Source organism: Thermobia domestica, chromosome 10, assembly GCF_964235325.1.
Source record: "Thermobia domestica chromosome 10, izTheDome1.hap1.1, whole genome shotgun sequence".
Classification (NCBI taxonomy): domain Eukaryota; kingdom Metazoa; phylum Arthropoda; class Insecta; order Zygentoma; family Lepismatidae; genus Thermobia; species Thermobia domestica.
Window position 1 is genome coordinate 7195201 of NC_137463.1, and position 144179 is coordinate 7339379.

A 144179-nucleotide genomic window follows, 5' to 3' on the forward strand; every position below is an offset into this window, starting at 1 on the left:
TGTCAGACTTCCTGCAGCAGCATGATGTAACATCTAAGGGAGAAAGGGGCAGTACGTATGTAACATATGGATAACGTATGCTCCGTACAGATTTCCGTAGTGAAGATATGGAATCCATTTGTTTGTACAATATACCACTGTTCGCATAACGTGTTTTTCGCAGTGTGATAGTCTTACAAAATATGGATTACCATATTGAAACCAGAGGTTGCACTTTTACCATTTTTGATTTCAATAAAGGAATGAAGGAGAGTAAGAGTTTATTCTTAGAACATTGAATACATATTAAAACAAAAAAACATTTCATGCTTTTTCCTTCCTTTTATTCTTTTATGTGGATCTAATATTGAGAGTGGTTTTAATAGAAAGATACCTGCACATATATAACATACCGTACTCTTCTGACTCTAAATCCATATCAAGAAAACATTTCTTACTGTATATCATTGCATTTGCCTTAATGTTTGTTAACAGAAACACGAATAGACTGATTTTGTAATGTTTCCCAGGTGCATCTAGTCTTTCCTGCAGCAGTCGCGAGTCTAGAAGGTAAAAATTGGGGTGGACGGGGAGCTAGAATCACACTATGATAAATATATCATGAATTTATGATAAAGTTCCAAAAATATATAAATAATAGTATAAATTATTTTTGTGTTCTTAAAACTGGGAATCTAGATCCCCGGGCTCCGGACTACATCCACCACTGTCCCCTACACCCTGTATGAAGGGATGAACAGTAAAATTAACACCCTTATACAAAATCTATTAAGCACTTTCTTTTGGAAGAGTGATGCGATTTAGAATTTCCAACTATTGTCAAACAGAACAGTCGTTTAACTTTCTGAATTTTATGGTGATAATAATGTTAAAATTTTGGTTTAAGAAATGAAATGAAATGAAATCTTTGAATTTATCATCTCACGATTATGACCGTTGGGTTAAGGTAGACGATAATTAAAGCAAGTGGATGATGATGGAAGAATTGGTGGAATGAAAAGTGGGAGGAAACAGGAGTATTCCGATAAAACCCACCGACTTGATGTTGTACACATCAAACTTACTTAGACAGAAAACGAACCAGCGACCCCACGTGAGCCCCCAGCACTCTATTACTACGCCACCGTGCCTTCTTGATTTAAGAAAGAATTTGAATTCATACAGCCATTTTTGAACGGTTTTCCCCAGCAGAATAGTTAACTGTCAGCAGGCCGGTAGCCAGCCCAAAAGTGTAGGGTGGCCGGTAGAAGTTACGGGGGGCCGATGCAACCATATTATAGTACAGCACCATATTATAGTTCATTTGCAAGGCTGCCTTTAAAATTTTAGGAGGTCCAGCCAAAATTTAGGATGGACTGCCCCCCTAGACCCCCGTGGATAGGGCCTGACTCTCAGAATTAACGGTCCAGTGGGAGATCATGTGGTTCGGATACCACATTAAGCTGTACGTTAACGTCTCACATACCCTGGCTGCTGAAAGGGACATTATACTGAAAAACAAATCAAATCAAACTACATTAGCAGAGAGACCCGGAACGTTAATGTACGGTGATGGAACCACTGGAGGGATGTGTCAACGCCAACTTTAACTTCTTAGTCGCACAAAAGGAGAAGCAAAGCAATTTTTAGGGAGCAGCTATTTTTGTTTTTGATGTAATGAAAAAGTATACTTTTATACAATACAATATACACTGAGAAAAGAAAACTTATGTGGCGTACGTAAAAGCGTAGGTTACATGTGTAAATCCTGTTGTTTTTGGACTTATCATACAGTAAACGTATAATTGAAAAGTATATTTTATACGTACTTCCTGTATAAGTGTTCCAAATAAATGTATTTTCCGTACAGACAAAAGAGAACTGTATATAGGCGATCAGGATCTCATATACAGATACACGTATGTAACATATAACTGAATATGTCCGTATATGTATGTAAATACGTATACATATGTAATATACGGAAGTAACGGAATGATGTAACATCTAAGCGGGAAAAATGGTAGTACATATGTAGCATATGGATAACGTATACACCGTACCGATTTCAGTAGCAAACATAAGGATTACGTATGTTTGTACAATATACCGCTGTCCGGACAACAGATTTTTCTCGTTGTATCGGGAGAGCAAGCCTAGCGACATCTTTAGGACATCTGAAAAAACACTGGTTTTTCAGGAAATGGACAAAATAATTTCAGCAGCAGTATTTCTTCCAGACATGTTTTTTTTGGGGGGGGGGAGCTGCCGACCTGGAGCTCTGATAGTACCACCGGAGGACACTATAATAATAATATTACTCCGAATACTAAGTGTACCTCTCGAAGCATTTTTTTAATGAAAAACAGAAAAAACTGTACATCTTTCCAGAGAGTCATTTAAACCACTTTTGTCGAACTTTCTTATTTTAAAAAGTTAAAATAATAATAATAATAATAATAATAATAATAATAATAATAATTATTATTATTATTATTATTATTATTATTATTATTATTATTATTATTATTATTATTATTATTATTATCGCTCAAGGTTGCTAGTTGCATGGAGAAAATAACCGAATCATCACAGTTATTTTGTTTTCTATATTTTTTACTAATTGAAAATTCCTACATAACCTGACATTAACTATTTTCATTGTAGTATTTTTCGAGACTCTTCCTCTATTAGGTGGGTCCTCTATTGTTATAAAAGAAAAGTATTACAGTTACTGAAATAATCATACTTGATTTAAGTAATTCTTCAAAATCAAAGTTTATTATGAAATTAGAGGATAAGAAATCATAACAGAATAAACAGTATATGCAAAAGTTTGTTAACACAATTGTTTAACAATCTTACTACAGATAGTACAAATGATTCTCTGGTAAACATAGCAACCAGTACAAAAATAATATTTGCATAACTTTCATTTTCAGTAGCTGAAATTATTTCAAACTAAAAGATATTCAGTACAACCTGAACAATTTCTTTTAGTAAGTAAAAAATAAACGAGATTGTAACAAAATCAACATTATTATTTGCACAAATCAATATATATAAGGAAAATTACCAGAAATTGCATGTATAGATAGATATGCTTTGCACTTTCGCAATTATCATTTTATTAAACAAATAATGATCTAGTAGTAAATCGAATTAAATAACTACCTAATTCTTACGGTGTATATTCAATATTTACTTTACGTATTCATCACATCAGATATTTCATTTAGACCAATAGTTGTGGGTAAATAAAGATTTTATAGCGATTTTAAAGTTTCGGTACTAAGTTCACGCAAAACCGAAAATCTTAAAATGTGTATATTTTTTTAGAGTTCTGAGTAGCACTCGAAGAGTTCTAAAGTTGCTCATGAAAATTTAGAAGAGTTCTCGCAAAATAAGGGAGTAAACGGGAAATAAATGTTTCCTCATAATCTACTGACCACATAGGCAATCGGTGCAAATCATTAACAAATATATAACACTTGTCTAATAAAAATCAACCAATGTTACACAAAACATTATAGAAATCGACAAGTGCTACTCTAAACTCTCATCAGAACTATATTTCATAACGAAATAAAAGAGTTCTATCACCTTGTTCACAGACGGTTCGCGAATAGCCCATAAATTGTTGATTAAAATTGTTATAAATAAATATTTAACCATTCTACGACCAGAACTTGAAAGAACTTGACGAGTATTATTAAGAATTCTGACCAAAACTCTATTTCATTACGAAATAAAAGAGTTCTATCACCTTCTTCACAGTCGGTTTGCGAGCGGCCCATAAATAGTTGATTTAAATTGTTATAAATAAAAATATAACCTTTTTACGAACAGAACGTTAGAGAACTTGACGAGTGTTAGTTACAACTCTCATCAGAACTCTATTTCATTACGAAATAAAAGAGTTCTATCACATTGTTCACAGACGGTTCGCAAATAACCCATGCTTTTCAGAACTCTTACCAGAACGCAATTTTATTACAAAATAAAAGAATTCTATCACATGCCTTACAATCGGTTCGCGAGTGGCACATAAATTATTAATTTAAATTGTTATAAACAATGATTTTACCATTCTACGAACCGAACTTAATAGAACTTCACGAATGCTACTAAGAACTTTATCAGAACTCTATTTCATTGCGAAATAAAAGATTTCTATCAACTTGTTCACAGTCGGTTCGCTAATGGTCCGTAAATTGTTAATTTAAATTGTTATAGTTAAAGATTTAACCATTCTACGATCAGAATTTTATAGAACTTGACGAGTGCTACTCAGAACTCTTATAAGAACTCTATTTCATTGCGCAATAAAAGAGTTATTTCACCTTATTAAGAGCCGGATTGCAAATGGTCGATAAATTGATAATTTAAATTGTTATAAATAAAGATTTAACCATTCTACGAACAGAACAATATAGAACATGACGCGTGCTACTCAGAACTCTATTTCGTTGCGAAATAAAAGAGTTCTGTCCCCTTGTTCACAGTCGGCTTGCAATTGGCCCATAATTTGTTAATTTAAATTGTTATAAATAAAGATTTAATCATTTACGAACAGAGCGTAATAGATCTTGAAGAATGCTACTCATAAGTCTCATCAGAACTCTATTTCATTGCGAAATAAAACAGTTCTAAAGGCACTCGTCAAGGTCTATAAAGTTCTGTTCGTAGATTATTAGCGAACCGACTGTGAACAAAATGATAGAACTCTTTTTTTTTTTTTTTTTTGTAATGAAATATAGTTCTGATGAGAGTTTAGAGTAGCACTTGTCGATTTCTATAATGTTTTGTGTAACATTGGTTGATTTTTATTAGGCAAGTGTTATATATTTGTTAATGATTTGCATCGATTGCCTGTGTGGTCAGTAGATTATGAGGAAACATTTATTTCCCGTTTACTCCCTTATTTTGCGAGAACTCTTCTGAATTTTCATGAGGAACTTTAGAACTCTTCGAGTGCTACTCAGAACTCTAAAAAGTATAGACATTTTTAGATTTTTGTTTTTGCGTGAACTTAGTACCGAAACTTTAAAGTCGCTATAAAATCTTTATTTACCCACAAATATTGGTCTACCTAGCAGGAACTTTGGAACTCTTTGAGTGCTACTCAGAACTCTAAAAATATATCCATATTTTAAACTTTTGGTCGCTAACTACACGGGGGTAAGTTCTTACATTGTCAGTAATTTGCGCCTATTTACCATTCTAAGAACGTTCCCGGTTCATCTTAAATTCGGGTTACACCTGTTCCGAATAGTCGGGATATCCCGAATTTTATTAAAATTTTCAGAGTCCCGAATTATACTTAAGGTGGGTGCATTATATGAAGGGACAACAAATTATCAAGAAAATGTACAAAATTTATGACAGAAATTACCAGTGACATTTGTAAATCTTGATCCACGATATGTAGAAAATACATATGACCAGGGCCGTTCGGAGGGGTGGGTTCTGGGTATCCAGAACCCCGAAATCTGTGGAATTAGACTAATTTTAGGGATGGTTCGACATATTTTAATATAATTTATTCTCATATTGAATTTAGACTCCCCTAAGAATGTTTCGGACCCCTTCTAAAATAAATTTATTCTATCTATGTATGTGCCTACCTATATCTGTCGAGACATCTATTAGTTCTCTTGTTAATATTCTTCGTGTTGGCACGAGTGTAATCACCGCCAATGGTGTAATTCTTTAACTAGTTCAATGAATCAAATCGCCAATAATATCATTCTTTAACTAGTTCAATGAATAAAACCGCCAATAATATCATTCTTTAACTAGTTCACTGAATCAAATCGCCAATAATGTCATTCTTTAACTAGTTCAATTAATGAAACCGCCAATGGTGTTATTCTTTAAATAGTTCAATGAATCAAACCGCCAATGGTGTAATTCTTTAACTGGTTCACTGAATCAAATCGCCAATAATGTCATTCTTTAACTAGTTTACTGAATCAAATCGCCAATAATGTCATTCTTTAACTAGTTTACTGAATCAAATCGCCAATAATGTCATTCTTTAACTAGTTCAATTAATGAAACCGCCAATGGTGTTATTCTTTAACTAGTTCAGTGAATCAAAACTTCTGTTCAAGTAACCGCCAAACGCACTGACGCTCTGATTCGTGTGTTTTTGGTTTAAATATTCATTGCAATAGTTATTTCCTTCCGTTATTCTTAATAAATTGCTCCATGTACAAATTTGGGAAGAGAAACCAATGATCCGTAAATGTTCGATAAGCATGTCTCGCTTCAGGCTTATCGAAAAAAGGTGGTAACCCTATCTCAAAACGTGTCAATATAATGATCTATGCTATATTCAGTAATAAGTCAATATTGAGACGTTTGTGTACAATATTCCTCCCTGCTTCTAGAAAAATTGACACAAAAACATTTTAAGAATTTCATATTCTTATGATTCCTCTATTGTGGAGTTCTGCATTGCATAACATTATGTATTCACCAGTTAGTTAGTCCTTTTGTGTTCCATCATTTTCTCAAGAAAGAAGAGAACAGAGGACAAAAAAACTTTCATTGTCATATAAATTGGATATCTCTCGCAGGTTCTTTTCCACGGAGCTCTCATGTAGCCTATCTCTGGCTATATTAAAACCCTAGAGGCTAAGAAACCATCTTTTCTTTATTAATAAGTCCTGCTGCTAAATCCCGAGACGTCTGTTGGCTCAAGCGCAAGTTTTCAGTTGTTTTTGAAAATATTGTAATCCGCCAGAATGGTTTCAGATAAAAGCAAATTCCATTTTGCACAGGTCTATTCCAAGCACATGCTTGTTTTCCCCTTGGCCACTTTAGAAAAAAAAAATGATGCAGCTTCTAAGAGTTTATAAATAGATACGGTTGACGGCAAAACCACGAATGAGACGTGACAAAAAACGTTCTTCATTTCCCCAAGAATAGCTTCCGCTATGCTTAACCTCCAATTCTAATATTGTTGCGTAACACATTGCGAGTCGCATCTATATATTGTACAAAGGCTGTGGAACTGTGTTTTCTATTACTGTATATCGACAATCGTTATTATTATTATTATTATTATTATTATTATTATTACTATTATTATTATTATTATTATTATTATTACTATTATTACAAGCTTATATTAATTCGGTTTCTCAATGGTCCATTTTGAATGCACTACCTTTGAACATGAGTAAAACTAAAGTTATATCGTTTTCTAGGGAAACGAATGTGTCTTTTTTCATGTTTAATCAATCATCATACAATACAAGCTGTTTTTACTAATAAAAATTCAAGAGTTATGATAGATAATACGTTATTATTTAATCAACATATTTCTACTATGGTATCTAAAGCCAGAAGAAATCTTGAGCTTATTAAATGAGTTGCTAAAGACTTTAAAGATATTGTAATCTGTAAAATTTTATACTGTGCATATGTTCGATCTCATCCGGAATATGCAACTTTAATATGGAACCAAAATCTTGCTAGTTCTTAAGACAATTCAAATTTCTTTCTTGGCCTGGCTTATATTTAAATTTAAACTGAACGAGATGACTATTGGGGAGATTCTCGCTAGGCTTGATTTGCTCTCTCTTGATGTTAGGAAAAACTTGAGGCAAATCAGGTATATTCATGATGCAATATATGTCAGGGTTGACCTAATTGAACATCTGTATATTAGAGTTCCTTTTCACGATCATACGGTCTATCGATCTATCTTATGTAATCACAAATTAATTGGTACTCCACTATTTAATAGTGTAGAGCAGTGGTTCTCAAGCTTTTCGATAACGCAGACCCCCTGTTCAGTCGCAAAGTGATCTGCGGACCCCCGTGCAACGCTATCTGAAATTTCACATGGTCTTAATAATACTAAGTAGAGTTACCACTGACAAGAAAAACATCAAGAAAGTAATTAATTCTAAAGATACATGATTGTTTCCTAGTGAACGAAATTCTAATTACAGTAACTTTCAATACAGATTTTTTCCCCTAAAGAAAGTCAACTTGATAAACAATACTCTCAAATGTGGGGTCACTAATGTGAGGAATGCAATTTTTGGTGTTTTTCCATAATTATATTGAAATCTGGAATAAGTTTTGTCACCATCAATCTTAGGTTCAATTCCACATTAAGGTGATTTTGCTTTCGGGTTTTAATACTGCAAAGAGCAGAAAAAGATCTGCTCACATAAGTAAGTGGTAGAGAAAGGCATCAAATGTGGCAATACCATTTTAGATAACTTTTCATACTCACAACGCACACGCAACCCAAACTACTATCGCAGAGTAGTTCCAATAACTGATCTTGTTTTGTGTTAGAGAGATTCATACCTTGTACGTCATAGATTTCTACATTATTGAGAGGGTTGTCAATCCAACCATTACCAGGTTGTGGAACAGGGAAATATTCTCGAAAACTTGCTGCTAATGCTCTCAAGTGACCTACGAGTGTTTTGTGTATTTCAGGAGATAGCTTTTCATCTGAAGAATCAATTAATTCCTTGAGCACTGGAAATGATGAATAGTTATTGTTTTGTACTCGTACTGCCCACAGCTACAGTTTCTTAATCTTAAAAATGCACCTTCCATAAGAGCTGTCAATTCCATTTTATTACAACACTTTCCAATTTTTAGGTGTCGCGGACCCCACCTTGAGAACCATCGGTGTAGAGAATATATACAAAAATCTGTAAAAAAATTGATCTATTTAATGAAATTTTTGCTTTACTTAAAAAGGCAATATTTAGAATGTTTTACTTAAAAAGGAAATATTATCAAGTAAATACGTAATTTCACGTTGTCTTGTCTAATATATCGTCTATGAAATTCTAATTGTCCCTTGTTTTATGTATGTTTATTTTTATCTAATCGTGTACTTTTGTTATATAATTTATACCTTTGTCTAATTTTATTAGAGTCTATTATATTTTATTCTTTATATATATTACATTAGAGTTTTCACTTAATGTAATAGATATGTCAAGGCAGGCCTGTAGTCAGCCCAAAAATGTAGGGGGTGCCCTGCTGAAGTTAGGGGGCCCGATTCAACCATATTATAGTTCATCACCTTATTATAGTACATTTGCCAGTCTACCGTGAAAATTTTAGGGGGGCAGCCAAAATTTAGGGGGGGGGCGGCCCCTAGCCCCCCCTGGACACGGACCTGTGTCAAGGTAATCTTGAAATTTTACTTTGAAAATATAACTTTTATTATTTATACGTAAAGTTATTGTATGATATATGATATTGAATCTATTGAATTATTTTGATGTACTATTTTTTTAATTTGCTTATTTTGTTTCATTTTGTATTAACCATGATGTAATCTTTCATTGTACGTTGTATATTCGTGACCAATTATGGTTGAGGTTATGGTTACTGCTATCAATAAATTATTATTATTATTATTATTATTATTATTATTATTATTATTATTATTAAAGGATAAGAAACCTTACAATTTAATTATAGATGTCTATCAAAGTTACCATGTTTCTAATGTAAAAGAAGATAAAAACGTTTAGCATCTATCTAGATTTCTAGATTTGCGGAAATGAAACTATATTTGTTTCTTTGGATGGAATTTTTCCACGTGTACTCCTTGCAATTTTGAGTGGTATAAAAGATCCAATATTATTAAAATATGTATTTGCAATTCTATAATAGGTTAATATATTCCAAGCTAAAAAATCTGCGTATTATTTAAATATCGTTCGATACGGTTTAATTGGGTATAGTGTGTTCCAGATTCAACGGACTGAAAAAAAGGCGTTTCTGAATTCTCTGTGTCTGTCTGTTGTTTGCGATTTTTTTTAAAATTTTGAGCTGTCCATTCGGTAGAGCACCAAAAACTATCTGAGCGAGTGATCGAATTTTTCGAGTTACTCTTACCGTTCCCGAGATATTGGCCGAAAAGTGTCCAATTTCCAGAGATTTAAGGTGTCATATCTCGGGAACCATACCTTATAAAGAGATGATATTGATGTTGATCAATATCTAAGAGGATGCTGAATATTTTGGTACCAAACAGTAACCGGTGGCCACTGGTTTGGCCAGTGGCCACCAATCAATATCGGTACCAAAATGTATACCATTCTTTTAGCTACTGATTAACACCACCGTTCCCGTGATATTGGCCATAAAATAGTTCCGATTTCGGGAGATTTAAGGAGCCATATCTCGGGAAATGTAAGTCATAGAGAGATGATATTTTGCGAATTTTTGCGACAAAAGAAGGTGCGGATAAAACAATTTACTTTTACATATAGGAACAATCACAGTTATCCTTCCCGCTCCGTCTCTTCATTCTTTTCAAGTTCGGGGTCGCGGTGGATCAGTTGTAGAACGTTCACCTCTGGTGTTTGGGGTCCCGGGTTTGATCCCAGCCCCCGCCAAGTGAACTTTGTGGTGGACAAACATAATGTGCGTGAGTTTCCTCGTAGTTCTCCCGTTTCCTTCCACTTTCTTCATTCCACCACTTCATTTATTACTCATTATCACCGTCTCCTTTAGCCTAACATAATCGTGGGACGTAAAACTCAAAGATTTCATTTGTTTCTTTTCAAGTTTGTTCTGGCAATGTCCTTGGAGCATTCTCGATTGCATTTTTAATTACTTTTCTCTTTTTGTTTGTAATTGTATTGAACTTCTGAGGTGCTTCTGTAGTTTTGGCGTACCACATGTTGGGAGATTTACAGGTAAAATTACAATACTTTGCATGAAAAGACATATTTATGAGGAACAAATTTCTGCAGGCGACAGAATTAAATACAAAGTAATACAGCTGTATTTTCGGTTTACAAGTGTACTAGTGTAAAATCATTAGAAGCACTTTATGACGGATAAAATAAATGAGTGCATACGAAAGATGACTGTATTACATACTATTTTCCGCCGATGGTGTATTTCTGCACAGTGTACAGAAGTTGTATTTTTTGTTTACAAGTGGAGCGTTACTAGTATGAAACGTGACAAGTGCTATTGAAAAATGTTCCATTGCCAAAACCAACACTTCTTTTCGCTATCCTCACTTTTGTGTATACTCAGCATCATAGACGCGTGCTCTTTTCGGACGCACCCCCACCTTGCCTCGGGGGACCACCAGCTTCATCCTGCCCTGAATCGGTTAGATACAATTCATGCTTGTTAGTGGCAACCTAGCATAGGTTGATTTGTGTGTTTTACACAGTATTTTTTATGCCTTACATGCAGACGCCGTATTGATACGCAAATCGTAAAAGGATTGTAAATTTTCAACAATTTCTTTTGGTGGCCCCCTTGAATTTTATCTATGCCATGTGGGATATTTTCATGTTGCCCACCGCAAATCTTCTAGGGAACAATAAGAAGAAAATTAGTTAAAGAATTTTATTGCTTCAATAATTATTGCCGTTGTTGCACCAAAAGTAAACCTGAACGAATTTTGGTTATGCTACCTATAACATTACTCTTTGCTAGCAACGCCTACAGGATTTTTCTAACGGAGAAGAGGTAGTAAAGATACACAAGCAAAGACGAAGTCGCGAATGCACAGACCTCGATTCACTTATTATTTTTTGTAAAACAATTATTATTAACGCACACTGCGTAACTTTATTAACTACAGTAAATACTATATTAAGTACTGTAATGTGTGATTAGGAAAATCTATGTTTTGACATGTATTTCGAAGAACGCAATCCCTTTCGAAACTTAATGTGACAATTGGACCCCTCGCATGTTGCGGACGGCCATGTTTTTCACTACCATTTGTTTAGTGGTCACTACCTAATGCAATTCTGTAACATAAGGGCGTTAGTTTTTCTTAGTTTCCTGACAAAATTGAAAAATGGAGTTAGCAGGTTTTGCTTCTATACCTCTGAATTATCATGTCAAGGGAGAAGTATGATTAAGGCAAGTGAATGATGATAAAAGAAGTAGTGGGATATGAATGTGGGAGGAAATGACAGTATCTAAGAGAAAAACTACGGACAAGATGTCTACCACGAACCTACTCGGTTGGGGATCTAACCAGGGACCATACACACCAAAGGTAAGCGATATACTAATGAGCCACCATGCCCTTTTGTTTGGAGTCTTTGGTGCAGGAAGTCCTGGGTTCAATTCATGGTGAGACAGCATTGAAATTTGAACACGTTTCAAATCTTCTGATTCCACATTAAATTGTAGATCCAATTATAGATTCCATCTAACTTCGATATTGAAAAAAGAACTTAAATCCAATCCAAGTAACCGAAACCTTTTCTTCTAGAATCACCCTATTGGTCTCTTATAGGGTTGTAATGTTGGTAAGCCTGTCCATCCGTTACTCCACACGATAAATGTTGAAAATACAGCGAGTTTTTGAACTCTGTTTTCTTTCGTGATAGACAGCTAGAGCGATTGTCCTGGCTGAGGTTATTACCGAAATAGACCCGTTATAAGGCGATTATCCTACCTGAGTTGATTGACGGAGTAAATCCGTTATAGGGTGATTAACCTGGCACAGTAGATGAAGGTCAATCCGTTGTAGGGTGGTTATTATGGCTGAGTTGATTAACGGATTCAAAATGTTATAGGCTGAGTTGATTAACGAAGTCAATTCTTTCTAGACCAAGTATTCGGGCGGAACTGATTAAAGAAGTCAATTTGTTAACGTCCCTGGTAGTGGTGATTTTAACGGTGGTCATAACTCATATTCCATAATTGGAAATATGATCTGAATTTAGATTTTTTTAGGTTAAAAGGTAAAACTTTATGAGTTTAAACGTCTTTTCAGATTGCAAGTGTTGTTGTGGTTAACATGCTTATTTCTTGGTTAAATCACAAAGATATTGGTGAGGGTATAATCTTACATACTTGGAGTATGAGAGGGGATATAGTACTGACTACCAGCATACATTCGCAAGTATAAGTTTCCCTTGGTCCTTTTTACTGTATCTAATAGAGTTTATTCAGAATAATTAGTACGAGAATGATTCAGAAAGTACAGCCGATGGAGTACCGCCACACGTTCTCTCCTCCGCCAAAAAAAAAAAATCAAAGTTGTTCCCTCTGCTAGCAAAATGTTGTTGACATCCTGCCTCATCCTCCCTATAGCCCAGATCTTGTGTTGTGCAACTGCTTGCTCTTCCCCAAACTTAAAGATCATCTTAAGAGCCAACGCTACAGTTGGGACGCGGAGGTGGAAGCTACAGCGCTTCAATGGTGTCGCCAGCAGTCATCAAAATTCTTCGCCGACGGCATGGAAAACCTTGTTTCGCGTTGGCGCAAACTCGTTGCTTGTAATAAGGACTATGTTGAAAAATGATGCCACCATTTGTATCACCGTGGACTCATTACTTTCTGAAGCATCCTCGTACATATACTAAAATTGTCACTTATATTTGGAGCATAACTGTAAATTTACCTTTCTATTCACAGCATGCTTATCAAATTACTGTCAATCTTTTGTTTAAACATTTAAAGGATATGAACTGGAAAACGGTAGCAGATTGAAAGACAAACAGATATAAAGAAAGAAATAGCAAAATTTAGTTTTCTTCATTTGTGTCTCTCTAATGTGCAACAAACCTTAGCTCTTACTTTCACTTAAAATTCTCCTCTCTTCGTTTTTTGCCTTTTGTTTCCATTTACGCTTCCGTTCTTCTTAGCCCTTTCTACATCGCAGCCCAGGGGCGGGGGCCCTTAGAGAAATCTCCTTTAGTAAGAATGAGAACAGGGTATTTTACGAGCCAGCAGAAATTGTTAGATCAATGTTCCACACCGCCTGGTGGGATATATTTTACAACGCTTCAAATATGGAAGAAGAAGAGCTCTTGTGGAGCTCGAATCTCTTTACCATCTCTCTCTACTCCCTTTTCCTCCCCCCTTCCCCTCAGTAACTCTCCCGTGTACGGTTACTTATTCCTTTAAACTAGCAGTTCGTTTAATGCAAGGATTCAGTGTAACATGGTGAAAGAGTTGCCATATTGTGCTTAGAAGGGGTTTTGATGGAAAATATATGTTATTTTCGAAAGCCTTCGGTGTACCTGCGTTGAAACTAGCTGAGGGAAAAAAGCAGGAAAATATACATATGTGATGTTAGCGGTAGTGTTAAAAAAATAGACCACAAGAGGGTAGGATATAAATGTTGAACGTAATGTATATAAAACAAATTTTCCCATGTCTGCTGCTAAAATGGATCGTTTAATGTCAACGTTGTAGCATAGGAAAAGTTGTTACGACATTTACGATATATTACGATGTATACTACAAAAGACAAAAAGAATAAATCGACTGTTGGTATAAAAGTATAGAATATATAAAATATATATAATTCGCAAGTTTAATAACTCCCATCTATAATTGTTAATCTTAACTCTAATATACAGTTTAGTCATAGACCCTTCAAACCGACAATACATGCAATTTAATGATTTTATATCACATGTAGTGGCGTATTTAGGATTTTGTTTCGGGAGGCTATGCACAACACGTGAATATGCATTTATATTTTTCCTTTTCACCCTTTAAGACCCAAACACACAAGGGGCGTCATTGGGGAAGCAATAGGGGCAATTGCCAACCTGAGTTTGAGAATTAAATATATTTTAATCGATTTTCTACTAATATAGTGCTAATAGAAAAAAACGTGAAACTCGTATGTTGGTGGAGGATCTTACCTCCTTCCAGGGCAAATTTGAAATGGCGTTCCTGCAAACACATACTGAATATTTGTAATCTCATTTCAACTTAACTGATTTCATTTTGAAAAAAAAAAATAAAATAAAATATTCAGTTTTATCCATGTACCTTTCTACCTGAAAGAAAATGTTGAGACAAGTTGAAGCTGAAATATACTGATATATATCATCCACACAAAAATTTAGCAGTGAATGTAACCTTTATTCTATTCATAGAAGAAAAAGGAAGTATCCTCTTGGACTACCTAATTTCCTGTCTACTTATTCCCCCCCCTCTTGATTTTCTTTAATTCAAACATTTACCTTTGTTTATAACTAAACGATGTAAATATTCTTTTGCTATAATAACTAAAAGTCCGTTGTGTTGATATCCGTGCAAGTTGGTGTGGAAGACCAGTTTCGCTTATTAGCTCTTCTTAGTTTTGATGTTACTGACGACGGCCAACTTGAATCACAACTAACAACGGTCGAAAGTACGATAGGAGAAACGAAAGAAAGTAACAACTAAGAAAAAGAAACAGAAGAGTAGAATGGACGAAAGAAAGAAAAAGAAGAACGCAGTACTTACATGGAATGAAATTTGACAAATACAGTATTATATCTGAACAAAGAGCATAAGAAAATGGAAAGTCAATGAAATTCTTAGAAATGGTAAAAAGGATTATTGTTGTACGTGGACTATGAAAAAATAATAAATTTATTTTGGGGCGAGGCTTGAGCCCGATAGCCCTCTACATACGCCACTGATCATATTTATATTCATATCGGAAATCGATTTAAGACAATTTACACCACTCTGTAGTATAAATCGACGATTTGAAATTTTAAACAACAGATAGCGAGAAGCTTTGTTTTTCAATGAATTCAACGTCAGAAGAACAGGTTATGCTGTAGCGGCGTCCTTTGTGTCTTTAAGGAAGCACCTGACCTTTCTCTGAGCTCGAAATATTTATACATTTTCATCAGTAATATATAGATATACTAATGAAAAACATGGAAACCTACTTACGTCGGTGATTTTTTTTCTCGCCCCTGAATAAAACCTGAATTGACGTTACTGTTCTTTTCTTTCCTTACACATTAAGAAATCTGCAGTACCTTTCGCACAATCTAAAGCATGTGCTGGTTTACTGTGTATTTCTGCTGTGTATTTCTGCATAGTGTAGAGAAGTTGTATTTTACTTTTACAAGTGGAGCGCCACTAGTATGTGATCATAAGTGCCATTGAAACTCGTATCATTCCAGAAACATACTTGCTTTCACTACTTTCCCTTCCCTTAACACTATATCCACCGTCGCTGATCCCTGCTCCCTTCAGACGCACCCGGCCCACCAGCTTTGCCCTGCCCTGACTCGGTTAGATGGCATTCGTGTTTTTCAGTGGCGACCCTGCACAAATTAATTTGTGTTTTTTTGCACTATAGTTTTTATGCATTTCATCCGGGCGCCGTGTTTACCTTGTATACAGAAATCGTAAAAGAATTTTATTTTTCTGATGGCTCCTTTAAATTTTATCTATGCCACGTGAGATATTTTCTTTCCTCCCAGCCCAATTCATTTACAAGGAAATTTAGTGGAATGATTGTGATTCTTGAATAATTGTTGCGAGTAGTGTGTGCCAAAAGTAAATCCGCACGTTGAAGCATAACTCAATTGTTCATATTCATATAATTTGAGCATTGGGAGATGAGAATGAAAATTCTGTATATCATATATTACATAATCTAGAGATTACACGCATACAAAAGGTTACAAAAAAAATCAGGGATAATTTTGGAACTGGGGGCCAAAATCAGGTAAAATCACCATGTTTACAGGAGAGATGAGTTGATGTTACGCATGTGTAATTACTAAGTACTAACATAACCTAATCTAAATTAAACTAAACTAACTAACCGAACCTAGCCTAAACCATCAAAACAGAGAAAATATAGGAAGAAAGTTATAGGAAGAAAGTTCGAATTTTAAGCAAAGAATTCTAGCCTCCCAAATCCAAATATCCTAATCTAACCTAAACGAAACTAACCCAAACTAACCTAAACTAACCTAATCTACCTAAACCAACAACAAATACAGAAAATATAGCGAGAAAACACGAAATTTAAAAAACAATATTCTGGTCCTTCAGTTGCAAAAATATGCCAAAAATCAAATAAAAAATAGTGGACGTTTTATAGGATCGAGAGCCGCATCTTTCATGTATATTAGCGGTCACTTTATTGTTCTTCTTGATGTTCAACTGGAAAGTTCTGTCATTAAAATTATGGGATGGAACTTTTGTGAATAAATTCTCAAATGCCTTTTATTTTACTTTGGAACTTTGTGTGTTTTTTAAGAAGCAAACAAAACGATTAAGTGGCATTAACTAGATGGAAGTAATACTTTAAATATAACTTCAACTCAAAAACTAAACAAATCTCTCCAATTAATATTTTCTAGAGTCAAAAGAATGAAACTTTTGAAAGAAATTAATGAGCTAAATCTACAATTAAGAGAGAAAGCTCCTCTCTAGAAAGTTCCAGCGGAATCAGACTAGCTTTTACATGAAACTGCGTTGGTTTTGTTAATAATAATATGAAAAAATAATTTTGAATGGAATAATATGATTTCATATTGTTTCCGTTAGGCTGTATTTGGCAAAATTAATTGTTAAACTTATTCAGTGATACAAATCCATGGGAAAATCCCGAAAGAGAGTAAGGAAAGTTTCATCGAACTTGAGGGCAAAATGGGATTGTGTACGAGGCATATCCGGTAAGTAATTTTCCCAAAGGCCTTGAGCAGAAACAAAACACAATTGAATGGAAACAATTATTGTACCGAGATTTAGGATATCTTCAGATATTTTTCAGCATATTCACCACCGGAATTCAACCATATTCACCACCGAATACCGTGGGACCAACATGTCTACACCTGTCATTGAATTCGGCCGCCACAGGTTGGAACCAGTGTTTGACGAGCTCTTCCGACCCTCCGTCATTCTGAAAATACTGATGCTGACCTGCCAGGAACCACTTGAGGTGTAAGAACATATCATAATCGCTCGGATCGAGGTTCGGGCTACACTGTGGAGGCTCCAAAATGTTCCATCCGAACTGTTTCAGAAGATCTGTTGTCTGGCGAGCTGTGTGGGGCAGACATTACCGTACAGTAGGACAACAACAGCATTAAGCATCCCACGCCGTTTGTTCTGAATGGTCTGTCTCAATTTCCGCAGGATTTCAAAAACTTGATCACTTTTCTAGCACTTTACAAGCTGCGGTAGCCGGAATAGGAACGTCCATTCTCAACCACTGTTACGATGCTACTGAGAGCACTAGGAAAGTTCCACTGGGCAGTGTTGCCAGACCAGTCAGTTGGAAAAGCAGGAGATTCGAAGATAAAAAAACAGGAGAAAGCAGTAGACACATACAGTGGTGGCGTTTGAATGTAAATCGGGGGGGGGGGGGAGCAATAAAATTTGCCATTGTTAAGAGAGCAGTAGTCAAAACAAGCAATCCAGACTTCATTTTCGATGAACTACGTTGAGCAAATGAAAGTGAAAAGTCCCGATTTAGATTAATATTATTTGATACAAACATGTGTGAAGTAAAACGTAGTGAAAGAGCAAAGTGGAGTGGGAAAATGTCTTTTTATGCACGTCGCGATAACAATGTGACCGTGGCGTAAGACGATTTCTTGCTGACGATCGTGGAGAAATGATCTAAGCCTCTCTTCCAGCCCAAGTCCCAATTTAAACAACACTTACTTGTAAATCTTACAGAAAGTCATAAAAACGCTAACCATAATGCATATAGAGAATGACGTACAGTTGTATTCTTTGGATTCATATTATATACAGTAAAGCTCTATAACTATATGCTCTACAGAGCTTTGTGTATTATGACAGAGAAATTTCGTCTTTTTATGTGAGGAAACATTGAAAATTCAATATTAATAATAATAATATTTCTTCAACTTCTCGAAGTAAGGAAAAAGCAGGAGATTGTTCACTTTTCATTTTCTTTCGCAATAGATCAGTAAAACGTAGAAAAAGCAGGAGATCTCCTGCAAAATCAGTAGATCTGGCAACACTGCCACTGGGGCATGTGCCATGATAGGACCTTGCTTTCGCACGTGCACACAGACGCTTCGCGCAACATACGGTTTCCTAGCTATGGAACGCGCGGGAAAGTTACTTTCTAGATGCGCCTCGTATATAAAACTCAAGCCAACAAAACCCTCTAGAGGAGAAAAATAGATATAATGAGTGATGAAAGAGTGTGAGATTAGTGTTGGCTCTCAAATTTTAATCAGAATATTTTTATTTCGAAAGTTCATGCTACTGGAGTGAAGCGAGTGAAAGTCAAAACTCAAATGCAAAAAGTGGAAATTGTGCTTTGATAAAATAAAATAATAAACAAACGAAAAAATGAAATAAAGGAACAAGAAATATGAAACGAGAAACAAATGAAAGAAAGAAAGTAAAATATCAAAACGAGGAACACTAAACGTCCAGAATTTTCCACACAAAAGTGTAGAAAGCGAAGTTTTCCTAGTATCATCAGGCTCAGCATAACCTGATGACACAAAGGCGTGATGGACGCACTTCATTTCTGACCATAAATAATACTTGTTTACTTTCAGGGAATACTTATACACATGCTATTTTATATTGGTGGGAGATCGAATCGTTAAATTTTACATATAATAATAATAATTATAAGTTTCATTCTATTAAGATATTAATAATATAGGTATGAAGAGAAAATATTGTGCAATGTTCGGAAATACAGCCATTTTGCGCTGTGGAAGGAGGAACTAGAACAGAAGAAGCCATAAATCATGTTCATTGCCTTTTCCGCCCTCTAAAAATTAAACTTTTTATTAGTAAAAGTTATTCGAACTGCAATAACAAAACCTCCGAAATGATATGCACACTTACACATAAATTTCGAAGAATCTTTCAATGAAAATAAGGATTCAGCTTATGGTAGTGCTCAAGATTTACTAATCAGCAAGCAGATAAACAAACTATGTCATTGACAAAAAAATAGCCTACTTGTTCACAAGAACTTTACAGATACTTTGGCACTAAAATATTTCCCCAATTCCTTTTTTTTAGTGAATTTTCTTGTACAATTTCAATTCAATACTTGATTTTGACTTTCCTAAATAAAATTCAGGTGTCTAAGGTGCATTACTCCTGTTAAAATCAGTAAAATCGCAAAATATCTATGAGATCACAAAGTCCGTATGACTGTTTTTCATTTTAAAACACCATCAAGTAAATAGTCTCAAACCCAGACGTTCAGCAAAATCAGGGATTCACACACTTGTTTTCATGACAACGTTACATTAAAACATATGAGAATGTAAATATTTACAAGCCTATGAATACAATCCATATATTTTTAACAATTATCGAAATTAGTGAGTTAATCTTGGAAATATTTATCTTAATTAACGAACACGAATATTTAGAACATTTCAATAATAAAATAATATAAATTCACAGAATTTTGCAAAATTATCCTAAATATATGCATTTCGGCGGGTAATAAACTTGATCATTAGTATCACTACACCCAACCATAAACTAGCTATCCAACGACATGAGTCGCTAATTGACGTAAACAAAAACTTCGAAAGATTGAATAAATATTATTAGTATATGAAATTTACAACAAAATATGATAGTATTAGAAGGTGTGATCAAAAAATACGGTGAAAGATTTTTTAAGCAGCAACTGCTGAAGCTACAAACATTTGATGTAATTCGTCCAATAACCGCATCCTTTGAAACAGGCAACGTCAAGTTGGAACACGTTCTGAGTTATCAGTCAGCATCCACAGCAACTAGAGTGAGGTTGTCTTCACGGTGCCTGTCGCGCATCAATAATGCGTCAACACTAAGCTCTGTTGCAAGTTGACAAAAAGTGCCAAAGAAATGCTGAAATTGGTGTAAGGTGATAATGCTATAACTTTGAAGAATGTTTACAAGTGGTATGTACGATTTATAAACGAAAAGGTGTCGGTAAAAGACGAGCAGCGTGTCCATTAATCTCAAAAGCGTGCAAACAAACTTCAAAAACAGAAGAAAACATGCAAAAAGTAAAAAAAAAAGTTCTTTCAAACAGGTGAATAATTATTCGAGAGGTTACCGAAGAACTTAGCATCTCGTAAGGGTGCGTAGAAAGCGTTTTAACCGATACTTTGCAAATGAGAAGAATAAGTGCAAAATCTGTTCCCCGACTTTTGACTGGTAAACAAGAGATTTTGGCCGAAAAACATAGGATATTCCTGTCTGTCCACATCCACCATACTCTCCAGATATAGCATGACGCGACTTTTGGTTCTTCCCAAAAATTAAAACCGTGCTTAAAGTAAAAAAAAAAAAAATACCATTCCTGACCTTGGAGGGGCCAGGACAGAGGAACTGAAGGCTTTTCCAAAAGAAGCCTTCCAGAAATGCTTCCAGTCACAGATGGAACGTTGGGATCAGTGTTTCTTCCAGACATGATTTTGCGGGGGGCACTGCCCCCCGGAGCTCTGAGAATCCTCTCCGGAGGAGACCAAAATAATAATTCTATACTATAATAATAAATAGAATAGTACCAGCAGTGCCCCCCCCCGGAATACTAAGTGTGTCCCCCCGGAACATTTCTTCTGAAAGAACGACTGGTTGGGATAATTGTATTGCTATCCAAAGGCAGAACATTGAAGAAAATTAAATCAAATTCCGGGGGGGGGGGGCACACACTAATAATCAAATTTCTAATAAAATTACTCACCGTATTTTTTGGATCACACTTTGTATAAAAAGTGACACTAGGAAAAATTAAAAATGAGATTCCAACAAACATTGTTTGTTGTTTATTATTAAGACAAGAAACGTAACCATTTTTAGATTTGGCCTTAATATTTGTGTAACTGCTAGTTGGTAGAAAGAACTTGAAAAATAAGTTAATTATAAACAATTAGAACCTATAATTAAGGACAGTTTTAGCCTCTAGTGTACAGCGAGGCAAACGCTTGCAGGGACTACTAGTTTTTTTATAAATACACTAGTTCGAGATTCTCAGCTACAATGCACGATATACACTTGAATTTTATGTTTTTGTCTATTTGTGATACCATCCAATCTAAGAGAAGCATACTTCAAGGACCATTTAAAATCCGCGGACCATGGTTTGAGAAACTATATCACAGACTAGAGCAGTGGTTCTCAATTGATATGTCGCGACAAACTGGTGTGTCATGCAGTCCCCTAAATGTGAGTCGCGAAATTTTTGAATTTAAAAATAATGAACAATTTAATAAAAATTAGTTAAAATGGAGACATATTGTATGTCAACATCTCCAGCTGTAGCAATAATGCTCAGTGCTATATAGAGTTATTATAAAAACTAATTGGTTTCACTATTAGAATAGATATTATTATTATTATTATTATTATTATTATTATTATTATTATTATTATTATTATTTGTAGCGGTGTCCCGAACATTCAGAAAAGTGTGTCACCAGTCAAAAAAGGTTGGGAACCACTGGACTATAGGCCTATGAGGAGAGCTCTTTCGCAGCTTTTGGCGTGGAAAAACAGGGTTCGATTCCCGGCGGGAGCTCATGTGATTCGGATTCCACGGTTATCAGTAGGTTCCGTCTCAAATAGCCTTGCTGTTGAAATAAACGTTAAACTTAAAATCAACTCAACTCATCTCAGACCTATTAGGAAGTTTGCATGTACTAATAATTTGCCACCAAACTGAATTGTTTTACTCTGATCACTTATGAAATCATTAAATTTCTTACTGACTCGTTTCTTGCCTTACATGCGTAAAATCCATATAGCAGTAGATATTATAAAAAATGAAATGAAATAAACAGAAGAATCAAGAAAAAGTGCCTCTCTTTCTCAGATTTGGAGGAGTAGAAAATGACAAAGCCTAGAGAGAATAATTCAAAGAAATTTCATTGTTCTTTTTTTTTAAAAAAAAAAAGAAAAATGACAAAAGAACAAAAGTAATAAAAGGAGTATTCCTGGAAGACAAATGCAGCATTACGACAATTTACTCTCAAACACATCTCTCTTAAAATCGACAGTCTTTTGTTTCCCTTTCGTCTTATATTCTATTCTTTCTTTTTCTTTCCTGTTTTAACATTCGTCATTTTATTCTTCTTATTTTCTTCTCTTTTCTTAATTTAATTTTGCTTGAGGGTACACACTCTTTTATTTAGTCATCCATTTCACGACTCTATTCCCCTTCTATGACACAACTATGGGAATAATTTATGGGAAGATTTTATTACGAGAATGGGATAACAAAAAAATGGGAGTATATAACATGGATGAACAATAAAGAATCAAGAACTAACTGAATTTATAGTTTAAGTAGTAATTTAATTCTAACAGGATACGATATTTCAAGGAACAATTCGAGTGAATTACTTTTATGAACGAAAGGATTAGGTAATAGAAAAACGTGCTACAACGAAGAACATAACGAGCTACTTACATATTATTTTTGCTGAGCTGAACAGTATGATTCTGTTTTTTCAATGAACTTAAGAGCTCCTCCGTGGCTAAGCGGTTAGCGTACGCGCCTTTGGCGTGGGAGTCCCGGGTTCGATTCCCGGCGGGAGCTCATGTGGTTCGGATGCCACGTTAATCAGTAGGTACACGTCTCATATAGCCTCGCTGCTGAACGGGACGTTAAACTCAAAATCAACTCAACTCAATGAACTTAAAAAGTTCGTTACTGATTTCCCTATGTCTGTGTATGAGTGTGTGTGTGTCTGTTATTTGTGAAGTTCTCAATTTTGAGCTCTCCGTTCGATACAGCATCAAAAACTATCTGAAACAAGTTATGGAATTGTTTCGCGTCACTCTTACCGTTCCCGAGACATTGGCCAAAAATATTCCGATTTTGGAAGATTTAAGGAAGCATATCTCGGAAACCGTAAGTCATAGAGAGATGATATTTTGTGAATTTTTCAATGTTGGGCCCTCCATTTAGAGTACGTGTCTCCCTAAAATAACATATAGTAGAACTAATAAACAAAACATGTGGGGGAAAATTGGCACTTAAGGAAATTTAAAAAAAAATGGATAGATATATTACAAGAATTGTTTAATGAGTATAATAATAAAGTACATAGAAGAATTGGAACAGGAATAATAGTTTGACAATGTGCATGGATATGACATAGTCCAAATATCCAACATAGTAAGAAATTCAAAATAATCTTTTGAAAGTATATTTTTTGTTACTAGATCTTATTTACATTTATCTTTGTCACCTTCCTTCGCGACCTCTATGTATGGCTCTCATGAGTCCCAGGTTGAGAATCTCCATCACAGAAGGCATCTCTAATATCAGTAGTGCACCAGATACGGAGACGAACTTCGAAATTTCAAATAGCAAGAGTGATCATGGAGCACGTTTTAATAAAGATTTTGAACAATGAAAAAAGAACAAAAAGTGCCTTTGTCATTCGAAGTATTTTGGCGGAATAATGGTGATAAATGTATTCCACAATTTTGAGCTAACAGTAATGTCGCCCAGTGACTTTACCTTTGAGGTCATTCTATGTGTTATCCCCAAAATAAATCTGAAATTATCATAGACAACGATCATTGTGTCGTTTAAGTGGAACATACGAATCTATATACGTGTTCTGCACACTGTTTACTGAGACGATACCAATGGTAGTCAACTTATAAATATTCGAAACGCCTTCCATTAGGTTACATATAGTTATGAATTACTGTTATATAGAAATATACATGTCCTTTAGATCATTCTATTCAATACGCTGGTGCACTAAACTATTCACACAATCACAATTTCTTTTATTGTCTAAAAGCTGTCTTCAGAAGTAAAAGTCCAATCGTGAGAGACACACATAAAAAGTAGGTTTGATAGTGTTCTGAGACTTTGTTTACGCTCATTTGACCCCTTGTTTCGGAAACATGACCTAGCCATCCCGCTGATTGATATTTTCAGCTTTGGTCTACTACCCTTAAAGCATTTCAAGGTAGGTTTACGATCAACCGAGAAGTTGAAGGTATCAATTTGTTGTGAAAGACACGCTCTTCCTCGAGACCTAGTGGTACTCGTCAAGAAGACTGTCTCTGGTCGTTTATAATACTGTATCCGTGTGAGTGGGGGACATCTTGCGGATATTACTTCTATTGAAGTGGATTGGATATGAGTCTAGCGACCGTTTCAGAAGACTTGGATGTACACTCATGTCCAAAATGATTGTCTCAAATCTTTAACTGTCTTCTTGTAAGAATATAATTTGATAATGATTTTGCAGGGTACTTTTAATACTGATACTATGTGTATAACCGGAAAATGTATATTTCTGGTAAATTTCATAGGAAAAGAATTATAAGTACGAAAATTAGAGGGAGTAGAACAAATGTTGCTAAATGGACAAGAAAGTTTTATTTTCGTTATATTGTTCTTATTTACTGCTCTTTTGACATGAAATTTGCCACATACATGTCTTCGTCAGTTTATACACATACTAACATTATTAGAAATACCAGGCGAATTCGTTATCAAATTATATTCCTACAACAGCATATTTATAGGCATCCGACAATAATTTTGGACATGAGTGTACAGTTTAACGTGGGACCCAAAGCATATGAGCCCCCACCATGAATCAACATTACTTCTAGTCACACTGAATGTTTACCACTTATATTGTATGCTGTATTAGATGCGAATGTTTAACAATAACACTTCTTTTCATTGCTGCATAAAGGTGTTGAAAGTTTCCACACATCCCCGTTCTCTCTACATTTGCGCCTGCTGGGTGTACAACCAGCTTCACTAGGTGTTAGTTGGGTTGCATAATTTACAGAAATTTATGTATGATTTTTCCATGGCTGCGTAGGTTCAATCATTCAAAATGTATAATCTTTTTTTTTTTTTTTTTTTTTTTTTTAAGTTTAACGCTCCTTGGGGAAAACAACTCAAATATGATTTTGCCTAATGACCTACAACTCTTGTGAAGTAAAATGAAATCTTTAAGTTTTACGTCCCATGGTTATGCGGGCTAAGCTAATAGAGACGGTGATCCTGGATGAATGAAATGATGCAATGAATAAAGTGGGAGGGAACGGGCGAACCCCGACAAAACCCACACACACACGGTGCTTGCCCATCACAAAGCTTACTTGGCTTAAGTAGGTAACGAACCCGGGACCCAACGCACCAGAGGTGAACGCTCTACCAATATTTTTTTTTAAAGTTAATTGATTCACCAAACGAGGTTCATTAACTTGCTTAACTACTTATTACTAGATTTCTAATTAATTTTAGTCGTTTTTCACTTACCTGTAACCTTGAACGACAGGGACACGAACAGAGAAACATCGAGAACAGTTAAAATTCCAAAAGCTCTCCCACCGGGAATCGAACCCAGGATTCCATACACCACAGGCACACGTGCTAGGCAGTAGACCAGCAGGGAGGGCATTGAACCACCGCGGCCCCCATTTCTACAATAGCTTAAAATCATGAAGATGCTATGAAACTATAAAATTTATACTTTAGAGACTAAGAGAATAATTAATGAATTAAATATCAAGTTTTACATTCCACGATTATTCCAATTAGGCTAAAGGAGACAGATGAGTTAATGCAAGTTTAAAATTGTGATATTATTGGCAGAATGATAAAGTGGGAGGAAACGGGAGACACTTGGAAAGATAATTTTTGTCTACTATAAACCCTCATGACCAGGGATCGAAGCAGCAATTCCTCGCACTAGAGGTAAACATTCTAATACTAAGCTGCCATGCCCCATTGCCCCAAATCAGAATAGTAATAGTAATTCCCACTTGTAATACAAAAAAATGTCACTTTAATGTACTAGTAAAAATGAGTCATGTTGAAAACAGAACATTTCTGAACTTAGTGGTAATCATACTAACTTTTTCAACATTTTGTCATCAGAATTAACAAACCTAATCTGAAAAGTTGATTTACTAGAGTTGTCACATGCATTGAGAAAATACTTACTGTCGAAATAATAATATATAGTTATATGAAGGCCGAAAGCTGAATTTCTTATGACACTTCTCATTTGGCAAGACTGCCAGCACATCCCCAGACAGGGGCGAGTTCAAGATGGACTCCCAGGAAGAAGTAGTTAAAGATTCCTCCGATGTGCCTTTACCTTTATTTATAAACAAACTTAAGATTTTGCTGCACTGGTGTTTATGCTTATAGGTCGAGCCCACGTGGAGGACAGTCCCGTGCTATGGGGGTGAACCGGGCAACTGCCCCGGGGCCGAAGTAATGGAGCACAAAATTCGGGAGGAAAAAAGGAAAGAAAAAAGAGAAAGGTAAAATTTTACTCATGTTACGAAAATGCATGTGCACATTTATAAAATGGAAGAAAAACTATTAAAAAGTGCTCACAATCAAAGAAAAGCAGGCTTTATTTTTTGAAAAGTTTTGTGCCAACCATGGGGACTCTTCGCGGCTAGTCTGTCGACCTCACTCCTATGTATGAGGGCGCTGTCGTATAGTCTACCCCCGGGCACTGATTTTCCAACAACACAGCACTGGTGGGGAGTCCACTGGGTCCAGCCCCACACAAAAACTTCGTAATTCGACATTGTTTGTAAACTTTCTTCAATAAAACTATATTTGTTTAGACCTCGCTGAGATATGCTTTATCTGGTTATAGGTTTGATCTTACTGTACTTTTTTCTTATAAAACAACTTAGTCCTATAGTAGTAGTCCCCCGCGTATATTGAGCCGAGTCAGCAAAAATTTTTGTGACGTCATAGGTCAAAGGTCAATGACCTTGGCCCGGGGTCAATGACCTAGGGGTACCTAGGACCACCCCCTCTAAATTTTGGCAGGGGTACCTTGGCCCACCCCCTAAATTTTGGCAGGGGTACATAGGACCACCCCCCTTAAATTTTGGAAATTGCCAAATCTAAAAATTTGGTATGGTAGCCTAGGACCATAGTATGTACCTCTATCAGTATTGGGTGTCTATGTCGTTCCCTTTCATGGGTAAAAAATTGCCAAAAATTCAAATTTCGGGGTTTTTTGACCTAATTTATCCCCTTTGATGAAGTATTATTACCCTATATAGTTATATGGACGTATACAGGGGTCCATTACCTTTCATAAGACATGGGTATATTAATGCACCCCTTGACAAATTTGGGAGGGGTACCTTGGCCCACCCTTAAATTTTGGAAATTGCCCAATTTAAACATTAGGTATTATAGTATAGGACCCTAATATCTATTATGATAAATTTGCGTGGTCCACCTCATTCCCTTCTAGGGGTACAAAATTGCCAAAAATATAAACGTAAGCAATACGTTATACCACGTGTTTGGTTTTTGGCTCAATTTATCCCCTTTGATGAGGTGTTATTATCCTATATGGTCATGTATAGGGGTCCATTACCTTTCATAAGATATGGGTATATTTGTGCACTCCTTTAAAAATTTGGGAGGGGTACTTTGGCCCACCCCCTTAAATTTTGGAAATTACCCAATTTAAACATTTGGTATTATAGTACCGGATCCTAACATGTATTATGATAAATTTGGATGGTCCACCTCGTTTCCTTCTAGGGGTACAAAATTGTCAAAATATAAACGTAAGCAATACGTTGTACCACGTGTTTGGTCTTTTGGCCCAATTTATCCTCTTGGATGAGGTTCTATTACCTTATATGGTTATATGGTTATGTATAGGGGTCTATTCCCTATCATAAGACATAGGTACATTTGTGCACTCCTTTAAAAATTTGGGAGGGGTACCTTGGCCCACCCCTTCATTTTTAGAAATTGCCCAATTTAAACATTTGGTATTATAGTACAGGACGCTAATATGGATCACTATAAATTTGGGTGGTCCACCTCGTTCCCTTTTAGGGGTACAAAATTGCCAAAATATAAACGTAAGCAATACGTTGTACCACGTGTTTGGTTTTTGACCTAATTTATCTCCTTGGATGAGGTCCTATTACCTTATATGGTTATATTGTAATGTATAGGTGTTCATTTCCTATCATAAGACATAGGTACATTGGTGCATCCCTTTCAATTTTAGGAGAGGTACGTACCTTGGCCCGCCCCTTAAATTTTGGAATTTTTTTTGATTTAAGCATTCGGTATTATAGTACAGGACCTTAATACGTATCATGATAAATTTGGATGGTCCACATCGTCCACTTTCATGGGTACGAAATTGCCAAAATATAAACGTAAGCAATACGTTGTACCACGTGTTTAACATTTTGACCCAATTTATCTCTTGGATGAGGTCCTATTACCTTATATGTTTATATGGTTATGTATAGGGGTCTATTCCCTATCATAAGACATAGGTACATTTGTGCACCCCTTTAAAATTTGTTAGGGCTACCTTGGCCCATCCCTTAAATTTTAGAAATTGCTCATTTTATATATTTGGTATTATAGTACTGGACCCTAACATGTATTATGATAAATTTGGGTGGTTTACCTCGTTTCTCTTTCATGGGTACATGTTATATGGGTATGTACAGAGGTTTATTACCTTTATATGTTTATGTTCCCTTTTAAATTTGGGGAATTATCAAATAACAAAATTCGGTAAACCTTTTTCTAGGACCCATTGTAGATGTTGGTGTTCCTCTTATGGCCAAATATTCAAAATTTAAAGGTTATTGACCGGCTTTATTATTGAATAAGTACAGGATTTATTACTTTTTCATAACACACAGGTGTATTTGTGTACCAATCTTAAATTTTGGGAGGGGTACATTTCTTATTGTCATATCAATAATTGGTAATGGTTCTTAAAATTGGATAGTATCTCATTCATTGGGTAAATCATTGTGATCACGTAATCAGTTATTGACCTATGATGGAATTAGGAGTCCAGAACATTGGAACATTGAAACTTTGTAGAATAATGTGAGAATTGCGTCATTGGTTTTGATTATTCCGGCCAAATATAAACGTAAGCAAGACGTTGTACCACGTGATTGTCCTTGATGAGGTAGTGTACAGGGATTCATTTCCTTTGTTGTGGTACTTCTTAAGTTTGAGTACACACACACTTCTAGAAAACAGCTGGTTCTACTCAGGTAAACAATTGACGGACATTATTGACATTATTGAACATATAATGATATGATTAACTCTAAGACTTAGGTATATCAAGAGAAGTATTCTTTAAATTTGGGAATGGTGATAAACAGAATTTTAACATAAGGTGCGAAATTTGAAACAATACATTGAACTTTAGTCACAGCTCATAGTCTAAGATCATTGGTGATGATTGATTTGAAATCTGATAGCTAACCTTATTGAATCTTATGACTCATAGACGAAAGGCAATACATGCTACAACACTGGCAAAGTTATTGTTAATGCAATTTGATTGGTTGATCAGTATCTTTCCTGCAATCTGATTGGTTGATCACTATCTTTCGTGCAATCTGATTGGTTGATGATTTCCAAATCTTTGCTGTATTCAGTTTTAAGTTTTGTTTAACATTTAAAAATCTTGGTTTCGTTCAACATTTTGCACTCACTGATAAATATGATCAAAACCGTTTATTTGTTAATCGAATAGTTAAAAACCGGATAAAGTTTGACGGTTAACCGTGAAACGTAAAATTTTTTTAGTTTGAAATTTTTTTTGCTTTAAACTTTGGTTTGACATTTTTTCGTTTCCAAATTTTTTTGTTTCAAAATTTTTTGTTTCGAAATTTTTGTTTGAAATTTTTTTCGTTTGAAATTTTTTGTTTGAAAATTTTTGTTCGAAAATTTTGTTTAAAATTTTTTGTTTAAAATTTTTCGTTTCCAAATTTTTTGTTTGAAATTTTTTGTTTCAAAATTTTGTTTGAAATTTTTTTCGCTTCAATTTTTTTTGTTTAAAATTTTTTGTTTGAATTTTTTTTTCGTTTCAAAATTTTGTTTCAAAGATTTTTGTTTGAAATTTTTGTTTCAAAGTTTGAGTTGACATTTTTAAAAGTTTGTGCACTTATTAGTAAAGAACTGGAACTGTTTAGAACAAAAACCTTTGACAACATTGTGGTGCAATAGTACACGTCAGAACATGGGGTTGTACTTGAAATGAAAAAACACAATTCATTGAAATGGATCATTTTATTACACTCCACATACATCCATACCAGATAGTGGTTCTGGATATTGTCGATACAATGTATTTTGAACTTCTTGCACTAGTTTGTCTTTAGCATATAATTTTAATTCCAGTTGAAGGCTTTTAAGGTCTATTGCAATATCAATTGATGGAAACTCAATGTCCATTTGATCACAAATAAACTGTTTATCAATACAGGTATGCACTAGCCGGAACTGTTTAGAACAAAAACATCTGGCAACGTTGTGGTGCAATAGTACACGTTAGAACATGATAATGCAACGTCATCAGTTTTGCATCATATATAAGTATCGTTCGAGTTAGTATTCATGATAACGTCATCATGGCTACTTGTCTGCAGTTTCTAAACACACGTGATGTGATGAAATCATTTACCAAAATTACCGATTTACAACAAAATGTACCTTATAGAATCTTAGCTAGCCAAATGATCCCTACAAAGTTTGGATTAAGAATCGTAGTGAAGCTTGAAAATGATAAGAATATAATTTTACCAGCAAGATATTTACCCATGGAAGCATCAAAACAAGAAGAACTGCTGCGTTTCTTAAATACTGGATCTGTATCTTTATGTTACAAAGGATTCTTGGGTCGAAGTCATCAACTTGAATTTAGTACACAGCCGGATTCGTCAGCCATTGTGATGAAATCATGAATCAGCACATTTCTTTCCAATGACGTCAGCTGTAGTTGTATGAATTTGGTTGGTCGGCATGACGTCAGCAACTGTGATGAAATCATGAATCAGCACATTCCTTACCAATGACGTCAGCAATAACTATAAACCAGCAAATACAGTGTCATCCCACGAAATCATTTGAGCAAGTGCTTTTCAGGAGGAAAGATGTGTACTTCTAACGATAAAGAGTTCATCTTCGCAAGCTATTATCCAATAAATACATTTCAAACAAAACATGTGATGATTGGTATCAGTGCTAAAACATTTGAACCTGTGATTCGATTGGGCAAAGCAGAACAATTTGGTGTACAACTGACCTGTGAAGAATGGCAAATATTATGTTCACGAATCGACCAAATGAACGATTATTTTCATGATGAGCTAAATGTGACCATAGTCAAATCATTAGGCTCAAATCATGAAGTGGTGCTGCGTACAGTCCTCGAAGAGAAGATGGTGCTGTTACGTAAAAAGAGTACATTCCATGTCCCTCGCAACATGGTGTATCTAACACAAACGGAATGGAACAAATTTATCAGCGTATTTCAGTGTGTGAAACATGCAGTGGAAGTGTGCAACAAAACTAGTATATTCCTGAAAAAGTACTATTTTGAAAAATGTGTTATGCATATTGTACAACATGTATCTAGATATTGTGATGGTTGTCAACATCGTTCGTGGGTGCATACCTGTATTGATAAACAGTTTATTTGTGATCAAATGGACATTGAGTTTCCACCAATTGATATTGCAATAGATCTTAAAAGACTTCAACTGGAATTAAAATTATATGCTAAAGACAAACTAGTGCAAGAAGTTCAAAATACATTGTATCGACAATATCCAGAACCACTATCTGGTATGGATGTATGTGGAGTGTAATAAAATGATCCATTTCAATGAATTGTGTTTTTTCATTTCAAGTACAACCCCATGTTCTGACGTGTACTATTGCACCACAATGTTGTCAAAGGTTTCTGTTCTAAACAGTTCCAGTTCTTTACTAATAAGTGCACAAACTTTTAAAAATGTCAACTCAAACTTTGAAACAAAAAATTCAAACAAAAATCTTTGAAACAAAATTTTGAAACGAAAAAAAAAATTCAAACAAAAAATTTTAAACAAAAAAATTGAAGCGAAAAAAATTTCAAACAAAATTTTGAAACAAAAAATTTCAAACAAAAAATTTGGAAACGAAAAATTTTAAACAAAAAATTTTAAACAAAATTTTCGAACAAAAATTTTCAAACAAAAAATTTCAAACGAAAAAAATTTCAAACAAAAATTTCGAAACAAAAAATTTTGAAACAAAAAAATTTGGAAACGAAAAAATGTCAAACCAAAGTTTCAAGCAAAAAAAAATTTCAAACTAAAAAACTTTTACGTTTCACGGTTAACCGTCAAACTTTATCCGGTTTTTAACTATTCGATTAACAAATAAACGGTTTTGATCATATTTATCAGTGAGTGCAAAATGTTGAACGAAACCAAGATTTTTAAATGTTAAACAAAACTTAAAACTGAATACAGCAAAGATTTGGAAATCATCAACCAATCAGATTGCACGAAAGATAGTGATCAACCAATCAGATTGCAGGAAAGATAGTGATCAACCAATCAAATTGCATTAACAATAACTTTGCCAGTGTTGTAGCATGTATTGCCTTTCGTCTATGAGTCATAAGATTCAATAAGGTTAGCTATCAGATTTCAAATCAATCATCACCAATGATCTTAGACTATGAGCTGTGACTAAAGTTCAATGTATTGTTTCAAATTTCGCACCTTATGTTAAAATTCTGTTTATCACCATTCCCAAATTTAAAGAATACTTCTCTTGATATACCTAAGTCTTAGAGTTAATCATATCATTATATGTTCAATAATGTCAATAATGTCCGTCAATTGTTTACCTGAGTAGAACCAGCTGTTTTCTAGAAGTGTGTGTGTACTCAAACTTAAGAAGTACCACAACAAAGGAAATGAATCCCTGTACACTACCTCATCAAGGACAATCACGTGGTACAACGTCTTGCTTACGTTTATATTTGGCCGGAATAATCAAAACCAATGACGCAATTCTCAAATTATTCTACAAAGTTTCAATGTTCCAATGTTCTGGACTCCTAATTCCATCATAGGTCAATAACTGATTACGTGATCACAATGATTTACCCAATGAATGAGATACTATCCAATTTTAAGAACCATTACCAATTATTGATATGACAATAAGAAATGTACCCCTCCCAAAATTTAAGATTGGTACACAAATACACCTGTGTGTTATGAAAAAGTAATAAATCCTGTACTTATTCAATAATAAAGCCGGTCAATAACCTTTAAATTTTGAATATTTGGCCATAAGAGGAACACCAACATCTACAATGGGTCCTAGAAAAAGGTTTACCGAATTTTGTTATTTGATAATTCCCCAAATTTAAAAGGGAACATAAACATATAAAGGTAATAAACCTCTGTACATACCCATATAACATGTACCCATGAAAGAGAAACGAGGTAAACCACCCAAATTTATCATAATACATGTTAGGGTCCAGTACTATAATACCAAATATATAAAATGAGCAATTTCTAAAATTTAAGGGATGGGCCAAGGTAGCCCTAACAAATTTTAAAGGGGTGCACAAATGTACCTATGTCTTATGATAGGGAATAGACCCCTATACATAACCATATAAACATATAAGGTAATAGGACCTCATCCAAGAGATAAATTGGGTCAAAATGTTAAACACGTGGTACAACGTATTGCTTACGTTTATATTTTGGCAATTTCGTACCCATGAAAGTGGACGATGTGGACCATCCAAATTTATCATGATACGTATTAAGGTCCTGTACTATAATACCGAATGCTTAAATCAAAAAAAAATTCCAAAATTTAAGGGGCGGGTCAAGGTACGTACCTCTCCTAAAATTGAAAGGGATGCACCAATGTACCTATGTCTTATGATAGGAAATGAACACCTATACATTACAATATAACCATATAAGGTAATAGGACCTCATCCAAGGAGATAAATTAGGTCAAAAACCAAACACGTGGTACAACGTATTGCTTACGTTTATATTTTGGCAATTTTGTACCCCTAAAAGGGAACGAGGTGGACCACCCAAATTTATAGTGATCCATATTAGCGTCCTGTACTATAATACCAAATGTTTAAATTGGGCAATTTCTAAAAATGAAGGGGTGGGCCAAGGTACCCCTCCCAAATTTTTAAAGGGTGCGTCAATGTACCCATGTCTTATGATAGGAAATGAACCCATATACATGACCATATAACCATATAAGGTAATAGAACCTCATCCAAGGGGTGAACCAAAAAACCAAACACGTGGTACAACGTATTGCTTACGTTTATATTTTGGCAATTTTGTACCCCTAAAAGGGAACGAGGTGGACCAACTAAATTTATCATAATACATGTTAGGGTCCAGTACTATAATACCAAATATATAAAATGAGCAATTTCTAAAATTTAAGGGGTGGGCCAAAGTACCCCTCCCAAATTTTTAAAGGAGTGCACAAATGTACCTATGTCTTATGATAGGGAATAGACCCCTATACATAACCATATAACCATATAAGGTAATAGAACCTCATCCAAGAGGATAAATTGGGCCAAAAGACCAAACACGTGGTACAACGTATTGCTTACGTTTATATTTTGACAATTTTGTACCCCTAAAAGGGAACGAGGTGGACCACCCAAATTTATCATAATACATGTTAGGGTCCAGTACTATAATACCAAATATATAAAATGAGCAATTTCTAAAATTTAAGGGGTGGGCCAAAGTACCCCTCCCAAATTTTTAAAGGAGTGCACAAATGTACCTATGTCTTATGATAGGGAATAGACCCCTATACATAACCATATAACCATATAAGGTAATAGAACCTCATCCAAGAGGATAAATTGGGCCAAAAGACCAAACACGTGGTACAACGTATTGCTTACGTTTATATTTTGACAATTTTGTACCCCTAGAAGGAAACGAGGTGGACCATCCAAATTTATCATAATACATGTTAGGATCCGGTACTATAATACCAAATGTTTAAATTGGGTAATTTCCAAAATTTAAGGGGGTGGGCCAAAGTACCCCTCCCAAATTTTTAAAGGAGTGCACAAATATACCCATATCTTATGAAAGGTAATGGACCCCTATACATGACCATATAGGATAATAACACCTCATCAAAGGGGATAAATTGAGCCAAAAACCAAACACGTGGTATAACGTATTGCTTACGTTTATATTTTTGGCAATTTTGTACCCCTAGAAGGGAATGAGGTGGACCACGCAAATTTATCATAATAGATATTAGGGTCCTATACTATAATACCTAATGTTTAAATTGGGCAATTTCCAAAATTTAAGGGTGGGCCAAGGTACCCCTCCCAAATTTGTCAAGGGGTGCATTAATATACCCATGTCTTATGAAAGGTAATGGACCCCTGTATACGTCCATATAACTATATAGGGTAATAATACTTCATCAAAGGGGATAAATTAGGTCAAAAAACCCCGAAATTTGAATTTTTGGCAATTTTTTACCCATGAAAGGGAACGACATAGACACCCAATACTGATAGAGGTACATACTATGGTCCTAGGCTACCATACCAAATTTTTAGATTTGGCAATTTCCAAAATTTAAGGGGGGTGGTCCTATGTACCCCTGCCAAAATTTAGGGGGTGGGCCAAGGTACCCCTGCCAAAATTTAGAGGGGGTGGTCCTAGGTACCCCTAGGTCATTGACCCCGGGCCAAGGTCATTGACCTTTGACCTATGACGTCACAAAAATTTTTGCTGACTCGGCTCAATATACGCGGGGGACTACTACTCCTATATTTCTTTCTTAAAATATAGATGGCAGTTCTTAACAATTACTTACTGACTTTTCGGGTGTAGATTGACACTGGTTGAATACTATATAGATGTTGTGTTTTGTAGTATTGGAGCTCAAAACTTTGGATCCCTCGCATAAAAAAAAAAAATCTGTGCCACTGGAAGTGGAGTGAACGACCTTTTGGTCCACTGAATCCGCCTGTGCCCTCAGACAATTTTGAAAGTTGTAGTGTTCAATATACACCATTTTGAAATCTTTTTCTTGTCAGCTTGCAATGAATATCCGTACGTAGAACTATCGCTGTGACATCAGAGGTGGAACGCTGAATGTAAGGGGAATTTTAGAGTAGAATATCATGTAAGGTGTACAATAGATGGTAGACCTTAAACCCTAAATTACGCAATAAATATTTAATTTATAATCTTTAACTTGTAGAAGATTTCACTACAAGTTTGACCCTTGTAAAAACAGTTCAAAGATTCTGATACAGAATGAAATTCGATTTCAAAGGAACATCTCTTTTTAGAACGATGAACAAATTTTCTCGCTAATTTTTAGGATTGTACAAACGTATTACTTTTTACCGTTTAAAAATACGGAAAAATGTACATATTAGTAGGCACTTATAAGCTCATGAACATGATTTTAGAATGTCTTGCTCTTGCAATATCAAAATATTTCTTCCATGCATGTAAGTATATTTATGACGTGTTCTTCAAAGAACCTGTTACTAGACTTAGCTTATTTTAAAGTCAGTGGCGGATCTAGAAGGTAAAAACTGGAGCGCAGCCAGAACCCAGGCAATGATAGGTATGTCATCAGTTAACTATAAACTTTCAAAAATACCTTAAATTATTTTTGTTACTTAAAAACCAAAAGCCTAGACCCCCGGCCCCAAGTTAGAGCCACCACTGTTTAAAATTAACGAAGAGATGACATTGCGCAAACGCAAAACGTTGCTTTGCATGAAAACCAAGGTATGTTTCACTTTTACATTGATTTTGTGATGTACTGTGTTACTTTCTATATAGTTTACGCTCAAATAAAGCCAATTGTCTGTTGAAAAAACAAGATCTTCAAGTTTTCAGGGCCAGATTTTCTTATACCACTTTATGCAAGGCACCGATCCTGGGAGGCCGGGGGCACCGTCCCCCCCAAAAAAAAACTCATGTGGGCCGCCCTATTGTATTTATGAATATACAATATTTGGCTTAATTTGAATGCAATTTGTCTTTAAATCCTCATATATATACCTTTTACATCTTAATGCCCCCCCCCCAAATTTACGGAGAAATCCGCGCCCTTGCCTTTATGACAGTAACAGATGGATAACCCTTTATGTAACAATTGTCATATTCGTCTCATCGACAATCTGAGAATTGTAGTTGGAGAATTGGAAAGTTTTACTACTAAAAAAAAACTGGTTTAATTTGTAATCTATCAACATAATTATCAACTACAGAGTATTTCAAAGTGAATATCGAGGTTTTAAGGCCTTGTGTATTTATTACATTTAACTTATAATTATAATTAATACATCAAATGAAAGAGCAACTCAAACAGTGTTTGCTACAAGTGTACAATGTGAGCACCATTCGTCACACGGCACACATTGAGTCGATAGGCGAGTTTTTCCTAAACTTTGATCGGTGTGTTTGGAGTAATTGTTGCCACAAGTGCTTCAAATCTCTTTATTTTAAATAAATCAATCTCCTTAAAATTATCCACATAGACGTCACTGGAACTGCTAATTCACAACTAGCCTTCCGAATTAATTTCTTGGGGCTACGCGCGAAAGACTTTTTCATTCGTTCAACATGTTCATCAGTCCGAACTCTTCCCTCTGCACACGTCAGCCGGGGGTTTCAAATTTATGATACCATGTTCTTATCACTTGGTGGATTAGAATTGAACTGAGTATGGAAATCACGTTGCACTGTAACTACAGATTCAGTCTTTGCAAAGTGCAAAGCACAAAATAGCTTTCTGCTTACTAGCTGCCATCTTTGTTACTAGCGCTTTCTAACGGCAGACAGAGGAAACAGTGGATACTTATGCGTTCCTACAAAACTGTTTGAGTTGCTCTTTCTTGATGTATTTTTTTAAAATTGTAAGCTAATTGTAATAAATACTACAAAGTCTTAAAGCCCTGAAAATCATTTTGAAACACCTTGTATATCAAGAAGACAATTTCTTTCATAAACAAGCTATAGTCATGGTTAATGATTCTGGTTTGCAATCGGGAAGTTCTGGATTCGAATTTAAAGGATGACTACTTGTCCCAGGGTTCTCTAGACGAATATCGGGATGGTACTTTTCCCATAGGATCTGGGTAATTTCTTTTCAATCCATTTACCACTGTTGTTGATATCGATTCGCTAATTAGTTGCATTAAAATTGAGTTTCCATTCCTGTCCGAAACTATGTGAAACGTAGACCTAGTTTAAGCTGGAATTAGAATAACAGTAATGCGGCCATTTTTTAAAAAGCTCTCACACCGGGAATAGAACCCTAGACCTGGAATAGAAGTGTATCAAAGGCGCTAACTGGCCAGTAGTGATACACTGGGGACCGGGCCCAGTACCTTGTGCTTCAAAGGCATTCGCCCTTGCCACTAGGTCACTAATGAGGGAGTTGCTTACAATGTAAATGAGCCTCAAAGAGTGTCTTATTATTAGTATTAAGCTAAATAAAGGAATTAGGTCTTCTAGAAACATACAAAATACGACTACACGTGCGTATACAAATTATCTCACAGTGTGTGTTTTTTTCCCTATATTTGATTGCGTGCACTGTATAAGTTAAAAAACAGCTTTTTGCTAATCCTACCCTGCAGCCATTCCAGCCGAAATCCAATCGGACAACTACAAAAGACTGTGCGCTTCTATGAGCCAAAGGAACACTAAAAATCAAATAAAAAGGTTCGACTCCATTCCGCTTGTGATGGCAGTTTTGCGGCAAACAGAAATTGCATTTTCGGATGCTCTGGAGTCCAGCTGAGAAGAGGAAATGAACCATGCAGCGCTGCCGGAAGCTGTAAATTCGCCATCGATCATGATAGAGAATGGAGGAGGGGAAAGAGCGATTGAAACAATGATAAAAGACGAGTAATCCTGATTACAAAGACAGAAACGAAATATTGTCGAATCTTTGTTCTTTGGAAATCTAAATTAGAAAATACATGTGCATTGAATACGCGAGAACACACGTCAACCCATTAAGTAGTATGGCTTTTCAGAAACTTTCATTGGGTGATATATGATCAATGCATGCATTTACATTCACTCTAAATAAAATACGAAGAAATTAAATGTCGACTAAAAGCAGAAAATTCAGTTCAAAATTCGTGTTATTATTCAGTTCAAAATCTTTTGTCGTCGCGAAGTCTTTTGAGGAATTTGAAGCTTAAAATATATAAAATGATAATCATGCCTGTTCTGATGTATGGTTGTAAAGCGTGGTCGCTTACTCTGAGGGAAAACCATAGACTGAAAATATTTGAGAACAAGATTCTGAGACGAATATTCAGACCCAAGAGGAACAGGAATGGGTAGCTAATGGTTGAAGCTTCATAACTACATAATTTATACGGTTTGCCAAATATTGTTAGGGTCATCGAGTCTCGAAAGCTGAGGTGGGCAGGTCATGTGGCCAGGATGGAAGAAAGAAGGAGCGCTTTCAAAGTTTAACTGGAAGACCAACCGAAAAACGACCATTAAGAATACCTAGACAAAGATAAGAGGGCAATATTAAGATGGATCCCTCCAAAATAGGAATACCAAATAGAAACTGGATCCAGTTGGCAAAGTGTAGAAGTCATTTGAGAGTTTATGTGAACGTGGCATTAAACCTCCGGAATCGATAAGCCATAGAGTTATTTTTTTTCTTTTAAAAAAAGTACAGACTTTCCCAGTGAAATATCTGATAACCGGGGAACGACACATTTTCACCGGAAAATTTACAAGAATTTGTTTGTATATACAAAAACACACACTTTCCACTTGAATAAGAGTAGCGAACAAAATTGTCTTTATTATTAATATTCAGGACGACATGTGCAGAAGCTGTAGAGAAAAGGGCTTCATTTGCTCTGTCTAACAGTTTAAGGACATTCACGAGACCACGAGATATTAGACTAAAATATTTAATAACTCATCAAATTATTTTACGATTTACCCAGAAGAAATAATAAACAGTCCTTCTTTTTTTTTTTTTTTTTGTTTTTACAAAAGGTATATTTTTGTTATAACTTAGTAGGATTCTGTTACTATAAACATGTTAACAATTTCAAATACCTCAAAATAACATTTGTCACATACTGGATAATTGTTCATAATTACTGAAATATCCATTCTGGAAAAGAGACTTGTAAAATTTACGGTGATTTCTCTGCGAAATTATCTGAATTTTTAGGAGTTTCTGTTGTGTACGTCTTCATTCAAATAGTTTTCTAATTGCCTCTGGCTGACTGATTGCATTGGTAGAATGGTATTTATATACTCTGTCAGTAGTCAGGTTTTATAAAATGAGACCCACAGATTAATTTGGTAACTGATTGATTGATTGATTTTGAGTTTTACGTCCCGTTGAGCAGCGAGGCTATATGAGACGTGGACCTACTGATTAACGTGGAATCCGAACCACATGAGCTCCAGCCGGGAAATTTGGTAACTGAATCACTGACAGCATCAGCATTAAATTGGGGACAGTTATTATTTTGTATACCGAAAATAACGGTCTCATATTACTTGACGTATTTCCTAATACATTATGTTTGGAGGGCAGTTATTATTTTGTATATTGAAAATAACGGTCTCATATTATTTAACGTACTTTATAATACATCATGTTTGGAGGGCAGTTATTATTTGTATACCGAAAATAATGGCTTCATATTACTTGACGTACTTTATAATACATCATGTTTGAAGGGCAGTTATTATTTGTATACCGAATATAATGATCTCATATTACTTGACGTATTTTATAATACATTATGTTTGGAGGGCAGTTACTATTTCATATAAAGAAAATAATGGTTTCATATTACTTGACGAACTTTATAATACATCATGTTTGGAGACCAGTTATTATTTTGTATACGAAAAATAATGCTCTTACATATTACTTGACGTATTTTCTAGTACATTATGTTTGGAGAGCAGTTATCATTTTTATACCAAAAATAACGATCTGATATTACTTGACGTATTTTATAATACATTATGATTGGAGGGCAGTTATCATTTTGTATACCAAAAATAACGATCTGATATTACTTGACGTATTTTATAATACATTATGATTGGAGGGCAGTTATCATTTTGTATACCAAAAATAACGATCTGATATTATTTGACGTATTTTATAATACATTATGATTGGAGGGCAGTTATCATTTTGTATACCAAAAATAACGATCTGATATTACTTGACGTATTTTATAATACATTATGATTGGAGGGCAGTTATCGTTTTGTATACCAAAAATAACGATCTGATATTACTTGACGTATTTTATAGTACATTATGTTTTGAGGGCAGTTATCATTTTGTATACCAAAAATAACGATCTGATATTACTTGACGTATTTTATAATACATTATGTTTGGAGGACAGTTATTATTTTGTATACCAAATGCTCTCATATTACTTGACATACCTTGTAATAGGTCTATATCATATTTGGAGGGCAGTCACAAGACAGATGATGCCACCTGGTGGGCACCTGCTCCATGTCCCCTTCTAGTATCGTCACTGATCTAAATCATTGTAATGCGTTCGATTTTTCCCCATCAGGAATCAAATACGGTACCATGTACACTCTTAACTTCTCGACTGAAGGACTAATTGTATAAAAGATGTTAATAACAATCTCTTAGCAGTACCAAGGCTACATCAGAGGCACAAAATACACATTCGGTACAGTAATAATTTTCATCTACGTATATCTTCGTAAATCATTGTATGCAGAAAAAAATGATTAAATATATCCTTTTCTTGTTTGAAAAATGAACACGAGAAATTACTACTGCTGTAGCCGTACATAAAATAGGGATGTCATTTGTTATCTAGATACTGTATTAGTATTTGCAGCAAAGGAAAGCATGTGACAAAAGCATTATTAGAACAAGTAGTAAGTATCATATTTCAAATGTTCAGCGTAGTTTGTGCACTGTTCAACCTGTTTGCTTGCTTTCAATTACGGAACGGACATTCGAGATTTTTCCCCATTTTGAGTTGTGTAATTTTTCATCAAAGCGAAAGAGAGGGAGAGAGAAACAGCGTCAATTCATCTATACTTTGTGTGGCATATTGTAATTTTCCTCTACTTGTTCTGATTTGTATATTTTTAGTTCAAAGTTCTGAACATTTAAAATTCTTTAAAGACAATGTTCATTTTGAATATTGTAATAAGTTTTCCTTATCCTTTATAATGTAGTGTTCAGCAGAACTATGCATGGCTGGTTGATTTTAGGGTTACCTATAGACAAATATGGCGTTTGATGTCAAAGTGGCGTCGTTCAATATCGGTTCTTTGTGTTGCCATCTTTTGGTCTATGGCCTGGCTCTTTCACCCTCAGATACGCAACTTTGCCACCCAATAGGTTATGGTTTTAAGTTCAGGAAAATGACTTAATCTTATTGTTTTTTTAAGAAATGAGTTACCCCACTTTACCATCCAACGATTCAAGTCAGAATTTTCACCAGGCCCGTATCCACGGGGGGCTAGGGGACATCCCCCCTAAACTTTGGCTGCCCCCTAAAAGTTTCACGGTAGGCTTACAAATGAACTATAATATGGTGATGAAGTATAATATGATTGGGACGGCCCCCCTAACTTCTACCGGGCCGCCCCTAAATTTTTGGGCTGGCTACGGACCTGATTTTCACTACAAACGATGGCTCTAACAATAACAGATGCACATTCTGATATGAGGTACTCCTATATATCAACATCCCGTATAACTCGACGATCATTTCGTTTTTAATCTCTAAATGATTTATGCTAGTCAAGGAGAGCATTATCTTTGAAATCATGAAATGGTTCATTAATATCTAAACTGTGATACTTTTTAACATTATCTATACAGTGCAAACGGTGTAGGTATATTTTAATTACTACAGTATTATAATTACAGTCAGGCCCATCGCGTGGGCGGGGTGAGGGGCAATTGCCCCGGGCGCCGCGACCAGTGAGCGCCGGGACAACAAATCAACAAAATTCAAGGAAATCAGATTATGTTGATAAATTAATTTTAAAAAATAATGTTAATTCAGATATTTTAATAATGATCACGCTATGGCTAAGTAAAGTTTATTTATTTATTTCATAAAGACAACACAAGAGGCTTAATGCCCAAGAGGCTTATTATAGTGGTGTGTACATAATTATCTAACATACACTAATATATATGCATTATTATATATACACAAATATATGTCATTTAATTATGCAGAAGGTATTGCCTGACAATTGTTTTGAACTTGTTTTCGGACATACTAAATACATATACTACATGAAATCTGATCATTTAATTATATGAAGCACACATTCCCTACAGAGGAGACGTGTGTAGTATGTTAGTTCTTGCTTTTCTACAATAGAATGTCCCAGCGTTTGCTGTTCTAGTTTTACATATTGGGACACGTAATAATACTTCTGAAACTAGATCTGGACAGTCAATTTTACCGTTTATAATTTATGTAAGAATAACACATAAAACGTCCATATCCTTTTCTCTAATGTTTGAAAACTATAATTTGCTACTAAGTCTTCTCTACTTTGGGTAGAAACCGGTTTTCTTGTATGCAAGCATTTTTTAAAAATTTAACTGCGTATTTTCTATTGCATGAGAGTGTTTAGTGACATTTGGCGTCCAAATAGTACAATAGTATTCTAATTTTAACCTCACATACGGAAAATATAACCTTACAAATGTTCATTCTTTGTAGAAATCCTACCCTATCCTATAAATTGAATCTAAGTTTCTATGTGCACTACTCGTTATTGCGTGAATGTGTTAAGCAAAGATTAATTTGCTATCAAATATAACTCCTAGATATTTGATAGTATTTGGGGTAGACAAGGAAGTGCCACTTATTGTATAGGTAAAGTTAATTGGATTTTCTTTCCTCGTTAATCCTTTATCCTGTATCCTCCTGTATCCTCCTTAATCTGTATCTTTAATCCTTTCCTGGATTAAAGATACAGATTTACATTTGGACACATTCAGGACTAATTTATTATTATCATACCATATTTGAACCCTCTGTAGATCCTGTTGAAGTTTTACGCAGTCATCAATTGAACTTACTTGGGAGTATAATTTAAGATTGTCGGCAAAATGAAGAACTTGAGAAGTTTTAATGCACAAAGAAATACCATTAATAACAACAAAAAAACAACAAGGGGCCTAGATTAAATCCTTGTGGGACTCTCGATAGAGTAACGTAAATTACCAGTAAGGTAAAACATCGTCTAGACCTAGGATTATTGAACTGAAACTCTCTCTAGCCCTCAGTGAGTTCTTTTTTTTAAATCTTGGAATTTTATATTGTATCGTTATTTGTATATTCTATGCTATTACTATGTTGATGTGTATCAAGTTCAAAATAAACACGAATAACATTCGATTTCAATAATTCAAAACCATGTTTTCATTACCTTTTATGTTTTAACTACAAAAGCAATTCACTTTAAAACACTGACATAATACTAACTTCTTTTATCTTACATTCCATATTTAAATCTAGAAGTACAGAATAAACTCTGGTTGTTTCTCACAACATACTGTGTGTGTGTGTGGGGGGGGTACCTGTGAATTCTCGCCCCAGGCGCTTGTAACCCACACGACAGCCCTGATTACAGTACACATTTGTGTATGTGCATGTCCACATATTCTCCTGTTCTATTCAAAATTTTGTGACAGTATTCAATTTTTGTTCCGTTTCCTTTCTGATAATGATTTTTGGAACTGTCGATCAATTTGTTCTTTCCATAGAAATTCTAATTTAAACCATTCTCCATACAACTTTTTCATTAGAGTATCAAGCATTGGATATTAAGATTTGAGAGTAACTCACATCGCATTCCATACAACTCAACAATTTGTCATATGTTACTCCCTCAGTCCACGCTAGATCGAACAAACACAACTAAGACATTAAGCTTATTTTCGGACTTTTCAACCACCAATTTATTTTGCAAATGATTCGGACGGATTTCTGTTCTTGACTATATTTTGCTAAAAAGTACAGAATCCACCTGCTAGAGTCGTTAAGGAAAGCTTAGAAGAGAATTATTTTCCACCCATTTTAAAGAGTTTCTATCGACTATAGAATTTACTTTAGACTCCAACATACACTCCATGTGTCGCCGTTGACTATGCACTGGTCCTTACTTTAGTGCGACAACTCCAAGAATGACAGGAGAATACTGTCATCTGTACACTTATATAGTAATTAGCAGAGCTACAGCAAGGTCAGTTAGAATGTGAATTTTATAATGTACACTCATGTCCAAAATGATTGTCCCATATCTATAACTGTCTTCTTGTAAGAATATAATTTGATAATGATTTTGCAGGGTACCTTTAATACTAATACTATGTGTATAATCGGGAAATGCATATTTGTCGTAAATTTCATAGGAAAAGAATTATAAATACAAAAATTAGAATGAGTAAAACAAAATGTTGCTAAGTGGACAAGAAAGTTTATTTTTGTTTTTATTGTTTTTATTTACTGCTCTTTTGACATGAAATTTAAAACATACATGTCTTTGCCGATTATACACACACTAACATTATAAGAAATATCGGGTGAATTCGTTATCAAATTACACGATATGACAGCCATTTTGTAACTGCTTTACAGCAGTTCTTTACTAATTCCGATGCGCTGAATGCAAATTCGAAACGCAAAATTTTCCAGCACGTACCATTTTTGAGTTACGCGTGACTTCACTTCCGGTGCTAAGTTGCTCATTCAATCAGCCCAGTCTCAGTCTCAGTCTTGTCTTCGCGGGTTTTGATTTGTTGAAGTGTCGGGCTATTGCCCTTGCCTTCCATTTCTTTTGTGTCTTCCTTGGCTTTGTTTTCTGACGTATATGTGGTGGTGGAGTCGCTACTGTCGCGCCCTCCTGTGTTTTTCCCTGTGGCTGGTTTGTTGGTTTACGATTCTCTCACGGGGGTCGTGGCATTCTGTGAAGTCTTCTTCGTGGGTTTGCATTTCCTATTGCTCTTATTGTGGGGTTGGTTGAGAGTTCTTTCTTTCTCCAGAATTTGGTGGATTGATGTCGTCTAACTTCCTCAAGCAACGGGAGGTCCAGGTCTTCGTGCAGTTGTGCTACTCGCGTGTCCCTGGAGTGGCCGGTTATGGTCCTAATCACCTTGTTTTGCAACACCTGCAGTGGACGTAGATGTGTTCTATACGTATGCTGCCAGGCATTGTGCCCGTATAGTAGTATCGGTCTAATGGACATCTTGTAGATGTGCCGCTTGATGTTTTGAGACAGGGACGCTGCGAGTAGCATTGGAAGTAGAGCCATGAAGCGCTGTAGTGCCTTCTTGGTGGTGTTCTGCAGGTGAGTGGCAAATGTTAGGCGTCTATCCAAGTGGATTCCCAGATATTTCGCCGTATCTGTCACTGTGAGTGCCGTCCCTCCCATCGTGAGATTTACTTCTCTTCGCTTCCTGTTACGGGTGAAGTCCACCACAGCTGTTTTCCTCGCGTTGGTCCTGATTCGCCAGTTCCGTGTCCAGGTTTCCAGGTGGTCGATGTGTCGCTGGAGATACACCGTTGCGTACCTGAGATTGGAGTGACTGGCGAATACTGCAGTGTCGTCGGCAAATGTGGCGATCGTTGTGTTTGGTGATGTGGGGATATCGGCTGTGTATACTGCGTACAGGAGAGGAGAAATGCAGGATCCTTGAGGTACTCCTGCCCTTGCAGTCCTTGGTTCTGTTGTGTTACCGTTGAATGTTACTCGGAATGTTCTGTCTGCCAGGTAGGATCTGATTGTTCGGATTTGATAGTGTGGGAATTCCTGCTGGATCAGCTTGCGGATGAGCCCTGCGTGCTACACCTTATCGAACGCTTTTTCGATGTCGAGAAATAGTCCCAAGGTGTGGCCGCCTTCGTTGAACCGTGCTGTGATTACTTCCGCTACTCTAACCAGCTGATGTTCGGTACTGTGTCCTGGTCGGAATCCGAACTGGTGGTCCGGGATTAGTTGATATGTGCTGTTGCAGCCTCCTCTGGAGTATTCTTTCGAATACTTTGCTGACGTGCGATAGGAGGCTGATCGGCCGATAGTTCGTAGGGTTGGTCCGTACTGTGCCCGGTTTCGGGATCATCACTATGTTGGCTTCCTTCCAGGTCGTTGGGAAGTGTCCTGTACGCAGTAGCACATTTATCTATTTATTAATATGGATTTTTTTTTGTGTTCCTCCTCTCCTTAGCAAATAATGCACAATTAAAAACCTCTTTATCCTTAATATAAGACACACTAAAATTTTGTAATACAGTTAGTGCATAAGGAGAAAGATATTTGAAGGTAGGATGGACGAATTGCTAGAGTGCCATCAAAAGTGAATAAAGTGACATCTTTGAAGGTAGATTCTTATTCATATTTTATCTGGAAAATCGAGAAAATGTCATTTTTTAGTTCTATTTATTTCTTTTTTTAAGCTTAATGTATCTCGATTATTCATCCACGCTAAAGGAGAAGGTGATGGTGAGACGATGGTAATTGCGGAAGGATGAAAATAGGATAAATACAAGAATCCTGAGAAAACCCACAAGCTATTTATTCACCAGAGGTGAACACTGTAACTACAACGATGTCCTCCATGCCCTGTTTAAACTCTATAGCATTCGCTAGCTTACAGGCAACCTATACGATGTCAAAGAAAGGTTAGGTGCCTATAATAGAAGGATGTGTAGAAAATTGGCTAGCCATATCCTATACATGCTATTGCGTGATTCTCTTTACTGTCTTACAAGGGTTTATTCAGTGGTGCCCACTCCCCCTTATGTCCATGACGCACCCCCCCAATTGTCTATCCATAGGTGTTCTTCCATGAAAAAAATCTTTTCGATTAATTTGTACACCCCCTCAAACATATTTATATAGATTTTTACCCCCCCAATATTTCAATGACGCAGTTTGCGTCATAGTTCCCCTTTGTGGGCACCCCTGGTTTATTTTACTTTATTTATTATTTTTGTTGTATTTCTCCTTCACGCCACCATTGCCAATTTTTAGAGCGAAGAAACGATGCAAAAATATGGTGGTGTTAGAAAATGGAATTAAATCGAACAATTGTGGCTCTTATTTGGTCAGTTGAAGGGCAAGCATGATACTAATGGCTATAGACGAGTATTTTAAAAAAAGTGGCTGAGGTATTAAGCGTTTGAATAGCAGAGACCCATAATTTTGTACACAGTGTCTGTCAAGTGACTTTCAAGATGTTCTGGCCAGCAGTGGAGTCCCACAGTGCCAGACGCTGGTCGTGTTTTCAGCATGGATTACAAAGTTGCAATCAAATTGTGTGTAAAATTAGGAAAAATGAACCACGGAATCTCTGGCTAGCTACGGAATTTTAGACTTTCTAACTATGCTATGCATAAGTATCAGAAATCTTACAGAACGTCTATGTCCGTCGTTCTGTCTGTCTTAATAGATATTGAGAAGTATTTCCTTGAAGTCGATTCAGCATCCGAAAAGTAGGTTTCCTAAGTTCAAACTGGACGTAGTAGAAATAAACCATTTCAGGTTTCAACGTTAAGGAATCACCATAAAGAGGAAACGGTAGCAAATTTCAATAAACAGTAATTTCGAATTGATTTAGAGTCTTCAGAGAAGGTATCGTCATCTATATCCTAACTGTATATAAAACTTCATGAATTGATATAAAGTGGTATTTCCGGTTGACGTGGAAAGTTCAAATTTGGCATGATTGTAGCTTTTCGGGATTAGCCCACAGAAATTTCCAAAAGTGAACATTTTTAATTTTTAGGGGCTCTAAAGGGGCCATGAAGAATTTTCCCACGTTATTTAAATGGGTGTTTTTTTGGACATATAATCTCATGTTTAAGGTACTTGGAATTAGAATAAACACTTGAAATTCGGTATGCTTGCGTGCTTTTGTTATTGTTGTCTAAGTAAATCAGCAAAAATAAAAATTTCCAACTTTAGAGTGGTTTTATGAGGAACTGGAAAATCTTTCTTATCTTATTTCTATGGGACGTCTTCTACACCCCAAATGTTTAGACACTTCCGGCAAGATTAGAATAATGAAATTTGGCATCATTGTAGCCTTACGAAATTAATTGACAGGAAAATTGCCAAAAATAAATATTTTAATTTTTAAAGGGTCTAAATGAGGGGACACAAAATATTTTCTTTTAGATGGTTCAAATAGAAAAATAAACTTGAAATTCAGTAGAATTGTGGGTTTAAGAGGTGCAAGGCCGTAGGCCGAGTTACAATGATAATATAATCATCCACTGGTTCTTTATAAAATATTATTTTACTATTGTTGAGCCTTTAAAAAGACGAACTCATCCACCATAATCCTTCCATTTTAATTTTTATCTTGTTTATATATAGTTGTCCTGCCAACCACGTATTAACAATCTCATTATTTAAAAACACTTGAATATCTTTTTACATTAACATTATAATTAATATATCTTTTCTTTTTCTTCTTCTAATAGTACAAACAACCAGGCAGCCTAGTACATATTTAAAATATCTTATAACCCAAAATTACAAGACAGTACAGATTTACAATACGAATACACAACGTACCGTTGTAGGGTAAACGCGGAGGTGTAGGGGTGAAGGACCCAGGTGAGCAAATTCAGGAAATATGAAGAGCAAATACACGAAATTCACTGTTGATGCAAAGGCTAATACATAAGAAATGCGAGGGACTGGGGGCGGAGCCCCCAGCTTGCCAAAGGCTAGTCTCTCTACTAAAATCGGAGGTGGTAGAAATTTACCACCAGTTCCGTTTTTAACATTGGTCTCCATACAGCTAAAACGTTAAGAGATAGCCACGAGCTGTTTCTGGGAATCAATTCAGAGTCAAAACAATAGGTTCTGCAACGAGCAAAGTTTGTACATTTGGAGAGAAGGTGATAACGTAGGAAGCTACAGAGCAGTGCCTTTCCGAAGGAAATTTTTTTACTTTATAAAATAAGACCTGAAACTTCATTATCCCAGTGTATATTTTCAAAATAAAAAGCGGAACTTTATTGCTGCATTGTATATTTTCAAAATATGAAGCGGAACTTTATTCTTGCACTGTATAATTACAAAATATGAAGTAGAACTTTATTGCTACATTGTATATTTTCAAAATATAAAGAACTTTATTGCTGTATTGTATATTTTCAAACTATAAAGCGGAATTTTATTGCTCCACTGCATGTTTTCAAAATATGAAGCGAAACTTTATTACTGCATTGTATATTTTCAAAATATGAAGCGAAACTTTATTTTTGCACTGTATATTTACTAAATATGAAGCGGAACTTTATTTCTGCATTGTATATTTTCAAAATATAAAGAACTTTATTGCCGTATTGTATATTTTCAAACTATAAGATGGAATTTTATTGCCTCAATGCATGCTTTCAAAATATAAAGCGAAACTCTATTGTTGCGTGGTATACTTTCAAAATACGAAGATGAACTTTACTGCTGCACTGTATATTTTCAAAATATGAACCGGAACTTAATTGCTGCCTCGCATATTTCCAAAATATAAAGCGGAACTTTATTGATGCACTGTATATTTTCAAATTACAATGCAAAACTCTGTTGCTACACCGCATATGTTCAAAATATGAAGTGAAACCAGTGCCACACTATATATTTAAATTATGAAGGGAAACACTTTTTTAGTAAGTATCATGTTTATTATTGCGTGATAATGTAACTGAGAATTTGAATTGAGTTATATATAGGCCTAAGTATAAACTTTCTGCAGAGTTTCTAAATTGTCTTTTTAAAGCTTTTAAACAAATAAAGAAGAAGAAAACAACATGAAATTGTCTGTGAGGAACTTTGTTAAACCGTTCCCGCCGACGAAAGCAGTTTAAGATGTTGAGCATATTTGAGATGTCTAGATCCGCCTACAGCAGTGACCTCTGATCTAAACCTTCTTTAAAAGCATGTCGTTTGGACGCTTTTTTTGCTTCTTCGGGAGGCGGAACAACCACATCACGGGGAAGACATTGAGGGAATCTTGGCTTCAGTTCAGATTAGAAGAAAAAACCGTTGTAGAACAGGATAAGAAAATAGACCGGAAGGAAAAGAACAATTAAGAATAAGTGTATCTTGTCATATTTTGTATTGAATATTAACTAAACACGTTATTTCAAATACAACTAATATCTGCTACTGGGAGCAGGATGACTCAGTGGTAGAGCGCTTACCTCTCGTGCGTGGGGTCCCTGGTTCGATTCCCGTTAGTAAGTTAGTAGTGGACAACATTGTGTGCGTGTGTTTGCTCGGGGTACTCCCGTTTCCTTCCACATTCTCATTCCACCAACTGTTCCACCATCATTCACTTGCTTTAATCATCCGTCTTAGCCTACAAGGTACGAGGGATGCCCATAAAATAAGTGTACTAGGTCCCTCGCGGGCAAAGAGAACTTCTTGTTGCTATGTTGGACATACTACCGTGTAGCTTAGTTCTTACCCTTTCCAGCGAGCCCAATCGCGCGTCAGTACGTCCAAAACTGTGATTACAGTAACGTCTCCGTGAAAGATGTCGATAAAATATCCGCCAAGTGCGAGATACGCATCGTTATCCGTTATCTCGTTGTGAAGCGAAAATCTTCGTTTGAAGTTTTTAATGAGATCAAATCAGATTAACGCGAAGGAATTATGAATTGTACGCAGGAGCGGATTAAGAGCGGAGCCAATGGAGCCCAAGCGCCGGTGCCCCCAGGCTCAGCCCACCCTCCAAAATACTCTTTAATACTAAAATATAGTAACCAACTTTATATCACGCTTGAGATCCATGCCAATTTTTTCCCGCTTGCGATATCGCTAGTGTTGAGTCTTCTTCCACCAGGGGTTTCACAATACTTATTTTGCTGTGTTGACCATTTGACTTGTATTTGGCATTTGTGTGTTAAACTGCAGTATATGAACATTTAACTGTTAACAACGAATGCAATTAAACGAATTATTGAGAAATTGGGGCACTTTAAAATATTACAACACAGTTTTCAGTGTTTCGATAAGTCTATGAGGCTGTAGAAGGCAGCAAAGAAAATGTATGCGCTAGAATTATCCGTAACATAGGGCCCCCTTGAAATAGTCGGCTCCAGGGCCCCAAAAGCTTTAATCCGCCCCTGGTTGTACAAGTATGTTTAAGTGGTATCGTGAGCATAGAAACGGTCGTACTGATATGCACGATGAGCAAAAGTTTAGAAGACCGTCGATTTTGACTGACTAGCACAATCCTCTGATCTGGCGCCTTCAGACTATCATCTGTTCACCTCCCTGAAGATGCACTTGAGTGGGGAAAAAATTTTCAACCGACGAGGAAGTGAAGGTTGAGATCAAGAATTGGAGAAAAGAGGTGGCGGCACACTTCTTTGACAAATACATAAGAAAATTAATCCCTCGTCTTAACCCTTCTATGGCCAAGACATTTTTGTAACGTAGACGGGCAACTGGGACCTGTCAGGCCCAGAATATATTTTAAGTGCAGAACACGTAAAATTCCATTTTAATTGTCACATACATTTTAATTGTTCAATATATAATTATGTGACCATTTGATCTAGTATTGCACAAGAATTGGGCCCGGTTGCCCGGTTACGTCAGGAAAAGATTTTCAACTTTTTTTAAAAAAATAATCCATTAACTTTACCCACTCTATATATTCATGATTTTAGCTTCGGTTAAAGATAGAAGAATTTAGAATTTTATGTCATCGAAATATGTAGGGTTATTGAGAAATTCGAAAACAAATGAAGTTACTGGACCTGGGAGGCTTCGGTTGCCCGGATAAGGGTTAAGTACATCGAGAGGGATGGCGATTAGATAATGAAAAAAGAAGTTCGCATGTGCACTGATGTAAACATGTAAAAGTTTTGTTTCTTATACATGTTTTTGAAAACTAGAAAAATCTAGTACATTTACTTTCTGGACGTGTTTCGTATAATCATGGGATGTTAAATTGAAAGAATTGATTTAATTTTTTTCCACATTTTCTCAAGGGAGGAGATTAAAGCCTAGAAGCCTCTTTACGTACGCCCTGAGAGGGATTCAATATTCTGCTTAGATGTGCTAGTTTTATAAGTTCTGGTTTCAATCGACAGATAAACAAGAAGAAAGAACATCCTCTTGGAAAATTAAATCCTTATCATAAACAGCTGGTACATTTTGTCGCTTTTCCTATATGGATATTCTATATTAACACAAGAAGTAACAATCTTCTAAAGCCTTCGGTTACAATTCAGGTATTAAATCCGAGGTTTCCTATCATAGAAATACTGGAACATTAAAAATATATGAAAATTATCTCCGGCTCCTTCGCTAAACTGTTGGCGTCCGCGCCTTTGGCGTGGGAGATCCGGGTACGATTCCCGGCGAGAGCTCATGTCGTTTGGATTCCACGTTAATCTGTAGGTCCACATTTCATATAGCCTCGCTGCTAGACGGGACGTTAAACTCAAAATCAATACAGCTCAAACCATCTCTCTGTGTCTAGCAGGTTTTCGCTGTTTATAGGGAGACACATTGAAAGCGTAAATATTAGTATATTTCTTCCAGTTACAGCACAGTGCCTAGAGCTAGGATTGAAACTATCACTGTAGCACGAAATTCATATCAAGAACTGTTTATAGGCTATGTGGTAACGTTTTTGCTCTATGGAAGTCAACATTGAAACCGGAAATTGCAGTGACTTTCAACAACTTGTTGTTTTAGCACAGTAACAAGAACGGAAATCAGGTCTATCCTTAACCCTTCACATATGACTTTTTTCGGATTTTTTTTTTCTGCAATGCTGTATGCTTTATTGTATGGTCCCTGAATGCAGTATACTCCAAGTGTTAATAGTTACAACATGATCACTCTGTATCAATTACTATGTGAAATTAATGAAACTACATGATTTCAAATAATAATGTTTATTATATTCTTACGTTTAGTTGGCTTACACAGTGATACAGGCAGTAAAAGTGATGTTTAAAGTGACACTTCAGTTGATGCTAATATCGCACCGAGTGTCAAAAGAGAGAGAAAGAACAAAGAAAAAGAATGGAAATGGGAAGAAAAGGACAATGAAACCTTGTCATTTCAATTTACGGGTTTAAGCAAGCGTCAGAAGAGGCACAATGTTTTTTATTTACAAAACAAATTAAATGAAATCTTAGGTTAGGTTAAAGGAGACGGTGATGATGAGGAATGAATGAAATGGTGCAATGAAGAAAGTGGGAGGAAACAGGAGAACCCCGAGAAAACCCACGCACACGGTGTTTGTCCACCACAAAGTTCACTTGGCGGGACCTGGAATCGAACCCGGGACCCCAAGCACCAGAGGTGAACGCTCTACCACTGAGCCACCGCGGCCCCTGAAAAAAAAATTAAACAAGTGAATGTGTCAAGTGGAACTTGAAGATGGCTACGCGCAAGAGGCCGGTGTATCTAGGAGCCGAGGAAATAAACAAACACTGAAAACACATCTAATACCGAAGGATTGCCCCCTAGGTGTCTACAAACACTTGGTCTAATACCAGGGTTACCCGTAAATTGAAATGACAAGGGTTCATTGTCCTTTTCATCCAATTTCCATTCTTTTTCTTTGTCCTTTCTCCCTCTATTGACACTCGGTGCGATATGAGCATCAACTGAAGTGTCACTTTGGATATCACTTTCACTGCCTGTATCACTGACAGATTCACTGGAGTTTACTCCATCATTTTCACTAGTAGTTTCTGAATCAGTAACACTTGCAGCCAAATAGTTGTCTATTTTCTCGGCTCCTAGATACACCGATCTCTTGCGCGTAGCCATCTTTAAATTCCACTTGACACATTCACTTGTTTAATTTGTCTTGTAAATAACAAAAACAAACATCTGTGCCTCTTCTGGCGCTTACTAAAACTAACAGATGTTCACAAAACACAGGAAACCTGTTAGCTTCTGCCATTCATTGACAGCAAGCGAAAACAGTCGCTCAAATATCGGAATGCGTGACACGCGTCAAAATACGGAAGTGAAAAGTGAAAAGCAACGCGTCCAGCGCGTCAAAATATGGCCTTGTTATTTCATGACGTTTTTGGTCTGATACCAGTTCGAAGATGGACGGACATAACCTGGTGTCAAGGCGCCGACTTTGGGCGGGGGGAAGCAAGACACTTTTGATCCCCCCAATATTTAAAGATAGGGCTCCCGCTCCCCCGATATAATCCAGTTGAGGAAAAATTAAAGAGAAGTAAGAAATTCTGTCGTAAATTTCGTCTTACCTTTAATTCAATATTAGGAACAGCCTTCTCATTCGATAGAAAACGCGACTTTCAAATAGAGCACTGAATAGAGAGTGTTTAATAGAGCACTGAAGCTTCAACCAGCACTATTGTAGCACTGATATGACAAGGGAAGATCAATGTGGTATGCACTTACAGTGAAGTTCCCAAATTTTGAACTTCAATTTGTTTTAATGCCTTTTGGGAAACTTGATTTAGGTCGTGAATTTCGCAGCGGACCGAGATCCTGAGGTGGAGGGTCCTTCATCAACCAGTTGTTAGAAAATAGCTAAATATGAAGATATATTTATTCATTGTTTGCCTTCCACCCCCAATATTATGCCTGGCGTTCTATTATAAGACTACCCAATACTTATACATACTAAACTTTAAAAGACTAAAAGAAATTTCAGAGGATAAAATACTTTAAAATTTTTAGACTACTATTTACTTTAACTTAAACAAAATATTAAGAAACTTTAAATAATTGCATTATAAACAGAATAATGTCCTTAGATTAAGTTTGTACTTAGGATTAGAACGAGAAATTAGATTTCTGGGTAATTTACATATAGGGGAGAGTTCCCGATATCGCACCGGATTCTAAATCGCACCATCTCTAGTTTAAAAAGAATCTTAGTACTAAGATACCATCTGTCAGTTAAATTAAATACGTAAACATACTCCCATAATTGCATGCTAGAATGACGACGTTCAGTAAGTTATATGCGTGTGGAAGTTGCAGTACAATAAAATTGGAGTATTCCTTACTAATTTACAGGTTATTTCACAGTAGAATACAAATAAACGTAAGAAAGTTAGCTTATGTTTTAATAAGTAATAATAAACAAAATACCATTAATATTGTGGTGTCTGGTTCGGTGTCGATTATTTATAATCAAGGTTAATCATTGGCCGCTAATATTATCGTAATTTGGTCAATCCGGGTTCGATGATAGCGAACCAGACAACCAACTAAATAACTGCACTTGACGTATGTCATTAAATAGTTTATTTTTAATTCTCATAACAATTAGATTAATCATGGCTTAGGGCCTTGTATGGGTAGTGTGGCTACTCGCTACTTTCCTACTATTTCTTTCATAAGGTCTTAAATGTACAGTTTGAATTCAAGTCAATTTAATTGGTTTTAGTTTAAGCTAATGTTCGTTTGCTTTTGTTAATAATTGCTTAACTTAGACATCTCAAGAGAAACCACTAACCTGGTTGCTGTTGATGTATTCCAGTCCTAATATAGAAGTGTTGAAATTACAATCACTAGAGATATAGAAACTTAGGTGCCGAATCGCGGGATATTTCCGAAACGAGAATTTCATTGAGACTCCTCTCCTTGAGTTCTACATGCAAGTCGAAAGCTATCTTCCGTGTTTCTTGCAATACTTTGAATTCTACCGTTACAATTACTTCGCAGGTGACTCAATTGTCTTCCTTGTAGTAAGACTTCCTTATACCTGACTCTAGATATTTACAAATGTTTAATACATTTTTTTTTATTGTGAAGTCTATGGAGCAATATGCATATACAGATTTCTTTTCACGGAAGTTTGGCTTTAAACAATGCAAAAGATTCTTAAGTTAATTTCCATATTGTAAGGATCCCCCCGTTGCCGTACCAGGCAATAACCACGTGTGAACTACATGTGTTAGTAATAAATAAAAACAAACAGACGACGGTCCCGAAGAGGAGTCGATCACCATCGCCAACAGTCGGAAGGACGAGAATCAACGATGGAAGCCGACAAGACAGAATAAAAAGGACCTGCACACCTCGACCAACATCAATCTTCACGGATTGATCACAATACCTAAAACCCCTCTCACGACTCTTGGTCACCGAGAGGTACCCATCCTTATACCCACGACGCTTGGTCACCGGGTTCCTTTCCTCTTTCTCACGACGCACGGTCACCGAGAGAGAGCTACCTAATCTACACCCCTCTCACGACGCTTGGTCACCGAGAGTACCTCACCTCAAAGCCCACGACGCTTGGTCACCGGGCTCCCATCTAATCTTACCTAATAGTAGTGGAATTTCTTATTATTTATGTACATAAAATTTTTATAATAAAAAGGTGAAGGGAAAAGTCCAAATCCCGAGTACATTTATTGCTCAAACCGAGAAGTTTTACAATATACTCTTATACTGTCTGACCTGCCAATTATTAAAGTATCCACCACACTGCCTGCCCTTTAGAAAATAAATAGGATGGTAATCCAGTTTATTTATAAAACAAAATACTATAGTTATTATGGAACACCCTGTAACAAAAAATAATTACGACATAGTAAAATATACAAAAGAAATACAAATACGATATGTGCGGAAACATAATTGTGAAGTTGACTATTGATCATTAATAAAGTTTTCAGTTCTTTATTAAAATGTTTCTAGTTCTTAGGCTGCGCGTTCACCTCTGGTGCTTGGGGTCCCGATCCCAGCCCCCGCCAAGTGAACTTTGTGGTGGACAAACACCGTGTGCGTGGGTTTTCTTGGGGTTCTCCCACTTTCTTCATTGCACCATTTCATTTATCACTCATCATCACCGTCTCCTTTAGCCTAACCGGCATAACCGTGGGACGTTAAACTTGGCTTGGAAGATTTCATTTCATTTTTTCTTTGGCTGTCTTTTTGTTTTAAAGGAAAAGTTACCATTGAAATCGTAATAGCACAAGTTAGCCATGAACGCTGTCTGAAATGTGTGTTAGTAAAAACACAGAGAAAAAATCTAGACGAAGCAGTACTACGTTTTATCGAATGTCGGTCACAACTGTACTTGAGATTGTTACCCACAGCAACCATACTATCCGATGAAAGGGAAGGAAGGAAATGGCCTGGGACCATTGTGTTAGATACCATCCCGGCAGTTGCCTCTTATGAATTAGGAAAACCACATACAGGATGGCAAGCCTAAAAAAAGCTGTTACACTTTTTCGACCGCGCGTCCCCACCGGGAATCGAACCCGGGAAAGCTTGCACCACAAGCGAGAGCATTAGCGACTACGCCACGAGAGGTCACTAAGTTTATACTGTCTAGAAATATGGTTGTTACTAAATTGGAGAAGATGGCAAAATCTCAAAATTTGAGGTGCTGTTTAGTCCTCTATTTGGTTTGTCTACAAAAATCAATCTTTTGCAGCGGCATCATTTCTGGCTCCAGGGGGGTTAATTGCCAATTTCAGTTTGACAATTGTGTACATTGTAATCTATAAAATAATAATGTATCAGTAAAAAAAAAAAAAAAAACCGAAAGTGAATTGACATCTAGGATTTTGCCCTCCCCTTCCCCCCAAGCAAAATCTGAAATGCCGCTGCTGATCAAACTTACCACGTATGTAGACAGGACCGTAACTTGTGGCGGGCAGGGGGCAACTGCCCCCCAGCGAAGCTCCCAACCGTTCGAGGGGGGGGGGCAATTTAAGATAAAATTTTCTTACTTAATATACGATACGAACATGAAATTATAAATGAAGCATCGAACAGGTTCACTACATTACATAAACAAAACAGCTCCCAAAGGATAAATAAAAGAAAAATGAGTCTTTGGCCCACTTCAGTAAAAAATGTCTACTATTAGGGGCCTTAGAAATAATATTTATTCGTATGACTAAGATTTGTCAATATTGTTACCTTAATTAATTTTATGGAACGGGCCTAAGGGCATAACTAACAGCTTTGCAGACCTCGACGTGCTGGGGTGCCTTCAGGTTCCGGATCCCCATAAAGAGTAAGAGAAATATGGAAAGAGAGGACCCAAGAATTAGAAAAACAACTTTTTCAAGGGGGCCCAAATACGAGTATTATTGCTTGCCCCTACCCCCCAGAAAAAGTCTAAGTTACGGCGCTGTATGTAGATATTAACCTGCCTAATACGTATGTAAATTAGTTTGCTGGGTATTTCGTTCCTGGGTTATGGAGTATCAAATTTCAGGTAGAAATTTCTCAAATTTTCACAAATAATTTACTAATTGCTGCGTTCTAAAGACTCACCCTATATTGATCAAATTTGGCGTGGAGATAAATCAGTGATGACGACAGAGGAACGAGTGTCCTCTGGTGACTTCTTCTTGCTCCCCCCTAGACAGGTTGCATTGTAATGTAGGTCAAGTAAGATACAAGTATCCTCTACGGTATATACAAGGAAATAGCTGCTCCTTCCCCAAAGAAAATAAAGCTGGAATCCTCACTGGGTAAATCTTGACTTGGTTAGTACCACGGGCGCTCGCAGCAGAGGACAAAAGAGGGCAATTACCTCATTCTTTCATTTTCTAAAGTGGTTCAGTTCTCTGCGGAAAAAAATATCAAAACAGATTTCCTTACTCACTCACTACAGTATTTAACATATTTACCGTAGTTCATAAAGTTAAACAGTGTGAATCAAAAATAATTGATTTACATGGAGAATTAAAATCCATCCAGATGTGTATATTCACGACTTTCCTTCTATATTAGTATTTTGCCTCCCTTTACACAAAATCCTGCGATCATTTCTGCTAACTACACATGTAAAATATTTCTTAGGTATATCTTTAGTTTCTGATTTATTGCCCATCAGAATTGGAGATGGAAGGAATAATTTTAAAAAGAAATCACTAATTGATATATTATTTAAGATCGAGAATTGTTATTATCATATCAATCGTATTCATCAATCAACAATGATCAAATGACAATACATTTATTAGGAATATATTGTTAATTTACAGAAAAATTACGATGAACTTTAGCACAGGCAGTGACGTATTTACGATTTTGTTTCGGGGAGGCTTTGCTAACTTTCGGGGGGGCTTTGCCTGAAAATGTGAAAATTCTGCAAGAGATTTCATATACTTTACTATAGTAAGTAAGATTTCGGGGGGGGGGCTTAAGCTCGGAAGCCCCCCGTAAATACGCCACTGAGCATAGGTATTCGCATTCAAATTCCTAACGTAAAATTTCTGATCACATCTCCTGTGGAATGTACTCCTTCGGTGCCATTAATCAAATATAATATAAGTACATAATAAAGAAAGCTAAAAAGCTAACTTGCAAAAATAATAATAAATAAATAAAATAAAAACTATTTAAATGGAAAATATTATTGAGAAAGTTCTCTCGCTTACATGAGATTCTATGGCTTTTAGCCTGTTGCTTCGATTCACAGATGTTTGTATAGAGCCAAATGATTTTCTGGTCTTTCCCTTGTCGGCACTTCTGTTTTTGTTTTCTTTTTCGCTCTTTTTATTCAGCACATTCAGAGGAGATGCCAAGCTTCGTATTCCCAAGCAAATCCCTCAGATCTCATGGATGGATCAACGCTATCAATTTTTTTTAAATCTTGTTTTTTTTTCTCTACATAGGCAAAACACCAGAGCAGGGTTACCATATTATTTGGGTTAAAATTGAGTATTCTTTTGAAAAATGTTTATCTCCTTCAATACTACTACCATTATTATTATTATTATTATTATTATTATTATTATTATTATTATTATTATTATTATTATTATTATTATTATTATTATTATTATTATTATTATTATTATTTTAAACCGAAAACGTCTTAGTCTGTGTGTCACAATAATTCTTAATAATGAAAAGTCATTCTAATAAAAGTCGGTATCTGAGCTATTGGTTATTAAACACCCTTCAAATAATACTTCTTTACTATAGATTATAGTCTTCTTTTTAACACCGAGGCTATATGACACGCGGGCTTACAGTTTAAGGTGGAATCCAAACATCTGTAATGTGTTCAAAGTTGAATGATTTCCCACTGGGAATCGAACACCTAACTACATGCATTAAATGCCTGCGCTAGTCACAAAATCAATAAAGAGAAATCAAATGATTTTGCTTTTATCTTTGGGAAATAAAGTGCTATTTAATTGAAAATGGAGTTTCATTTAGTTTACCGTCCTGCTATTATTCGCCGAAGCTAAGCAAAGCCGTGATGATGAGATGGATGATAATCCTGGAATGACGAAAGTGGAAGGAAGGGAAGTACTCCGAGAAAATCCGTGCACACGATGTTTATCCACTACAGAGGCCACTTAGTGGGAGTCGGAATTGAACCTACGGCACCACGAGCCAGAGGTGAGCACTGTGTCACTGAACCACCGCGGCCCCTAATTAAAATTGAATATGATATTACAACTTAATCAGGACACTTTTAATGTGGGGTTTTGAAATTCACTATTTCAAATAGATGTAATACCGATACAAGGATATACTGTAAAAAATTGTTGTATTATTTCAACGACATGCCTATGTGTTAACATGATTGTGCTAAAATATAACATAAACAAGTGGTTAGAACAACTCACTCTCCATTTGGAGTTGTGTGTCAAACGCCGGTAGTTGAAATGACACACAGCCTGTGTATTAAATTAACACAAGTGTAGAAACTTCTGCGATTTTTTCTGCGTGATTGCCAAATATGTTGGGCATCTAATTATAAAGGCTTATGAATTGAAGCTACAAATAAACACAGTAGAAAGAAATGCTTAAACAAATCCAGGTATACGCAAAATTTCAAAATGCAAACCGCGCGATGTGTTTTCAATTGTTCTATATAATGTTTCTGAAGAAACCCTAACAGCACAAGATGTGCTAGGCATGTGCCATTCAGGTGTTCTAAATTCATCTCCCACATTTGATGCATTTATTGCTTCTTTTTGTAAGCGATTGTGTACTAGAAGCAACAAACGCATCAACTTTATTAGATGGCAACTGGCGCCGATCATTTGAAAGTGAATATGGAAGAACTATAAAATAAAGTAAATAGACAGTCGTCATATGGCAAACAGATTTTACCTTATCTCGAACGGTTATCGTCGAATATACGCGGCTTAAAGGAGCACTCTGATTAGCCAAATTCAAAAGACCTTAACAATTTATCCCTCTACAAGCAACGTTTCCTTCATCGCTTCCGTGGCCAAGTCGGCAGAGCACGCGGGTAGTAATTGAAAGATTGGTGGTTCGTGACCCCCCGCCATTGGAGTACATTTTTTTTTACTTGTTTAAAGTGTTTTCTTTTTAAGACTCAGCATAATGTAAACACAATACGCATATAGGTGATTTAACATATTTTGGGGGAGTAATTTTGTGGTTCATTAACGCTTATGGCACGGCTCAACACGGTTGTCTGTTAAAGACGTAACACACACCCTGTGTTAAACGCCAACTCCGCGGTGTATGTGTTGAACTAGTTCCGCATAGTGGCAGTCACGCTGGAACAGTTGAGTTGAATTAACACAGCCATTTTTACTGCGTACAGTCATTTGGAGCTACGACCGTATGAAAACGCTACAAAGATATTCGTTATTTGAGATGGTTATTTTCAAATAGTGTGCATCGCTTAGGGTTCCCAAATTTCATACTAAATAAGCAGGAACGGCATTTGCGCTTTCAATGGCGACACCCTGTGAAACTTTACAGTATAATCATATTATGTATTTGCTTTCTGGCATAGTGGTCCCAGTTGGTTTAGTCTCTAACGCTCTCAACTTGGGTGGGATCGGTCCCGGATTCGATTCCTGTTGGAGATATTCGGACGAAAAGGTATAGCAGCTTTTCAGTCAAGCCGTCCCAAGTATGGTTTTTCCTGAAATTTTCTCATTTACACCAGGCAAATGCCGGAGTAGTACGAGGCGCATATTAAAAAGACCGATAGTTTTTTTTACACGGGTTGGCAACAGTGATGAAGTTGAGCATGTGCAGAAGCATGCCTTAGTATTCTGTTCTTGCAAAAGAGAGAGAATCGTCCGACCGTAGGTGCGTACGAGCGAGCAGCAATAAGTAACGAAATGTCTGTCGTAATACAAAATTCCGCTAAATGTGAAGTGATATCTGTCATACCATTTCTGAACACTTAAGAATACAATGCAGTTGACATTCATCGTGAATTGTATGCCCTTTACGGACCGACAGTAATGAGTGAAGGGAAGGTCAGGTAATGGTGTAGAGAGTTTCGGGAAAGGTGCTCAAATGTTCATGATGAGCGTAGCGCAAGGCCTAGTGTTCGGACGGACGGTCTGGTTCAAGGCGTTAACGGGAATGAGATCCAATCGCCGGCTCACAATAACTGAAGAACGTAAAAGAGTTTCAAGAAATGTCTGCGAAAACATTGCATTGAATTGGGAATTGACAAGCTGGCTTACCACAAATTTTGTGTGAGGTGGGTGCTAAAAATGCTGACAGACGCAAACAAAGAGCAAAGAATGACAGCTGTACCGGATATTTTGGCCCCTGGGAGGAGGATGAGGATAACCTGTTTTCTCACATAATGACACGGGATGAAACCTGTATGTTATACGCCACTGTCGAGTCAAAGTAGGAGTCAATGCAATGGCGGAACTCTGGTTCTCCTAAAGCGAAGAAACTAAAAAAAAACACCAGCAGTTTACAAAATCATAGCAACAGTGTTTTTGAATCAAAAGGGCATGGTTCTTGTAGAATTCTTGGAACAGGACAAACAATTAAAGTAGATATGTATTACCAAACACTAAATAATCTGTAACGTGCCATCCAAAGTCGGCGGAGATGTATGTTACACTCTGTAATTCTGATCCATAATAACACCCACACAGCTGCCTGTACAATAGAAACAATTCAAAAATTTCGAAGGAAACTATTTAATGATACTCCTTACAGTCCCGACCTTTCCCCCAGTGATTTCTTTCTTTATCTTCACCTGAAAAAGTGACATGCACCAAACCGTTTCAACCACAATGCAGTGTTCAAGATACCAGTTCTCATCTGGCTGCACTCTCAAGGGGAAGATTTTTGCACAGAAGGTATATGGTATCTTGTGCCACGTTACCAGAAATGTCGGGAGGTTCATAAAAAAATAGTCAAGGCATGTACTGATATATCAATCACAATAGGCTTTTTCTCCTATCATTTTCTTGTTTCTTTTTCTAAATCTGTACTTTTTTTTACATGCACCTCGCACCTAACATACAGGTCTCAGGTCGCTCCCTTTCTTCCTTTCCCATTTCTTTCTTCCTTCTCGCCTTCCCTGATAGTGTGCTCACAGAGACGTTATTCCTCATATTTGACAGACCTAACGCCATAGATGTTAGTAATGCTAAGAAATATAAATAAATAAATAAATAAATAAAATATATTTGCTTATACATTAGAAATAATAGGTCCACACTAACCAAAAATGAGTGACAGAAAATACAGTATTCTTGTTAGTTGAGGGACATAACTAACAAAAGGGGGATTCTTTCTAGTATTGCACGAATGATATAACTAAAGTTGCAGAGTAAAATCGTAACCTTTCTAGTTGTGAGCAACTTTGGGGGTGGCAGACTGTGACGGATTTAGCCCGGGGCCGGGGGGCCTAGACCCCCAGCTTTTTGAGTGACAAAATTTCTTTAAGCTCATATTTATATATTTTTTGAAAGTTTGTAGTTGACTCGTGATATAGCCTACCTATCATAGTCTGGGGTCTGGTTGGCTCTCCCAGTTTTTTTTATCTTCTAGATCCGCCACTGGTGCCATACTATGTAAATTCGGCACTTTGACAGTAAAATCGGCACACCAGAGAGCCCTAGCCTCAATAGAGCCACTGGAGTGCCAGAACATAAAGCATTGAAAATACCAAATGGTACGGATTTCAATTACAAAATATAATAACTATTCTAGGGTTATGTGATAGTCAGGTAGTTCCAGTTCCGTAGGTACGGTTCATTCCGTCATCAAAAATGTGAACAATTAAAAATGAAGTCTCCCTCCCTAGCAGTGTTGCCAACAATCTCTGAAGAAAATAGGAAATCTCTGAAATCTCTGAGTTTTACGTCCCACGGTAATGCCGGTTAGGCTAAAGAAGACGGTGAAGATGAGTAATGAATGAAATGGTGGAATGAAGAAAGTGTGAGGAAACGGGAGAACCCCGAGAAAACCAACTCACGCGGTGTTTGTCCACCACAAAGTCCACTTGGTGGGGGCTGGGATCGAACCCAGGACCCCAAGATGAAGAAAATAGGCTACATAGTCTTCAGAAATAAGCTTTTTTACGCAAAAAAGGCTAGATTATGAACTACTAAACCTGTAACCCACATTGTAGATTTTAAACCCCTTTTTTGTGTATAGAATTATAATTTAGTTATAGTACAATTTGAAATGTTGAGTTTTATTGACTGAAGACTAACAAGCAAACATACATGACTTTAAATTACAATAAAATCCATCAATAACTCATCTGATTTGCGAAAGTAAACAGCTTTATTATCAGGTGAACAGCTTTATCATCGATGACATCGCAGGTAGCCGAGGCGCTGGAACTGGATACACCACCGTTAGATTGTAGATTAGTTGTGTTTGTGTAGACTGCCATTGTCCCAGTTTTCAACAGTACTTCTTTCGGCAGGTTATAATCCTTACAAACACTTCTTACCTCTCCGTACACCCACATGAATCATCATGATTGTATTGAGAGTTTTCAAGCTAATTAGATATCCTATTTGTTTCCTTTAATAAACAAAAACAATCTCTGTGGCTTAGAGAACAGTACAGTTCATTAAATTTGTATTAGAAAACTTGAATTCCTGCAATGAAATACGAATATTAAAAAGTAGCAAACAGGGCCGTTACGGGAAACACATTAATATTCTCACTGAGTCGATAAGTATTATTAAGTAGTTGTAAATCTCTGGGTGGGGAAAGAAAAGAAGAATGAAAAACAAGTGTTCGTTGCGTAATGAAGCACTCTCTCTGTGAAGAAATCAATTAATAGGATATATACACACAGTGACAAATACACTTTGTTTCCAAAGAAAAAAGTATTTTTTAAGTTAATTTAACGGCTAATAAAATGGCCAAAATCGCAAAAGGGTTTCATAAAATAAGCTATATTTAAGGCTATAAGCATTTCGTAGATTTGTCTAAAAAAATAGGCAAAATTGGCATCACTGCTCACTAGATGTCAATGCAACTTTTGAAATTTACTGATCTAATATAAGAATTTAACCATGTACTAAAGGTATCTTACTCAATTCAAAGAAAAACGTAAACAAAAAATTTCGACATTAGTGCTAATGAATTTTAGCTACATGGAATATATTATAAGAAACAACAGAGAATGACTTCCTGCGAGCTTTCCAGGTTGAAAGGATGTTGAGAAAAGTTCAAGAGTGTACTCAGAATCAAATTTATAGCCACAAGGGAGTTAGCAATATGCTGCTTTCTGTTTACAAATAGAAGTATGATTTTCTTCATGATGATGTGAAGAAGAAAATTTGGGAAAATGTTATTAAAGTATTATCTCTGAAATACCATCGAAAACTCACCGAAAGTATTTTATTTTTGCAAGGTATACATTTAATCGCAGCGCTAAAAGCTGGCATTATTTTAAACGGGCTTTTTCGTGACGGGAAAGGATGATCGTGATCACTTCTAGATGAAAGGGCGCCGATCCTCGGGGGCCCGGGCCCGCCAAAGCTCATGTGGGCCCCCGTAGTGTATTTATGAATATACAATATTTGGCATAATTTGAATGCAATTTGTCTTAATATCCTCATATATATACCTTCTGCGTCTCAGTGGGCTCCCCAAAAAAATACAGAGAAATAGGCGCCAAGGGCGCCCATGTTCTGGTTTCCAAGGGGGGAGGCAAGTATAAGTGACGTTTCAAATATACTTTCAAATTTTGCTGTAACTAATGTAAAAATTCTATTGGGTTTTCGATATTCCCAAGTACAATTTATTCTTAGGGGGGCAAGCACCCCACTTTGCCCCCACTGATGGTCGCCCTTGATAGGCTCCCTTCTCTAGATGAAATATAAAAATACAGGGTATAAACTTTGTACACATATTTACAAAATAACATGTTAATTATACAAAATTTACAATTCAGGAAATATTGTTCTGTCCTGTCGTCTCGTCAACTTCCAATTTAATAGGACGATCTGGGGCCGATGTGGCTCTCTTGGAAGAGCGTTCACCTCTGGTGCTTGGGGTCCCAGGTTCGATCCCAGCCCCCACCAAGTGAACTTTGTGGTGGACAAACACCGTGTGCGTGGGTTTCATCGGGGTTCTCCCGTTTCCTCCCACTTTCTTCATTCCATCATTTTCATTCATTACTCATCATCACCGTCTCCTTTAGCCTAACCGGCATAACCGTGGGACGTAAAACTCAAAGATTTCATTTCATTTCATTTAATAGGAAGATCAGGGCGAAGATGGAAACTTCTCTTGCGGCTTTGGATCTACGTATGTTAAATATTTTTCTCTTCTTTTATCTCACAGTTTTTTGTTCTGCCGGGGTTACACGCTTTCCCTATGCTGCCTGTGTGGTGTGTGAGATCACAAGAGTTCGTAGAATCATTAGATAGCACCGTTGGTTTAACTACCACATAGACGCCAAGACCCACGATCATTTTGTTATTAAAAATAACAGGTCATGCACGAGTAAAAGGGGCAGTCTGGTATCACTGGGTACGAGAGGCAGCACTGATAGCTTTTTTTTTTTGTAAACAAAACCCAGTTTTTTCTTCATCCTGTTCTCACTTGCTCTGTAATAACGTACTACTCAATCTATTTCACCCTTCTAACCAGTGTTGCCAATTTATAGAATTTTCCATCAAATCTGGTAGTTTTTGAATATTGGGGACGTTTTCAGTCTGCTGATTAATGTGAAAATCTTAATGTGCCATGAATCACTTTTAATGGAAATTCAGTGGATTTCTTGTAGAGATCTAATCGTGTAATGTATGCAATCTCTATCTCCTAACCTCTTCTCAGTAAACGAGTCAGAACTGAGAAATGCTATACTGATAATATTAATAGCAGAATATCACAGTTAGTAATGTAGGTAAACAGAGCAATTCCTCTTTAATTACGTCGCCTAAAAGGTTGACCTTAGCGATCTCCGTTGTGATCAGTGTTTCTTTCAGAAAAAAATGTTCCGGGGGACACAATTATACTATTCGGAAGGGTACATATTATTTTCACACGGTACTATTCTATTTACTATTAATCGAGGCGCGGTGGCTCAGTGGTAGAGCGTTCACCTCCGGTGCTTGGGGTCCCTGGTTCGATCCCAGCTCGCGCCGTGTGGACATTGTGGTGGACAAACACCGTGCTCGTAGATTTTCTGGGTGTTCTCCCGTTTCCTCCCACTTTCTTCATTCCACCATTTCATTCATTTCTCATCATCACCATCTCCTGTAGCCTAACCGGCATAACCGTGGGACGTAAAATTAAAAATTTCATTTCATTTCATTTTCTATTTATTATTATATAATAGACGTATTATTTTGATGTTCTCCGGGGGCACTATCAGAGCTCCGGGTTAAATGCACTCCAAAAACCTGTTTAGATGAAACACTGGTTATGGTTATTATACTATACAACACTGAAGCAAATTATGGTTTCAAATCTTTTTAAAAGATCAGTCTTTTTCCAAGCACATATTTAACTGCGAAGATCAGTATTTAAGTATTTAGATTTTTGAAACAATGCCAGATTCACAGAATTTTCGAGTCAACATCATTTGATCTAGTTCTCGATTCTAATCATTCAAGTGTGGAATTTTTAGGGACAAATCACTTTTGAAAAATTAAGTTTTTCGTAAACTTATTTTGCAGAAAATTTGGTATTTCTTCACTTTGGCTATCTATTTTAACAGCATAGCATTACTAGTAAGTCCTGAATCGAAATTGCGACGGAATAGATATCTGAAAGTGTATTTGCGGCATCCACGCTCAAAGGCAGTGAAATCAAATTCAGAACATATATCAGGTCTATAAGTCATCCATATTACAATTGTATATTGTGAAGAAAAAAACATATAGCCATGCACATATAAAGGGTTAGATGTAATGCATTCTACACCGCTTGCAAATATATTTACACTACTGATAATTATGTAAAGAAATTACTTATAAACAGCCGGCAAGTTATTCTTAAGTGGCAAGGCTGGCTTTTTGAGAGGAGTGTTTTTTTTTCTTTTTTACGAACTGAATGCAAACCAAAAGTCTTCTTTCAAACGAACTCTACTTGTGAGACTAGGCAGTAGTGGATTTAGAATGTAAAAACTAGGGAGCAGCCAAAACCCGTACTATGATAAGTATATCATAAGTTTACTGACTTTCATAAATTTATAAATAATAGCTTAAAATATTTTTGTCACTGAAACAAACTGTGGGACCTAGGCACCCCCGACCGTGGGCTAGATCCTCTACTGAGACCAGGAATTTTTTGTGATGGTCTATTTGCTTCCTTGTAGGTATACCCTGCAAAAGTCCTTTCCATATGACGAATTTGCCGTTTTAGTTTATCATTTTCTTATTTGGTGGGATTTGTAGTGTCTTTTCAACTTTGCTCGTAGTACTAATTCGTGTTCTCGTGGTTTTAACTCTATTTATCTAGTAGGCAAACTTGATAATGAGTTGGCAACACTGCTAACAACCCTGTGTTGGTATGCTTGTGTGTCTGTGTGTGCGTAACACAAATATCAACTCTCACACACAAAGCGCTTGGTTTTCTATGCAGAACAGAGAAAGAGAGAGAGGGAGGGAGAGACAAAAACAAGGGGTGAAAGTATCTACCTAGCAGAAGAATAAACATTTTTGTGCCGAGGATTTGCTTTTTGTGGTTTGCTGAAAATCCTGACACGAAGCGAGGAGTTTTATCTCGTTGTTCACAGACTCCTGAACCTGATAATTTTCAGATTCTGATTTCTAAAGAGAAGTTAGAATGTTTGAGTTAAAAAGTAATGACCATGAAATATTTATATTCGTATTCTAATTTAACAAAAAATCTTATGTTTATAACAAGTTTTGTCAGTTCTTATATATAGTAAATCGTGAAGAGATACTATAGGGTTCAAAGGCAGAAGTTTACGCTTTAAAAGACGTAGGAAATTAGCTAGAAATATATTAGTGGTTCTTTTGACAGTGTCGTGCATTTTTTTAAGAGGCCTAATCACTGCGAAATTAAAATACCGCTAATTTTATAGTAATTATGTGATATGTTCAAATATATAAATGATAATGGGAAAGTGAAACAAGAACTCGCTAGACAATATTATTTTGTATGAGGTACCGTTATCACGAGTCACCTAGTAGCTGTCCGTTTGCAGCCATTTATAAATGTGAAAATAAATGCCGATTTTCTAAAAAGCTGGAAATCAAAAGCAGATAAGTAAGTCATGATAACTCATTTAAAATAATATTGTCTAGCGATCTCCTGTTCCAGTTTTCGATTATCTTTTATCTATTTGAAGATATCACATAATTACTTTAAAATTACCGGTATTTTAATTTCGCCGTGATGGAGCCTAAATTGCTGAAAACTATTATAATATTATTATATAATTATTTAACTAAATTTATATACAAGGTGTTTTAAAGCAACACGGACAACGTTTGGGAGGTGGTTCCTGACACCAAGATAAGTCATAAAGTAGACCAATCTCGATACACAAATGCTTCCTTTCAAAGTTATAGGCTGCCGAAAACATGAAAAACTCAACATTAAAGGTCCATAGCTCCAAAACTATGACACCTACTGTAGTCGGGTTAAGACTTCATTTAGGAACTAATATGTGCGTTATCCAAAAATCTATGTTTCAGAATCCTAAGGTACTCACGCAATAATTTTTATAGAGGGTTTGGCTATGGGCATATGATGTGAAGTACTCACAAACTACCTCTATAAAAGTTATTGTGGAAGTACCGCAGGTTTCTGAAACATGGATAGTTGGATAGGGCACATAATAATATTTAACTGAAGTCTTGACCTGCATAGTATTGTAGCTACGGACCTTTAAAGTTCATTTTTTCATGTGTTCGGCAGCCTAGAACTCCGAAACGAAGCATCTGTACACCCAGGTTGGTCTATACTTTTTGTCTTATCTTGGTGTCAGGAATCACCTCCCAGACGTTGTCGGTGTTGTTTTGAAACACCCTGCATAATGCAAACTCATGTTGGAAAACTAATGGGGGTTTAACTGTACTTGAGGAAATATGTAAAAATCACAACATTTAAATTGATTTCAAAGGAAACAGAAAGATAATTCAACATAGAAATCAATGGAGCAAAAGAAAATTTTAAAATAAAATATGAGGCAGTTATTTAACACCGATAAAGTGTTTCTTAGAATCGGCCAGTAGATGGCATTAGTATTAAACTAACTATACTGTACGAGTGGACAGTGTGTCCGGAGGAAAATGTACCAATAAGAAATTTGAATAACTCGAGAACCAATAGTGATAGAATCTTCCGGTTTTGTTTTTTTCGGAAAGAGGAGGAAATAGAATTTTATGCCCAGCAGAAAAAAGAATCACTTAACTCACCATAGTATAAATCTACGTGTGCCCCTTTTGTTGGCCGGCAAACATCAAAGCGCTACTCAATCTCTCACCAGATGTTACGTAACAATTGAGATGTCACGGGTCCACAAGCATTGATATATTTTTTTTTTGTCTTAAATAATCCAAATCTTGAATTTAGGTCCGGTACACAAAAGTTTCCACGTACCCCCAAAGGAAATATCCCAGGGTCAAGTCGGGCGATCTCTGCTGCCATTCAATTGGAATTTAACTTCCGACACAATTGTTCTTGAAATGGTTATCTCGAAATTCTCTCACGCAACATGCGTAATGGGAAGAACGTCTGATTGCCATACTTATCCTTGCGCTATGTGAGGTACAGCATAATTTCCCAACGTTGCCCGGTACGTTGTTCCTATATACCTAATTGTAGCCTCTTTAAAGAGGAATGTGGTTATAACAGAATTTTCAGTCACTGCACACTACACGTTTCATTTATGGGCTGTTGTGTTCATATTTTACAAACTGGTGTGGATTTTCTTCATCCCATTTCCTGCAGTCATGTCTATGCACCTTACTTGACATATGAAAGATGATTTCGCCTGGAAAAGCTATTCTTTCAAGTAAATCATTGCCTCATCAATGTTCAATAGTAGGCCTATTTTAACTGCGAATTCATATCTGCAAGGCTTATCATTAAACTGAAGGAAGCTGTGGCTTTTAGGCCTGAGATGTAACATTTTATGTATGATATCATGCACAGTGGATTGCAGGATTCACAGTTATGTACTGCCAAGGGCGCCGATCCTGGGGGGCCGAGGGGGCCCGGCCCCCCAAAGCTCATGTGGACCCCCTATTGTATTTGTGAATATACAATATTTGGCATAATTTGAGTGTGCATCTGAATTCCCCCCAAATTTACAGAGAAATCGGCGCCTTTGTGTGCTGCTACTTCTTATCAATTTGCGTGGACTTCCTGAAAGGCTTCCCAAAAGGTCTTCATTCTTCTTCACTCAGTGGTATTTTCCCACTACTAGGGAACCAATTCCCAACAATTATTTGTGCCATCTAACAATGCAAGTACGGCCTAGTGGTTCTGTCCATATTGTTGTCTTAACTTCTTTTTATAGTGATAGCGAACTTGAATTCTCCGAATCCAAGACAGCAGTCCACATTCTGACGAAGAGTTAGGAACGCCATTTTCCTCACGAGTAATACGCATGCGTTTAGTCCTATTTCGTTCAGTCATCTGCTGGACATAAAATTATATTATTTCTTCCGAAAATCACAATCTTCCGATGATTTTTTACTATAGGTTCTGAAGTTATTCAAATTTCCTATTGTTATTCTTTCATCCGGACACAATATATTTCTCAAACATTTTTTTTTCTAAAGAACTGTTTTACTTTCAGAGTTTGTATGCATGTTTAAAAAACATTGAAACAATGTTGGTTTTCAGTTCACTACTCTAATTAGTAAGTTGTTCCTTTGGTTTTACACTAGTACCGTCATTTCAGATTTTGCCAGGAAAGGGAGGAGCAAGATTATCCACCGACATAAGGATTTCACGTTATTTATTACTATGTTGGTAATACATTTTCTTTTATACAACAATGCAGCCGCGGTGTCTCAGTAATAGAGCGTTTACCTTTGGTGCATGGGGTTCCTGGTTCGATCCCAGTTTGTGCCAAGTGTTTTTTATGGCGGATAAACATCGTGCATTTTTATTTATTATTTCACCCACTAACTCACATGGTTCACAAATATTAATGTTCAAACATAATGAGGTTACGAATTTTGTTCGATTTACTAAGTTGAAACAATACACTTTTTAAGATGTAATTAAATTGTCAGAATAATTTTAAGTTGCAATTAAATCGTCACAATAATTTTAAGTTGCAATTAAATCGTCACAATAATTTTAAGTTGCAATTAAATCGTCACAATAATTTTAAGTTGCAATTAAATCGTCACAATAATTTTATGTCGGCAAATTCCTTGCGCGCTAACGACAAATATTAATTGCAGGCAGGCAAGCAATGAAGCAAATGATGACATCTGTTATTGTGATTTGTTATTACCGTAACGCACTGGGATGTTTGCGTTTATAAATAGAGTACCACCTATAGGGCAATTTTATAAGGTAAATGTTCGAAGCTTGTATATCTCTGGCAGAATATCGGCTATCAGTGTTGCCAGGTCCCTAGCTCGAAAAGCCGCTACTGTGCCGGCAAAATTCCGCCACGTTCCGCTGCCCTTAGTGGAATTCCGCTATTTTCCGCTATGTTATAAAATTAAACTTTAATGGTACAAAAACGCTGTTAACAAGACTGAGAAATATTTTCTGTCTCCCCACCAGAATCGAACCCGGCAATTCCAAGGCGACGAACTTGTCAGGACATTTTACAATTGGCCCTAAGATTTTAAAATTTCTATGACGAGAAATATTAAAAATTTTTGTCGGAAATATTTATTAGATTTAATCCAAATAGAATATTTTTTATTAGAAATATCTCTCAAATGCAGCCCACCTAAAGCCAATTCTTAAACATGGCTATGAATCTGTTATCAATACACTTGTTAGCATACAATCTTATTTTAAGAAGCACATTTCTTGAAAACAAATATTAGTGCGTTTATTTTCTCAATACGTGAGCGCTATTAGACAGATGAAATGTAAACAGTATAGGTCGACAAATATGGTAATTTCCGTACAGGCACGTATCCGGGAATTTTATTGGGAGTGATTAAGTTTTCCCAATTACAGTCTAAATTCAGCCGGAATATAAGTTGTATATAAAGGCGGATTTTCATGCGAGCGTCCATTGTGATGTGGCTGAATAGCCAATTAAGAAAGAAAGTTGTTTAAGTACGGTTCTACGTGTAACATAACTTCCTGTTGACTACACATAGAAATCGCAAGCAACCGACGATTGCATGAAAATCTGCCATGACTCTGTAAAATACTCATGCAGTTATATCAAATTTACATAGAAGTTGGAATTCCTGGTTATTTCTCGTCCTCATACCCTCACACACCTGCACACATATCTGTTAGCATAGTACTTTCCATTATTTCAAAATTATAGCATTTTACTTAAATAACTTATGGTTTAAATTAGGAAACTCTAAAGAACTTTAGTTTACCTTGTCGATTATATGGCTTCTTGCAGACGCTGGCTGCCAGTTACAACAACAAAGGATGGACCTTGTGCAATTCTCCTCTCCTTCTCCCGTTTATTGAAATTTGTGTACTTTCCCCTTACAAAACTATATTTAGCATTTTAGAAACAAATAAATGTTTTCTAACCTAATTTGTTCACATCTTTCAAGCTATGGGGGAAAATTAGAAAGTTTAATATAAGTTTTCAAGAGTTGCTACATTTTCCGTTTTTTTCGTCCTTCGCCGCTTTGTCGCCAGGGCAACGAAAAGTCGCCAGGGCAACATTGTCTGCTATACTTATCTATACCACGTACTCTGGGATTAAAATAGGTATCCCTTGAACCAGAGGTGACCGCTATACCATGAGATATCATACCACTTAATGAATTAAAAATAATAGAAAAAACGAAACCTAATTTAATGTAATATGCAATAAAATGTTATAAGTTCTATAGTAGTAACTAGTTAGAATCCACGTTCTTTGCACGAGAATAATATATTTATGGAAGATATTTCAACACTGTTGCTTTTTCTATACCTTTTAGGAAAACTGGCATAATAAAAAATTAGCTTGAAGTAGGTAAATTCTAATTTTAATGCTTTATTTAAAGATATCTTCTTCAAATTTACTTAACAGTCCTTTTGTGTTGATAACTTGAGTTCTGCTATCTATAATCTTAATATTTATAAATCTAGAAATGGCGTTTAATAAGTTTTGCACATGCACAGATGGGTATAATATGTGTATTACATGCAATATAATGATGACATTTTAGGTGAACATACTTTAATCCTTTCGCTTTAAAATGTTTATAATTGTTTTCTCTATTGTTCACATGTAAGGCACAATTGACACTGAGGTAGACATCAGGACCTTCGGCGCAAATCTGTCGTCAATATTGGGGGGACGGGTAAGACAGTTCTCAATTTTTTTTTAGCGATGTTTAAAATACTTATGAAGTTGAAAAACAATGCTGTGGAGGTTCAGGAGAGCAGAGTTGTCTTCAACAGTGGGAGTCGGGCAGATTTGAGGCTTATTCTGGAGGAGGGGAGATAAGACCCATATTATGGTAGATGAATCTGATTTCTGAGGTGAACCTGTTGTATATTCTACAGCAAGGAATGTCAATTTCACCTCACTTTCCTTTGTGGCAATCAGGCACAAATTATCACATTTCCTCCCTCCCCCCCAAAAAAAAACACATTTCAAATCGGACTATTGAGTGGTCAGTCCTCCTAGTTCCAAGATTGGGAGGACATGTCCCCCTCATTCCCCAGAATTCCTGTTTATGGGGATCAAACATTAGATCGCACCAGTATCCAACGTTCAGAGGAGCAGTTTCTGAAAAAACTAGATTTTTCAGATCAGGACAGAATATTATGGCCTCCTGTTTCTGGAACCAGTGCCGTGTCATTTGCATAGACTTCTTGGAATATAACTCCACAATTAACAACGATTGTCATTGTTTGATGTTCACCGGACCAAGAGACCGGAGCTACAAAGTAAGGTCATCAAACTTCATCAAAACAATGCCAATTCTTACACAGGTATGATGACACAGCAGAAAACCATGAATAAGGTAAGAATTCGTCCCTCAGCCTCCCTATAGTCCGAACTTGGCTCCTTCGGATTTCTTCCTAATTGTTCATCTGAAGGCCCACCTGCGAGAATATTCGATAGTCCTCATTCCTTGTGTGAAACAATGGTGTAAAAGTCATTCACCTAAATTTTACGAACGTACTTACAAGGCAAAGCAAAATCGTTGGACGAGATGGGTCACAGCAGATAAAGGCTACACTGAATGATATGGTCGTATAGCCAAAGGACCAAAATATGTTTGCCTAAAATTTCATAATCATATTTTAACTAATAACAATATTATAACCATATGTGCAGAAATTACTGAACGCTCCTTGTAGGTATAATGCAAATTCATTTTGAAAAGTGATAGCACATTTAGCTAGGATTGGGGAAGAAATATGTAAAATCGAACCATAAATTTCGAGTCTAAAATCAAAACATTCTAAGAAAAGAGAAATGGAATTAAAAGAACTTTCTAGTGTATCATCCTACGATTACGGACCAAGGTTAGAGGAGATGGTGATAATTATAATGAATAAAAAGATGACAGTGGCGGGTCTAGAGGGGCCAGCCACAATCCAGAGTATGATAAGTATATCCAGGGGTAAAAGAGAAGGGAATGCGGTGGGACCGTTACCCCACTTCCAAAAAATATCTATAGCGTCCCCCACTTCCTAAAAATGATAATGGGCGAGGATAGGCATTGGAGACGGCATGACGTCATGCGTCCTCTTCAGATTCACTTTTTCCCCTAGGTATATCATGACTTTACTATAAACTTTCAAAAATATATAAAAATAGCTTAAATTATTTTTGTCACTCAAAATCTGGGAAGCCTAGGCTCTTTCGGCCCCCTAAATCCGCTACTGAATTGTGAAATGAAGAAAGTAGGAAAAAACAGAACCTTGAGGAACTACGCATACGGGGTTTGTACCAGGGGCGTCATTTAGGGAGGGCAGGAGGGGGAATTGCCCCCCCCCAAAGAGTTTGAGGAATACATAAACATTAATAGATTGTTTACTAATATACTAGTACAAAAAGTGAAAGTCCTATGTCTGTGGTGCTCTTGCCCCCTCCAAGCGAAATCTGAAATGACGCCCCTGGTTTGTACTCCAAAAAAGCCATTGAATGAATGAAATCAGTTCCTTCAAAAGTTAACACTATTTTTTTTTAATTTATTGTATTCTCTGAACTTTTAATTTTGATATATTTTGTTTAATACGAGGGCTGCTATATATATTTCTGGCCTAATAATGAAAATACGAATATTTATCAACGAAAATGGTTTTATTGTTTTTCAAAATATTCTCCATCAAGATTTATACACTTTTGCATGCGCTCAAACCAATTTTCGAAGCACTTTTTCCACTCCGATTGAGACACCTCCAAAACATGGTTTTTGAATGCTTCAACAGCATTTTCTGGCGACGAAAATCGTTGACCACGCATTTTTTTCTTGATGTGTGGGAATAAAAAGAAGTCATTGGGTGCCAAGTCAGGGCTGTACGGCGGATGACCCATCACTTCGACGTTTTGGCCGGTCAAAAATGCGCTGGTTTGAGCCGATGTGTGAGAGCTCGCATTGTCATGGTGCACAATGATTCGTCTTCTCTTGTTCATTTTTCGAATTTCTCCGAAGACTTCAGGCAAACAAATGGTGGTGTACCACTCAGAATTGACCGTCCTACGTTGCTCAAGCGGAACAGTCGCCACATGACCAGTTATGCCGAAGAAACAGGCGACCATTTGCTTCGAAGTGCTTCTTCCACGAACAACTTTCGTTGGATTTGGCTCGTCTTGGAAGACCCACACGGTCGATTGCTGTTTTGTTTCGGGCTCATACGCATAGATCCATGATTCGTCACCTGTGACGATCTTATAAACGTCTTTTGAAGCACCGCGATCGTATTTTTTCAGCATTTCTTTACACCAATCCACACGAGCTTTCTTTTGAGCGATTGTCAAATTGTGCGGGATCCAACGAGAACAAACCTTTTTTACGGCCAGGTGTTCATGCAATATCGAATGTATGCTGGTGGAAGAAATGCCTAGGCATGCCTCTATCTCACGGTAAGTCACATGACGGTCTTGCATTATCAGTTCACGTACGGCATCGATGTTTTCTGGCACAACGGCTGTTTTTGGACGACCTTCACGGAATTCGTCTTTGAGCGAGCGTCGGCCACGATTGAATTCGTTGTACCAGTTTTTCACAGTGCTATAGGATGGTGCTTCGTCGCCATACAAAGATTTAAGTTCATCGATGCACTCTTGTCGTGATAATCCACGTCGAAAGTTGTGAAAAATGATCGCACGAAAATGTTCACGAGTTAATTCCATTTTTTTGCCAAGTTGATTTCTTCAAGTACCTGTAAAAGAAAAAAAAATTGTCGTAAGTCAAAAAGTTCTGAGTACATTTATGCTACAAAATGTCAAACTTTCCAATGGAAATGTCAGATTGCACCTGGCAACACTTAGTGTTGCCTAGGCCAGAAATATATATAGCAACCCACGTAGTATTCAAAAATGTCTGTATTAAAAATGCATAATATTGAGAACCATGGTATCGTTGCTTCTTGTGGTTATTACGTGTTGTACAGTTAACATAAGTCTCCCTTTTTATAAGGAAACGTGATATCCAAATCCAACCAAGCGTGGGAAGACTTGCAAAAGAACGCTGTAACCTTTTGGCGTGATCAGATCATATTACGATGATGAAAACAGGTATTTGAACCACGATTCATCCGCTCTGTGTTGCTTCTTCTTCAGTCAGACTCAGATATAATCAGTGCTGCCACCTTTTTATCGATTTCTTCGCCTTGCTTCAAGATGTTAATCTGTTCCCTGCCAAGAATGATAGATGGTACGCCAGAGTACCAATTTCTAAGGATTTGCTTACGTCTTAATAAGAGATTTTCATGCATTGTAAGGTGTGGTTCTTCTTCACATTAAAATATGTAATTCTGAGAGATAGAAGGTTTGAATGGGATTAATGACATCCATTTATCAAACTTACCTATCAATTATCTTCGTAATAAGTGGAGCTAATTGTATTGCAACTTATACTTTCATTGGAAGCGCACATTTCAGGTAGTGTCGATGTAAGTGGTAACAAAGATGGAATAGAATTTTCTTTCTCTTGAGTGTTAACTTAAAACATGACTGTTTCTGATTAACACTACAAATCTTTGTGCTTTTATTGCATATGCGAGATATGTTCGGAAGGTATCGAACCTCTGCTTCCCTTCAAAGTAATCTCCTTGGTAGTCGAGTCGAGTGAGTGGGAGCTTGACGACACACAGGAATGTTGTGTTTGGAAATGAAAGCTTGTATCAAATTTTAGGGACACTTGCCTCGTGCCCAAATTTTTGGTTCCAAAGTGAATGTACCGATCCGATTGGATGGTTTCCGGGTAGGGATCGCAAAGCTTTTGGCACAATTTGATGCAATATCGTTGCTCAAGTTTTTCTGTCATTTTACAAAAAACTGAAATCAGACGACAGTTCACTACTCGTCTTCACTCGTTGACCGACTACCAGCGACTGACTCTTTTTTCGGGCGGGAAAAAAATCACGACTGTGTATGAGTGTCTCCTCTACATGTACACTGAAAAACATCTTCCCCCTTCATTGGTTTAAGCGAGAATAAATAAGGTTCCATACTTTTTGAACACACCTTTGTATAGTTTGCAATGATGTTTAAGTCTGTTTTACACATTTCATGTTCACTGATGAATAACTCCTGGAAAGACGATATAACCTGAAGGGCGGAAAAGTTAAAATTTAGGATTTTAAAATGATAAGTAACTTTCAAGTTGATTTCAATAGGCTAAAAAGAAGACAATTTATTAAAGAAAATATTGATCATTATATAATTTGTGGAATGAGAATGTGGATGAAAAATGTACGACCTCTGAGAAATCCACGGACAGAATGTCGTCTACCACAAATTCACGTGACCTGAGGTCGAACAAGGAACTCCTTCCACTAGTGGTGAGCACTCTACCACTGAGCCATAACTGAAGAAAATATTTATCTTCGGCGCCGGAGACCCGGGTTCGAGTCCCGGTGAGAGCTAATGTGGTTCAGATATAGAAGAAACATAAAGAACACAATGATAATAAGCAATAAAATAAATGTAGGTTACGATTTATTCCTCCCAATGCCCTTCATACAGTCTTGGTGCTGAAATTGACTCGGCGCTCTAATCTAAATAACCACGGAAGTGTTTAAATATAGCATACCATCGCTGCACCTCGAAGAACCGCTATGTGACATTTTTGCCGAAAATGAGTTATACCGTGCAAATAAACCTGAAAGCTGCCTGGCAGCGTCAATTATAATGTGATAAATGAAAATTCAATTGTTTCGCCACAACAATGAAAAAAAAAATAATAGATTGAAATTAAAAGCTTCAAATTCTAATCACGTACGTATTGACTCTCTATGTGCTTATAAAGGCGTAAAGGTTAAACCGTCATGTGGTACGCAAACACAAAAATAGTATTATAATATTGTTGAAAAAAGCTTCAACAATATCCAGTGTAAATATACGCAGAATCAATTTTATTATATTTTCAAGTGTTTCCGTGTATATTTGGCAAAATTTTAAAAGTTTGGAATGTTCTTTGCTTCTAAAAAGTTGTGGTTTTAACACATAGCGGTTCTTCGAGGCGCAGCGACGATATTATACTTTTTGTTGTTGTAGTAAGAAAGAATACACTCTAAAGAAAAGGAATCTCAAATCTCTGTACACACCTTATTTTCGTACACATAGAATAAAAGTATTCAAATCCTCTCGCACTGTTGGAACAGCCAATATATTGTGCACTTAGAAATCACTCAAATTTACAGTAAAACACCTCTGAAGTAAAGGAGAACCGCAAGGTTTAATTTATGTGTCATGTAAAGGCCTTTTCTTAATGTTCTCACCTAATAACTAACATAACTAAACTGAGGGATTCATTTATTACACTTACCATCTATACACCAGAAATAGTAAAATTTTCAAACCAGTGAATTTATAGCTATGAATGGTTCCTTGTGCTTGGCTATGGTTATGATTGTCGATATATAGAGAGCTCCTTCCTGGCTAAGCGAATACCGCACGTCCCTTTGACGTGGGATTCCCGGCGGGAGCTCATATGGTTTAGACTCCACGACACTCAGTAGGTCCAGTTCTTATATAGCCTCGCTGCTGAAAGAGGCGCTAAACTCAAGTCAACGGTTGTCAATACACTTCCCTGAGTTCATTCAATACTTTCATTGTGCAAATATTTAAAAAAAATATAGAGTTTGACGGTTATAAGCAAAATACGTAGACGTCTATATATATTGTATATTTCACATTTGAGCTGTCTTATTCAGCTTACAAAGGGTGAATTCTAGTGAAACGTAGTAAAAGAGATCATGATGTTTTTCTTCAGCATAAAAACTTTATTCTCAATCTACTAGTTAGCGTCCGTGTCTTTTGTGCATGTGGTCCTGGGCTCAATTCTCGGTAGCAGAGCATTGAACGCATAACGATGATTCAGATACCACCTTAATTTAGAGGAACACGTCTTATATAACCTTAAGTCTTCAAAAAGGAACGTTACTCTTCAAGAAATAAACAAAGAAATATGAATAGGCAGGAGTTTTTGAACACTGTTAAAATACTTTCTTAAATATGAGAGACCGTTTCTTATCTGTGTACCGAGACAGTGCCTGTCGTGGAAAATCAGCGTCCGGAGGGAGAGTATACGGCGGCGCCCCCATACCTATATTCCAAGTGATTTTTCCTCTATTTTTTCCTTTTTTCTTCCCAATTTTACGCCCCCTTACTTCGGCGCCCAGGTCCGTCGTCTCGCTCGTTCCCCCTCGGGCACGATACTACACCGAGAATATCTTCTCTTAGAAACAAGAGTTTGAAACTCTCATTAATGAGAAATGAAGAAAAGTAGTAATAAAAGTAGATACTGTTACTTTCCTTACGAATGAGAATTGCCAAATCTAATTTCTAAGAAAATATTATCTCGGTGCACAGATAAGAAATGCTTTCTCAAATTTAAGAAATTAATTTTAACAGTGTGCGTTGAACAATAGATAGATTTGGAACTAAATTTAACTTTGAAACTTATAATAATTAATTAATATAAATTATTAGGTTTATTTATTTGTCAAAATTTAGTATCCCTCTTCAGCAGCAAGGCTATATGAGACGTAGACCTAAAGTTTAAGGGGAACCTGATCACCATAATATGTTCAAATTTCAGAGATCCTATTCTCTGAAAATGCGTCCTCTAGTCCCTAGTCCAGCGGGGAACGTAGCTTGATAGACGTTCTAAATTATAAAATACTAACATTATATCCGTTCTTCGCACGTGAAGAATAAGTTCGATATTGGTCATAAAGTTCTGAATTTGTATTTAAACGGCATCGGAAGTGTCACTGTTCATCTCGGAGACCCCGAAAACTATGGATTTGACAATAATATCGGTCATTTTCCATCATTTTTAAATATCACCCCTAAGTAGCACCGTCAAAGTGAAATGATAAAAACAATCACAGGCCTGAACCTCATCTATGTGGAAAATTTGATCGAGATAGGTCGAGTGGTTGAAGAGTTATTAAATCACTAACATAGTCACTTTCATTATTATTTTTATACAGGGGCGTCATTTAGGGACGGCAGGAGTGCTCCCCATGAGTTTGAGGAATACATATACTTTAATAGATTGTCTACTAACATACTAGTACAAAACGTGAAGGTGTTATATCGGTGGTGCTCTTGTTCCCCCCAAGCGAAATCTGAAATGACGCCACTCTTTTTATATAGAAGATGTAGTTTCACTTGCAATAATTGTGAAGCATGCTGGAACCAAATATACTTTTAGAGAATAGAATTCTATTACCAAAGAACGGTTAAAAGACAAATGGCCTTTTCTCTGTGAAAATTTAAGATTCGTAACCAAGAATAATGAGAACGGATAACTGCAATTCTGAAGGTGTGACGTCACATTATTCCTTTAAGCATTCCCACACCCCCCAAACCACTTCTCTTCCTTCGGCGTTGTGTGAGCATCCCACCAGTTGCCTCGCCTTGGCACAAACCAAAGACCAATCGATGATTGATCGCTTAAAGGGCGAAGGTCAATCACTTCAGGTCAAAATCTTTTGCCTCAAATGCTTCCGTGAAATTCTATTATATTCTGCTTTATTCTAATATCCCACAGCGTTTGCACGGCATGAATAAAATACAGAAAAAGAAATCTGAATTCGTAAGAAGTCTTTATTGATTCTTAAATATAGTGTTTTTTATTCGTTTTTTATTCGTACACTCACTGGCAAAAGTATATGAAATCACTTCGTTTTTTATTATCATCGTCAAGTTACACTTAAGTACATGCGTAAAAGTCTGTGCTTTTCTTTTCTACTTTCCCATGTCTTTCCTCTTTGCTTCATACTTTCTTTTCTTCTTTTTTTGTAAATAGGTCACTCTCGTCAACAGTAAACAACATGAATGGGTCATTCTATATCAAACCTTGCTCCCGCTAAGTGAACTTTGTGGTGGACAAACACCATGTGCGTGGGTTTCCTCGGAGTTCTCCCGTTTCCTCCCACTTTCTTCATTTCACCATTTCATTCATTTCTCGTCATCACCGTCTCCGTTATCCTAACCGGTATAACTGTGGGACATAAAACTCAAAAAATTTCGTTTCGTTTACTTTAAAATGCCATTAGATCAACTAACTGATATGTATGGTGTTTCACCGGGGGCACCCTTGTCCTCTCTAATTTTTCGAAACACGTCCAGTTCTTCAAAATATGGATGCCAAAATATGGCGCATACGCATTTGGCGAAGGAGACGAGGATTCGATTCCCTTCAGAAGTTCATGTCGTTTGGATCCTACGTTAAGTTGCAGGTTCACGTATTAGATACCCTTGCTGCTGAATGAGACTCTAAACTAGGAATCAAATTATCAGAAACAATTCAATATTTTCAAAAAAAATACTTAGGTTCTTTTTTTAATGCTAGGGAAGCATTGGATAATTCGTAAGAATGGATTAATGGGAGTTGAAACATGTTTGGGGGGAGATTGTGTGTCAGTTCCTTATTTGCCTTTCAAACTTTAAATATAATCCTAATGATTATTTAGAGTGTCCTGTAGAAAATTGGTCCGCTTTGGGAGGTGATAGGAGGTCATTTTAAGGAAAAAGATTCCTATGTCCATCAGTTCTATTCTGAACTATTTGAGTTACAGGTTGTCAATTTTGTCCGCACATTTTTGACTCTGTGTTGAATAAAATTCGCTCATTCAGTATTTGTACGTAGGTAATACAAAGCATATTTGAATGATGATACAATGGTCTTTCGATTAGTTTGCAGTACGTGCAAGTGGTGTCTTTGGAAGGAAGTTATTGAAGGAAATTAGGTGTCGTCCCTTTAAAAAAAATCCCTATTTCTGATTATTTAAGTGATACCGAGGATTTTCCTTCCAAAAATATCTCTACCAATCCTTTATACCATTGGCAAGGCCAGTCCATTGCCATTAAAATGCGCATTGTATCCTCTGTAGAATAACTACAAGATGAACAATAAACACTTTAATTCAACATTAGAACAATAATGGTTAACAATCTGATGATCTCAAACTGTTAAGAATAGGCCACATAGTCATTAACACGCAGTGTTGCCACAGTCCTAGCTCTGAAGTGGGCTGAAAAATAGTACCAAATTGAAACAAAAAGGGCTGAATTTTATACCAGGGTAATACACGGCTCTATAACATGAAACTGAAAGAGATAATGTTCTAGAACAGCCCCCCCGCCTCTTCAAAGAGTACAAATCAACGTATCGATATAGATCTATAAAATGCAGAAATGTTCGGGTATCTTTATAGTCGTCAATATGGCGTCACTAGTAAACAACTTAGCCCGCTAAGCCAGCATATATGTTAATGTATTTTTCGTGCTATTATTTTTTGGTGTAGAATCTTTGCAATGACAAATTATAGACTTACTTGAGCACACGCTGGTCTTCTTCAGAATACTTGATTCAACGTGTTTGTGTGCGTATAATATTTCCACCACACTGTTTCCTTCTGGTCTCCTTCATGCACGGTGCGGATGCGCCCATCTAGCGTCATTTCTATCCCAGTATAGTTCGATTACGAATTTCCCACACAAATTTCCTAGTGTTAAGCGGTGCAACGCCACAGAATGCAAGTTCAACAGCATTTTTTAAGAGTCCAACACACAGTATAAGTAACGTGAGATGTAGCAAAATCTCACTGACACTTTAGAGAATGTAACAAGTATTTGTTAAATGGTGCTGAATTGGGTAGAATTGTACCAAATTTTTCACAAAAGGGGCTGAGAATGCCAGCGTGGTACCAACGGGCCGATGAATGATAAAAAGGGCTGAATTTGGTACAATTGTACCAAGTGTGGCAACACTGTTAACACGTTTTGTTAGAACGTTTTCTGCCATTTTCTTCTGAGAGGACGTCATTTCCTTACGAGATACAATTAAATCCTTACGTTATCCATAAACTTTAAAGTGTCTAAGAACTTGAAATCACGATATAAAACCAGTGGTAGATTCTGGGTGCAGAATAAGAAGTATAAAGTGCTGGGTTAACTAGCCACATAAGAAATCCTGAGGATACGGAAAAAATTTAGTGTTACTTATAAACACGCACCCAGAAGCCTTTTTTCGGAAGAGATTCAAGTTTTGTGAGAGGTTCCAATACTATAAGCAGCGACATCTATGTAGCGTTGAACGAGTATTATTCTACACCCGAAAAGATGATAAGTAATAGTAAAATTCTTTCACCTATATTTTCAGGAAAAAATTATACCTATTCAATACTACTTAGATGTAGCGGCTTGTAGTATTGGACCCCCATTACAAAGCTTTGGATTGTGGCTTGTAGTATTGGATCCCCCCTTCAAAGCTTTGGATTATGGCTTGTAGTATTGGATCCCCCCTTCAAAGCTTTGGATTGTGGCTTGTAGTATTGGATCCCCCCTTCAAAGCTTTGGATTGTGGCTTGTAGTATTGGATTCCCCCTTCAAAGCTTTGGATTGTGGCTTGTAATATTGGATCCTCCCTTACAAAGCTTTGGATTGTGGCTTGTAGTATTGGACCCCCCCTTACAAAGCTTTGGATTGTGGCTTGTAATATTGGATCCCCCCTTCAAACCTTTGGATTGTGGCTTGTAGTATTGGACTCCCCCATTACAAAGCTTTGGATTGTGGCTTGTAGCATTGGCTTGTAGTATTGGATCCCTTCCAACTAAAACTTCTGGGTGCGTGCCTATAAGTAACACTATTTATTTCAGCATACACAGGATTTCTTTTGCGGCTGACAACCCAGCACTTTGTTCTAATTCTGCATACAGAATCTCCCAGGGGCGGATCCAGGGGGGGACGGGCCATCGATCCCTTCCCCAGAAGAGGAAACTTTCTTATTTTATATATAGAAATAAAACCCATCTCAAAGTTTGGAGCCCTTAAAAATAGCAGTATGACAACCCACCGCCCTCCCCAGAAGTCGGTCTTGGATCCGCCCCCTGGAATCTCTCATGGAGGCAACCGGCGCCGATTTTTCAAATTGATGTGGATGCATATCAATGGTGGTACGTTTTACATGTTTTCAGAGGCGTCTAGATATTTTTTGATTGATTTTCTTTTAGTTACAATCTTTTATGAACACTGTCATAAGGGCTGTGCTCAATTGTATTCACAATGTACTGTAGTTCCATTTTTATTGTGGGTACTGCCTTTGACTAAACCAGAGACAGGTAAGTAATGGCGGAGTGTGTTGCTTGGTTCCCTTTGCACAAACACATTTGAGACAAACAATTATGTTGTAGAGGTTAGAAATTTTAACTTCTAAATCAATATTTTATTGCTTATTATATTTTGATAATGGAAAGTGGGAGATATTTATTTTATTTGTATCAAACTAAAAATCTTGTGGGTGCTGACGCCCCGAAGCACCCATGTAGTCGGCGCGCAATCATGAAGGTGCGTACCTAAGGTTTGAAATCATTGGTATAGATCATTCAGAACACGAAACGATAGGATCACTTACAGCTGCAATGTTTTTATAAGAGAAAGAGTATAAGGTAAGTGTAAGATAAAATTTTCATGCGACATCAATCATTTCCCTCTTCAACAAGGATAGTTTTATTGAGAAAGTGTACGAATGTATGTTTTGAGGGGTGTCTGGAACCAGTGAATCCTCGTGGGTACGTCCCTGGTCATTTATAAAGTGCAAAAGAGAATTTTGTTTTAGTATGCTATTGAATTAGAGTAATGCAATGAGCTACATATTTTCGATATATACAATAGTAATTTACAGGTTGCATGGGCATCCGTCTTAGGAACAGTGGTGATTTCAGGGGTGGCCGAACCCCCACGGAGATACGAAATTTTCCTCCGAAATCATATATCCTACCATGCTCAATGTAAATTTTCAGTATTTTTATAATACTATTTTTCATTCCCAGTGTATTGAAATTTCCCCTCTTCTCGAGAAAATCTGAAATCAGCCATGCTCAGGACTATCTGTCTCACTATTAGTATATTTCCTTTATGCCTTTTAAACTAAATGAAAAGTATAATTAATGATATAAATAATTATGAAAGAATTGATTGGAAGCAGCATATGGGAGGAAACGGGAGAATACCGAAAAAACTTAGAGAGACAAGTTATCCACCAGAAACTCAAATGAGCTGAACTTGAACCAGTGACTCCGTGCACCAGATCTGAGATTCCAATTACTCTATAACCGGGACCTGATACACTTTCGATATATAATGGTAGTTCACAGGGGCGGATCCAGAAGGGACGATCAGGGCGATCGACCCCCTTCCCCCAGAAGAGGAAACTTTCTTTTTTTATATATAAATAAAACCCATCCCAGAGTTTGGAACTCTTAAAAGTAGCTCTAAGTAGCAGTATTACAACCCACCGCCCCCCAGAAGTCCGTCCTGGATCCGCCCCTGATAGTTCATTAACTTAATTCAATATACAGTTAACTCTCTCTTAAGTGCCTTTCTTTAACCGACTGTCGGCTTAACCGTTCATCTTCCATTAAAAAGGACGTAAGCCATTTTCGGTTCACCTCTGGTGTGGGGGATCTCTGGTTCGGATCGCAGCTCGTGCCCAATGGGCTTTGTGGTGGATAAACACTGTGTTCGTGGGTTTTCTCGGGGTTCTCCCGTTTCTTCCAACTTTATTCATTCTACCATTGCATTCATTTCCCATCGTTAACATCTTCTCTATAGTAACCGGCATAACCATGGGATATAAAACTGAATGATTTCATTTTCATTCAGTATTGCATTCTCAATTGTATTTTTTTAGTTGTATATTTTTATTTAATGAATACACATACACTGTAAACTGTGAAGTTTATGTTATAATAGGCTATAGTACACTGACTATCACACTTTCAAATTCAATATACAGTATATTACGTTCAACTAACAAGGAGAAGGAACACTTTGGTAAGTGAACTTCTGGGTCATTTTTTGCGAGGTGGTAGTGCATATTTAAAGAGTTAATATTACAAACTGGGAGAGCGCAATGGGTAAAAATGACGAAAAAAAAACCGTCTTAAAGTTTTCTACTCGACGGATACATCGTACGACGCGCAAACTTATCAAGTAACGGCGTGGGAGAGTGAGAAGAATCCGCGACTCAACTGCAAAAGCCCCCGGGTTCGATTTTCGTTTGAATCAAACCTTTTTTCTTGTTTTTTGCTTCAACCAATAAAGTAGGCATTTGTAACTATAAGTAAAATATTAATTCACTATATGTTTATAATGAATAAAACAATAGAAATTTTTAATCACTTGTAACTTCTTTTGATGTTCCATGTTAACTAGGAACAAAATTTAATCTCTTCCGTAAATATTATTGTTACTGCAGTCGTTGTGTAAAAAATGTTCACTACATCTCTTGACAGTGTGAGAATTACAAGGGGAATGAAGGGGAAATCTGCTTTGGTTATAGCAACATCCAGTATTAGCAAAGGGGATTTTCCCCTCAACTCCTTTGTAAATCGCACACTGTCAACAGATGTAGACACGAAGCGTCAAGAACATTTATTACACAACGACTGTCGTCAAGAGCGCCGATCATGGGGGGCCCGTCCCCCCAAAGGTCATGTGGGCCCCATGTATTTTTATGAATATGTATTTTCATATATATTTTTTATTGTTACATGTATTCTTGTATGTATTTTTATGAATGCCCCCCCCCCCAAATTTACAGAGAAATCGGCGCCGTTGACTGTCGTAACTATAATACAACTCGTGATATCAGTATCTTTACGGAATAGATTAAATTTTCTTGCTAGTTAACATGGAACATTGAAATATTTTACAAGTGATTTTAAAATTTCTATTGTTTTATTCATTATGAACATTTGGTAAATTAATATTTTATTTATAGTTACAAATGGTTACTTTATTAGTTGAAGCAAAAAACAAGACAACGATTGACTCGAACGGGAATCGAAACCTGGACCCTTTGCTTATAAGTTGCACACTTCACTCACTCTGCCACGCCGTCAGTTGATAAATTTGCGCGTTGAACAGTATATGTGGCGAGTAGAAAACTTTTGGTGACGGTTTTTCTCCCTTATTTTTGCTCATTGCGGTCTCCCAGTTTGTAGCACTACCTCCTCGCAAAAAATGGCCCCTAAGTTCTCTTACCAAAGTCTGCCTTCTCCTTGTAAGTGTCAATGGAGCATCTTGTGAACGTAGCTTCTGATTTTGATAATTTAAATTAATTGAATAATTAGGCTAATTCTTGGAGCTTTGTATTAACAATTATAGAGCAAACTATGAAAAGAATGATTTTCGTTTTAGCAGACTTTTTCATTATCTGACCAGGGTCTAATAATGGACTATGATCGGTTAAGAAGGGCTGTACTCTATTTATTATAGTTTTCGAATTTATTTTTGCTATAGTCTAAGACTGGTAAACCTGGTAAGCAGCCGATTTCTCCCTCTTCTGTTGTAATATGAAAATAGCGACAACAGCACTACTCTTTCTCGAGACTGCTTAAGGCTCATTGGCTGCCTGTTTCTGCACACCATGGAACTTGCATATCTAGGTATAATATAGGACGAAGTGCATCTGCACATTTTTATTTTTGTTTTGGTTGTAGGCAGTGATGAAAATTTTCCGATTCATAAAAACATACTCCACTTATTCCTACATCCGTGTATAGCCGTGATGTGAGGTGGAAAATTTTTTTCTATACTTTTCCGGAAAATTTTCCGTTCTTAACAAATATCAGTGATCAAGTAACAATTCCTAAGTATTCATAAATTGATTAAATTCATGTATAAAAATGTTAAAAATTGAAAGATCGTTTAAAGAAACTGAAAATTTTCATGGCTCAGACAATTTTCAGTACTACGTAGGAACAAGTGAAACAATTTTTCATGAATCGAAGAATTGTCTGTCCTGTACAGTGATGAAAATTTTCCGGAAAATTTTGAAACGGAAAATTTTCCGATTCATAAAAACATACTTCACTAATTCGTACATCGTTGTTTAGCCGTGATGTGAGATGGAAAATTTTCTTCTATATTTTTCCGGAAAATTTTTCGTTCTTAACAACTATCAGTGATCAAGTAACAGTTCCTCAGTATTCATAAAATTGATTGAAATCATGAATAAAAGTGTTAAAAAGTGAAGATCGTTTAAATAATCTGAAAATTTTTATGGCTCACACAATTTTCAGTACTACGTAGGAACAAGTGAAACAATTTTTCATGAATCGAAGAATTGTCTGTCCTGTACAGTGATGAAAATTTTCCGGAAAATTTTGAAACGGAAAATTTTCCGATTCATAAAAACATACTTCACTAATTCGTACATCGTTGTTTAGCCGTGATGTGAGGTGGAAATTTTTCTTCTATATTTTTCCGGAAAATTTTCCGTTCTTAACAAATATCAGTGATCAAGTAACAGTTCCTCAGTATTCATAAAATTGATTGAAATCATGAATAAAAGTGTTAAAAAGTGAAGATCGTTTAAATAATCTGAAAATTTTTATGGCTCACACAATTTTCAGTACTATGTAGGAACAAGTGAAACAATGTTTCATAAATGGAAATATTTTGTGTTTTATATGGAAAAATTAAAGAACTTTTTATGAGTCGGAAAATTTTCATCATTTTGAAGCAAAAAGTAAAACAACTTTTTGTGAATCGGAAAGTTTTATTGCTCTGTAGAAACAAATGTAAGGAATTTTCATGAATCGGAAAATTTTCATCACGATGTAGAAACAAGTGAAAACACTTTTCATAATCCAGACAGTTTTGGATATTATGTATAGTGATGTTAGGTGGAAAGTTTTCCACTATATTTGACTGCACATTGAGATATACAATTCCTGTAGAGGAAAATTAGACAGCAACAAATTATAATTTTCTAATTAGATTTCGGGAACCAGAAAATTTTCTAATATTTCAAGTTGGGAAGTAAAAATTTACATAGTGTTTCTCTCCCCCCTCTCCCTCTTTCTCTATTATATCTACTTATTTATAAATGTTGCAGAATGTAAATCTATAAAAGTAGTAAAGCTATGAGAAAACCGTCTTATGCGTATTAAACTGACGAAATCTAATAATGTAAAATCAAAGGTGGATTCTGAAGGAAGAACGCATTGAAGTTTTTCAAACATTCTTGAAACGAAGAATCGTTAGATTTTCACTTCATGAAACTTTCTAAGACAATATTTATCACCAATAAACTTTACGGCTAAACAACGATGTAGGAATAAGTGGAGTATGTTTTTATGAATCGGAAAACATTCATGACTTTTAACAAATTGAAATTTTAAATAATAGAATGGGATATTTGTACTCTACGAACGCATGTCCTCTGCACTTTGCACACACACACACACACACACAGAGAGAGAGAGAGAGAGAGAGAGAGAGGAGTTGAATTGAGTTGATTTTGAGTTTAACGTCCCTTTCAGTAGCGAGACTATATAAGACGGAACCAACTGATTAACGTGAAATCCGAACTACATGAGCTCCCGCTGAGAATCTAAGCCAGATCTTCCATGCCAAAGGCGCGTATGCTAACCGCTTAGCAACGAAGGAGCTCGTAGATGAAGAGAGAGAGAAAAACTGTGCAAAAGTTTACTTCCCAACTTGAAATATTAGTAAACTTTCCGGTTCCCGAAAGCTAACTGGAAAATTATAATTTGTTGTTGACTAACTTTCCTCTACAGAAATTCAATTTTGTAGCTGAATGTGAAGTTAAATATAGTGGAAAATTTTCCATCTAACACCACTATACATAATATCCAAAATTGTCCAGCTTATGAAAAGTTTTTTCCACTTGTTTCTACATCGTGATGAAAATTTTCCGATCTATGAAAATCCTTTCACTTTTTTCTACAGAGCAATAAAACTTTCCGATGCACAAAAAGTTGTTTTACTTTTTGCTTCAAAATGATGAAAATTTTCCGACTCATAAAAAGTTCTTCAATTTTGCCATATAAGACTGGAAATATTTCGATTCAGAAAAAATTGTTTAGCTTGTTCCTACATAGTACTGAAAATTGTCTGAGCCATGAAAATTTTCAGATTCTTTAAATGATCTTTCACTTTTTTACATTTCTGTATATGAATTCAACCAATTTTTTGATTGCTGAGGAATTGTTGCTTGATTACTGATATTTTTTTTAAAACGGAAAATTTTCCGGAAAAATATAGCGGAAAATTTTCCGCGGAAAATTTTCCACCTCACATCACTAGTTGTAGGTAAATTGTTTCTTCTCTATTAACCGTTTTCTGCGTTTGCCTAAAAGTTCCAGTGCGCATATCAGATTGGAATCATTAGTATAGATCGTTTAGAACATACGAAACGGTAGGCCTATTCACAATAATTTTAACCTCTTAACTCAAAAGCCAGAAATGTCACAAAATTTAAATGTGTATAAAATGTTTTATTGAAGTCATAACTTCAATTCATTTTTACAGTTACAATTGTCAATAACATCTTATTAATAATAAACATTTAAATTTCATTAATTAAAAATTACATTTTTAACCGATATGAGTGAAATGTTGAGTTCCAATATCCTACCATTGAAACAGAGGCCGCGGTAGCGCAGTGGTAGAGCGTTCATTTTTGATATATGGGGTTTCGTGGTTCGATCCCAGCTCACGCCAAGTGAACTTTGTGGTGGACAAACATTGTGCGCGTAGGTTTTCTCACGGTTCTCCCGTTTCCTCGCACTTTCTTTATTCCACCATTTCATTCATTTCTCTCATCATTACCATCTCCTTTAGCCTAGCTGGCATAGTCATGGGACGTAAAACAAAGATTTCATTTCATTTTAATTCCTAAAATTAAGACAATCTTTCTTCAATTCGGAGCCTACTTTCACTTCGTTGCTTTATGAATAAAAAAGAAAAATACTTTGACAGTGAAATGGCTGTTTTTCTCGACTGTCAATTCCCTTGTATCTGCAAAAAAAAAAAAAAAAAAAAAATGTATAGAACAGCATGATTTGCGGATAACACCCAATGAATGAACAAGCTTTCCTTTCTTCTCATAGAAAATGTACGTTGAGCTAGTGATCAATATAACATGAACCAGTGCATCAACATGTGAACATATAGGTTTCTCATGTTTCCTACTCCCCCTATCAACGCGTAATAATAATCAATATGACGCGTGGGTAGGCTCATTGGCATTGCTACTATTAGTACCTACTTAACAGAAAGAAATAGTCACGAAAACTGACAGTGTATCAAGAAACAGGAAACAATCAATTATCTGTATTAACTTGTTTTTATTGTTATTAATTTTCCATTGTAACACAGTGGTGGCTTTTGAAGTAACCCACAACGATAAAAATTAAAATTTTACTGATTCAAACTAGGGGAAGGAAACAAAAATTAGATAACTTTTCTTCCCTTAGTTTGAAGTGATAAAGTCTTCGTTGTTTTCAGCGTTGTGACTATTTACAAGAGCTGCCACTACATACCAGAAATACTTTTCTTCCCTTAGTATAAAGTGATATCTATTGAATTAGTACTAGATGTTAATGTCTACCACTCCCGCTTAAATTAGAAGAATAAAGACAATCATAAAACATCTTTTTGCCCAATGAATAAATATTAAAAGATCTGATTCGTCACTGTTTATTATCTTTTCCCACAATGTTGAAACCGGAAATTTTATATATATATATATATATATATATATATATATATATATATATATATATATATATATATACAGTGGCGGATCCAAAGGGAGCTATAGGGGCTATAGCCCCCCCCCCTTGACGCTCAGGTATACACTGGATAAAATGAGCTTCAATCCTCCTTTACACTGTATAAAACGGCAAACTATGGTTTAGCCCTTCCCTTGATCATATTCTGGATCCACCACTGTATATATATATATATATACCACATCGAGTTTGAATAGAGAGATGAGAGGTTCAGACAAAACTTATTTATGGAGTGTTGAATTAACATCAAAAAGTCGATGCTCGCCATGTCTAACCGGTTTTGTTCTATGGAGATAAATATTGAAACCGGAAGTATTTGTAAATTCCTGGTACTTCCACTTTTATTAAAGGACAAAGGTAAAAATGGAATCTATTCTTGAGACGCAGAATCAAAAAAAAAAAAAAAACGGTGGTTGTTATCTGTTGCAGTTTTTTCCTTATGACAATCACCGTTGAAAATGGAAAAATTATATCAGCTCCGATTTGGGTATAGGGATGAGAATTGAATCGGTTCCAAGAAACTGTATGTCATTATTTCTTGCCGTTTCTGCTCTATGAAGGGCAATACTGAAACCAGAGGTAACTAGTAAATTTGTACAACTTCCGGTCTTAGTGGAGAAATCCTGAATCAATGCGGAAAACCACCTTGTCGCTATCAATTACCGTCTTTTTCCCCTATGATGTTTAACATTAAAACCAGAAATGGACATTTCTTACCATTCCAGGAATCAAATAGTAACGTTTAGATTCACACACACACATATATACGCACACCAAAAATAGTTTTTTTTTAATTCTACGTGTAAGAATTAGGTGTACGTGTAAGAATTTACACTTACTCGTTTAACTTTGTTCAGCTCCATGAGGTGTACAGATTGAAATTTGTCTCTTACTTGGACAAAATCATTATCAATGACATTCTGTTATTATTGGCAATTGACTTACCGCAACTTAGAAGCTTTCATACTCCACGGTCTTCCGATAACCTCTTCACTTTCACGGACGATTTTCCTGTTTTGATATCGTCCATTAATTGTAGTCTCCTTCGCTCCCTCCCTCTCTTTCTTGCTACCATACCCTCTAGCACATCCCTCATGATACAATTTCTTCTTCGCCAATGTCTAGTTGCTCTTCCCCTTCTTAAAAATATCTAAAATTCTTTCCATTCTTTTCCACACCCACATGTCAAAAACCAAGTTGTTTTTCATCATTTTTACCTAATGTCCATTATTTCTGACCCTCACAGTCAATACTTCACACGAAGCATTCTACGAGTCTTTTTCTCAACTCTTTATTCAAGATTCTTCAAAAGAATATTGTCTTCTTTCTGTAGGTTTCTCTCGACTGGGACAAAAATCCATTAAATACTAATTATATTGTTGATTTAAACACTTACGGCAGCAAAATATTTTACTCTCATATATAATATCCTTTCTTTTCCAGATTTCTTCTTTATAGTCTGTTTGATTTATTTTGAGCTTCGAAGCTGTTGAGAAATTTTCCTCAAACATCAAACAACTGTTTCTTCTACTCCTCTCTTTACATTCTTTCTTCTTTTCTCTTGTGTAACTCTTCTTTTAAGTGTGTAAACCTTCATTTTTTCCCTTCCAAAGTTCAACCAATGATAACAGAAAGATTAAACATAGTAAATCGTTGCATGACAGACAAGATTAATGCGCTTCTGTTTTCTCTAGCCTCACCCGGAATTTTAGACTTTACTTAACAAAGCACGTGACGGAAGAATTCTAAGTAATTTAGCTTTGAAACAACGAAAAATTATACTTAATGGTTTAGTAAATTGAAAAACACATTTCTTCACTTTTATACGTTTTGTTTGTTGTTTATATTTCTGTCTTCTTTGTACACTTCTCTTTATCTTGCTTTTCGTCTTGTTTCACTTTGCTTTTATCTCTGCGGTTGTACTTTCGTGTTGCTTAAATAAAGAGAATTGTATGCTCACGGTAATTAAACGAAAGCTTGTAACGATACTAAAGTTGATTTATTTTCTTCGAAATGACTTTGTAATTAAAACCGAAAGAACTGGGCTGGAAAGTGGGACGCAGTTGTTCTTCTGCTTTTCAACAACCATAACAAGATTTGTATTGATTTTATACTCAAAAGGTGTTTGTATGCTTTGGGATTTCTTTTGTACAGAATTTTAACATTCAGCTCTAATTATTTTAAAGAGTTTGGTTTAGAAACCAAAACTCTTTTACGTATTTACCTTGGCTACTCCCATGTCCGTCCAAACTCCTTTCTATATTTACCTTTCTGCCGAAGTGTCCGTCCAAACTTCTTTTTATATTTACCCTTTCTCTCCATGTCCATCCAAACTCCTTTCTATATTTACCCTGTCTGTCCATGTACCCATCCAAACTCCTTTATATATTTACCATGTCTGTCCATGTATCCATTCAAATTGTCTACCGTGTCATATATACCCTGTCTATAAATGTGCCCGTCCAAAAACCCTTATGTATTTATCCTGTCTGTCCAGTATCCATTCAAACTCCTTTATATATTTACCTTGTCTGTCCATGTATCCATTCAAACTCCTTTACACATTTAGTGTAATTACCCTGTCTATCCCTGTGTTCGTCCAAACTCTTTTATAGATTTACCCGGTCTATCCATGTGTTCGTCAAACTCCTCTATAGATTTACGATGTCTGGACATGTGTTTGTCCAAACTCGTGTATTTATTTGCCGTGTCCGTCCATCCGTGAGACTTAAAACGTCATAACTACTTAATGGATCACTATCAATGTTGGCCTAGTTGTAGAGGATCAATGGTTAGGAACCAAATTCGTTGATGGACGTGATCAACTATCTTCCGGTTTTAACATTGATCACTGTAGACTAAAAACGGTAATATGTAGTGAGAAGCGGCTTCTTCCAATTGATTTTAAAAAATGATATTCTTATCTGATACATAGGCAACCTTATTAACAACTAAGACTTGGGTGTTGTATAACAGAGAAGGGGAATTTGTTTCTCCGATTTGTCAACTATCCCATACGAGTACATAGGGAACCGATTTTTGATTGTTCATAACTTGGAATCAACTGAATGTATCATCTCCATAAGTGGACTCCAATCATAATGCTTGACTTTCTACACCCTGGCCAAAATTAATGGTGATCCATCCAATAATTCCTTGACATTTTGTGTTTCCCAGGAGTCACACACGGTCAATGTAAGTAAATGGTCTGTATAAAGGATGTTTTGTTAAATCTGTATCCTTAACAATATTTTCGCATATAAGCTCGAACTGGACTAAAATACAAAGCACTAATAACCGCTCTAATTACTCCGGCTTAATTAAATGACAAGCAAAATCACCCAACAAGAATGATGATTCGTTCTTCAAGTACATGTGTAGCAAGTAAGTACTATCGTGTTGCCGAATATATGTAAATGCATTTCGTATCATTCGCGTGTATAAACTGCACTCCTAATGATTTCGAAAACTCATCTTCTAAGGAAGTCAATTTTTATAATATTTTAAAGCTCTTATTTATTTTTTATAAAATAGTAGAAATTAGGAAACTATTACACCGTTTTAAATTAAGTTTTTAACTTGTATACAGCTGAATGGATACAGCTGAATTTGACTCAAATACATCTCCATTACACTTTGGTTGAAATACGTTTCGAAAGCGGGTAAGAACGTTTAGATATTTAAAAAAGAATAACGAGTGCCCGTTTGAAATGGGGAGGGGAACGAAAGTTCAGTGGTAAAGCACATACCTTCGGTGCGTGGTTTCCCTGGTTCGACCCTTGGCCAAGTAAGTTTGTGGTGGACAACTTCGTATCCCTGAGTTTTCTCGGGGTACTCCTGTTTCCTCCCACTTTATAATTCCACTAATTATTTCATTATCATTCACTTGTCTTAATTATCGTCTTCCTTAGCCTACAAGGCTTAATTGTGGGACTTTAAATTGAAAGACTTAATTTCATTTGGAAATGAATTGTTCAACATAATAACTACTTGGGAAGAAAGGTGTACTACTTCCTTTTACTTTTTAGCTTTCTCGAAAATAGAAAACGAATTACTCTAACTTTAGGATCTGCTGTTTGAAAGAGCTATAACTTCTTGTATTTTACTCTTTATCAATTTGTCTAAAATATATTTTAAAACAATACTTTTTGCATATATATATATCAATACATGATAAACTAATATGGAACATCAATTTAACAGCTTTAATGTTTAAGATAATACCTTAATTATCTCTAATTTACTCTATATACTTGTAATATATTTTATTTCAGAGGAAAGCAATGGAAACTGAAATAAATAACCGTAGTAATACAAGAGTACATGTAATTACAGAAACAAGCACGATGAATGAATTTATAAATGCCACGGGGTCATCTATTCAGAACGTATTTCTTCTTGGGTTGCCTGCTGGAGGTCTTTTCCTTTATTAGACTCTACTCATTTTAACCATCTGTCACTTGTTAACGAGCTGCGGTCCCTTGCGTTCGTAATTATCGTAGTCGAGTGAAGCTAAGATGTCGGTCAGGCCAGCGTTGCACTGTTCCCATTCTGCTCTGTATTTCTGCACAAGATTAAAAAGAATAAAAAAAAACTCTAAAATGAAAAACGGAAACGTGCTTTAAGAATGGTCGTATGTTTGCTTTGGCAGCTAGTCAGGCAGTTTGATGTTCTGCTGAAGAAAAATACCTGCAGCAAATGCTCCCCCTCCTTCTGTAGACGAATGAATTTCAAACTGCTTGCATCTCTGTACACAAAGAATCATTGATCAGTGTTTGTTTACTCTCCATCTGTATGGATTTATTTATAATACAAATCAGAGAACAATGGGATTTAATCAAAGTGTGACGTGCTTTTTCATTATTTAATCCGAGAATGCTCAAGTTCATTTAATACAACAAAGATATTGATTTCCTTCTTCGCTTATTATAAAAGCACATATTTTGTTTTGTTTCAAATGATCACAACAGATGTCAGAGGAGCTTTTACTTTCAAAATACCCCAACTCAATACGCATTGTGTTGATGATAATAACTATATTCTAACTGAATATTTCAAACAAAATTAGTGACATTATTCCTCATCAGAAGTATATACTTCTTCTAGTGTACCATACAATAGGACCGTAGAATGTTTTAAAATTTAAGGCTTTATCCAATACAAAAATTTAGATAGACTAACTCTTTTGGTAATTAAAACACTTCTAATGATTTAGTTTACTCTTTGAGTTTTGTTATTTATCCACTCGTTCCCTTGAAGAAAATTAATAAAAACAAAAATCGAATTTCATTTTACATCGTTAAACTACGATCGACTTACAAACTACGCGAATCCAGTACTAAAACCAGAAGAAATAGATCTATAACTTTCACTTGCCATAGATAAGCCTGCCATTCGTCCCGTAAAAAGCGGGACAGTCTCGATTTTGGACTCGACTGTCCTGCGTCCCTGTCAATTTAGTCGAGACAGGCAAATGTATCGTATTTCAGTCGTGTCTCATTTCTGCTGTCAATATCAGCTTATCGATATCAATATGAGCATGATGTAACGTTTAATGTTTAAGAAAAGAAAATTATATTTCGTACAATAAATGAGTAAAGTTACACTTACTAATTTTCTCTGTATGAAAACCTATTATTATTATTATTATTATTATTATTATTATTATTATTATTATTATTATTATTATTATTATTATTATTATTATTATTATTATTATTATTATTATTATTATGTAAGTACAACACTTAATTTTCTTGAGTCATTCTAGAATTACATTGAAGGTTCATGTTTTTCTTTCTTCTGCTAGATTCTTAAATAGCATATTATTTGTGTAGCATTTTCGGATAAAAAAAATCTGATGTAAATGCAAAACACTCATTAGAGTTATCTAGAAGCATAAAGTTTTCTGAGAATAAATTATTAATTATTTCTTTATATCCATTTTAAATATTGCACTGAAAATGTCTCGAAAAAATATATTGTGTTTTCATGGGCCCCCGAAAGAGAGGACATGGCGAGGCCGCCCCCCCCCTGGCTCACGAAAATGTATATGTAATATAGCAAGTCACGTATATTAAATACCAGATATATCAGACGTAACATAGCAACCAAGGAAATGCCTCCCCTAGAAAATTTTCTTCGGGCGCGCCTGCACAGAGAAAAGTCCGTTCTCCGGACAGCGGTATATTGTACAAATATACGGTATCCTCTTGCATACTACAGAAATCAGTACGGATCATACGTTATCCATGTGCTACATAGGCACTGCCCTTAGATGTTACATCATGCCGTTGCAGTATGTCTGACATCTAACAGTTTTCGGTATATCGCATGCATTTATGCTACATTCTTCAACTATATGGGATATACGTTCATTTGTATGTGAAATCCTGACCGCTTATATTGTTACATACGGAAAGTACGTATAGATGGAACACTTATACAGAAAGTATTATAAAACATGCGTTTTCAGTTATACGTCTGCTGTACGTTAAGTCCGAAAACTACAGGACGCATGTAACCTACCTTTTTAAGTACGCCACCTACAATTTTTTTTCTCAGTGTGTGTGTTGTAAATTTGGGGGGGGGGGTTGAAGGTGTTCCGTATTCTCGTGAAAAAAATATGGCAGGGTTAGCCATAGAGGGATAATGTCTCAGACTGAAATTGTTCTTCCACCATTGAATCCATATCAAAAACAGCTTCCGTGTCTTGTATCGCGCTACAGGCAGAACAAAAAATAAGAACCGTATTTGATGGCTATTTTCAGTTCCCTTTCTTTCTTGAAGCGAAAGTTCACTTTGTGTAAAAAACAAATCCCTGGTTTTCTGAATCTAATTTACTCTTGTTTCTTGTTTCATGTGTATAGGCCAATTACAGCCTAAAGTATGGACATTTGAATGTAACTTTATGGCATCTGCTGTTTTGCTGTTTTCTAAAAGTTACCTTGGTAGGCTTACTAACGACGTTATCTTGCAGAATGTACTTAGTGAACGAAACGTTAAAGCATATTTCACTGTTAAAACTAAAATCTCGAGTCAGATATACTGTGATGATCAACTCTTCTTGTACGCATTTAGTTAAAATAGGATGTAATTCATTTCATTCAGTTCTATTTGCGGACCAGATGATACAGCTAGCGGACAGCCAGTTGACTATAATTGAATATTTTCGTACATATAACATGGTTAAATGAAGGCATTTTGGACAAGAATTTTAGGAATGATCCAAAAAATGCATCAAAAGATTGCAATCTTGACCAATAATTAGTTTTCGGGCCAGAGGGAACAAAAGTTTTGAAAGGCCCCTAAATCGAGTTTTCATAGTTTCTACGGAATAAGCACATCATACTGAGTTAAGTGATAGTTTTGGTTTGGCTACACTATATGTAGATCTGCAGACATAAGACCTACAAGAAAATTTTTTACTGAAATGTATTGAATCTTCTGATCCAAAAATTCTATTAAAAATTATGGAATATAGCTCGAGAGAGTACATAAAGGGAGTCCAAATTAATTGAAGAAGAAATATATATCTCTACTTACATACACCCTATGGCTATGCTAACAGTGTCATCGGACAAAATTCGCGAATTCTGCTCACCCAAAAACTACGAGATCTAGAATTAAATCCCTACAACACAATTAAGTTCATCTCATGCAGCACAGAGGTTGGCATTAAAAGAAACTATTTATTGCTGCACATTCTTTCTCTTAAAATCCTGAATTTTTTTTATTTCTTTTTTTTAGTTCGATCCATTTTTCCTCCCTTTTGCCAATAGAGAACAGAAAGGAGCCGTTATCTGGCAAAGAATTCCAGAAATTTGATCTCTCCTTATCAGATGAAGAAGGTGTGAGGCGTCCGCTGAATACATAATGCAGCCAATAATCTCCTTGCCTTGTGCTAATGCTTCGAATTTCAGATGACTCGGCGCTTGGGTTGGGTTTGTACTTTGCATATGACAACGTTATCATGGAACACTTTAATGAACAGAGTAACACACGTGGGTTCTCAACCATAAATACAAGGCTAACTCATACAATACCGTTGCATGAGGATGGGAAGGCGATAGAACAATGTAACATAATTAAGAATGCTCATGACTGAATGGAATAACGTTTGTTCACAATTTTATTCTTTGGTCAAAAAATTTCGAGCTTCGTCATGGTCAGCGCTGTAATTTGAATTTTGTCGTGGTAGAACAAGCGTCAATATTTGAGTCCCCCAGAACAGGTCCGTACCCATGGGGGGCTGGGGAGCCGTTCCCTCTTAATTTTTACTGGCCCTCTAAAATTTTCACGGTAGGCTTTTAAATTAACTATAATATGGTGTTGAACTACAATAAGGTTGGGTCGGGCCCCCTCTAACTTTTACCAGGTCCTCTTTACATTTTTTTGGCTGGCTTCGGGCCTGCCTAGAAAGATATGAAGTGGGTTTCCTAAAAATACATTACATATGAAATTTGGGTTCTTTTATAACCAATTAGAATTTGAAGCCTTGATAAATATTTTTTTTATTTCTAAGGGCCTAGGTCATATTTATGCTTTACCTTAGGGAAATATATCTAGGAAAATATATTTTATTCAAATGACAAAACGGCAACAGTATTTGAAACAATTTTACCAAATAAATAAAAACTTAGTAAATATTCACTATATGAGTGTCATACTGATGGTATTTCTTTCTAAACTATATGAGTACGATTGCGTGATATTTTTTTACTTTTGTCCCACAAGTTTTAACTCTTGGTGCTTATTTGCATCACCATATACTCAATTATTACACCGATCTTAACATTCAAATTAAAACTTCTTTTTCACAGAAAATTTATTTTGTTAATATTTTTTTAGAACATATAGATAAAGTATAGTTTAATGTTTTCCAAAGATTGAAGAATGTCATGCCAGCAAATTCTGTCCTCTAATTGTTAATTTATGTGTCAAATAATAAATCACAGCTGAAATAGAATTAGTTTCTTTTTCATGAACTCAATTTAATTTCAAAAATATTTTATTACCCGATTATTATTAAATTAAAACTTTTTCACGTAGAAGCATCTCAGACCAGGCAAAATAAGCATGCTTGGGGTCATTTTCTCCATTTCATTTCCTTCTGAACTGACGGTTCGCTGTGTGTGCATGTCATATATATAAGTCTTTTCTGGGGTAACAATTTCCTATTTATTGTCTAGGCCAATGAGGATCTGAGCTATGATCATTGATAGTAACTCATATGAAATCTCCGTACATTTTCTCCAAATTTGTACGGTTTCAAGGGAAATCCTTAGTTTGATGACGTAATCGTAATATATATTCACAGTTAAAAGTCAAATTTTGATTCAGGTATATTATATAGCCTATCGGATATGCAAATACTGTCCTGTGGGATGTGTATACCTTTGAAATATAAAGGAAATCCCATGGATATTTCTAATTCCTTAATGATTCTACTGCTAGTTATGTAAAGTTATGTGCAGTGGCGTTTTTACGATTTTGTTTCGCGTGGCTTTGTATATACTTTACTATACTATACTATACTTTACTATACTATACTATACTTTACTATAGTAAGTAAGATTTCCGGGGGGGATTAAGCCCAGAAGCCCCCCTAAATACGCCACTGGTTATGTGTAATTCTGTTATAAATTGTTAAATTTGATTACAATCACTTAATCAGTTTTTTTTAACATATCAGAATTATTGAAATCTTTAATTCAGTAAAACAATTTTTTTTATCTATGTTGTACATTCAAAGACAGCATAAGTAATAAACATGTATATCTTCATTGCAAAAGCTACCAATAAATGTAAAATAATTTTCCTTTCTGCTTTCGTGTATTTCCTTCCGCCTAGCCTAGAACCTCCTCGTTCATTGAATGCAAGAGTTATCGTATTCTGTTAAAACAAAACCTTAGAGGTCACATGCACATGGAGTATTTATAATGAAGATTTGATAGCTGCAACATCGAGTACATAAACATACATTGCAGACGGCTTTGCTCAATATCTTTTGAGATGTCATTCTGAAGGTTCATCACCACAGAAACAGTTTGATAGAACAGCTGACTTATTAAGCAGAGATGAATAACAACATTCATCGCAGATTAGATTCAACGCTACTAGGAGATAGACAGAATATGGTTCCAGTTCTCAACTAGCTTCAGTTTCTCCAATTACCATCCACAGAGTAGAATAATGAATGTATCTTCCCAGCGTTTTACTTGAAAAATTAAAATAAACTGTTTAAATAATTATAATTAAATTTAACAATTTATAACAGAAGTACACATAACTATGGGTCACTTCACACTAGTTTGAGTGTCCTGGAACAAGTATGGGACCTGTGGCACTAGTATGGAGTTGCAATTAAATTAAATTTGCCCCACGATTATGCACTGTAAGCTGAATGAAATAACTGATTAATAAGAGTTAATGCTTATAAAGAAAATTATGCAGTAAGAATGTGGAAAGGGGAAAATATGAGAAAAACTCATGGATCCTATGTAGTTCATTACAATTTCACATGGTCTGAGTTCGAACCAGGAATCCTTTGCACCAGTACTCTACCACTCAAAGCTCATGCCTTCGTCTCGTAAACGTGTTGTATTACATAGGTTAACAGCGATAATCATTGGAAGAAGTTTCGCTATAGCCTAATCGGTTTGGGATCAAAATAAAAGAGAAGGTGTTTGGGATTATTTGTGTATTTAACAGTGCGTGTGCCTTTAGCTGGCAACAGTGTTCAAGTTCCTCAACGCTTTTCTATTGTATTGTGAACAGTGGGAGTGTGGAGGCAAGAACATGCAGTTTTTAGTGGGCCATATATCGTGGTCGAAGATCATACAATATACTTTGAACAATTAGCCATCGTTGTTACAAGCAGTTAGAACTAAAAAAGACCTTGTATATGTTTATTCTCGTGTATTATTTTTGTGTGCAAACTGAAGTTGTAATCATTTAAACAGAGTAAATTTGTATTTTGTTGCATTCATTTGGTATACGAATCAAGCCTTACAGTCCACTACTCAGAAGATTGTTTTTAGCATTGTCATTGTATTTTCACGAAGAAATTAAATGTCGACTAAAAGCAGGGAATTCGTGTTACTATTCGGTTCAAAATCTCTTGTCGTCGCGAATTCTGTCGAGGAATTTGAAGCTTAAAATATATAAAACGATAATCATGCCTGTTGTTTTGTATGGTTGCGAAACATGGTCGCTTACTCTGAGGGAAGAACATAGACTGAAAGTATTTGAGAACAGGATCCTGAGACGAATATTCGGACCCAAGAGGAACGAGAATGGGGAATGGCGGAAGCTTCATAACGAGGAACTACATAGTTTATACGGTTTACCGAACATTGTTAGGATCGTCAAGTCTAGGAGGCTTAGGTGGGCAGGTCATGTAGCTAGAATGGAAGAAAGTAGAAACGCTTTCAAAGTCTTGACTGGTAGACCCATAGGAAAACGACCATTAGGAAGACCTAGGCGCAGATGGGAGGATAATATTAAGATGGATCTCGCAGAGATAGGAATACAAAGTAGAAACTGGATGCAATTAGCTAAGGATAGAAGTCAGTGGAGAGCTTTTGTGAACGCGGTACTGAACCTCCGGGTTCCATAGGCCATAGAGTTAGTTAGTTAGTTAGTTATTGTCATTGTATTTTAGTGAAATTACAAATATTTACATTCCAATTGTACAAGAAGGTAAGAGGTTTTTAAAGTATGTACGAGGTTTGTTGGTTGCCAGAAATACATTTATTGACTTGGAAGTCCGAGACACTAATTCCCTTCAAAGTAGTCTTCTTCGTATCATATACACTTCTCTCAGCGCTTCCACCACTGTTGGAAACACTTCTAGAACTCAGTTTTAGGATGGGGAGGAACTGTGCCGTTGCATTCCGCATGATGTCTTCTCTTGACTCAAATTGGGTTCCTTTTTTTTTTTTTTGGCAAATTTCAGCTAAGGGAAATAACCAAAAGTCTCACGGAGCCATATCGGGTGAGTAGGGTGCCCGACGACACATAGAAATGTTGTGTTCGGTGATGAAAGCGTGATTCAAGTTTCGCGGACACTCTTCTCATGTCCAAATTCTTGTTCAAAATTGAATGTACCGATTTGATTAAATGGTCTCTTCTTGGGTATTGCTAAGCTATTATCAAAATTGGATGCAATATCGCTGCTCAAGGTTTTCTGTCATTTTACAAAAGACTGAAATCCGACGACAGCTCACTACACGTCTTCACTCATTGGCTGACTTCCAGCGTCGGACGCTCTCTGCGAGCGAGAAAAAATCACAAGTGCGCATGCGCGTAGCCTCTACATCTACTCTGAAGAAAGTCTCCCGCACTTCATTGGTTTACGAGGAAAAAATAAGGTTCCATATTTTTTTGAACACACCTCGCAGTAATTTACGAAGGCTTCATTGTTACAACAAAAAGTAAGTTTTAATTTTCATTAAAGCTTTTATTCAATATTTCTTTAATACACTTTAAAGAAATACCGTTACTTTTCAACTTGGAATTTCTGTAACAGTTAATGAGTTTGTTTTCTTACATGTACCATGGGATTGTTATTAAAATATTCACTGATAGCAAAAGTATTATGAATTGGTTTTAGTATTTTTGTACATACGGTCTTCGTTAAGTTTTATACCAAACTATAATAATCCGGAATTTTCTTCTTGTATTACATAACATTTTTTAAAGATAGTATTTTTTTTGCTTTTTCTCCTTCTGGAAATAGTTTTCTCCAATATCACCATTATCAGAATTCCTTCAGTTGATTTTGCTATTAAACGCAACGACGCTATAACTTCAATTTCGGGTTATATGGTTAGTTAAATAATAAAAAAAAGAGTGTTCGTTTAACAAGAAAAAGCACATCTTAACATAGCTTGAGTAATATTCAACAGAAAACCGAAAGTACGAAAATATGTCATCATATTCTTTTTATAGAGAAAGTTCTGGTTAAGATTCGTCGTCTAATTTTTTTCTTCTAGTGATCTTCTTATTGTAACGTGCCGTTATTTATGTACACCCCAGAGGCACTAAAGATATAGGCAGAAAACCAGTAGCAATTTCTAGCTCCGTCTGGTAGTAGAAAAAAGAAGTGTGTGTTCTAAATTCTCAATAGATGTCTCTACTGTCGTATAGTTATAAAAAAAAACTGTTCCCTAAACATGCTTTGTTGTAATTTATTCCTTTTTTTTTGTCTGACGTTAAGGACATTGCATTTACATTATCTAGAAAAGTCGGTTCTGTAACACGTTGTACCACGCAAGGAACGCCTATATTTTCTTTTCGTGGAAACACTTTACTCCCTTTTAAAGAGTCTCAAATGACAATTTGACGCCTCATAATGAGCACACTTGGATAAGCTTTCTATGGCAGTTACCCCAAGAGATAATGAAAGTTAATAGTCTCCTTGATGGGGGGCGGGGAGAATATAATTACAGTAAACATTCTGTTTCACGTATAACTGTTAGATCATATCATGGGAGAAAGCTTCATAGAAAATGTTCATTTGGATCGCGAAGGGAATGTTAAAAGTCACCCCGGTTACTAATCGTCTTCTGTTTTTATTCTTACAAGATTTTTTTAAGTATAAGATTTAAAGAAAATACAACAATGTCATTTTGAAGTAGAATATAAATCATCTTTGCTTGTAATTTAGTGAAGTATCTATCCTTTAAATGACGTTAAAATTAGAATCATGCAAGTGGGCCTAATAAGATTGTAATATTAGTTGGAATCATGCTAATGGGCCTTAGAAGATTGTAACGATAGTTGGAGTAATGCTAATGGACTTATAAGATTATAATTTAATTGGAGTAATGCTAATGGGTCTTATAAGGTTCTAATATTAGTTGGAATCATGCTAATGAGCCTTAGTAGATTATAGTGTTAGTTGGAATCATGCTAATAGACCATATAAGATTGTGATGTTAATTGAAATCATGCTAATGGGCCTTATAGGATTGTAATCGGTAGTTGAAATCGTACCAATGGCCTTATAATATTGTAAAGTTACCAGGAATCATACTAATGGGTCTTATAAGAATGTAACGATAGTTGGAGTAATGTTAATGGACTTATAAGATTGTAATTTAGTTGGAGTAATGCTAATGGGTCTTATAAGATTGTAACATTAGTTGGAATCATTCTAATGGACCATATAAGATTGTGATGTTAATTAAAATTATGCTAATTGACCATATAAGATTGTGATGTTATTTGGAATCATGCTAATGGGCCTTAGAGGATTGGGATGTTAATTGAAATCATGCTAATAGGCCATTGTAATGTTAGTATTACGCACGTCGGTTACTCCATACGATAATTTTTGGACGAAAGTAAATTTGTGAATTGTTTTTGCAACGGACAACTAGAGCAATTATGACAACAAAGTTCGTTAACAGAGTGAATCCGTTAACATCTTTAAGTGCGACAGTGACTTTAACGGTGACTATCCATATCCTACTTTCTTCTAATGAGACAAAGGGTGTAGAAGTTGCACACCACGCCGTTAGATGGTAGTAAATATACTCGGGAGGTTTGTATCTACCGGATGAAATTGATGCTTCTAGTGTGTGATCCTTTTTACTGTCAACCAGAGTTTTTAGATTTTATTTTATTTCAAGGATGTGTTAACCGTAAGGATACCGAAAATATTTTTGTTTCCAATCCCTGAGCTTAATTAATCGTTCTAATTCGGTATGCTTCGGAAAGAGAACCAATATACATTTCGACATATCGGATCGGTTCATGAAACAGAAATACAAATATACATATTGGTTCCGCTTAAGAAACCGAAACCCAACCTCACATTGAATTATGTTTCAAAACGGTTTGTAAAACGTCATTAGCTCAAGTTGATTATAAGCTTTTATCAATTTTGAACAACTCTGTAATAAAAGTAGAGGGAAGAGATGATTTCAGAAGACTTTCTCTCGAGGGAGAGACATCAATACGCTGGGAGGATATATGTTTCCAGGGATAATTTCATGGCTCTAAAGGGGAAAATCATTGCTGCCAAGGAGAAACACCTACATTAGAAATGAGGTGATCTACCGCCACGTATTATACAAGCCGCTGACAAAGAGTTGCTGCCTGTTGGCCTATTTTGATGGATTGGTGCAGTTTACCACTCTGTCTTCAGTATTTCCTCAGTCATTGGACAGTTAGAGTCCTCGTGCACTAAGTGCACCTTCAAGATTTTGCCTCGACCTTATAAGCCTTACAGCTTTTGACCCCCTATTACTAGAGGTAGTGGGATACACCTACTGTGTGGCAATACGGAAGTCTTTAGTCAGTACCACTTAACTTACTGGTCGAGGCAGCCTTGCTACCGAGCCGAGGTCTACTATGCTCTGCAGGAGGTCCAAGCGTAATAGGGGAAGCACACTTTCCGCCAGTGCAAGCACCAGCTACCAAATCCCACTGTTTTATCACAGCCCGGCAGTGTCCAACTCAAGGCTTGAGCGCTTGAATTCCGGCTCTGCCTACCTCTATCGTTCTATGGGAACTGGCTTCCGTGTAGAGGTACCGCGAACAGGGTCCAAATACTCCTGTATCTTGTCCCGGATACAATAGTTCGTGTCAGATCACCATTTGGGTTTGAAAGTGATCCCTTATTCCGCAGAGATCCCTTCAATTCATTGGGATCGGAAACTGTTGCACATATTCCTAAGGATAGGGACCTTTCTCCAGCCACCGTTCAGTCACTCTACAGACAATAGACCAGCCTTCACCCTTACAATAACGATTGCTTTGTTTTACCACGAGACATGTTTCTCTTTTCTCTGAATTTTCGCTTCCATTTTAACATCTGTTTAGGTAATGGCCACAATAAAGGTTTGAAGTAGGTTCTGAGAATATCAATTTTTGGTTTCGGTACCGGACCAGAAAGAGTTTTTAGCAGAAACACTCTTTTGTTTCCGCACCCGAAACTTTTTTATTTCTTTCGAAAAATTGGTCCTGGTTCCGGAACTATATGCAGTAGAAAACCTTTATGATCATCCAGGGATGCAAATAACCAAATAACCCGGGGCGAGTGGTTCATCGGTGCGGACAATTATTTGATATCATACCGAAGGTAAGTAAATAATTTCTATTGTGAGATATGGGCTAATAGCTTTTTTCTTGGGCGAGTAAAATTTTGTTGCTTATTTGCATCCCTGTGATAATCGATTCTACTAGCAATCCTGTTTTATTTATTTGGAAATATTGTTCCTGTCATAAAACATTTTATTACATTTTCTATTTTTGCAATCACTACAGCTTTTTGTTCAATGCTTAAAAACTTTTCTTTTTAGAGAAATGTTCTCACTTACACAAGTTCCCTCATACTATTACTCTAGACGTGGTCAGAGAACACTACCTGAACACTGTAAAATAGCAAACACACTGTTAGCTCAGAGTGGATTATGAGCCAGTGGTTAGGGGTTGATGAACACTTAAACTTTCCAAGAACAACAAGTGCAGTACCAAACAGAGCATTTTAAATTTGACAGTGGCAACACTGGAGAATATGGTTCATCAGGTTTACACAACCTTCAACCCCATATAGGCGTGTATTAACTTTTCATTTCGTTATTCGCTACAAAAAGCCACCAATATCATTGCGGCAATGACTTTACGTACGCGTTTGATGCATTTGTGAATGTCATAATAAACATGGCATAAAATCACTTTCCTTGTGAGGAATTATGACATAAAATGAAATTTCTAGTATAATGTTCCTCTTTTAGGTCCCGAAGCTAAGAGAAAAGGCAATGATGAGAAAGAACGAAAAGATGGAATGAATATAGTGGAAGGAAGCGGTGAACTAGTGCGAGAAAACTCATGTACACAGTGCTTTTCCACCAGAAAGCCCACTTAGCGAGAGCTGCTATCGAACCTGGGGCCCCCGAAAGATAGGTGAACGCTCTACCACTGACTGATTGGGACTCACATTATTCGGAATTAATTGGTTCGACTGGCTATTTGACACAATAGACGGGTTCTCGCGGAAACAGATGAACCTAAAACAAAGTTCTACTGTATTTAGCTTTGATTTTGAGTCCGTATTTTCAACGAACTTAAAATGTTCGTTACTGAATTCTCTATGCCTCCCTCTCTCTTTCTGTCTGTCTCCCTCTCTCTCTCTTTCTCTCTGTGTGTGTGTGTGTGTGTGTGTGTGTGTGCCTATTATTTGCGAATTTTCCAATTTTGAGTACTCCATTTTGAACATGTGTCTTCCAGGGGCGGATCCAGCGGGGGGCGATCGGGGCGATCGCTCCCCCCCCCCAGAAGAGGAAATTTTCTTACTTTATATATATAAATAAAATCCATCCCAGAGTTTGGAGCCCTTAAAAGTAGCATTATGACAACCCACCGCCGCCCCCAGAAGTCTGTCCTGGATCCGCCCCTGGTGTCTTCTTTAAAGAACATTTGAACAGATTTCCTCTTTCGTATAAACTAAACACTTTCTCATCACTCCCGATCACACGGTTCTAGAAGTTTTGTGGCTTGTTGATGTGTGTCCTCGTAAACTCTAAGCGAGCATGTATACTATGTGCATCACATGTGCATATGTGCATCGGTTTGTTGCGTTAGCTTCAATAGTCGAAACATTTTCGTCTTCCATTGTCACAAGCGGTTTACTTAGTTTCGCTTTAGTTTGTAATCTCTGTTCCCCTTCTGCTTCGAATCGTTTAATTCAATATCTTACTGTTTTAATTTCTAGACTCATGGCTCGAGCAACTTGCTTTTTAGGTATTCCAGCTTCTCATATGCAATTATTTTTTCTCTAGTTATAAAAGAGAAATAGCCTACCATCTTCGTTTTTTAAATATATAAAAGTAATTTATATATTTAGTAAAAGTAAAGTAAAAGTAAAAGTAAAGTAAAAGTAGACAACAAACAGTTCTTTTTAAGTTTATCCTGCTCTTGGCAATGCTCTTGGAACAATCACAACTAGTTTCCTTATATTTTGAAGTAATAATGATTATGTTGCCTGCATATTTTTTATGTATGTCAGTGCTTGAATTCCTGGTTTATAATAATTAAGTCTAATCGTCATTATTATAATGGCTAGAAGTGTCGGTGATCAACTATTGTTTATGTTACTATCAACATTCTTGTTTCATCCATCTTAGTAATTTAACACTGATAGAGTAAAAACTTGCTTGTCAGTCAGCCGTTATTTTTTCTTGAAAACTATACCATTGCTTCTCTTACTACTAAAGGGATCATGGTGGCTCAGTGAGTTAAACTCTGCTGCATGGAGTCCTTGGTTCGATCTTAGCTGGCGCTTTGTGCTGGATAAACACCGTGTGCGTGAGTTTTCTCCGGGTTCTCCCGTTTCCTCCCACTCTCTTCATTCTACCATTTAACCCATTTCTCATTATCACCGTCTACTTTAGCCTCGCCGACATAATCGTGGGACTTAAAACTTAAATATTTCATTTCATTTTCATTTCTTACTACTAACATTCCACTTTAATCCATCGTATTAATTAAACATTGATAGATTGGCAACTTGCTTGTCAGTCAACCGTTGTTTTTTCATGAAAACTATACCATAACCTTATTTCTCATGTATTCTTTTAATAACAAAACCATAAATACAGAAGATTAAATTTCCCCTTCGTTTAAATCAAATATTGTTTATTTGTGGAAACAAAAGATATTGACATTAGCATGTAAATGGAATTCTTTTCCTATTTACTTCTCAGGGCCAAACTTAAAAATCGATATCATAATAATACTGTTTTCACAAGATATGAATATTCGATTGCGATCTAGGGTTGGTTTCATTTGCATGCATAATATACACTCTCACTTTACATCCCATCAATTATTCAAGGAATTGCTAATGTTTCCTTCCCTCCTTTATCTTTTTCATTAGCAATCATTTATTTTTAACTTCCATTCTCTTCTTTCGACATTTTTTGTAACAACGAAATTTAATTACAATTTTCTAAATCAATCGAATTCATTTTTATTAATGAATTTCTGTTACCCAAAACTGTTTTAGCTTTGTCGTGTCCGATTGTCTGACAGTGTGTCCGGGAGACAAAAAAGACCCAAGAAATACTTGATGGACTGCCATTAATTTTGGCTAAAATTTAGAAAGTCAAAAATTGGAAACCGAGTTAGTTGATGCGGTTGATACATCCTGTCGATCCCAAGATACGGACAATCAATAATCGGTTAATTATTATTCTGCTATGGGATAGTAGAAAAATCTCAGATACAAATTCCCCCTATGTGTTATGCAACACTCAAGTCGTAGTTCTTCATATGGTTGCCTACAAACCAGGTAAGAGTTTTCATTTTCTTAAAAGGAGTTTGATTTACCAGAAACTGCTTTACATATTTACTCTATTTGTCCGGGAAACACAAAATCTCAAGAGCTTCTTAATGAGTCACCATCAATTTTAGCGAGACCGAATTCGATTATGCAGGTAATCCATTCAGTTGATCCCAAGATATGGACAATCAATATCGGTTCTCTATGTACTTCTATGGGATAATAGGGAAATCAGAGAAACAAATTCCCCTTGATGTTATGCAACATCCAACTCTTAGTTGTTAATATGGTTGCCTATAAACTAGGCAAGAGTTTTCATTTTACAAAGAGGAGGTTGGTTTACTAGAAACTTCCTTATATATTTACTTTGTCTGTACGGAAAACACAAAATCTTAAGAACTGCTGAATGGATCACCACCAATTTTAGCCAGGCTATAGAGTTTTAAAAGATAAGTATCGAGTTGCATCATGGAGATTATCCATCCACTGGAAGTGGTTGAAATAAACTATTTACGGTTTTATCGTTCATAAATATAGAGCAAAAACGGTAATATAACCAGAATATACACAGCACATCCCTATAATCGATTAAGCGTTGCAAGAAGACATTTCATCTCGATCTTCAACTCTCTACTAAAACCGGAAATAGTTGAAACCTACTACAACTTCCGGTTTCAATATTAATTGAGAAAATATAACATCCGTCAGTACTGTAAACGGGACGCTTCTCCTTATTTGGTCTGATATTGGTTTTCTGGATGTGGTATGCGAGAAAAATTTTTAAAAGCTGAATGATATGAAATACACCCTCCGTCCGAAAATATTATATACATTTGAAAAAGCTGTAAAGGTTATCGAGGCATAAGTTAAGAACTACGATCAAGTGTCCTTATTTGTAAATTACCAGTCAAACAACTGAGAAATTGTTGGCTGGTGTTTTATTTTGTCTGTCAAAAACGTCAACGAGGTGTGATTGGATAGTTCAAAGGCAGGACTACCACTACTCAGAAGGGGGGGGGGTATATTTGTCCGCGGGTGCGGAAGGACAAACTTGTCCCGTCCTTGAACGTCCTGCAAAATTGCCTGCGATATTTGTGTTAGACAGAGAGTGAAGACCTGTGCTCTCAGTGTAACTCGTTGTGTAAATGTTTTTACCTAGGAGCACTTAAATACTCCTAGGTGTTAAAAAAAACTGCTGAACAGCGTACTGCAAATAATGTTGTCAGTAAAAGAAGGCCAAAAGTTGAAGCATGGTGCTAGGGGCGCTGGTGCCATAAAATGAAATTGTGGCTGATTTTGGATTAACACATTTGATTGTGTCTAGTATTTGGGAAGTGGCTTTAAACAGTAAGACATAGGTAAGATTTGTGCAAATATTTCTCCAAAGAAAGACACATGCGCACGAAAACATAAGGATTAATGTCAATAACTAACTAACGTTAAGGACTACCGTCGAGGGTTAATTCATAGTTTTATCTGGTACTGTTGATATACCAAAGTTTACACTTTTTGACGCTTTTAAGTTAATAAAGCGTCTTCTACTGTTCATCATATACTAACAGATCAAAATAAGTTAAAGAAACGAAAGTATTTTCTTAGCAAAAGGGAAACCAGATGGACGTTCAGAAAATGTTTACGACTGTGTCCACAAAGAAAACAAAAAAAAAAAAAAAATTAACGCAAAACAGACGTTCTGATTACGTTATGTCAGACGGAAAACAATCCCACAGAAGGTGCAGAGGCAACGTTTCATAACCAATGTGATGATTATGGGTACTGTCGCCTGACCACGTTAAATCAACACTTTTGATGGAAAAATTGTTATATCAGTCATTGTTTATAAACAATCGGCTAAATGAAATTCGAAAAATAGACTTAAAGGAACCATGGTAGCAAAGACTGTGTACTCCGTCAATTCAGCAGAATGAAGAAAACTGATTCTTGAGAACTAAATTCCGGCGATCAAATCCAAATCATAAGGAAAAAAGCATATATGTGTAAGCTGGGGTAAAAGTGAGGGGAAACGCGGATATACGCCGTTACCCCATTTCCAAAAATATGTATGGCGTCCCCCGATTCCTAAAAATTATAATGGGCAAAGATAAACATGGGGGACGGTGTAACGTAATACGTCCCCTTTCCTTTTCAGAGGGGGGCGCGGTGGCTCAGTGGTAGAGCGTTCACCTCCGGTGCTTGGGGTCCCTGGTTCGATCCCAGCTCGCGCCGTGTGGACTTTGTGGTGGACAAACACCGTGCTAGTGGGTTTTCTCAGAGTTCTCCCGTTTCCTCCCACTTTCTTCATTCCACCATTTCATTCATTTCTCACCATCACCGTCTCCTTTAGCCTAACCGGCATAATCGTGGGACTTAAAACTAAAGATTTCATTTGATTTTTTTCCTTTTCAGATCTACTTTTGCCTCTAAGAGGATAATACAATATCTCATGCTTGTAAGGATGATAAAGATCTTGTAACTAATGGTTCTAAGAATTGCTGGTCTATTCAGTTTAAATTAGAATCACTAAACAGTACCGGCCAGTTTTGGATCTTAGCTTTTTCAATTTGATACAACCATTGCAAGTTAAAGTTTCTGCACAGACAGTTCTAGAACTGATTAAATGTTTTGAGTACGCCTTTAACAAGTTAGCGACAATGCTTTCCAAACATTGTATTTCTGCATGGATTCGACTATGTTGGTTGAAGGAAAAAATTTCTGCAAAATTCCTCATATTAATAAGGCTAAGGTTCGTCTTAAGGGATCGATTATCAGCTATATGAGTGTGTTAAAAGGAGGTCCTGAAGATAACTACATACCACACCAATTAAACTTCATAAATACGCTTAAAACTTACTGAATAACTCTTAAATCATCTAAATGTATACCATGACTTCGGACAAAAATTAATTCTAAATATATACCAAAATTTCGGACTGAGGAAGTATGGCTGTTACGATGTTATAAGTATGGCTGTTTTCTCCTATTTTCCTGAAGATCCGGATTTAATTCTCAGTGATTTGGATCTTACACTAAAATATTGATGCGCGTTTTAATAGCATTGATATTGCAAATGAAAGGGGCGTCAAAAACCGCAGACAAACAAACTATACAATGTACAATGATTTTCTTCTTTGTACCCTAGTAGCTAACATAGTTGTTTTCTGTACATGTGGTCCCTTGATGAACTTACTGTGAAGTATTTGCCTCGAATGCATGACAGTTTCGTTCGTATCTCACTTTAAATAGTAATGAAATTAATAGAAATTTGGATATTTACGTCCCTCGGTTATGCCCTTTGTAGACTAAAGAAGATAGATGGTTAATGAAGGTACACTAAAAAAAATTCGTTATTCGGACAGTGATATATTGTACAAATATATGGAATCCATAAATTTAATATGGAAATCTGTACAGTGCATCCATTAGCCATATGATAAATACATACTGACTTTTTCCGCTTACATGTTACATCATGCCGCTCCAGGATGTCTGACATCTAACAGTCTCCCATATATTACATACATGTATGTATGTTACATACGTCAGCTATATACGTCCATCTGTATGTGAGATCCTGACCACCTGCATACATTTCCTTGTTTCATATGAAAGTACTTACAAATGGAACACTTATACAGAAAGTATTAAAAACATATGTTTTCAGTTATATGTTTGGTGCAGGATTTATATACAGTCCAAAAACTACAGGATATACGCATGTAACCCACGTTTTGACGAACGCCATATCCACTTTTTCTCTGTGTAAGTATTTGTGAGAGAACTTTTCAATTCAGAATCTGGGAGAAAACGCGAGAACTGGAAAAGTAGCAGATAATATGTTATCTACCACTAATTCATGTATAATGAGATCTAATTGGAATCCTTCGTATCAGAGGTAACTGCCCTATGACTGAGCCATCGTTGCCCCTTTTAAACAGTAGCTATGACCACATAAGTTATATTCTCAGAGCAAAACAAAAAAGGTACATTAGAGTCCAATCAATTAATCAATTAGTACTGCATTAATTTGCTTCCTTCGTTCCTAGTATACAGTCCATTGCACGTTTCTTTGGGCCACCAGGTGACTGGTACGATTCCTGGTGAAGGAGCATCAAATACCCATTAGTCCCACTCATAGGCAGATCTAGGAGGTGAAAACGGGGGGAGCGCAGCCAGAATCAAGACTATGATAGGTACATCATGAGTTTACTATAAACTTTCAAGAATATATAAATAATAGCTTAAATTATTTTTGTCACTGAAACAACTGAGGAGGCCTAGGTTCCCCGGTCCCGGGCTATTTCTGGCGCTGGTGCCACTTACAAAGCTTGTCGACAGGATGTCATTTGGAAGTTCTACAGATCTCGCACCTGCCCCGGTACATTCAACCTCACAGGAAACTTCAAGAATAGTGAAAATATCCACGAAATTTTCCTTGGATTTCAATGAGATGTGCCTGTCACAAGACAATATTTGGATAATCAAAATTTATCCTGTGTAAGTTCCCTGCAGAAAATAACACGGAAATGTCCCACAGGAATCCCGTAGTAATTCCTATTTCCGGAACAAATGCGGACATCGGAAGTTTTACAGAATATCAAAAGAATGTTTACTGGTAAAATCAAATCGTCCCGTGAATATCGCTATATCCAAAAAAGAACGTCGCTTCAAACTCCAAGGAACCTATCTGAGGTATGTGAGCGATGAGATCGAGGAATGTCATTAGAGACTCCAATGCTAGATTGCATTGTGAGTTTTATTTTTATTTACATTATATTCAATAATATAGAAATAGATCAATAAAAACCGGGAAATTCAACTTACACCAGAGGGGCTTGTCTACCAAACAAAATCTGTAATGACGCTTTTGATGACATCCTACTTTAAACCGTACACAGCAACAAATTGTACCGTAGTGTTAATTCAATACAACGATTCTGTATTAGCAAAGATGAATTAAACTTTGATTCAAATCTGCTGTTACTTAACTTCCTCGCACTCTGGGGTGAAGTGTCTTAATTGAAATTACATTATTCGAGCAGACGGTTCCACCAAATTTTGACATATTTCTTACATTTTCAGGTTAAGTTAGAGCTTCGTATTTCTTTTATCAGAGCATGCACTAAATGTTGAGCTCCACACTACTTGTAGATTGACTTCAAGAGGACTCGGTATAAATAAGTGTGGATGTATGGCATACAAAGTACAGTGCATAAAATACGAACCAACTTATGCTAGGTGGCCCAACTAAAGAGCACGAATGTTATCTAACTGAGTCAGGGTTGGAGCACAGCTGGAGATCCAAGCGTTAGCGAGAGGACGCGTCCGTAGGGAGCAGGCGCGTCACGACGGGGGCTATAGATATAAACGAGTATAGTGGAAGAGCAAACTTACACATACTATACTTTCACTATCACTCAACATTCATTTCAATATGCTGTGCACTTACAGTAATTACTTATATTCACACTCTCATTCCTTCACGACAAATGTTTCACATGGTATTTTACCTATAAATTTTCTATTTGTTAGAACCGTCTGCTCAAGTGAACCCATCGAAATCGTTAAATGAACCATCTGATATGATGAATCTTTTTAGTAACTCACCATTATGTGTCGTTTAACATACAGCAGTGGCGGATCTAGCCCTCCACCAGTTTTTTGAGTGACAAACATAATTGAAGGGCCGCCCCCCAATTTTTCGCTTCTACATCCGCCACTGACATACAGTTTGCGAAACATTATTTTTACAAAGACATATTATTTCCGTTTTAAATCCCACTAAATGTTTTATGTATTATTTTTAAGTGGTAACAAGCAACGATGTGTCGGCGACTATGAGGAATGTAGTGCACATAGGAATGAAAGATGGCTCTGTATTTCTGTTTACTTAAATTTTGTCAGAAAAGTAATTCAATCACAAAACAATTTTCATGATCTACTAGAACAAATACAATTTACTGTTCGTTACCTTGTATAAGTCTCAAAACGTACAGCATAAATTATTGTTTATAGAAAAATCTTAAAATTAATTAAAAGTTTCACTGTCAGTTTAAGGATAATTATGAATGCAAAACATTAACAAGAACTTCAATCAAAAAAATCATTTGATTTGTAAGAATTTTAACGATCAATCTTTCTTTTCCTCTGTATAGAGCGACACTACGTAGTTTGAAATAAAGTTTATAACACCAAGTAAATTTACTAAACAAGTTCTGAACGCTGATTTATAAGTTTGATTCTGCGAGAGCGATTCCTAGTTTGATTCCTGATGGGAACACTCGGTCGAAAAAGTTTTGCAAGTTAAGCGTCCTGATTAAGGTAATTTTGGATTTTCACACCAGGTAAATTTAGGGATGGTACCTAAGATAAAATCCCAGGCCGTTTCTTCATCCCCATTCCTTTCTTACTCTTCTACTTCGGCAGACACCATACGTGACGGGCTAACATGGTCACAGATACCGAAAGCCCAGAAATCAAATTCCTGTTCCTAATATTAGTAACGGGCTAACATGGCCATAGATACCGAAAGCCCAGAAATCTAATTCCTGATAATAATCCTAATGACGGACTAACATTGCCATAGATACCGAAAGCCCAGAAATCTAATTCCTGTTCCTAATATTAGTAACGGGCTAACATGGCCATACATACCGAAAGCCCAGAAATTTAATTCCTGATCCTAATCCTAATGACGGACTAACATTGCCATAGATACCGAAAGCCCAGAAATCTAATTCCTGTTCCTAATATTAGTAACGGACTAACATGGCCATATATACCGAAAGCCCAGAAATCTAATTCCTGATCCTAATCCTAGTGACGGGCTAACATTGCCATAGATATCGAAAGCCCAGAAATCTAATTCCTAATCCTAGTGGCGGGCTAACATTTCCATAGATACCGAAAGCACAGAAATCTAATTCCTGATCCTAATCTTAGTGACGGGCTAAAATGGCCATATATACCGAAAGCACAGAAATCTAATTCGTAATCCTAATCCTAGTGACGGACTAACATTGCCATAGATACCGAAAGCCCGGAAATCTAATTCCTGATCCTAATCCTAATGACGGACTAACATTGCCATAGATACCGAAAGCCCAGAAATCTAATTCCTGTTCCTAATATTAGTAACGGGCTAACATGGCCATATATACCGAAAGCCCAGAAATCTAATTCCTGATCCTCATCCTAGTAACGGACTAACATTGCCATAGATACCGAAAGCCCAGAAATCAAATTCCTGATCCTAATCCTAGTGACGGGCTAACATGGCCATATATACCGAAAGCCCAGAAATCTAATTCCTAATCCTAATCCTAGTGGCGAGCTAACATGGCCATAGATACCGAAAGCCCAGAAATTTAATTCCTGATCCTAATCCTAGTGACGGCCTAACATGGTCATAGATACCGAAGACCCAGAAATCTAATTCCTGTTCCTAATCCTAGTGACGGGATAACATGGCCATAGATGCCCAAAGTCCAGAAATCTAATTCCTGATTCTAATCCTAGTGACGGGCTAACATTGCTATAGATACCGAAAGACCAGAAATTTATTTCCTGATCCTAATTCTAGTGACGGCTAACATGACCATAGATGCCGAAAGCCCACAAATCTAATTCCTGATCCTAATCCTAATGACGGACTAACATTGCCATAGATACCGAAAGCCCAGAAATCTAATTCCTGTTCCTAATATTAGTAACGGGCTAACATGGCCATATATAACGAAAGCCCAGAAATCTAATTCCTAATCCTAATCCTAGTGACGGGCTAACATTGCCATAGATTCAGAAAGCCCGAAAATCTAATTCCTGATCCTAATCCTAGTGACAGGCTAACCTGGCCATAGATGCCGAAAGCCCAGAAATCTAATTCCTGATCCTAATTCTAGTGATGGGCTAACATGGCAATAGATTCAGAAAGCCCAGAAATCTAATTCCTAATCCTAATCCTAGTGACGGGCTAACATTGCCATAGATTCAGAAAGCCCGGAAATCTAATTCCTGATCCTAATCCTAGTTACGGGCTAACCTGGCCATAGATGCCGAAGACCCAGAAATCTAATTCCTGTTCCTAATCCTAGTGACGGGCTAACATGGCCACAGATGCCGAAAGTCCAGAAATCTAATTCCTGATTCTAATCCTAGTGACGGGCTAACATTGCTATAGATAACGAAAGACCAGAAATTTATTTCCTGATCCTAATCCTAGTGACGGCTAACATGGCCATAGATGCCGAAAGCCCAGAAATCTAATTCCTGATCCTAATCCTAATGACGGACTAACATTGCCATAGATATCGAAAGCCCAGAAATCTAATTCCTGTTCCTAATCCTAGTGACGGGCTAACCTGGCCATAGATACCGAAAGCCCAGAAATCTAATTCCTGATCCTAATCCTAGTGATGGACTAACATGGCCATAGATTCAGAAAGCCCAGAAATCTAATTCCTAATCCTAGTGGCGGGCTAACATGGCCATATATACCGAAAGCCCAGAAATCTAATTCCTGATAATAATCCTAGTGACGGGCTAACATGGCCATATATACCGAAAGCCCAGAAATCTAATTCCTAATCCTAGTGGCGGGCTAACATGGCCATAGATACCGAAAACCCAGAAATCTAATTCCTAATCCTAGTGGCGGGCTAACATGGCCATAGATTCAGAAAGCCCAGAAATCTAATTCCTGATCCTAATCCTAGTGACGGGCTAACATTGCCGTAGATACCGAAAGCCCAGAAATCTAATTCCTAATCCTAGTAGCGGGCTAACATGTCCATAGATACTGAAAGCCCAAAATTCTAATTCCTGATCCTAATCCTAGTGACGGGCTAACATGGCCATATATACCGAAAGCCCAGAAATCTAATTCATAATCCTAATCCTAATGACGGGCTAACATTGCCATAGATACCGAAAGCCCATAAATCTAATTCCTAATCCTAGTGGCGGGCTAACATTTCCAAATATACTGAGAGCCCAGAAATCTAATTCCTGATCCTAATCCTAGTGACGGGCTAACATGGCCATAGATACCGAAAGTCCAGAAATCTAATTCCTGATCCTAATCCTAGTGGCGGGCTAACATGGCCATAGATACTGAAAGCCCAGAAATTTAATTAATGATCCTAATCCTAGTGACGGCCTAACATGGTCATAGATACCGAAGACCCAGAAATCTAATTCCTGTTCCTAATCCTAGTGACGGCTAACATGGCCATAGATGCCGAAAGTCCAGAAATCTAATTCCTGATTCTAATCCTAGTGACGGCTAACATGGCCATAGATGCCGAAAGCCCAGAAATCTAATTCCTGATTCTAATCCTAAAGACGGACTAACATTGCCATTGATGCCGAAAGCCCAGAAATCTAATTCCTGATCCTAATCCTAATGACGGACTAACATTGCCATAGATACCGAAAGCCCAGAAATCTAATTCCTGTTCCTAATATTAGTAACGGGCTAACATGGCCATATATACGGGAAGCCCAGAAATCTAATTCCTGATCCTCATCCTAGTGACGGACTAACATTGCCATAGATACCGAAAGCCCAGAAATCTAATTCCTGATCCTAATCCTAATGACGGACTAACATTGCCATAGATACCGAAAGCCCAGAAATCTAATTCCTGATCCTAATCCTAGTGATGGGCTAACATGGCCATAGATTCAGAAAGCCCAGAAATCTGATTCCTAATCCTAATCCTAGTGACGGGCTTACATTGCCATAGATTCAGAAAGCCCGGAAATCTTATTCCTGATCCTAATCCTAGTGACGGGCTAACATGGCCATAGATGCCGAAAGCCCAGAAATCTAATTCCTGATCCTAATCCTAGTGATGGGCTAACATGGCCATAGATTCAGAAAGCCCAGAATTCTAATACCTAATCCTAATCCTAGTGACGGGCTAACATTGCCATAGATTCAGAAAGCCCGGAAATCTGATTCCTAATCCTAATCCTAGTGACGGGCTTACATTGCCATAGATGCCGAAAGCCCAGAAATCTAATTCCTGATCCTAATCCTAATGACGGACTAACATTGCCATAGATACCGAAAGCCCAGAAATCTAATTCCTGTTCCTAATATTAGTAACGGGCTAACATGGCCATATATACCGAAAGCCCAGAAATCTAATTCCTAATCCTCATCCTAGTGACGGGCTAACATTGCCATAGATTCAGAAAGCCCGGAAATCTAATTCGTGATCCTAATCCTAGTGACGGGCTAACATGGCCATAGATACCGAAAGCCCAGAAATCTAATTCCTGATCCTAATCCTAGTGATGGGCTAACATGGCCATAGATTCAGAAAGCCCAGAAATCTAATTCCTAATCCTAATTCTAGTGACGGGCTTACATTGCCATAGATTCAGAAGCCCAGAAATCTAATTCCTAATCCTCATCCTAGTGACGGGCTAACCTGGCCATAGATGCCGAAAGCCCAGAAATCTAATTCCTGATCCTAATCCTAGTGATGGGCTAACATGGCCATAGATTCAGAAAGCCCAGAAATCTAATTCCTAATCCTAATCCTAGTGACGGGCTAACCTGGCCATAGATGCCGAAGACCCTGAAATCTAATTCCTATTCCTAATTCTAGTGACGGGCTAACATGGTCACAGATGCCGAAAGTCCAGAAATCTAATTCGTGATTCTAATCCTAGTGACGGGCTAACATTTCTATAGATACCGAAAGACCAGAAATGTATTTCCTGATCCTAATCCTAGTGACGGCTAACATGGCCGTAGATGCCGAAAGCCCAGAAATCTAATTCCTGATCCTAATCCTAATGACGGACTAACATTGCCATAGATACCGAAAGCCCAGAAATCTAATTCCTGTTCCTAATATTAGTAACGGGCTAACATGGCCATATATACCGAAAGCCCAGAAATCTAATTCCTGATCCTCATCCTAGTGTCGGACTAACACTGCCATAGATACCGAAAGCCCAGAAATCTAATTCCTGATCCTAATCCTAGTGATGGGCTAACATGGCCATAGATTCAGAAAGCCCAGAAATCTAATTCCTAATCCTAATCCTAGTGACGGGCTAACATTGCCATAGATACTGAAAGCCCAGAAATCTAATTCTTGATCCTAATCCTAGTGACGGGCTAACATGCCCATATATACCGAAAGCCCAGAAATCTAATTCCTAATCCTAGTGACGGGCTAACATGGCCATAGATACCGAAAGCCCAGAAATCTAATTCCTAATCCTAGTGGCGGGCTAACATGGCCATAGATTTAGAAAGCCCAGAAATCTAATTCCTGATCCTAATCCTAGTGACGGGCTAACATTGCCGTAGATACCGAAAGCCCAGAAATCTAATTCCTAATCCTAGTGGCGGGCTAACATGTCCATAGATACTGAAAGCCCAGAAATCTAATTCCTGATCCTAATCCTAGTGACGGGCTAACATGGCCATAGATACCGAAAGCCCAGAAATCTAATTCCTGATCCTAATCCTAGTGACGGGCTAACATGGCCATAGATACCGAAAGCGCAGAAATCTAATTCGTGTTCCTAATATTAGTAACGGGCTAACATGGCCATAGATACCGAAAGCCCAGAAATTTAATTCCTAATCCTAGTGGCGGGCTAACAGGGCCATAGATACAGAAAGCCCAGAAATCGAATTCCTGATCATAATCTTAGTGACGCGCTAACATGGTCATATATACCGAAAGCCCAGAAATCTAATTCCTGATCCTTATCATAGTGACGGGCTAACATTGCCATAGATACCGAAAGCCCAGATATATATATAATTCCTAATCCTAGTGACGGGCTAACATGTCCAAATATACTGAAAGCCCAGAAATCTAATTCCTGATCCTAATCCTAGTGACGGGCCAAGATGGCCACATATACCGAAAGCCCAGAAATCTAATTCCTGATCCTAATCCTAGTGGCTGGCTAACATGGCCATAGATACCGAAAGCCCAGACATTTAATTCCTGATCCTAATCCTAGTGACGGCCTAACATGGTCATAGATTCAGAAAGCCTAGAAATCTAATTCCTGATCCTAATCCTAGTGATGGGCTAACATGGCCATAGATTCAGAAAGCCCAGAAATCTAATTCCTAATCCTAATCCTAGTGACGGGCTTACATTGCCATAGATACTGAAAGCCCAGAAATCTCATTCCTGATCCTAATCCTAGTGACGGGCTAACATGCCCATATATACCGAAAGCCCAGAAATCTAATTCCTAATCCTAGGGGCGGGCTAACATGGCCATAGATACCGAAAGCCCAGAAATCTAATTCCTAATCCTAGTGGCGGGCTAACATGGCCATAGATTTAGAAAGCCCAGAAATCTAATTCCTGATCCTAATCCTAGTGACGGGCTAACATTGCCGTAGATACCGAAAGCCCAGAAATCTAATTCCTAATCCTAGTGGCGGGCTAACATGTCCATAGATACTGAAAGCCCAGAAATCTAATTCCTGATCCTAATCCTAGTGACGGGCTAACATGGCCATAGATACCGAAAGCCCAGAAATCTAATTCCTGATCCTAATCCTAGTGACGGGCTAACATGGCCATAGATACCGAAAGCCCAGAAATCTAATTTCTGTTCCTAATATTAGTAACGGGCTAACATGACCATAGATACCGAAAGCCCAGAAATTTAATTCCTAATCCTTGTGGCGGGCTAACAGGGCCATAGATACCGAAAGCCCAGAAATCTAATTCCTGATCCTAATCTTAGTGGCGGGCTAACATGGCCATATATACCGAAAGCCCAGAAATCTAATTCCTGATCCTAATCATAGTGACGGGCTAACATTGCCATAGATACCGAAAGCCCAGAAATCTAATTCCTAATCCTAGTGACGGGCTAACATGTCCAAATATACTGAAAGCCCAGAAATCTAATTCCTGATCCTAATCCTAGTGACGGGCTAACATGGCCATATATACCGAAAGCCCAGAAATCTAATTCCTGATCCTAATCCTAGTGGCGGGCTAACATGGCCATAGATACCGAAAGCCCAGACATTTAATTCCTGATCCTTATCCTAGTGACGACCTAACATGGTCATAGATTCAGAAAGCCCAGAAATCTGATTCCTGTTTCTAATTTTAGTGACGGGCTAACATGGCCATAGATGCCGAAAGCCCAGAAATCTAATTCCTGATTCTAATCCTAGTGACGGGCTAACATTGCTATAGATACCGAAAGCCCAGAAATTTAATTACTGGTCCTAATCCTAGTGACGGCTAACGTGGCCATAGATGCCGAATGCCCAGAAATCTAATTCCTAATTGTAATCCTTGTGACGGCCTAACATGGCCATAGATGCCGAAAGCCCAGAAATATAATTCCTAATCCTAATCCTAGTGACGGCGTAACATGGTATAGGGTATTAGAGGTTATTGTTGTTTACGAAATGACAATTTGGTTACACAAATATGAATTCCCATTATTTCGTTTGTTGACGTTATGTGTTCATTTGATGGTATTATCTATATTGTTACTTTCTTCATACACCCATGATTTTATTCGGTAACCTGTAGCTACAGTGCTACTCTCTGAACTCTGTTCATTCAATTATTCGTAGCTATTGTTATCTTCCTTATTTACTCTGTGTTCATTCATTGAGCTCTAGCTATACTGTTACTTGGTTCATTCACCCTGTACTTATTCGATTAAATTCAGCTGTATAGTTACTTTCTGCGTTCACCTCTATCTCTTTAATGATTTATGGTAACTTTTGCTACCATGGCGTAGTGTTGTTTTTGACAGGTTAATTAGGTCCTATAACAGGTATGTAAGCAGGTTTTTTTATTGGCCATGTCAACCATGGACCAAAGAACACCATAGATGAATTTCAGAACCGGATGGTCAACGTGGCAGCGTCAAGTGGGGGCAGAGGGGCGTGACTTTTTTCTTAAGGCAAATTTCAAAAAATTGTCACGCCATTAATTTTCAAGATTCAGATTCAAATTTCGCAAAAGAATTTTTTATACCTTTGAGTATTTCTCAGTTTTTTTTGAGGATCCCTACTTGAATCTGGTTCCGTACCCGAGGGGTGATTTTCCATAAAAATATCCGTTTTTTTTCCGAATTTCCCAATTCAGGTGTATGATATGGACATTTGAGTGATACCGTTGGAAAGGACGCGTTATACTGAAAATAATAGTGTCTGAACCATGACTCTAAGCCAAATAGTAATGACGCAGCAATTTTTTGAATATATATATACCACAAAATAAAAAGGAGGACCTTCAGACATTCAAAAAAAATTCCGGCCTTTGTTTTCAAGACAGAAGATTGAAATTTGGCACATGCTTTGTGTACATAACTACGTATTTATTTTTTCTTTAAAAAATAAGACCAAGAAATTTTCAGATCCCTACATGAACCTAGGCCCAGCCCAAAGGGTACAGAAATTTTGATTTTTTTTACAATACTCCCGATTCTTCCGCTTCTTGTGTATAATACGGAAAAGCAAGTGGTACCGTTGGAAAGGAAGCCCTATTCTGAAAAAAAGCGAGGTATGTATCATGATCCTATAGTAAGGAAATAGTAGCTGTTTGATTGAAAATATAAAATTTACTTCAAAACGTAGAAATCTTAAAAGTGAAATATTGGTTCGACGACCACTAACAATTGTGACTTCCTCCATTCACCCACGTTTTCATATGGTAACTATGTTTATTATGCTACTTTACCTAATTATCCAAGTTTTTCTTTCATGTACTTTCGCACTAAAGAAATTGTTCCTCAAATCTTTGCGTTCTCAAACACGTTTGCAACTTCCCAGTGAACAACCATATTAATACAAATTGCTTTGATAGGTGCATACTTGTAGGGTCTTGGAAAAGCAGTATTTGACGCAGATTTGGAGGGAAAAAATGTTTTCAACATTGCAGACTTGAAGGATCGATCCTGTGCTATTAAATATTTCCTTCAAAGAAGTTGGACAGGGGACACTGACCCAAAGAAATTTTGAGTTTCTTTTCTTAAAAAAAAATATATATATATATATTTTTTCTAAATTTGAAAGACATTGACTGGAGCTGGTTGTAACTGTTTCCATTATTTGTGAAGATTACCCTTTTAATTGCCTTCTATGGCTAGAGATGGGCGGGGAAGGAAAAGGAAGAAACCGAATTGTGATAGTGTGGGAGGAACATCATTGACAGGAGGGGGGAAAATGGGTTTGAAAGAGTCCAGAGGACCAACTTGCAACTGTTGGCTGGAGCCTATAATGTGTCACTCGGGGCTATAGGCTATAAGCTGGAGCGGCTCCAAGCGAGTACATCAAACGATCGTTCTGGAATTGCGAAGGATGAGAAGGGATGTCTAGCTCTCTATGTGTGTAGAAGTCCAATTTCAGAAGACTCTTTGCCTTCACAACTAACGCTGATTTACGACCATGGGCGAGAAGAGACACAAACTCCCATGAAACTAGGGCGAATTTTTTTTTAACTTTTTCAACCCCCGTTTTTTAAATGCGTCAATAATGTAGATAGTATAGGAGTTCAGTGGAGCATTCAGCCAAATAAATACCAATACATGCAGCCAATTTACTTATTATAGATCCATTTCCCTTCTGTCTTCTGCAAACGCTTAGCTCGTCCCTTCGTCAGTATAACTTTTCATATTTAGTACTTGAGTTACGATGATATGACAATTTTTATTACTTTTGTTCGGAATAAAGAACTCAAGTAGAAACAGGAAATGTAAATAGAAATAAGAGAGCTGACCAGAAAGTAACAGACGTTTTGAAATTAAAAAAAAGTAACGGAATGAAGAAACCAAATTGTATTATATACATTTGAAAGATACACTCTTAAGCTATGTTTCTACATAATCGCGATGCAAATTAAGGCACTTATCATACCATGACTTAAGTGTTTCAATATCGTCGCGGTAGAAATCTGCAGCCTGCGATTTTCAACCACTGGCTTAGACCGAGATGCAGTTCGGCGTCAGTATCAAAGCGTGATCCATGTCTTCATCGCTGGTAAGAGGTGGTAGTCGCTCGGCGTCAAATTCGGGCTGTGTGGTGGGTGATTGAACACCTCTCCTCCAAAACCATGTAAGAGCTCTCGAGTATGCTTGGCCGTGTGTACGCCATTGCCTCACTCGGCCTTCATTCATTATTCCATGTCCGTACACTTCACACAGTTGGCGATGGGTTTCAATTCACTTGTGGTCTTTTGCCAACAAAAACCTAATCACAAAACTCATCTCACAAGAGGCGGGATTTTCTATAGCAGCGCACATTGTAACATGTCACAAAAAGCACAGTAAGAGCGTCATAGTCCTCACGCTACCAGAGCTGGATGCGTACTGACAAGGGACATGTTTCGATTCGAACGCGAGGATCAACATAAAACTTGGTAGACATACACAGTACTAAATACTGACCACTGTATGGCAAGTCATTCCCGGGTAAAACTTGTTTTCCGCCGACAGCGCCACCTATCCTTCGAAACACTAGCAGTTAAATTCCCCGTTATAGGTGCTGAGTGAAGATCAGTAAGGTGCGTTAGTGTGTGGTAGTAAGCTCCAATTAGAGTTAGATGTGATAGTCAGTGTGGAAAAATGGGGCGGGCTGTTGGCATTAACCCCTTTCATGTAGTTGAACTGCTAAAATACAAACTAAGGCGCAGATTTAAGAATCAAACATCAGTTGGAGCAGAAGATGAGTCATTTGCGACATTTTGGTGCAATTTAATTATCAATGAGTACGAAAATGAATTAGAAATGATTCCACATCGACACTCGGCAGATATAATAAAAAAAATGGCACGACACAGCAAGATATCTATGATAGCAGTTCAGAGCGGGAAGAAGACAGCAGCCTAGAGCGGGAACCGGGATTTGAGAAATGAAACTCCAAACAGTGAAATGTGAAATCATCAGTAGTCCAGAGCGGGAACAAGGCATTAGTCAAAGCGAATATGACGTATCTTCATCATGAAAATTGAAAAGAACAGACATTTTGTCGCAGTTTACGGACGAGGAAGTCCAGAGTATATACAAAGATTATCATGAAGGAAAATACAACTCGTACTGTACAGGAAACTTCTAGCACGTCACAACAAAATTATTTCTTTAAGTAATTGGAAACCGATTTTGGATTATGGGCACGCGTTGTCTACGAACTCCGCTTCATTTAAAGGGAATGCGAAAATGAAACTCCAAACAATGAAGTGTGAAGTCATCAGATTATTTGACGAGGCGCAAAAGCATGGAACATTAGTGCATTACTGGTATTTACAGTGCTGGTCTTTCCAAGCTGCAAAATAAGTTGGCTTATCGGATTTCAAAACGTAGACGACTTTCACGACGTAGACGAAAATCTTTAGAAACAAGCAGGTATTATTTCACGAACGAATACGACCTTCATCAAATAATCTGATAATTTCACATTTCACTGTTTGGAGTTTCAATTCCCGATTCCCGGTTCCCGCTCTAGGCTGTTGTCTTCTTCCCGCTCTGAACTGCTATCATAGATATCTTGCTGTGTCGTGCCATTTTTTTTATTATATCTGGCGAGTGTCGATGTGGAATCATTTCTAATTCATTTTCGTACTCATTGATAATTAAATTGCACCAAAATGTCGCAAATGACTCATCTTCTGCTCCAACTGATGTTTGATTCTTAAATCTGCGCCTTAATTTGGCTTTTAACAGTTCAACTACATGAAGGGGATTAATGCCAGCAGTTTACCCATTTTTTCCACACTGACTACCACACCCAACACTAATGCGAGCTTACTACCACACACTGATGCACCTGACTGATCTTCACTCAGCACATATAACGTGCAATTTAACTGTTACTGTTTCGAAGGATAGGTGGCGCTGTCGGCGGAAAACGAGTTTTACACGGGAATGATTTACCATACAGTGGTCAGTACTTAGTCCTGTATATGTCTACCAAGTTTTATGTTGATCCTCGCGTTCGAACCGAAACATGTCCCTTGTGAGTGTGGCAACGTTCTGACACCAAGATGGTGACTGTAGCTCCATCCACTATCGCGATAAGCCAAAACATTTGGTTCTTTCTGGACAGCCCTCGCAAACAAACTGCTTAAAATAGAATATTGAATATCACAGGATCAACTATATAGGTCTATGCAGACAGTATAATAATAGTATAGTGAACAATAGAGTTCATTACCATTATTATAGTGACCGCAAAAAGTCGTGAAGCTTGATTATCAATTTCAGCACCCATTAGAACACGAGGGTATGTCTCGCTCGTCAACCTCCCCATCCACTAAATTTTGTTAATATCGTCTCTCACGCTATACGGAGAACATCTCCTGTATAGTATTGTTAGATTGCCGCTAAACTTAGTCTTGTTGTCATTGTTGTAAATTTTTGCTATTATTATTGTTACGATTTAATTTGAATAATTGTTAGTGTTTGTGTTATAGTTCTTTAAGTGCTTTTGTTTTTGTCGTTCGTTCGCCAAGTCTTCGCCTAAGTTTGGCAACGTTGTTTGTGCACTTCTGCTGTTCCACGTTTTATGACGTGTGCCATCTGAAAGCAGCTTCACTAATCGTACCGAATTCTTCCGATGCATCTCACGTGATGTCAAGCGGTTCTATGATTAGTGTAGAAAGCCAGGCTTCATGAGTTGTGGTGATCACTATAATGTAAAAACGAAAAATATAACATCCAAAGATGAAATAAACCAATCCATAGATCTTATTAAGCGGAACAAAATGGTGTTAATGGAAATCATACTTCATCAATTTTAGATCAATTATTTCATCAATTTTTCTTCAATTTTTCATCAATTTTTTCTTCATCAATTTTTCTTCATCAATTTTTTCAATCAATTTTTTAAAAATTTTTTCCATCAATTTTCTTCATCAATTTTTTCCATTAATTTTTCTTCATCAATTTTTTCCGTCAATTTTTCTTCAGTTTTTCCATAAATTTTTCTTCAGCAATTTTTTCATTAATTTTTCCATCAATTTTTCTTCATCAATTTTTCTTCAATTTTTTCCTTAATTTTATCTTCATCAATTTATTTCATAAATATTTCTTCATCAATTTTTCAATCAATTTTTCTTCCTCAATTTTTCCATCAATTTTTCTTTGTAAATTTTTCCATCAATTTTTCTTCATCAATTTTCCATCAATTTTTCTTCATCAATTTTTTCCATCAATTCTTCCTCATCAATTTTTTCCATCAACTTTTCTTCATCAATTTTTCCCATCAATTTTTCTCCATAAATTTTTCATTAAAACACTAGAATTGGTTAATGAGATGCAACCGAAAATTTGATTAACTCTTAAATGCTAATATTGTGCGTAGATAAGTCATTGTTACCAAGCAATAGATCACGTTGAGCTGAACGAACTGACATGCTTAAGAATCAGTCCTCATGCGTAATTTTCGAGGAAATCGGGAAACAGCAACTACTAATATGTATGTCGTTTGATAGTAACTGAAAATTACCCTTCTACTGGAGTTGTTTGTTTAATTATGGACTGAATATGTTAAAAAAAAAACATTGTTAAATATCTAAATTTATCTATTGTTGCTTGCCATAAGAGTTAATTAAATAATTCCAACAGTGACACGTATACCTCTAACAGTGACACAAGTAATTCTAACAGTGACATATATACCACTAACAGTGATAGACATTATTCTAACAGTGACTGACATACTTTTAACCGTGACACATATATACCTAATAGTGACTGACATACTTAAAGAGTGACATATATTTCTAACAGTGACTAACATACTGCTAATAATGACACACATACGTACTTCTAACAGTGACGCAGATATTTCTAACAGTAACTGACATACATGTAACACTGACATACATATTCCTAACGGTGACACACATGCTTTTAACAATGACTCACATACTTGTAACAAAGATACATATACTCCTAACAGTGACACACATACTTCTAGCAATGACGTACATATTTCTAACAGTGACACAAGTAATTCTAAGGGTGACATTGATACTTCTAACAATGACACACATACTTCTAACAGTAACAGACATCATTCTACCAGTGACACATATTTCTAAGAGTGACTGATATACTTCTAACTGTGACACATATTCTTCTAATAGTGATGGACATACTCCTAACAGTGACACACATATTTGTAACAGTGACAGACTTAATTCTAATAGTGACACTTACATACTCCTAACAGGAGCACACATATTTCTAACATTGATACATATATTTCTAAAAAGTAGCACACACATACACCTTAGAGTGATGTACACTCATGTCAAAAATTATTGTCGCATGTCTATAAATATGTTGTTGTAGGAATATCATTTGATAACGAATTCGCCCGGTATTTCTTATAATATTAGTTTGTGCATAATCGGCAAAGATATGTATGTGGAAAATTTCATGTCAAAAGAGCAGTAAATAAGAACAATAAAACAAAAAAAAACAAAAAAAATCTTGTCCATTTAGCAATATTTTGTTTTACTCATTCTAATTTTCGTTTTATAATTCTTTTCCTATGAAATTAATCACAAATATACATTTCCCGATTATACACATAGTATCAGTATTAAAAGTATCCTGCAAAATCATTATCAAATTATATTCTTACAAGAAGACAGTTATAGATATGCGAAAATCATTTTGGACATGAGTGTACAGTACATACTACTTGTAATGAAAACCAGTTTGATCTTCCTCAACAAAATACTTTCACAAGATACTAGCTGAAATACCCTAAAAAAGTAAAAAAGCTTGCTTACTGTCTTTTCTTTTCATTTTTGATTTACTTGAAAGAGTAGTTAAATGTACTATATTTAAATTCAAGGCGAAGATGAGACCTTTTCTTTGTAAGTTTAAAATGTATGAAATAAAATGTCGATACGGTTTCTACTCTTCTCGTATTAGTCTTGAAAAGGAAATATCTAGTTGCTAATACTTCCGGCTGGACAGCTGGTACGGTCGAGTAAGCCAGCTCTTTAGGAGGAGAGATTACTTGGTGGGGATCGGCATATACTATAAGATTAATCTTGAATGGGTTTGACCCCTCATTGATGGTTCCGGGTCCAAGCTAAGGTAGGTCATATTCTTAATATTACATACGATCAGAAAACAAATTATCAAAGTTCTAATATTTCCATTTTTCATTGGCTGATGAAGAAAGAGATGAAAGGTATTCTTGAGACCATATGATCCTTTCAAAAAAAAAAAAAAAAAAAAGAAAAGAAAAAAAGAAAGAAAAGAAAAGAAAGAAAGAAAGAAAGAAAAAAATCCGTTTCTTGATCTTACTATTTCTGCTGTCAGAAGGGTCGGATAACGAAATAAAATATATTTAAGGATATATATTCAGGAGGAGGTGGAATGATTAGATGTATACAGTTTGGATGATATGGCCCTTGTTGCAAAATCTGAACAGAAAATCAATAAAATGTTAGAAAATTTGAGAAAGGACTGTAAAGAATGTGGGATGAAAATAAATGTTAGAAAGACAAAAGTCATGGTGATTGGAACAAAGCGGTCGATGTAAAATATAGAAATAGGATGGGAGAAAATAGAACACTGACTAGTTTTTGGTAACTGGGTAATATTATTAGTGATGATATGAAGTGTGAACGTTAAATAAAAGCAAGAATAGGAATAGCGAAAGAAGTCCTTAGGAGAAAGAAGAGACTACTTAATGGGACGTTGAATATAATTAAGAGAAAAACGCTTCGTGTGGAGTATTGTACTGTATGGGTCAGAAACATGGACATTACGAAAAATTGATGAAAAACGAATTGAAGCTTTGGAAATGTGGGTGTTGAGAAGAATGCAAAGAATTAGCTGGATCGAGCGAGAAACGAATGAGAGGATATTAGAAATGGAAAGGTTGAAAAGAACAATTTTAGATATTATTAAGAAGACAAACTAGTTGAGACATTGGCTAAGAAGGAACTGTATAATGAGGGACGTTCTAGAGGGTATGGTCGCAGTAAAAAGAGGGAGAGGACGAAGAAGATTACAGTTAATGTACGATATCAAAACAGAGAAATCGTACGTGAAGACGAAGAGGTTAGCAGAAGACCGTGGAGCATGGCAGATTCTCAGTTGCAGCAAGTGACCTGCCAACAATGTCAGAATATCTCTGATGATAATGATCTCACCATTTTTCATATGGTATCTGTCAACAGACACAAGTGGCGCAGATTTTTGAAGAACTTTGGGAGGCCGGTCAGATTTGTGTGTTTTGATTGTGAGATATTCAAATAAAAGATATTCAAGCAAATGTATTCAGATTGCTGGAGACCGAAGATTAGTTTGGAGGGGACAACCCTCGGTCATCCACAATCAGCGCCACTGCAGTTCTACATCTTCAATACTTTTATGTAGCATACGATAGAAATACAATAGCAAAATTAAACAAAAAAACATATAGCCTTAACTATGAAAATCACATCAGCCTTTCTAAGTCTAAATTTGCAAATTTTGAATGCAAAGACTATTAAGATCTAATATGACTTTAGAATTGAATGCATGTGATTATTTTAAAATGCTGCTACATTCATTTTATGAACAGAAATATATTAAATTAAAGGTAATTTCTCTTTTTGTGTTGTTGGCTTAGTGTCCGAAACATCTAACAGTCATTGTTGTAACAGATGCTGTGATGAAAATTGATGTTTGTTTGTGGACTTCCAGCACTGACATCTGACATTTAACAAATTCTTCTTTAAGGCATTTCTTCTGTTTCTGGTAATGGAATAGCGTTTGGGGCTTTTCAAGAGAAAAACAAACGAACTCTGAATTTTATAACATTATTCGATATAACTGAAAGTGTTTATAATATAATAATATTGTTTAGAAATGCATTGTTTTTATTATAAGAATTCAAAATTATGCTATATAATAGACATACGTATATAGTGGCGTATTTACGATTTTGTTTCAGGGGAGGTTAACTAACTTTATTCCTGGAAATGAGAAAATTCTGCAAGATATTTCATTTATTTATAATAGTAAATAAAATTTAAGGTCGGAAGCTCCCTTAAATACGCCACTTGACACATGTATGGGGAAGGGTATGTATGTCCGCCCGCCTGTCCACCTGATGATATATAATCAGAACGAATAAGATAAGAACTTATTTTTTCATATATTCTACGAATCCATCCTCCCGCGAATAGGGCGTTCATCTCTGGCGCTTGGGGTCACGGGTTCAAACCCTGCTCCCGCCAAGTGAACTTTGTGGTGGACAAATACCGTGTGCGTGGGTCTTATCGGGGTTCTCCTGTTTCCTCCCACTTTCTTCATTCCACCATTTCATTCATCCCTCATCATCACCGTCTCCTTTAGCCTAATTGGCAAAATCGTGGGACGTAAAACTTAAAGATTTCATTTCATTTTTTTCCCGCTAATAGGATCCATCTCTCCAGTATACTTATGTTGTAGTTGGAATAGGGTGACCATAAAATTTTCAGCTGAAAATGGGACAGACTCTGGCTTTTTAAAAATCATAAGAAATAAGAAACAGATCAGTGGGTAAATTAGTTCCTGTTTACCTTAGCAATACCTAATACATTTATATCGTAATATAATAATAATATATATATAAGCTCCATAGGAGAACAGTAGAAATAGGATGATAGGAGAACAGTAGAAATAAATGCAGAGATCTTATTAAACGCTTGCAGGGACATGGGTTTAGAAGTAAATGAAGAGAAAACTAAATACATGGAAGTGCGTCGGGACCGTAATACGGCAAATTGTGGAGGCGTTAAAATATTAAATAATGCTTTTGATAAAGTGGATACTTTCAAATATTTAGGATCAATATTAACAGACGAAAATCATATTCACGAAGAAATTAAATGTCGACTAAAAATAGGGAATTCGTGTTACTATTCGGTTCAAAATCTCTTGTCGTCGCGAATTCTGTCGAGGAATTTGAAGCTTAAAATATATAAAACGATAATCATGCCTGTTGTTCTGTATGGTTGTGAAACATGGTCGCTTACTCTGAGGGAAGAACATAGACTGAAAGTATTTGAGAACAGGATCCTGAGAAGAATATTCGGACCCAAGAGGAACGAGAATGGGGAATGGCGGAAGCTTCATAACGAGGAACTACATAGTTTATACGGTTTACCCAACATTGTTAGGGTCGTCAAGTCTAGAAGGCTTAGGTGGGCAGGTCATGTAGCTAGAATGGAAGAAAGTAGAAACGCTTTCAAAGTCTTGACTGGTAGACCCATAGGAAGACGACCATTAGGAAGACCTAGGCGCAGATGGGAGGACAATATTAAGATGGATCTCGCAGAGATAGGAATACAAAGTAGAAACTGGATGCAATTAGCTAAGGATAGAAGTCAGTGGAGAGCTTTTGTGAACGCGGCACTGAACCTCCGGGTTCCATAGGCCATAGAGTTAGTTAGAGTTAGTTAGTTAGTTATATAAGCTCCAAAACATACACATTGAACGTACAATATAGTATTACATGCTCCTGTGACATGAAATTTGTCGTTAAAAATTTCGCGTTTAAATCGCCTCTAACAACATACAATTTACTTACATTGATTATATTTTTAGAGACGTAAAAATGAATATGAAAATTGGCTATAGAATGGCTAGATGCGAAAAGAATGTGGCTAAAATTGCTACTGATACCAAATTAGTGACCCTGGACTCTTAGATCTACCTTTGTTGTTATCAGGATCCTGATATCAGAGCTCCCTCTCCTCTATGTCTCTTTGTTACAGGGTGGGGTCAAGTAATTCGATACTTATGGAAAAGGAAAGACACGTTGAAGTTTGTTCCACAAACAAGTAACTGCTAAAATCTCTGCTGCCTTTCGAGCAGCACTGCGAACTATAGATCATGTTTAATTCAATTCAATTCAATTCAATTCTTGCCTCATTGTTATTATTAATTATTATCTTTACAAGGAGTAAAGACACTGGGTTTGTTATTTACTTCTTTCACTTGAGTAAAACGGGACAAATACTACTTTTTTGCCATCTACTGACGGGACGGTCAGGACACGCCCCTAAAACGGGACTGTCCCGGTCAAAACGGGACGTATGGTCGCACTAAGTTGGAAGTACTAGAAATATATCACTTCCGGTTTCAAAAGTGATCACTAAGGACCAGAAACGGTAAGGGAGATAGCAGAAACCAATTTCTTAAGTTAGATTCAGTGTCCCCTAAAATAGCTCAAAACTCCTCTATTATCACTTTACTAAAACCTGAAGTAGTGCAAATTCACTGCAACTTCCGGTTTCAATATTTATCCACGTACAGTGGAGCATAAACGGCAATAAAAGTAAAAAAGTGTTGATATGAATTTAGTGTTTAGAGTGAAGGTTCACGCTCCGTTACTGAGAGAAGTGGAAATTCAATATTCCGATATTTTTAAAGTGCATTTCATTCCCATCTGAAGATGAGGTAGTCACAAAAGGTGATGCCTTCTCTTAGGCCATGAGCATTCACTTATTTGTAGTTTTATTTGGAGATGGGTAACAAGATTTATTTAATTATGTATTCATGTGTTTAGCAGAATACAAGAAAAAATACAAAATATAAAAATACAGAACAATACAAAATAAAACATGAAAAATGCATCTTATAACAAGCAAGAAGGTGTTGAAAAAGTTTCTTGACCTCATGGTAATAGTTCAGAGAAAAATTCCATGGGGATGGTGAATTTGCTGAGCAGATCTGGGGCGTTTTTCAACTTTGGCATGTATGTGCGTAGCGTGTGTGCCAAGTTGGTCAGGCTTAAATCATTCAGAAGTTGCAGAAGTTCTTTAATAGTTTGGATGATGTCTTCAGTTGATGAGTTATCATTAGGAGACGTCTGCGGTAGTGCGTGATATTGTAGGCTCAGATCTTGAAGCGAATGTGACAGCGTCGTTTTGAAGAGGTGCTGAATGTGAGATCGTGCTTGCTGGTGTTGTTTTCCTTTGTGATGGTAGAATTTGTTGTATTCGCGGACATCCGGAATAACTAGCAGGATGGGCACATTTACAGTTGACACATTTCACTGGCGTGTCTCTGGTCTTCTTTTCGCATTGGTACGTCCAATTTAAGAGCCGGCGCACTTAACACACCGAGGCAGAGCTTGGCAAGCTGCTTGTTAATGCCCAAATCTTTGGCATTTGAAGCATTGCAAGTAATGTTTCCTTTCGTAGTCATTTTATAAGAGCTTCCATGTGTAGCAATAAGTCTTCTTTGAAGATAGCGGTAGCTTGTAGAATCTTCTCTAATGTAATCAAGAATACACTGAGAAAAAAAATTGTAGGTGGCATACTTAAAAACGTAGGTTACATTCGTAATTCCTGTAGTTTCTGGACTTAACGTACAACCGTATATAACATCCTGCAGCAAACGTATAGCTGAAAAAGTATGTATTATACGTACTGTCTGCATAAGTGCAATGACGTCATTCGTGTGACGTCATCTGCAGTAACAAGTATATACGGAGGTAATATCTAGCTTTGTGACGTCAGGGTCGTATGTAGCATGTGGGTTAATAATGACGACATACACTGACTATCAGGACGGAGCATGATTTCAAGAAGTATGCAATATACGTTCTGTACGTATGTTTCTTGCGTTCAACCCCGAGACAGCATCTATATTGTACTTGTGCCCCATACGTACGACTAGATACAGTATACGTATTGTACGTATGTATTATACAGATTTTCCTTATGTCGCACACAGCTTGTCCAGATACAGCATACAGAATATCCGTATGCACCATACAGAGTGCATATATGTAGCTTACAGACTGTCTGCATGCAGCATATAGATTATACGTATGTCGCGTACAGGTTGGCCATATGTAATGTATAGATCGGATGTATATAGCTAATAGGTTGTCCATATGAAATATACAGATTTTACCTGTATCGAATACGTATTGCCTTCTTGTAATGTATGGATCGGACATATGCAGGATCTAGAGTGTACGTATAGTGCACCATTATTAAAGTGCTGCAACATACTGCAAAGTGCATGATAAATTCTTACTGTAATGTTGTCAAATATTGTTTTACTCTGTATGAAAACAAAAATAGCTTAAAATATGGTTGATCTCCTTTGTGCCAATAATAATAAAATTAACAATACTACACTTTTCAAATCTTAGTTTGGAGCAGTGAAACTGTCCAAAGAAATGTATTTACCTGCAGGGTGTCCTATAAGTTTGGGCTTCCTGCTAATTCGTTGGAAAGCTACTGCAAAGCCAAGTGTTGAAAAGTGACACAAGCGTTAATTTTAAAATTATGGGCACAAAGGAGGTTAACCATATATTAAACTATTTTCGTTTCCATACAGAGTAAATCAATATTACTGTAAGAATTTATCATATGGTTTGCAGTTAGTTAGTTGCAGCACTTCAATAATAATGCAAAATGCACAGCCTTATACAATCCTATATTCAAACTCAAACAAGATTTACGTACAATCATTTATTAAGCTGTTATCATCCATTGCTTGTACGATATAAAGATTAGTTTACCTCATTCCTTTCCTTAATAGTATCTTCTTCTAAAGTGCAGTTGTTACCACAAGAGGCCTGAATAGAATTTTCCAGAAATAACTTCTCTGTACATTTTAATTAACAGGTAAGTTATGTCTTTTCTTTTCTTTTTCTTTTTTTTTTTTTAAATGTCGCAATAATTAAAAGTGTAGTGTCAGCCGAAAACGTATTCGCTTACAAGATGATTCCTACTCACTACTCGCTATTAAAAATGCAACACCAAGAAGGAGACTGGGTAGATGCGCCAAAGTTCCCAGGCCGATACCTAATAGTAAGTGCAGAATACTCTTAAACGTTCGCTGTATTCGCTGTGTGACAACGTGGTGACAGCGGAGGCGTTGTGCAGCCATCGACTAAACATATTTATTCTTCCCTGCTATAGACGTTCTGCAAATTTGGACTTTCCTGGATGCATCCTTCTTAGTGCAACATTTTAAGCAACGAGCAATTTAACAGTCTCATACATTGCTTAAAGAAAGAGTAATGATTCTCAGAATTACTCGGAAGATATATATACACAATTTAAAACGGTTATTTCAAACTTTGCAATTCAAAGCACGAAAAGAACTATAGATAAAGGAACACTGATTTTAGCCAAATAGTAATTAGTAAACTCAATCACACTCAGTACCATTAGTTGCTTGGTGTTATCCGTAAGTCAGAGATCACGGTATCTCATTTCGTGTAGATTTTTGCATTTGTTTAACGCTAAAAATGTATTTTATCGCTAATTGAACCCAGTACCATATATATACCGACAGGACGTACCTTAGTCACAAGGTGACATGAGTGAAACACTAAACTATTCGATTGACACCTGCGGTCTTGTCAACACTAGAGAAAGTTACAAAGTGATTAAGTAAATACGGAACATAGTTCATAGAAAGTATAGCGATGTATGAAGTCTCCGTTTCATACGACTTGGATAAAGGATACATCTGAAATAGCAACAAAGAAATATATAATGATTTCTCTGGATAATTTGGATTAGTCCAGAATTCGAACACACACACAACACGAACACACACAAGTCCAACTTTTTTTTTATTTTAAAACTTCTTTCTTCGGATTCCCAATAAAGTTGACTACTGAAAAGCTGAGTTATAGATTCTGTATTAAAACAACACCTTCGCTAGACATGTTCAGTATACACATTGTCTTACATACAGAACAATACATTAGTTATTAATGCATGTCTGAAATAATAGTGCTTCGTATAGAATTTTACTTCATCCAATCGCAATAGCACAAAGATAAAAAATATTGCGAGGGATAATGTTCTTATTACAGAGAAAAAGAATTAAAATGACTTAACATTAACAATCATTTTCTTTAAACAGAGATAATATTTTATTATAATTTATGGAAGAAAGAAATAATTTGTAGTACAGTATCTTTATTAGGGTTATATATTCGTACAAAATAATGTAAGTACAACTGGGTCTGTCTTCAGAAAGGACGTACTTTTAGCCACAACCTACACTGCTTCTTTTGACTGTCTTTCAAGCAGAATCCTGGTTTGAAGCACGAAATACCTGCAACAAAAATCAGAAAATATTTAAAATGTTATATTCAGTGTGTTTAATTTGGTTGTACTTAACAATACAAAATATCTTAACCTTTTTGAGATTAAATGGAAAAAATCTGTTCGGTCAGGTATGGACTTTTGGGTTGCACGTAGAAAAAATATGAGGTGTTTATTGATGCTGAACAACAACTCAAAATGTATTACCATTCAAAAGTAAGTGGGTACCCCAATGGTGTTCGGGGTACCATGGGGTACCTAATGTCTGTATTTTTTAGATATATGGAAATGTATGTCTCTAAAATGTAAGGAACTGATATCTGTTTACCGAAAACCTCAACTCGGTAAGCCTTATGGATATCGAGATATGGGAAAATAAAGAACGACACCATAGAAATGTGGGGTTTGCGTACTAGATGGGCAGTTTCGGAAACGTAATTACGAGAGCTTACAACCACCTCAAAAGTAGTTTCAATTAAATACACTACACACACGCCCTGATGGGGGTTTTCGGGTACCATAATATTCGCAGAACTCTCATTTCTAAACATTCTAAAATATGTTTTAATAACGTTTTAAAGAACCTTAGAGGTGTGTGTTTACCGAAACCGCAAGTCGGTACGCCTAACAGTTACCGAAATATGATGAAATAAAAAGTG